Source organism: Eleutherodactylus coqui, unplaced genomic scaffold (genome assembly GCF_035609145.1).
Source record: "Eleutherodactylus coqui strain aEleCoq1 unplaced genomic scaffold, aEleCoq1.hap1 HAP1_SCAFFOLD_32, whole genome shotgun sequence".
In the NCBI taxonomy this organism is placed as follows: Eukaryota; Metazoa; Chordata; class Amphibia; order Anura; family Eleutherodactylidae; genus Eleutherodactylus; species Eleutherodactylus coqui.
In genome coordinates, this window is record NW_027101865.1 from 263,371 (window position 1) to 391,668 (window position 128,298).

The 128,298-nt window shown below is 51.3% G+C and overlaps 1 protein-coding gene across 4 annotated transcripts; it reads right to left on the minus strand.

The window, feature by feature from the left end:
- Positions 1 to 21,155: 21,155 nt before the first annotated feature.
- Positions 21,156 to 120,799, minus strand: LOC136592632 (dynactin subunit 1-like). 4 transcript variants are annotated; one of them, XM_066588617.1, is made up of 32 exons: positions 120,653 to 120,799; positions 88,739 to 88,987; positions 81,547 to 81,625; positions 81,062 to 81,093; positions 73,277 to 73,297; positions 51,130 to 51,147; positions 44,452 to 44,472; positions 43,624 to 43,815; positions 43,344 to 43,541; positions 43,070 to 43,274; positions 36,957 to 37,035; positions 36,728 to 36,887; positions 36,498 to 36,602; positions 34,900 to 35,091; positions 34,707 to 34,823; positions 32,879 to 33,031; positions 32,563 to 32,723; positions 30,233 to 30,401; positions 30,013 to 30,081; positions 28,349 to 28,411; positions 27,728 to 27,877; positions 26,221 to 26,382; positions 26,001 to 26,132; positions 25,773 to 25,901; positions 25,407 to 25,549; positions 25,076 to 25,242; positions 24,930 to 24,944; positions 24,177 to 24,310; positions 23,770 to 23,953; positions 23,618 to 23,691; positions 22,643 to 22,732; positions 21,156 to 22,432 (listed from the first exon to the last, which is right to left on the minus strand). In XM_066588617.1, exons 1-32 carry the CDS (start codon positions 120,782 to 120,784, stop codon positions 22,295 to 22,297), a joined length of 3,933 nt encoding a protein of 1,310 aa, XP_066444714.1. In that variant the 5' UTR covers positions 120,785 to 120,799; the 3' UTR covers positions 21,156 to 22,294. The 4 variants fall into 4 exon arrangements, with proteins under 4 accessions (XP_066444714.1, XP_066444713.1, XP_066444715.1 ...); XM_066588616.1 differs by having other exon boundaries at positions 51,130 to 51,150; XM_066588618.1 differs by lacking the exons at positions 44,452 to 44,472; positions 51,130 to 51,147; positions 73,277 to 73,297.
- Positions 120,800 to 128,298: the final 7,499 nt, after the last annotated feature.

Sequence of the window (128,298 nt, forward strand, 5' to 3'; positions counted from 1 at the left end):
GTCGCAGAGGCTGATTCTGCAGGCATAACAACTGATGCAACAGCGTTAACTGGAGCAGCAACATCTGCAGGGTCATCGATGGCTGGCTGGTTGTCAGCAGGGTTATCTTCAGCAACCGACATCTTGATTTTATGGCTGTAAGGCATAGAAGGAATTATCCTGTTCATAGATGCCAAGATTAGGGGTTGTAACACCCCAATAACTTACTGTATGTCCGGCTGGAGGCCTAGACTTTGTCACGGTGACCCCACACTCTAGTTTGGACACTGCGGATAATATGTTGCAGAAATAACGGAGATGAGTCCAGTTTAGTTTAGCAATCTGAGAGTGAGCAGATTTACTAACTTTGGTATTTGCAACAATGGGTTAACTTTACAACCCTTTGAAAACATATTTATAGCAGGTATTCAAGAATGCAGTAATAACAAGCAAGACAGTAATGACGAATTGATGAAACTCTAACTTCAACGCACTCTCTCCCTTATTTTCCTGAAGAGTGATTTACTAGACATTTTCCCCACTATTGAACTTAGATGAAACTATTTGGTTAAATTTGACTGAAGGTTTTTATGAAGCAGAAGAACAAGTGGCTCTATGGCTAATCCCGGCTTGAGCTTCACCAGGTAGCTATAACTCACTGTTAGATGAAGATGGACCTCTGAAAGGATCTTCTGTGTTCTCTGCTGTGGGATGCCAAGGGAGCGGATTGGACACCACACTCAACCTTGGAGAATGCTAACTCACTGAACTGGAACCTCCTCCTTGCTCACTCCTGGCTGAGTCTCCTTAACTGCTCTGCATCACTCCTTTTTATAACCTCTTTCTCCCGCACTCTTGCATAGGGACTTGTATGTTTGTTTCCCACCCTTGGGGCTCTGCACCAGTGAGATTAAACCTTACTGTCAGCCAATGGGAGGCCAGCTGACATCAGGATTGAGCTGTATGACTAAAGCAGAAGGGGAGACACGGGGTCTGTCCTACAGACGGCACCTTCTTGATCCATGGACGGCATCCAGACAGGTGAAACAGGACAAGTGTACCATGAGTGTTCTGCTTCTGCAAGGCCTGCTGGGCCACTACAGTAAATTCAGATAAATGGAGATAAAAGACCCCCACCCCCAGTCTATATAAGATTTTGCAGCTCACAATGCATATCAGAGCCAGAACCAAGCTATGAAGAGGACAGAACTGCCTGAAGAGCTCAGAGACTGGATTGTGTGGAGGCACAGATCTGGAGAAGCTGCAAAACATTTCTGCTGCCCTGAAAGTTCCCAGGAGCCCAGCAGCCTTCATAATTCTTACATGGAAGAAGAACAAGCAGGACTCTTCCTAGAGCCGCCGAAACTAAGAGTAAAAAAATCCTCAGTAAGAAAGGTGACCAAGAACCCAACAGTCACTTTGGCTGTAGATGGGACAAACCTCCAGTAGGTCGACATCACTGAAGCCTCCACAAATCTGGGCTTTATGACGAAGGGACCAGAAAGAAGCCTCCTCAGTAAGACATGAAATCCGCCTGGAGTAACCAAAAAGACTCTAAAGGACCCTCAGACTGCGGGAAACAAGATTCTCAGATCTGATTACACCAACATGGAACTTTTTGGCCTCTAAGAATTCTGTCTGGAAGAAACCTGGTGCCGCTCATCACCTGCCCAATACCATCCCTATAGTGACACCTGGTGGTGGAGCATCATGCTGGGGGAGGGGCGACCGGTCAAGTTGGAGGGAAAGCTGAATGGAGCAAAGTACAGAGATTAGGAAGACCTGATCCAGAGCTCAAGGGACCCTAGACTGGGCGGAAGGGTCACCTGCCAACAAGACAATGACCCTAAGACCCCAACCAAGACCACCTAGGAGGGGCTTTGGGACAACTCTGAATGTCCATGAGTGGGCCAGCTAGAGCCCTGACTTTATCCCAATGGAACACCTCTGGAGATACCTGACAATGACCGTCCACACACGGCCCCCATCCCACCTGATGGAGGGCAGAAAATCCCAACATCCAGGTGTGCAAACCTTCTGGCATTATCCCGAAGAAGACTGAAATCACTGCTAAACGGGCTTCAACTAAGTGCAGGGTGTGAATACATATGTCACTGCTAAATGGTAGTTTTGCATTTTTACAAAATGTACAAAGATGACTGGGGGTACTCCACACATTCTCCCAACTGCTCCCTTTTACCCAATAAACACTAATACAACGTATGACATTATAACACGTGGGGTAGACCACAGCTTTATTAAAATTAAAACTCTTTAACATAAATTTGAATATAACCTTTAATAAATTAACCTTTTACATGACTTCCCATGCTTTAAAAAAAACAAACCATGTAGTCCATAAGGCGCCTGCAAGCCCGTTGAGGTCTCAAAGCAGGCTGGAAGGCCCACCTTTCTCTAACCCAATCTGGCATGAGAAGCTCTCTGCCACGAAGGATTCAGCATATTCCTACGCCGCACTCTACCCCACCCCACATGCCAGATCCAGAGCCGCCTCCAACCCATCCTGCAACCCGGACAAAAAAGTGTCCAAACCTACCTCATTAGGATGGACACCATCTCCCCGAAGAGCACACCAATAACTATTTTCTAACTCCCAATGACATATGGTAATACCCTCTAAGGACTGAACAAATTTAGACATTTTGATGTTCACCGCCGTGCGCACCCTATCAATACCTTCTGGGTTTCTCGCCCCTCTCCATACCCTCCTCGAAACTATATCAGACCAAACTAGCACTACCTGCCTGAAAAATTCGTGAAAACACTCCATGTTGGCCTTCATGATAGCAATAAACTCCCCCACCTTCACCTTCCCCAGATCGTTTCCACCTGCGTGAATCATTAATACGACCTTGTCTGGAGTCCAGACGCTGATTTTTACCATTTCTGGGAGCAGCCTGTAGTCCCCTCACTTCCCTCCAATGCACCACAGTGTTCTTTAGTCCCAAATTTGCTCCTATAGGCCCCACTCACCCTCTCCTCCGCCCAGTAGAGGTAAAAGTGGCCGATGATCCATACGTTCCAGGGCTTGTCAACTGTGAAAAAAGATAAAAACCACCAACATGTTCTCCTAATTTTGAAAAAAACAAAAAACTCCACATACAAGCTACATTACACCACTCCCATATCAGGGCGAACATAAGCCTTGTAGGCCTCGGATCTCCATCGGCCCAGCCGTTTTACTCCTTCTGCCAATATCCCGCATGCATCCCCTGTTGTCGCCTCCCCAATGCGATACAAATGCATCCCGAATACTTTCGGGTCCAAGCACAAATGCTTAATGCATGCTCGCAGAACCGAAAAAAACTGGTAGACTGTTACCGGGAATCCAGAAGCATGCTGGAACAAATGGCCCAAACCTGGGTGAAGGGCCATATACAGTACTACTGCAAAACCCTGACTGGGCACCACTCAGAGCCAAGAACTGCTATAGTCACCACCTCCTCCTGCCATAAGAGTCTGTCTTCGATCTTCTTACACAAACCTTTACCACCTCGTCCATCATCACCAGATCTCCGACTAACAGGCCGCCTGGCTTGAATTTACTGGCCAGCACCACCTCCCCGACACGCAGAGCCTCCCTTGCGCTCCCTCAAACTGACCCTCCTAAACCACTACTGCCTGCACCTAGGCTAACCCTCCCATTCTGTTGTCACTTTGTCATTATGGGGTACTGAGTGCAAAATGATGGGGGAACTCAAGGCCACAAATGACAAAATATAAACGTGAGCGGTCTGAAGCCTTTCTGGCCCCATGTATGTATCCCCAGTGATCACAGCTCTGCACACTTTAGATTGCAGCATATTTTAGGAGTGTAGGGGGATGCAAATTAAAAATGTGGGCGAGATTTACCACATGCAGCGTTTTGTTGTGACCTTTTGGCGATGCCTATTGATGCCCCTGATTCTTCATAATGTCACATGAAGCATGTTAAATCAGGCGCAGATACCTTATTGCTGTGTGGTGTGAAGGTTTGTGCTAAAAATCTGTCCCCCCAGCCCTGGAGCAATTTTTTATGTGACTTTAAAAAAAAAAAAAAGTCGAACATTATAAATCAGGTCCAAACCCCTGCATCACCTAAACCAGGCCCATAAACTTAGACAAAAAGGAGAAGGACTTGCCCAGGCATAAATTATTTAGAATAGGCGCATGAGATTCGTAAATCCTGCGCACGTCATTTAGACTAAAAAAATGTTGAATTTTAGATAAAAAAGCAAGTTTTGCTTCCATAAATCTTCTTTGTAGTCTAGATATTTTTGCTCCAAAAAACCTTAAACCTTGCAGTTTTTATATTGGCCACTAGATGTCAGCACAACAGACACACTCCTAATAAGCATCTCAATTTACTACTGCTGTGAAGTCCAAAGCAATTTCAACATCAACAGTAGGAGGTGCACTAAAGGCCCTCTGACACGGAATAAGCATCATGCAAACCGCTCGTTAGATTGGGCGATTTGCTCGATAATTATTAGATGTAAACGTGTGCAATGAAAGAACCATCAGCCTTAATTCACTGATTCGATCCTTTATGCAGACCATAAAATCACTGTTGGTCTGCTGCTGCATCGGCTGTGTGAACAGGCAGTTGGTCATCTACGAACGACTGCCTGTTTTCTGCGAATGTAGGCAGACAACTGGAGCGGTCTCTTGCTTGCTCCGCCTCCATTCACTGAGCGATGATTGTTCTTGTGTGAAAGCATTGCTTGGATGGCTGTCCTGTGTATAAGGGCCTTAAGGCGCTGTAGACGTGCATGAACCAGTTATCCCCCAGCTCACATACATATTTTGCTGCCCAGGGGGTCAACACATCATGGTGTCTGCCATTCGTCCCTATTTATCCTCAGTGGCTTTAGATTTGATGTTTCTACTTTACTGCTGGAGCCTAGATAAGCAGGATTGCAGGAACCTGTTGTACTGCTGCTAAGCAAACTCCTGCCTCACAGATTTGTCCTATCACTGGAGACAGACATTTCCCGTAACCCTATAGAACTGATATACAGAATACTCTCACCAAGCTGAGGAGCAGGGTAGCAGATAAAGTGGGTGGAGAGAATAAGCCACACCCAGGCCCTGCTGCCAAAACTCCCTTGTCACATAATAGGACAGCAGGACTACAAACTGGGGTCCGGGTTTTGCATTGGAGAGCTTGAACTTCAAACTTCACTTCCGATGTCTATGAATTTACTGGTACCAACTACTGAATGGTGGGACCTATAGGAAATCCCTCACAGGTGCATACCTTTGAAAGCCCCAAAGTTCCATCTGCCCACTAGGGATGATCTGCATTACTTGGCAGAATGAAGGTTCTGGCCTGCCGGAGGGGTCAGGATGCAGATAGAACAAGTTGTCTCAGAGGAGGTTCAGTCTGCAGTCGTTACATAGAAAGTGAGACCAAGGTCCAGAATGGAGATGATGTAGTCTATTTAAAAGGGTGACAGCCAAAGAAAGAGCATTCCAGAGGACCACTGCAGCACGGGAGAAGTCTCGTCCTTTATTATTTTCTAGCCAGATGTTACATTCTTTTGAACAGAATTTCTAGAATGACTCCTATAAGAGATTCTGCTAAATTGTGACAAAACCTCCATGGATTTAAGTGTGTTTTTCATGGGTTTTACAGTGCTCCTACATTCATGAGTGGCCCCTTTATTAAAGCCCTTTTATGATTTGTGCTTACCTGAATGGAGATTATCCCCGTGACCCCGGAGTACAGCATAAAATCATGTGACAGGTTTTCCGTGGATCAGTTTCAGTGTGGATCCACATTAGATGGGAAAATCCAACAATCTGAGCGACTTCCAACGAGGCCGGTCATCGGTGCTGGACTAGCCGGGGCTGCACTGACAACCGTGGTGGTTTTTCTTGTGTAATAGTGTAGAGAGTATACCAAGAATGGTGCAATCAAAGAAAATCATCCAGCGAAAGGAGATCCCATGGACGGAAATAACTCGTCACCGGAAGGGGTCAGAGGTGGGTGTCAGGAAACGTCCTAACACTTAGGTGCAGTTAAATACAACGCTGGAGCTCCAACTAACTTGACTGAACCCACAATTTGTTGTTCCTTAGCACGGATGGCTATAACAGCTGACGACCAGCTCCAGCACCATTGTGTCTAAGAGAAACAGAAAGGTGAGACTTCAGCGGGCAAAAGAGCGCAAATCTTGTATCACTGAGCAGCGGAGAAACATCTCCTGGTCAGATGGACCCAGATTTCTGTTGCCCCGTGCTGACAGAAGGTCAGAATTTGGCGCAAGCAGCATGAATCGCCTCTAGCTTGGATACAAGATGTAATACGGGTGGGCATGAAGGCTCTAGTACCCTGTTGTACCACCTTGAGCTTGAATATAAGATGTAATATGGGTGGACATGAAGGCTCTAGTACCCTGCTGTGCCATCTCTAGCTTGGATACAAGATGTAATGATCAGATTCTCCTCTGTACTGGTGGTCTGGCAGGGGAGGGGGGTGGGGGGGTCCTGAGCCCGGTCACCTGTGTGCCCCATCCACTGGTCCCAACACCTTCTAACAGTCTGGTCAGACACTCATCTCTGCTGGTGATCTGTCGGGGGTCCTGAGCCCGGTCACCTTGTGTGCCCTCACACATTCACTGGTCCCAACACCTCCTAACAGTCTGGTCAGACGCTCCTCTCTACTGGTGGCCTGTAGGGGGGGTCCTGAGCCTGGTCACCTTGTGTGCCCTCACACATCCACTGGTCCCAACACCTCCTAACAGTCTGGTCAGATGGTCCTCTCTACTGGCGGTCTGTAGGGGGGCGTTCTGAGTCCAGTCACCTTGTGTGCGCTCACACATCCACTGGTCCCAACACCTCCTAACAGTCTGGTTAGATCCTCCTCTCTACTGGTGATCTGTTGAGGGTCCTGAGCCCGGTCACATTGTGTGCCCTCACACATGCACTGGTCCTAACAGTCTGGTCAGACGCTCCTCTTTACTGGTTGTCTGTCAGGGATCCTGAGCCCAGTCAGCTTGTATGCCCTCATCCACTGGTCCCAACACCTACTAACAGTCTGCTCAGATGCTTCTCTCTACTGGTGGTCTGTGGGGCTCCTGAGCCCGGCTATCTTTTGTGCCCTCATCCACTGGTCCCAACACCCCCTAACAGTCTGGTCACACGCTCCTCTCTACTGGTGATCTGTAGGGGGCTTTCTGAGCCTAGTCACCTTGGGTGCCCTCACACATCCACTGGTCCCAACTTCTACTAACAGTCTGGTCAGACGCTCCTCTACTGGTGGTCCGTAGGGGGTGTCCTGAGCCCAGTCACCTTGTGTGCCGTCACACATCTACTGGTCCCAACACCTCCTAACAGTCTGGTCAGACGCTCCTCTATACTGGTGGTCTGTGGGGGTCCTGAGCCCGGTCATCTTTTGTGCCCTCATCCATTGGTCCCAACACCTCCTAACAGTCTGGTCACATGCTCCTCTCTACTGGTGGTCCATAGGGGGCGTCCTGAGCCTGGTCACCTTGTGTGCCGTCACACATCTACTGGTCCCAACACCTCCTAACAGTCTGGTCAGACACTCCTCTCTACTGGTGATCCGTAGGGGGCGTTCTGATCCCAGTCACCTTGTGTGCCCTCACACATTCACTGGTCCCAACAACTCCTAACATTCTGGTCAGTCACTCCTCTCTACTGGTGGTCTGTAGGGGGCGTCCTGAGCCCGGTCAGCATGTGTGCCCTCATACATCCACTGATCCCAACACCTCCTAACAGTCTGGTCAGATGCTCCTCTTTACTGGTGGTCTATAGGGGGCGGCCTGATCCCGGTCACCTTGTGTGCCCTCATACATCCACTGATCCCAACACCTCCTAACAGTCTGGTCAGATGCTCCTCTTTAATGGTGGTCTATAGGGGGCGTCCTGATCCCCGTCACCTTGTGTGACCTCACACATCCACTGGTCCCAACACCTCCTAACAGTCTGGTCAGAATGGCTGGTGGGGGACAATTCATTGATACGACCATCCAGTTTCTCACATCCCAATAATGCGCCCCTCTCAGACTCTGGTACAGGGGTGAAATGTTTTCACTGCGTCATAGAGGCATCTAGTGGTCAACAAGCTCTACACAAACGGAAGAAGAGGTCACTACAGACAGGGAGCCTCTGAGAGCCTTTTATAGGCCAAGGAGGAACCAGATTTATGGTCTCAGATGACAAGACTGTTCATCTAATCACCACAACTCCCATCATTTACATATCTGCCTGAGATGAAACTGCAGGACGGGATCTGCAGCCAGACAACTTCTGGGAGCTGGAGTGTTTTGTCAATGAGTGTATATGTGTGCAAGGTGTGATGTCTCTGCGCTGCTGCCCTCACCGTCCTGGAACGTGTGTCTGCACCCGGGAGCGGCGCAGCGGCGGCCTGGAGGAGAAGCAGCTGCAGATGTTTTCTCTGCGGTGAGACACGTGATCCAGTTATTCCAGATGTCTTAGGACCTGGCCGGGGGATGTTTACAGAGGAGAGATTACAATGTTTCCCTTCATGTGGGTGCTACACGAAGATCACATGTAGTCCTGTCCTGACCAACATCATCACATGACTGGACAGGTCACGGTCACCCCCCCCCCCCCCAAGAACACTCCTCTCCTGAAATACTTTGTGCTGCTGCATCCCATCATGGTGAATGGCAGACTCATGACAAACGTGTGACTAATACTTCAGCGGTCAGATCAGTTCCGTCCGGATTACTGAGAAGAGGAAGCCAATTGTCTGAGTATCATGACTGCAGGGGAATATTCTTCTTCCTAAGAAATGTTTGCTGTCCAGTAGACAACCCTCATACCCCATATACTGTAAGAAATGTATAGCTGCGGTGGGGGTGGGCGGATAAGTTCTTGGCTTTGCCATCTTCATTTGTTTCCACATCAGGGAGAGTTCTATCATCTGAAAGCTCAATCTTCGCAATACTCTGTGAGTTGGTCCATAATTCATGTTCATCTGGACATGAGGAAAGGATCTGCCACATGGGTCCCAAAAGGTTTGCCAGCAGACTAAAAGCGTGCCCGAGTGCAAGCCTGCCGGGGAATTCATTTGTGTTTTTGGCAGGACGCTGATGCTTTTGATCTTGACTGGCGACGATGGATAAGGCAAGAATTTTTATGAACTGATTCAAAAGAGCAGCCAAAAGAATGGAGACTCAGCGGTTCTCTGCATCCAAGGAGGCCCAGAGTACAGAAGTCTTCATCCAAGGTGATGGCGTCTGTCTTCTGCGATACGGTGGGATAATGCTTGTGGACGACCTTCTTAAGGGGCCTCCTCGATAAACGTAAGGAAGCACTGAAGTCATAAAGGTGCAGAAAATGGACCCAAGGTGTCATGTTCTTGCAGGACAATGCCTCATCCCACACAGTGGCCATCATCCAGAGCAGAGGGGCTGACCTGGGCTTCAAGGTGCCGATCATCCTTCATACTCGTCTGATTAGGCACCCTCAGACTACCCCTCCGTTTTCAGGAATACCTCCGTTTTCCTTTAAGGAAATCAAATTTGTCCAAATTTCTGATGCCTAATTGCCATCCAACCAAAGGACTTCTATCTGAATGGGTTAAATAAGTTCCAACATCGCAGTCAGAAGTGCACTGAAATCCATGGGGACCACATAGAACAATGAAATATCAGTAATTCCGTGTCAATTTTTGGTAGTCAAAGCCAAGGACTTCTGAGCACCCCTTTGTATATGTATTGACCTCTGGACTTTAGCATCAGCTTGGATGACCACTCAATCACTAGAATGGACTAGTTTATCTGGATCACCAGAGATGATCACTGAATTGCTACAACACACTAAATCATTAGGATAACCAGTGAACCTCTAGATTACCATGGATCACCACTGTGCATCTGGATCATGAGGGATAACCACTGAATCACTAGAACTGACCAGTTTACATCTGGTTTTCCAGACATGACCACCGAATAACTAGAACTTACCAATTTATATATGAATCACTAGAGAGGACCACTGAATAACGACAACTCACTAGCATAACTAGTATAACCAGTGAACATCTAGATCACTACAGATCACTACTGAATAGCTAGATATCATTACAGTGCATCTGGATTACCAGGGATGATCACTGAATCACTACAACACGCCAAATCACTAGGATAACCAACCAGTGAACATCTGGATCTCATTAGTGTGCATCTGAATCACTAGACCTGACCAGTGTACATCTGGATCCTTCGGAATAGCCACATAATCTCAAGAACTGCCCAGTTTATGTCTGAATCACCAGAGATGATCAGTGAATCATTACAACTGACCAAATCAGTAGGATAACAAGTGAATCTTTAGATCACCAAGGATGTCCACTAAATCCCAGGAACTGTCCGGTTTACATCTGGATCATCACAGATGAAGACTGAATCACTAGAACTGACCACTCTACATCTGAATGGACCATTGTATATCTGGATCCACAGAGATAACCACAAGGATAACCAGTAAACATCTGGATCAACATTGAATAACTAGATGTCACTACTGAGCATCAGGATCATCACAAAAGACTAGTGAATCAATAGAACTGATGGGTGTTATGTGGATCACAGAAGAGCAGCAGTGGATCATTAGATCTCACTAAATAACCAGTGTACATGCAGAGCATCACTGAATCTCAGTGGGAGACCTTGCATCACATTGCGTGAACCTAGCACGGGGGTGGCTGCTGCCGCCGGCCCCATTGAAAACAACGGGCGGTGCAATTGTTAAAAAAATAACTTATTCATGTGTTTGGCGCGATTCATACATGAATTTGGGAACATAAATTTATAACAACTTTTGATACATTCAATGGAGGACTAAAGTGTCCCTGAGGACTTATGGGTGAATGGGAGGTATGAGACATCTATAGCACAGGTAAGACTGCTGGCCTGGTGTACTGCCTCCAACAGTAATATGCCATTTACGCTGACAGATGATCGCTCAAACAATAGTCTGAGTGACAGTTTTGAGCGATGATCTTTGCATACTTTATATAAGCTAATAGGCTACTATAGAGCTATGCAGGCAGAGCGGGACACCACCGCGGCCCCTAACAGAACAATACAGCTGTTTTGCATCAACAAACAGATGTATTCTTCTCAGTACTGACAGCCAGTGTCCCCACTGTGAATTCACAGTAGGACGCTGGCACAGAGAATCTTATCAGCACAGACGGCTGATAACAGCTGATCACTCAATTATAGCAAGCTAGAATTCAGCAATCAGTGACTCGTGCACAAAAACTGCATGATGTCCCTGCATTTAAACAGAACGGCAATCACTCAAAAGATTCTTTTAAACGATTCTCGTTGTGTCTAAAGCAGCCTTAAATCAGGGACCATAAACTTTCACTCCGCTATCAGTGCCTAGACAAAAAAGTTTGTTTCTGTTGTAGTATTCCTTTTAAGAGCAAACCAATCCCATCCATGTCTGAGCCTTGTCATAAGTATGTATGTTATAAGTGTGTGTGTATATATATATATATATATATATATATATATATATATATATATATATATATATGCATGCCTCTTCAGATCTATTCCATTTTTAGCCTGACGAAGGGCCCAAGAGGTTCGCAAGCTCGCTGTAACATCATGTATTTTTGTTAGCCATTAAAAGGTCTCATATCTACAAGATTACTTGGTTTCTCTTGCTGGGAACAATCACATTTGGCCCATTCAAAAGAATGGGGTTCATATTTGTGCAGGATTTTCTCATGGGAAGCCGGCCTGAGGCCTCTTTCATAGGAGCATATGTTGGCCCACCGTTTTGACGGTCGGCTGATATACGCTGTTGGAATCCACAATGCATCAGATCACATGGCCGTATTCCCACGATGTAAAACCGCCTGGCCAGCCAATATAGCACCGGGCGTTTTTACGTCGTGCCCAAAAGATAGTCCTGGAACTATGTTTTGGGCTGGATTATGTAAGCCGCTGCAAGGGCTTCTATGGGAGCCAATGACAGCGGCCGGAGAAGGGAGGTGGGAGGGAGTTTAACAGTGTGACTGCTAAACTCCCTCCCTTTTCTCTCCTCCTCTCCAGCAGATTACAATGGGAGGGGGCAGGATGAGGGCGGAGCCAAGCATCACCCCATCCTGCCTCCTCCCATTGCTGGCTGCAGACAAGGGGCGGGAAGGGGGTGGAGCTAAGCTCCCACACCCCGTCCTCATCAAGCAATGGGAGAAAGCAGGGCGGCTCTTAGCCCCGACTCCTCCCATTGCAATTTGCCGGAGGGAAGAAGTGGTGAGCCGGCAAGGGAAAAGAAAGGGGCGAGAGCATGGGGCCTCGGCGTATATGCACCGGGCCCCATGGCATCTGAATGAGTGCACAAGCTTATACACCCCAGATGGTAGTGTATATTGGCCGGACGTGAAAATGGCGGCTCATATATGCTTGTGGGAATGAAGCTTTAGGAGGAGACGTGTCCCAGCTCGCTGACCAAGGACTACAGCACAGGGGCCGCTGACCCCCTCTAATTACTGATATATTGGGAGTTCCACTTTAAATCTTTTCCGATTTCCCTAGTATTTTACTTGGTGTTACAGATGAACACGACGTCTGCAGAATCCACCCCGGAACTAACTCTCCATGATGGACCACATCCTCCCGCTCACACCCCAACCATCTCCCTCCCAGAGTCATCATCACAGGATAATCTCCAGGGACTGCAAGCGCAAGAGCCCATGTATCTTATCCCATGTGTGATACTGTACTTCTGTATCTAATCCCATCATGTGTGATACTGTACTTCTGTATCTAATCCCGCCATGTGTGATACTGTACTTCTGTATCTAATCCCATCATGTGTGATACTGTACTTCTTTATCGGATCCCATCGTGATACTGTGGTTCAGAGCTGCTGTATCTAACCACATCAGGTGCGATACAGTTTGCAGAGTTGTTGTATTTAATCCTATCATGTGTGATACTGTCTGCTGAGCTCCTGTATCTAATCCTATCATGTGTGATACTGACTGCTGAGCGCCTGTATCTAATCCTATCCTGCGTGATACTGTCTGCTGAGCTGTGTATCTAATCCTATCATGTGTGATACTGTATCTAATCCTATCATGTGTGATACTCTCTGCTGAGCTCCTGTATCTAATCCTATCATGTGTGATACTCTCTGCTGAGCTCCTGTATCTAATCCTATCATGTGTGATACTCTCTGCTGAGCTCCTGTATCTAATCCTATCATGTGTGATACTCTCTGCTGAGCTCCTGTATCTAATCCTATCATGTGTGATACTCTCTGCTGAGCTCCTGTATCTAATCCTATCATGTGTGATACTCTCTGTTGAGCTCCTGTATCTAATCCGATCATGTGTGAGACCGCCTACTCTGCACCTGGTTGTATAATAGCTGCTGACCTGTGTATCTAATCCTATCATGTGTGATACTCTCTGCTGAGCTCCTGTATCTAATCCTAGCATGTGTGATACTCTCTGCTGAGCTCCTGTATCTAATCCTATCACGTGTGATACTTTCTGCTGAGCTCCTGTATCTAATCCTATCATGTGTGATACTCTCTGCTGAGCTCCTGTATCTAATCCTAGCATGTGTGATACTCTCTGCTGAGCTCCTGTATCTAATCCTATCACGTGTGATACTTTCTGCTGAGCTCCTGTATCTAATCCTATCATGTGTGATACTCTCTGCTGAGCTCCTGTATCTAATCCTATCATGTGTGATACACTCTGCTGAGCTCCTGTATCTAATCCTATCACGTGTGATACTCTCTGCTGAGCTCCTGTATCTAATCCTATCACGTGTGATACTTTCTGCTGAGCTCCTGTATCTAATCCTATCATGTGTGATACTCTCTGCTGAGCTCCTGTATCTAATCCTATCATGTGTGATACTCTCTGCTGAGCTCCTGTATCTAATCCTATCATGTGTGATACACTCTGCTGACCTGTGTATCTAATCCTATCATGTGTGATACACTCTCAGAGCAGCACGCCGATGGGCTCTATGTGAGATGAAGTAGTGCACCAGGTTACACACAGGAACAGAGCTGCAGCGTCTCACATATTATTCAGCTAGCATTGCACTCCCTTTAAGACTCTGCGCTCCCCTCCCCCGACATCTTAAGAAAGGGATAAATAAGATGAAGTAATGCTGTTTACTCCAGTTGTCATTTATGGTTAATTCTCACTAAAAAACGCTAAAACCTCCAGCGTCCTCCCAGCAGAACGCTAATCGCCAGCGCCAGACTCCTCCCACCATCTATGGAGATGACTAACGAACCTCCTCCTCACTGCTGAATCTTCTGTCGTTACTGTAACAGAAGTCCCCCTCCACGTACAGCAGATAACAAGCAGAGCGGCACTGTAAAGCATAGCGGTCACAAAGGAGCAGAGCTACAGTATAAAGCATGGAGGGATAAAGTATGGAGGGACAGAGCAGAATCCAGAGCTTTGGTGAGTTAAGAAGGGGATTGCAGACTCCAATGGGCCAAAGCTTGTTAGTTAATCTTGCATTGCCTCTATGTTACATCTTTTCTTATAGCCGAGGTCAACAAGAGTATTGTTTCTCCTTGGGAAGAAAGTGGGAGGAGTCTTATACGAGGGGAGGGGCTGATAAGTCTTTGGCTTTACCCATGAAGAAACGAGATAGGAAGATGAAACTTTCCATTTCTTCCACATCCTCTCCACTGATGCCAACACACTTCTTACATCGGGATTCCAAGTTCTGTAAGCCTTGCAGAAAGAAGGATTTCGGTTGTGCCTCAAACCAGTCATCTGTAGCAGCCATGGCATCAGAAATGGTGGGAAATGTGGTCCCCTTGAGGTGTTTCTTCAGGTTTGGATACAGATGATAGTCGGAGGGAGCTAATTCTAGTGAATAAGGTGGGTGGTCAACCAGCTGGAAGCCTAGCTCCACCAGTTTTGCCGTGGTCGCTTGTGCAGTGTGGGCGGAGGCGTTGTCTTGCAGGAACAAGATCCCTTTGGACAGCTTGCTGCACCTTGGGGCCTTCAGAGCTGCCTTCAGTTGGTCCAAAAGTTCAATGTAATTTCTTGCATTGATGGTGGAACCATTGTGAAGGTCGTCCACTAGCAGCGGCCCTCCTTATCCCAGAACACAGATGCCATCACCTTAGTGGCTGAGAACCACTGGGCCTCCACTCACTGACTGCTCCCCCTAGTGGTGGCTGTATATATCTGTACACAGATGCCATCACCTTAGTGGCTGAGAACCACTGGGCCTCCACTCTGACTGCTCCCCCTAGTGGTGGCTGTATATATCTGTACACAGATGCCATCACCTTAGTAGCTGAGAACCACTGGGCCTCCACTCTCTGACTGCTCCCCCTAGTGGTGGCTGTATATATCTGTACACAGACACCATCACCTTAGTAGCTGAGAACCACTGGGCCTCCACTCTCTGACTGCTCCCCCTAGTGGTGGCCGTATATATCTGTACACAGACGCCATCACCTTAGTGGCTGAGAACCACTGGGCCTCCACTCTGACTGCTCCTTTGTTTCAGGGTCATACAAATAAATCCAGGTCTCATCCATAGTGACCAGTCGGTCCAAGAAGTTCTTATCAGTCGGGAAACGCTGACAAATGGACCGGGAAGTTTTCACTCGATGCTTTTCTGATCTGTTGTCACACATTTGGGGACCCACTGTGCAGATCGCTTCTTCATGGATAATGACACAAACGTGTTCACCAGAATTCCCCATGATGTCGGCTATTCCTGCAGCTGATATTTGCCGATCCTCCAGTATGAGGTTGTGCGCAGCATCGGCAATCTCCGAACAACAACCTCTCTCGGTCGTCCAGGACGTTCCTCATCATTGGTGCTGAAGTGGCCACCCAGTTCTTACCTGTAGAGTATGAAGGGCACTGATCCCCCAATGTCTGCCACATATCACCATGAATATCCTTCGCGGACACAAGAGTTTTATCCCTCCTCTGCTCCCATTGGCTGTGAATATCGCCATAGACTCCGCCATTTTGTTTTCCCGCGTCCCGAGATCACTGCTGCCATAAGCTACAAGCACATATATTAGACACATAAGGCTTTCATGTGATGTAACATTCGTTACCATAGAAACATAAAAAGAACACAAAGCCAAAGACTTACCAGCAGCCCCTCGTAAGGCCATCCAGGCTCCTCTGGGAAATATGCAGATGGGACAATCACTCTGCAGCTCCACCTATTGGCAGGCTAGATACAGGGGTAGAAAAAGGAAGGAGGTGGAGCGACTCTGCTGGCAAAGAGCTGAGTGTAAATGCCAGTGGGTGATGCCATATGGAAAATAGTGCACACAATTGCGTGTATTTCTAGCCCTGGCGCTGCCAGATCAGGGACCGTACGCCCTGGCACTGGGCTTCGTCCTTCCTTCTCCACTTAACGCCACGCTCTTCTTGGTCCGACGTTCGTAAGCTTCAAGTTTTGAGGGAAAATTTATTTTCTTTAAATGAAAGCCATCAAATTAGCGCATCGCGTTCTGCGCCCGGCACGCCTTTCCTTTAAACACAAAATGTTTCGAGGCAAACACCCCCCTTCCTCAGGATCGCTGGACGAGGATTGGGCTTGTGTGTGTAGAGCATTTCTACATGTCAATGGCAGACTTTTTAAACTGCAGAGCTGCACTCCGCCTTGGGGAGTTGGCAGAGCTGACTCTTCCCTGCTTGTTCAGTGTCTGTACAGACTTCTATACTGGTAACCCCTCCCCCCTCCGCAGCGCGAGAACTTACCTCCCATGGAGAGCACGAGCTCAAAGCTGAGCTCACGCCATCCGCAGTGGGGTGCCGGCCTCCAGCTACAACAGCAGTGGTTCCTTAGAACACTGATCCCTGCTGTTAACCCCTTACATGCCACGACCTATGTTGGTCACGGCCTGTACAAGGTTCTGCGATGGCATCAGCCCTCCGCTATGTAATTGCAGGTGTCAGACAATGATGTGTCCGTGCCTGCCGTGGCCTGTGTGCGTTATTATCTGTTTCAATACATTGCAGTACAGAGCAATCAGCGCATCCCAGGTTCAAGTCCCCTACAGCCACCTCAAAACAAAACCTGAACGATGGGGGAGAGATTTTAGGACACTTTCCCTTTTTTCTAAACAAACAGGAAAGTGCTAAAAAATCATTTTCACATCACTCCGTTATTTTTTTTAACACGGAGGACATTTAGTATTGTCCTATCCATAACGGTCCGTGGAGTGAACTGAACAGACGTTCTATCCGACACAGCAAACACCGTTGGATAAAAAAAAAGCATTTTGGCCCCATCATCTTTTAGGCCCGATTTAGACGATTATCGCTCAAAACATCTTTTGGGACACTTTTGAGTGATAATCATGTGCTTTAACAGCGCAAGGTAATCAACCGTCGAGCGATCACCCTGCACTCCGAGCGGAAGATGCAGAAGATGAACGCAGCCGCTTGTCTTCTGCATCCAGCTGTTCCCCACTCAGAGCGCCTGCCTATTATACAGCCCTGCGGGCGGAGGCCGCTTGTCTTCTGCATCCAGCTGTTTTCTGCACGGAGCGCCCAGGTGTTATACAGCCGAGCGCTCCATGCCAGGTATGGAGAGCAGAACTGGAGCGCTGTGTTCTTCATACCCAGCCTGTCATCAGGGAGCAGGTTACAGCGGAAACAATAGTATCATCTGTATCCCGCTGTGAATCCCTGATGGGGCTGATCATCATCGTCTGTCAGCACGCTGAAAGATCACCGACGGCTTAACAAAACCTGCAGGATGTCAGTGCAGCTACACACGATTATCGCTCAAGAGACGGCTTTAAGAGATTTTTGAGCAAAAATCGTTGCATCGAAATGGGCTTTTATGCTGGATTCACACAGGGCTCATTTGCCGCGGTTCTGCCGCAGCAGGTCCGCCCGTGGCAAAACCGCCCACGGCCGCTAATCTCAGAAACCTCGTCCACACGGGACGGCTAATCCGTTGCGGTAAATCCGGTTGAAACCGCGGCTGCCGCCGCAGCCGCGGTTTCAAAAGAAGCAGCATGTCTGTTTACAGACGGTTTTTTGTTTATGTATGTTACGGCCGCGCTCTCCTCTATGGGAGAGCCGGCCGCAACGGGAAAGCATGCGGCCGGACCGCTTCAAAGCCGCCACGGCTTAAACCGCGGCGGTTCTCCCGGCGGAAATCTCGCGGTTTTTGCTGCGGCCAAACCGCGAGATTTCCGACGAAAATCCGCCCCGTGTGAACCCAGCCTTAGTGATTTTTGTTTATTTTTTCTCTCTAAACAAACCAAAGCAAAAAAGCAATGAAAGTAATCAAAAATGCCGAAAGTATCCCAAAACAGCACCAATAAAAAAATTTCAGTTCGGCATGCACAAAACATACAGAGCGCAGCAGAGAGCTCCGTCTACGGGAAAAAGAAGAAAAGTTACGGGACTTAACTATGGCGAAAACCGTCTGCATCACCAAGGGGTTAAGTGCGGTCGTTCCAGCGGCATTCGGCTGTCCGTGGAGCGGCTGCAGGCTCAGTGGTTTCATTGAGTACACGGTGACTGCAGCTTTGGAGGTGACTGGAGCAGTAATGGCTGAACACAACACGTTACACCTCTTCTGTGTCTCTGATTAGTCATCACCGCGGGTCAGAACGTTTATGTCCGGCTTTACGCTGCAGCCTGACACACGGTGAACAGACCTTATTATTCGGGATGAAATACGGCGTGTAACTTGGAAAGCCGGGAGGGCAAGAGAGACCGCGACTGTTCTGGCTGCGGACGGAGCGCAGTATACGTCCGTAATTATAGCATCCTACGATACATCAGTGTATCTAACAGCACGAAACCAAACTACACATAGGCTACTGCATTGTGTCACTAGTCACATCCAAAGCAGCAGCACATACAGAATGCTGCGGGTTGCTACTTTGAACGTGTCTGCACCTTCTTTACACGCTGCAGGCAGCGATTCATCTATTATTCTCCTACTCCAGTTACAACAAGAGCTGCATCCACAATACTCTTACTCATATGACACCCTGAGTTTTAAGTGCACTATGAAGGCAGCTCTGGGTGTGACTGGAGCAGGAGAAGAATGAATGTAGGTCAGGCTGTCACATGGGGGGGGGGGGGGGGTAAGAGTATTATGAAGGGAGCTCTGGATGTGTTTATCGGAGCAGCATTTATTATTAGGAGAATAATGGATACAGCGTGGGGCGTCACATAGGTAAGAGTACGGTGAAGGCAGCTTTGGGTGTAACTGGAGCAGCAGAATAATAAATGCATCTCTGGATGTCACTAGCATAGGATGAATTTAGCTCATGGTATCACATGAATGCAGCTTTGAATAGGACGGTAGCTTGGTGGTGGTGGTGGTGGTGGGGGGGTCGCATGCGTAAAGGCCCTTTTACATGCAAAGATAATCTTTCAAATGTCTGAAAGATTTAGCGATCTATTTGCATAAAGTGGTAATGGCCATTACCACTTTATCATCTACATTTTCATGTAAAAGGAGTTGTTTGCAGAGCCCAGCATGTGTTTAAACACGCTCCTACCTGTGCAAACATCTGCCTCGCTCCTGACACAGCCGCCGGCACGTTGCCTTGCTCTCTGCACCTCCGGCTGGTGTAAACCCGCCGCGGGCAAAACATCCTGCAGTCTTTTGAAGGACGAGTGAAACACATTGACATGGAACGCATCCGCTCGGCCTCTCAGCGGCCGAACGATGGATTTTATGTCAAGTTAAATCAATCGTTCAAATGAAAAGAGCGCGGCGCCGCGTCCGCGGGTGACGATCAGCACTCATTATTGACCGTTTGGACAAATTTTGAGCGAATCATTGCGTGTAAAAGGGCCTTTAGGAGCGCTGGAGCTCAATGGGGGTGGGTCACATAAGTGTTGCAAATGCAGCTCTGGAGCTCAGGGGGTCACATGAGTGTTGTGATTGCAGCTCTGGAGATCAGGGGTCACATGAGTGTTGTGATTGCAGCTCTGGAGATCAGGGGTCACATGAGTGTTGTGATTGCAGCTCTGGAGCTTAGGGGGTCACATGAGTAATGTGAATGCAGCTCTGGAGCTTAGGGGGTCACATGAGTGATGTGATTGCAGCTCTGGAGCTCAGGGGGTCACATGAGTGTTGCGATTGCAGCTCTGGAGCTCAGGGGGTCACATGAGTGTTGCGATTGCAGCTCTGGAGCTCAGGGGGTCACATGAGTGTTGCGATTGCAGCTCTGGAGCTCAGGGGGTCACATGAGTGTTGCGATTGCAGCTCTGGAGCTCAGGGGGTCACATGAGTGTTGTGATTGCAGCTCTGGTGCTCAGGGGGGGGGGGGGTCACATGAGTGTTGTGATTGCAGCTCTGGAGCTCAGGGGGGTCACATGAGTGTTGTGATTGCAGCTCTGGAGCTCAGGGGGGGTCACATGAGTGTTGTGATTGCAGCTCTGGAGCTCAGCACCAGCACTCAGTCTTCTGTAGTTTCCTAAACAACTCTGAGGGATTTACCAATCATTTTGCAGCGGTTCTTTGGTGTGAAAGAGCTGCGAATGTCTGCAGAACTGGCAGGCGCAGCGACGAGACGGCCATGTTTATTGAAGTGTGCGCCTTTTATAAACGCTTAGGGCGGCGCATAAAAGGATGTTCCCAGTAAACCTCCATCTTTATGCTTCCATGTTAAGACCTCTGCTTGGAGTCAGTGACTAGAAACACCGTTTATATCCAGACATTGAAACTGAATCCTGCTCACAGCTGACAGGCTTGTTACAATGTATCAGTGTGGGTCAAAGTGATGTCAGCTGCTGCACAACGTCGTCTGAACCAAAGCAATCTTCCCCATCCTGCTTTTGTCACAGTGTATCGGTGCAGGTGGAATCTGCCACCACTGATCTGATTGGCTGCTGTGAGTAGAGGAAGCCTTATAAACCATTTGCCTCTTTCCATGGAAGTTTATTCCTGGGCAGGTAAATATTTACAGCGCTGGCACAGCGCCACCATCTGCTTCTCCTCAGCGTTGGCTGCAGATCCCGCTTCCTCAGACTACAGCTGCCAGCGGGCATCACTCAACTCTCCCAGCCGTCTGCTGATGCAGCCTATGAAGATTTCCTGCTCGGCATTCTGGGAAAGCTGGGTGAGCACTGAGATGGCAGCTAATCCTGCGGGCACAGAAGTGGCACCCAGCTTGCCCAGAAACAAGTGTAGAACTTATAAATGAGGCACGAGGCGCAGGGTGAGCTCAGCCTTTATTCCCCCATAACACAAATACAGCAGAGCAGATACTGCACCCAGGAAGGGGCGGTGCCAGAACAAGCAAGGGGTGGGGCACAAGCTGACTCCACCCCACCAGGACGCTTGTCATGTGATCACTGGAGGAGGAGATTCCAGGTTGCAGTCACATGAGAGAACATAGAAAGGCACTTCAAGAACGTTCAACATGGGAAAAACTGCATGGAATTAAAGGGGTGCTCCGCCCTCTGCTGTCTCCGCCCACATGGCTGCAGGTAACCCTCTAGAGGGCGGAGCTCCACTTCCTGCAGAGGTCACCTCCTTCCTTGCAGGTAGAAACAGCAGAAAGTGGAGAAATCTGACGTGATGCTGAAGACAAACTTTAGGGTCGGGGTTGTCCAGGGTTAGAGAAACATGGCGGCTTTACTCCAAACACAGCGCCACCCTTGGCCGTAGGTTGTGTCTGATACTGCAGCTCAGCTTCCACTCACTTCAATGGGGCAGAGGTTCAATCCCACACAACCCTATGGAAAGCAGCCATATTTTTCTAACCCTGGACAACCCCTTTAAGGACACTCCTAGCCACCCAGACAGGAATCTTCAGTATCTGGAGTTCCCCTTTAAGGTCACTGCTCTGACAAAGTGCCTACACAAAACACATACATGGGACGCCTAAGACAGAGCATGCTGGGATATCTGTAATCCGTCATTAAGGAGTCTCTAGTACGTGACTTCTAGCGCCCTCTTCTGTTTACTTGTTGGCCTTTATGAACACCATGGAAGACCGTGCAGAAATCATGTTGTCGTGCAGCTCAGGGCGAGTTACGTGAAAAGGAGGAAGAGCAGAACCCGGGCGCCATCCAGTGATTTAGCCCCGCACACCGCCATGTCCATATCATCAGGAGGGGCACATACTTAGTGTTTCAGGGTCCAGTCCTAGAATGTGACGTCAACTCATAGAAACCGAGAAATAGAAGGGTTAACAGCGGCAAGACGTGAACGTAGGGACCACAGCCAGGGCGTCGTGTACACAGGGACCACAGCCAGGGCGTCGTGTACACAGGGACCACAGCCAGGGCGTCGTGTACACAGGGACCACAGCCAGGGCGTCGTGTACACAGGGACCACAGGCACACATCTCAGCAGATCAGCCGTCCGTGGAGCTGGTACAGCTGCTCAGGCGTCAGGACGAGGCGGTGGATTTGCCCCTGGCCCGGCTGGCAGGGAAGGGTTACCTTACCGATGAACACTGTATCTTCTCTCTTCTCCTCTTTGGCCTGGAGAAGAAGAAAACAGAAGATCTTGAGAACCTGTGGGGGTGTTTATGAGGAGCCACCAGGAGGCACATATGTACCATGTGCATGACACATGTCTACCTGTACACGACACATACAGGCCATCCACCTGTAGACTCAGGCTCCAGCCTTGTAGACTACCACATAGAGAGGTGTACACTAGCGCCCCCTGCATGGTCAGGTAACACTCACCTTAATAAAGTCTGATGATGGGAACGTAGCAAAATCTGTTGGGACGTTCGCTCCGGGGCACTGGGAGACAGTCTCCTTCAAGACTTCATCCTGCCATTAGGAAAGGAAATACAGTGAGAGAAGTAATACAGCAACACTAGAGTTATGTCATCTCTTGGGGGGGACCCCCCGCTGCGCTACGGTCCCTCCTCCTCGGAGGGGACCCCCCCGCTGCGCTACGGTCCCTCCTCCTCGGAGGGGACCCCCCCGCTGCGCTACGGTCCCTCCTCCTCGGAGGGGACCCCCTGCTGCGCTACGGTCCCTCCTCCTCAGAGTGACCTCCCCCTGCGCTACGGTCCCTCCTCCTCGGAGGGGACCCCCTGCTGCGCTACGGTCCCTCCTCCTCAGAGTGACCTCCCCGCGCTACGGTCCCTCCTCCTCGGAGTGACCTCCCCGCGCTACGGTCCCTCCTCCTCGGAGTGACCTCCCCGCGCTACGGTCTCTCCTCCTCGGAGTGACCTCCCCGCGCTACGGTCCCTCCTCCTCGGAGTGACCTCCCCGCGCTACGGTCCCTCCTCCTCGGAGTGACCTCCCCGCGCTACGGTCCCTCCTCCTCGGAGTGACCTCCCCGCGCTACGGTCCCTCCTCCTCGGAGTGACCTCCCCGCGCTACGGTCCCTCCTCCTCGGAGGGACCTCCCCCTGCTACGGTCCCTCCTCCTCGGAGTGACCTCCCCCTGCTACGGTCCCTCCTCCTCGGAGTGACCTCCCCCTGCTACGGTCCCTCCTCCTCGGAGTGACCTCCCCCTGCTACGGTCCCTCCTCCTCGGAGTGACCTCCCCCTGCTACGGTCCCTCCTCCTCGGAGTGACCTCCCCCTGCTACGGTCCCTCCTCCTCGGAGTGACCTCCCCCTGCTACGGTCCCTCCTCCTCGGAGTGACCTCCCCCTGCTACGGTCCCTCCTCCTCGGAGTGACATCGGTGATAGTTGACACCCACCTTGAGCTTGTCGATGGTGTCACTCAGAGCCTGCAGCCGGGCGGTCTGCTCCAGCAGCTGGGTGGCTGGGTTACCTGCATGTGGAGAGGTGAATACATGGATATGGCTCTACAGCCCTTGGTCACCTGCCCCTCCCCCACAGCAGTACTTACCACCCTTCTTGTGTGTGATGTCTACGACCTTGGAGTTGGCACTCATCTCCTGCAGGGTGTCCAGCAGCTGGCTGGTCTTGCGGTACAGTGTGCCAGTCATGGCCTCCTGACGGTCTTTGGGAAGGGTCAGTTTGGGGATGGTGAGTGGAGGAAGTGCAGCTAGCTCTTCCTTCATGCGTTTAGCCTGGGGGAGGGGAGAGCAAGGGGCGTTATTACAGGCGGCTCAGTGCAGATATCATCACTTCTATTAGTTTATAGACTCTTGGCAACAATCGTTACTGCCCCCATTGGGGGATAAGAGGTACTACAGGGGTTTCCAAAACCGATCCTGTATTTACTTGGGGTCCTTAAATTAAGGAGGCGGGTTGAAAGGCACCAGCTCCTCCCTCCAGGCCTGCAGCGCTCACCTTCAGCCGGTTGTTCTCGTGTTTCAGGTGCTTCATGGAGAGGCGCAGAGTATCGATCTGCTGGAGCAGCAGCGGGGAGTCCTTCACCTGCACCGGGCCAGAGCCGTTCAGCATGGACTGGTTGGCTGGTAAACCTGGTACAAGGCAAAGAACAGTCAGAGGGCAACCAAGGGGAAAGGTGCAAAGGAAACCATCAGGATGTAGGGTGGGAGAGGGGCTACACTTCCTGTAGACATGCACTTGTGTCTGGTTCCTGGGAAGACTATGAGCACACAGGAAGGACACACTGCACTCAGCAGGGGTGCTGCATGCACAAAGCGGGCGGTAAGGAAGATAAACCGCAATACCGCATACAATCATGCTGCGTACTTCACGTCTTACAAACTGGGTCATACTTAGAACAATACTTGGTTCTCATAACAAGGGGTCTTATACTCTAGACACATCCGAAGCTGCAGCCAAAAGCAAAATACAGCAAATGCTACTCCATAATTCATGAGGCGTCCAACGCTCCAATCCCTGGAGTAGAAGAATGACTGCAGCTCAGGGGGTCACAGAAGTAACAGTATTGTGAATGCAGCTCTGGATGTAACTAGTGTATAAGACACAACATAACATATAAAGCATTATACACAGATGTTACTATGTCATCCCTTTATGTAGCCCCATTACTGAACACGTCTGATACACATCCCCGAATAGCCCTGCTGCACCTGCATTGGATGCGACAGGAGGATGCATGCAGTACTATACCTCTCTGCTCTTCCTCTATCATGTGCAGAGAAGTGAGAGCCGCCCCGGAGGAGGTCAGCGGGCGACAGAGGGAGAGAAAGGGCGATCATTAAGAAGAAACGGCGTCCACAGCCCCACCACCCCCCCAACCAGGAAATCCTGCTAACCTCCAGCAATACCCGACAGAACGGATGCCACACTGGACCCCGGGGATCCGCGCAGCCCCTCGATGGTACGCTTGGACTGGTTGGTCAGCCGCTGACGAAGCTCCGCCTTCTCAGACTCCAGCTGATCGATGTCGGCCTGCAGGGCGTCCATGGTCTCCTCAAACTCCCTGCAAACGATAACAAGGCACAAAGCTTCATAAACCGATCCCGGGAATCCCAGAGATCACCACTGATCTGTTACTGGGAAAGCTGGGTGACAACCAACATGGCCGCCATTACACTGCAGTGGTCACGCAGCTTTCCTAGAGCTCTAATATAAGGCGAGACTTACTTCTCCTTCTTCTTCAGCAGGGTCTGAGTCTCCTCCAGTTTTGTCTGGATCTTTTCCACGCGGTCGTCCGCCTCCTTGGAGGCGCTGTCCAATTTTTTCTCCAAAAGACTAAGTCGCACGTTGGCTTCACTCAGCTCCTCGCCCTAAGAGCGTCAATATGAAGCTTCATTACCCAGTAGTGTGCAGCATCACGGGACAGGATAGGGTGGGTGGGGGTGGGGTGGGGGGAGTCGGGTCTCCAAACGCTACCCCGGGCATTGCGGGACGGGGTGGGGTGGGGTCTCCAAACACTACCCCGGGCATCACGGGACGGGGGTCGGGTCTCCCGATGTTATTGCAGGACATGCGCTGTTGTCCAGGACTCACCTTTATCTTGAGAGACTTCTTTAACTCTTTAATGACCGTCTCCCTGTCTTCTAACTTCAATCCTAATCCTTCAGCATCTGTAATCTCGGCTCGCAGGGCGGCTCCTCGCTGCTCTACAGGAGGAGGAGACTGGAAGGAGAGGGCAGGAATTGTGTGAGTGACGCCCCCTATGGATAAGCTCCGCCTATGCAGTTACCATAAGCCCCTCCCAGTAGTGTCGCCACACACCTTGCTCTGTGGCTTCTCAGCGTCGTACTCTCCTTCCTGCATGGCGGTGGCCATCTTGTTCATAGTAGCGATCAGGATGTTACACGACTGGCGGAGGCACTCGTGGGGGTTGCTGCCCTGTGTGCCATAAATCTACAAGTACAAGATGATGTCAGTGTGCGCCAAGGTGTAAATAAAGTTATTCTTGCCGCCCATTGGGTGACAGGCTCTCGCTCCTCACCTGTTCGGTGGCTTTGAAGGCCACATCCTCTAGTTTCAAAGCCTGCAGTCCCTCATTCTCTCCAAGAGGGGCAAGCATCTGTGCCCCGGCGGCTGCCACCTCCTGGAAGACTGCCACCACGCACTTCAGATGCTTACGGCAGTCTAAGAGAGTCTCGGAAACCTGCAAGACAGGAATGAGGAGTTACCCCCGGGACTGCGACCGGCTCAGGATTAAAGGGGAGCTCCGGCACAGACACTTTATAATCTAATGGGCTCACTGCACCCCGTCCAGATGTGGTCGGCATTCTCCATCGAGGTCATGTGACCCTCCGCCTGGAAAATATCTCCATTTCCTCTGACATCTTGTGCACATTTAGTCCCTTTCCCCTCTATAGCCTGCAACATCCTGAGAGCAGTGCATGATGGGAGAATGGGTGGGAGCACTGTGCTGTATTGCTCATGTGCAGTTCAGAGTGCCAGTAGCTTTAGCCGACTTTATCTGGCAGTCTGAGTGACAGGGAGGTTGGGGTTAGTAAGCTGGGGGAGCCGGAGCAGCGCCGCGGGAGCCTGCACGCCGGAGCAGAGCCGCGGGAGCCTGCACGCCGGAGCAGAGCCGCGGGAGCCTGCACGCCGGAGCAGAGCCGCGGGAGCCTGCACGCCGGAGCAGAGCCGCGGGAGCCTGCACGCCGGAGCAGAGCCGCGGGAGCCTGCACGCCGGAGCAGAGCCGCGGGAGCCTGCACGCCGGAGCAGAGCCGCGGGAGCCTGCACGCCGGAGCAGAGCCGCGGGAGCCTGCACGCCGGAGCAGAGCCGCGGGAGCCTGCATGCCGGAGCAGAGCCGCGGGACTTGCAAGCTGGTGGTGGTGGTGGGAGGGGGGCATGGCAAAGCTACAGAGCTGGCCTATAAACAAGCGCTATATATGCTGTACGGACACGATGGTACCAGATATGTGGGGGTTTTCTTAAATTCTTTTTTGTTTTTTTTACAGAAATAGAGGAAAAAGAGCTAAAGGGGCTTTGTTATTTGTTTTCTACCCTGTTGATGTCCCTGTTGGTACCTGGACCATAGCAGCTATGATAAGGCATTGCAGAACTTCTGTACTGCTGTGCCTTATCACTTGTAATAGCCATTATACCATGGAAAGTGAGAATGCATATATCTGGTGTTCTGTTGCCATGGCAACCGATCCGCCCTCTGCGATTACATGCCTGGCATGTAGAGGGTTAACAGTGGCGGTTGCTGTCTTTAGGTACCCCAGGTGTTGCAGCGGTAGGCTGGCTATCGGTAACAGCCGGCTCCTGCTGCAGGATGGCACGGGCTCAGCTTCTAATTCAGCGCCGTCCACAGAGCACAAGTTAAGTATCACCCTGCCAGGACGTAAACTTACGCCCAGTGACGTTAAGGGGTTAAAGGTGGCACGCAAGCAATGTACATACAAGAGCAGGAGGCAGCGCTGTAACAGCAAGAGAATGAAAGAAGGAACGCATAGACACACAGATTTGTATCCCGTCAGTGGTGGCGCTCACCTGCGGACCGAAGCTGAGGGCTGCTGGTATCCCGGCCGCCTCTGTGCCAGGCATCCGGCGCCGGATCTTCTTGCAGAACTGGCGGATGTCGCTGCAGGAGGTCTCCAGGTCCTTCAGCAGGATGGCAAAGTCTGACTTCTCCTGACCAGACTGAGGGACATGGGCAAAATATGTCAGTGCATAGTGGTAGTTGTATGGTAGCGGGTACAGGGGTACTAGTAATGGTAGCAGTAGTGGTGGTGTAGTGTGGCAAGTGGTGGTGTGGATAGTAGTGGTAATGGTGATAAATACAGCAGCAATGGTAATGAAAACTGGTAGTAGTGATAACTGGTAAATACAATGATGGTAGATACTGTGATAGTAGTGGTAATGATGGTGAATACAGAGGCAGCAGGGATAATGATGGGGGTAGTAGTGAAGGGATTGGTGACAGTACACACAGTGGTAATGGTGGTGAATACAGAGGTGATAATAATGGTGGCAGTAGTAGTAATATTGGTGATAGTAGACAGCATAGACATGACAGTGTATCCTGCACTGTGACATAACAGATGTAACACATGTGTAGGTGGATGTTACTACATGCATTTACTTCCCGTTCTCATAGTCGGGGTGACTCACATGTAGGAAGGCGCGCAGTCGGCTCACTTCTACTCCCATACAGTCCAGGGCGCCCTGTGTAAACTGCAAGAGAAAAGGGAGAGTCACTGGCTGCACAAGACACGGAAGACGGGAGAGCCACGGGCCACGGCCCGCCCGCCCGCCCCCAGGAAGAGGGGAGAGCCACGGCCCACATCCTGCCCACCCCCAGAGGAGGGGAGAGCCACGGCCCACATCCTGCCCACCCCCAGAGGAGGGGAGAGCCACGGCCCACATCCTGCCCACCCCCAGAGGAGGGGAGAGCCACGGCCCACATCCTGCCCACCCCCAGAGGAGGGGAGAGCCACGGCCCACATCCTGCCCACCCCCAGAGGAGGGGAGAGCCACGGCCCACATCCTGCCCACCCCCAGAGGAGGGGAGAGCCACGGCCCACATCCTGCCCACCCCCAGAGGAGGGGAGAGCCACGGCCCACATCCTGCCCACCCCCAGAGGAGGGGAGAGCCACGGCCCACATCCTGCCCACCCCCAGAGGAGGGGAGAGCCACGGCCCACATCCTGCCCACCCCCAGAGGAGGGGAGAGCCACGGCCCACATCCCGCCCACCCCCAGAGGAGGGGAGAGCCACGGCCCACATCCCGCCCACCCCCAGAGGAGGGGAGAGCCACGGCCCACATCCCGCCCACCCCCAGAGGAGGGGAGAGCCACGGCCCGCATCCCGCCCACCCCCAGAGGAGGGGAGAGCCACGGCCCGCATCCCGCCCACCCCCAGAGGAGGGGAGAGCCACGGCCCGCATCCCGCCCACCCCCAGAGGAGGGGAGAGCCACGGCCCGCATCCCGCCCACCCCCAGAGGAGGGGAGAGCCACGGCCCGCATCCCGCCCACCCCCAGAGGAGGGGAGAGCCACGGCCCACATCCCGCCCACCCCCAGAGGAGGGGAGAGCCACGGCCCACATCCCGCCCACCCCCAGAGGAGGGGAGAGCCACGGCCCACATCCCGCCCACCCCCAGAGGAGGGGAGAGCCACGGCCCACATCCCGCCCACCCCCAGAGGAGGGGAGAGCCACGGCCCACAGCCCGCCCACCCCCAGAGGAGGGGAGAGCCACGGCCCACATCCTGCCCACCCCCAGAGGAGGGGAGAGCCACGGCCCACCCCCAGAGGAGGGGAGAGCCACGGCCCACAGCCTGCCCACCCCCAGAGGAGGGGAGAGCCACGGCCCACATCCTGCACACCCCCAGAGGAGGGGGGAGCCACGGCCCACATCCTGCACACCCCCAGAGGAGGGGGGAGCCACGTCCCACATCCTGCACACCCCCAGAGGAGGGGGGAGCCACATCCCACATCCTGCACACCCCCAGAGGAGGGGGGAGCCACGTCCCACAGCCTGCACACACAGAGGAGGGGAGAGCCACGGCCCACAGCCTGCACACACAGAGGACGGGAGAGCCAGGCCTACAGCCTGCACACACAGAGGACAGGAGAGCCAGGCCTACAGCCTACACACAGAGGAAACATTGATTACACCGCACTCCGGATAGGAGGCACCCAACACCACTGCCATGGATTACACCACAGGAAGGAGGAGACACATATGCTGAAACACTCATCCAATCCCCCCACAACATATTCGGCTGCAGGCTCCATCACCACTCAGTGCTGTACGGATGACGGACGGAGGCTCACCTTGATGTGGTCGAATAGCTGCATGGTGCAGTCCTCCGGCTGGTCAGCCAGGTGGATGCTGTACAGGTGCTGCAAAAGGAAAAACACCACCAGGTTAGGAAACTGCACAGTACATGGTCCAGCAGGGGGCGATCGGTCAGTATTGGTAGCCTGTTACACTGTTACATCCCTTTTATTAGCAGACTGTTAGGATATACAGTATATAGTGACTGCACACTACCTGGTAATACTTGATGGCCTTGGTAAGGGGCTCCACGTTGACTGTCTCGTCCAGCTGATCCTTGTGCAGTAGTTCAATGAGGAAGTCCAGCGATCGCTCGTGCACGCTCATCTCTGGGTACAGCATCCCCACCTTCTTGTAGACCTCCACGCTGCATTTATTCAGAGCCCTGCGGACAACAGCTAATGTACCGAGTCCGGAGGTGCCAACCACATACCCCCATTATTATACACTCAGCCATTGGCTGACATCATCCTAAATAAGGGCAGCAAACAATGCTGGCTTGTCACTATGTAAGCTGAGGATGTGCGGCTGACAAATGCTGACTGAATGGGGATGCTGATCGCATTCCGTCCCCATACTAGGGATGATCTGCCACATTACCGAGTGCTGAGAGACATGCTACACTGTCAGTCTGCACTAGTTAACAGCACTAAACTCTACCCATAGAGAATGCCTTTAAGACTCCATCGCTACTCCATACATTGTATGAGATCTCAAGGAGAAACCAAGAGTCATCCTGCCACCTTGTGGTAGAAGGTGGAGACTACAATCTACAGAAAAAAGAAACTGACAAACTGGTTATTACACTGCACTTTACTGTACAGGTACTTCATGCGCACAAAAACGCCAACGGATCCCCCTTATAGTTTGCTTGTCTGATTAATTTATAGATAAATAGTGGAGTCACTGTGTACATACATTACATATCCTGTATTATACCCCAGAGCTGCACTCACTATTCTGCTGGTGGAGTCACTGTGTACATACATTACTTATCCTGTACTGCTCCTGTGTTACATCCTGTATTATACTCCAGAGCTGCACTCACTATTCTGCTGGTGGAGTCACTGTGTACATACATTACTTATCCTGTACTGATCCTGAGTTACATCCTGTATTATACTCCAGAGCTGCACTCACTATTCTGCTGGTGGAGTCACTGTGTACATACATTACTTATCCTGTACTGCTCCTGAGTTACATCCTGTATTATACTCCAGAGCTGCACTCACTATTCTGCTGGTGGAGTCACTGTGTACATACATTACTTATCCTGTACTGATCCTGAGTTAAATCCTGTATTATACTCCAGAGCTGCACTCACTATTCTGCTGGCGGAGTCACTGTGTACATACATTACTTATCCTGTACTGATCCTGAGTTACATCCTGTATTATACTCCAGAGCTGCACTCACTATTCTGCTGGTGGAGTCACTGTGTACATACATTACTTATCCTGTACTGATCCTGAGTTACATCCTGTATTATACTCCAGAGCTGCACTCACTATTCTGCTGGCGGAGTCACTGTGAACATACATTACTTATCCTGTACTGATCCTGAGTTACATCCTGTATTATACTCCAGAGCTGCACTCACTATTCTGCTGGTGGAGTCACTGTGTACATACATTACTTATCCTGTACTGCTCCTGAGTTACATCCTGTATTATACTCCAGAGCTGCACTCACTATACTGCTGGTGGAGTCACTGTGTACATACATTATCCTGTACTGATCCTGAGTTACATCCTGTATTATACTCCAGAGCTGCACTCACTATACTGCTGGTGGAGTCACTGTGTACATACATTACTTATCCTGTACTGATCCTGAGTTACATCCTGTATTATACTCCAGAGCTGCACTCACTATTCTGCTGGTGGAGTCACTGTGTACATACATTACTTATCCTGTACTGCTCCTGAGCTACATCCTGTATTATACTCCAGAGCTGCACTCACTATTCTGCTGGTGGAGTCACTGTGTACATACATTACTTATCCTGTACTGATCCTGAGTTACATCCTGTATTATACTCCAGAGCTGCACTCACTATTCTGCTGGTGGAGTCACTATGTACATACATTACTTATCCTGTACTGATCCTGAGTTACATCCTGTATTATACTCCAGAGCTGCACTCACTATACTGCTGGTGGAATCACTGTGTACATACATTATCCTGTACTGATCCTGAGTTACATCCTGTATTATACTCCAGAGCTGCACTCACTATTCTGCTGGTGGAGTCACTGTGTACATACATTACTTATCCTGTACTGCTCCTGAGCTACATCCTGTATTATACTCCAGAGCTGCACTCACTATTCTGCTGGTGGAGTCACTATGTACATACATTACTGGTCCTGAGTTATATCCTGTATTCTTCTCCAGAGCTGCACTCACTGCTCGGCTGGTGGATTACATTAGTTATCTTGTACACGGGCAGAATAGCGAGTGCTGCTCTGACTATATAGAGCGCCGCAGCGGTTTTGCACGTTCCCCCTATATGATGGGTACGCAGCTCTGTGACAGCCACTTACTGCTCATATTTGTGTAGTGTTGCCTGCAGGAGGCTCAGTGAATACACCAGACCAGCGGCAAAGCTCATCTGCTCGCCCACGGCTCCCCTCATGCCCGTCTTCTCTTCACTGGCCTCGGACAGCTCAAACTTCTCCTGGGCCTGCTTACTAATGAGCTCCGCCTGGGGGGAAACAAGGACTCCTCAACATCCCCAAGATGTGTGATGGCACCCACAGCATTACCCTCCAACTGAAACCACTGAGTCACACTGAACAGGCAAGTGCCCGTAAAACCGGGTGACAACCAATATGGCCGCACTACACGCCTCAGCCTGACCTTGCAGATGAGTCTTGGGATGAGGAGCAACACCAGGATGCAGTCATGGTCTCCTCCGTGGCGCAGGAAGCTGTCGGGCATGAAGGAGGTGAGGAGGGACACGTGGCGGTTTGCTTGGTTGACCTCCATCTTGCGCAGTTCCATCTCAATGGCCTAAAGGAAAACCATCATTAACCCCTTGATGACGCAGCACTAAACCCCGCCCCCATTTTAGCTTTTCTCCTTTATTTCCCCACCGACGTCGCTGTGTGAGGGTTGTGCTGTATTTACCGTATAACATACTGAAAAAGTGTTAAAAAATTCTAAGTGGGGTAAAATAAAAAAAATAAAAAAAAAATCAAAATAACGACATTCCGCCATCTTTGGGCGCGTCTTGTTTCTTCGGCGCGCACACTGCTACACGGATGACCTGATAGGGGCAGTATGATCTACGATACCAGTTTGGTTTTTTTGCTGTAGTACTCATTTTTTTTTTTAAAGACATTTAATTTTTCACATTTTTTCTGCCGCCATCTTCTGCGCACCATAGCTTTTATACTTTTCCGTCTACGCAGTAGTGCGGGCCCATTTTTGCGGGACGTCCTGTAGTTTACTTTGTACCATTTCAGAATACATACAACGTTGTGATCGCACTTTATTGCGTTTTTCCTGGAGACAGCGTGACCAAAGAAAAAAAAAACGCCAGCCCTGCACTTTTTCAGACGACGTTCACTGTGCGGGGTACTTTGATCGGACTTTTACGGACGCGGCGATACCAAATATGGATTTTTGTTTTAGGATTACGATTTTTTATTACAGATATGGCAAAATAGCGGTGAGTTAAACGATTACTAATTGTATTTTACGGATTTTTTTTTTTAACACATCCCCTACCCCAATGCTTTGATCGCTCCTGCAGTGTGATAACTACAATCTGACAGGCAGTCTATCAAGCCACCCCCCGGGGATGGCTTGGCTTGATAGGCAGTCTGCGAAGGCAGCCCTTGGGCCCTACAGGAGGACCCCAGCTGCCATGACATCCACACGGTTCCCTACGATTAAATGCCTCTGTCAGAATGGACAGCGACATTTAAAGGGTTAAAGGGGTTGTCCCGCGCCGAAACGGGTTGTTTTTTTTTTCAACCCCCCCCCCCGGTCGGCGCGAGACAACCCCGATGCAGGGAGGTAAAGAAAGCTTACCGGAGCGCTTACCTTAATCCCCGCGCTCCGGTGACTTCAATACTTACCGCTGAAGATGGCCGCCGGGATCCTCTGTCTCCGTGGACCGCAGCTCTTCTGTGCGGTCCATTGCCGATTCCAGCCTCCTGATTGGCTGGAATCGGCACGTGACGGGGCGGAGCTACACGGAGCCTGCATTCTGCACGAGCGGCTCCATAGAAGACTGGAGAAGACCCGGACTGCGCAAGCGCGGCTAATTTGGCCATCGGAGGGCGAAAATTAGTCGGCTCCATGGGAACGAGGACGCCAGCAACGGAGCAGGTAAGTATAAAACTTTTTATAACTTCTGTATGGCTCATAATTAATGCACAATGTACATTACAAAGTGCATTATTATGGCCATACAGAAGTGTATAGACCCACTTGCTGCCGCGGGACAACCCCTTTAATAGCCTGATCGGCAGTGCAGCTGATTGCAGCTATTGCCTGCGGGCGTCAGCTGTAATAAAACAGCTGACGCCCGCGTTGTATTGAGAGGTCGCCCCGTGATCTCTCTTCATACATACCCCGACGCTGCATGACGTAAATGTACATCATATAGCGGAAGGGGTTAAATGCCACGTCCTAAAGCGGCCCTGACCCAGGACAATCTCCCGCAGGCTCCTCCTACCTTGGCGTGGGCTTTAGTTTCAGCAAACTTGATCTTAAAGTCAAACATCTCGGGGGACGGCTGCTGCTCCTTCTCCACGCTGGCTTCCTGCTGGTTGCGGAGCTCTCGGTTCACTTCCTGCAATAGATGAAGCCATGTCAGTTGTAGCCTTCGCCTTCAGGGGGCGTGCTGCCATCAGGTCTGTGCAGGTCACCTGTAGGTGGGCAGTCAGGTCCCGGTACTTCTTGATGGTCTGCTGGTAATCCGCCACCGTCTCCTGAGCAGCCTCCACGCGTTTCTCAGCCTCCCGCACTCGGGCGTTTGCCATGTCCAGCTGCTCACGCAACTCCAGCTCCGTCTCACGGGCGTTCTCCTGCAGCTCATCGTTCATCTCATTGATGGCTTCCTGGAGCATAGAATATCAGAAAGCTTATAGGGGCTCTCCACTGACCCGCCAGGGAGTCTACAACCAGCACAGAGCTCTCCACTGACCCGCCAGGGAGTCTACAACCAGGACAGAGCTCTCCGCTGACCCACCAGGGAGTCTACAACCAGCACAGAGCTCTCCACTGACCCGCCAGGGAGTCTACAACCAGGACAGAGCTCTCCACTGACCCGCCAGGGAGTCTACAACCAGCACAGAGCTCTCCGCTGACCCACCAGGGAGTCTACAACCAGGACAGAGCTCTCCACTGACCCGCCAGGGAGTCTACAACCAGGACAGAGCTCTCCACTGACCCGCCAGGGAGTCTACAACCAGCACAGAGCTCTCCGCTGACCCGCCAGGGAGTCTACAACCAGCACAGAGCTCTCCGCTGACCCACCAGGGAGTCTACAACCAGCACAGAGCTCTCCACTGACCCGCCAGGGAGTCTACAACCAGCACAGAGCTCTCCGCTGACCCACCAGGGAGTCTACAACCAGCACAGAGCTCTCCACTGACCCGCCAGGGAGTCTACAACCAGCACAGAGCTCTCCACTGACCCACCAGGGAGTCTACAACCAGGACAGAGCTCTCCACTGACCCACCAGGGAGTCTACAACCAGGACAGAGCTCTCCACTGACGCGCCAGGGAGTCTGCAACCAGGACAGAGCTCTCGACTGACGCGCCAGGGAGTCTGCAACCAGGGCAGAGCTCTCCGCAGACGCGCCAGGGAGTCTACAACCAGGACAGAGCTCTCCACTGACCCGCCAGAGAGTCTACAACCAGGACAGAGCTCTCCACTGACGCGCCAGGGACTCTACAACCAGGACAGAGCTCTCCACTGACGCGCCAGGGAGTCTACAACCAGGACAGAGCTCTCCACTGACGCGCCAGGGAGTCTACAACCAGGACAGAGCTCTCCACTGACGCGCCAGGGAGTCTACAACCAGGACAGAGCTTTCCGCTGACCCGCCAGGGAGTCTACAACCAGGACAGAGCTTTCCGCTGACCCGCCAGGGAGTCTACAACCAGGACAGAGCTCTCCGCTGACCCGCCAGGGAGTCTACAACCAGGACAGAGCTCTCCGCTGACTGCCAGGGAGTCTACAACCAGGACAGAGCTCTCCGCTGACTGCCAGGGAGTCTACAACCAGGACAGAGCTCTCCACTGACCCGCTAGGGAGTCTACAACCAGGATAGAGCTCTCCGCTGACCCGCCAGGGAGTCTACAACCAGTACAGAGCTTTCTGCTGACCCGCCAGGGAGTCTACAACCAGGACAGAGCTCTCCGCTGACCCGCCAGGGAGTCTACAACCAGGACAGAGCTCTCCACTGACATGTCATGGAATAACTAACCAGGACAGAGTTCTACATTGCTGATTTCATACCAGGTCAGTGACCGTCTCACGCAGTTCTCGGACTCTCTCCTCCAGGTCCAGGTTCCTTTCAGTCAACGTCTCCACCATTTCTTCAGCTCCCAGAGCAGCATCAACCTAAAGAAAGATAAAATATATTCTCTACCATACATGTGGGAGAGCCTGAGAGGAAGAATTGATCAAAGGCCATCAGTAGAGGGAGTAGTCAAGAAACTGGGGACCTACAGTAATAAAACATTCACCTGTTCCTTCAGCTCATCGATGGTCTTCTCCATCTGTGATGCCTCCTCCTGTAGCTTCTCCTTCTGCTGGCGGAGACTATCAAGCTCCACATTCTTCTTCTCCAGATGCTTCTGAACACGGACATGCTCCTGCTTCTCTGAGGCGGAGAGATCCCTCATCCTACGAGGGGCATGGATTAGGTTCCTTCCCGCTGGATACCAATATATACATAGTGCAGTGGACACTTACCTGACTAGCGCTTCCTTCAGCCTGCTGTTCTGTTCTTCCAGCTGCTTCACCTGGTAGCTGGATGCCGCCCCATCAGACCCTACAAAAATGGGAGACGCCACAAGGGAAATTGAGGGTGGAGAAGCGGTTGTCTCATAGGGTCTATAAAGGAGCTGTCATCAAAACAGGCCCCCAGAGACCGGTGGGAGAACGGTGTATACTAATGACACTAGACAAGAATGAGGACCCTCCACCATGCCCCGAGCTACACTCGGCCCCTGCACATTACCCCGCCGTGCCCCGAGCTACACTCGGCCCCTGCACGTTACCCCGCCATGCCCCGAGCTACACTCGGCCCCTGCACATTACCCCGCCATGGCCCGAGCTACACTCGGCCCCTGCACGCTACTCCGCCATGCCCCGAGCTACACTCGGCCCCTGCACGCTACTCCGCCATGCCCCGAGCTACACTCGGCCCCTGCACGCTACTCCGCCATGCCCCGAGCTACACTCGGCCCCTGCACGCTACTCCGCCATGCCCCGAGCTACACTCGGCCCCTGCACGCTACTCCGCCATGCCCCGAGCTACACTCGGCCCCTGCACGCTACTCCGCCATGCCCAGAGCTACACTCGGCCCCTGCACGCTACTCCGCCATGCCCAGAGCTACACTCGGCCCCTGCACGCTACTCCGCCATGCCCCGAGCTACACTCGGCCCCTGCACATTACTCCGCCATGCCCCGAGCTACACTCGGCCCCTGCACATTACTCCGCCATGCCCCGAGCTACACTCGGCCCCTGCACATTACTCCGCCATGCCCCGAGCTACACTCGGCCTCTGCACATTCCTCCACCATGCGCTGAGCTACACTCGGCCCCTGCACATTACTCCACCATGTCCTGAGCTACACTCAGCCCCTGCACATTACTCCACCATGTCCTGAGCTACACTCGGCCCCTGCACATTACTCCACCATGCCTCGAGCTACACTCGGCCCCTGCACATTACCCCACCATGCCCCGAGCTACACCCGGCCCCTGCACATTACTCCACCATGCCTCGAGCTACACTCGGCCCCTGCACATTACCCCACCATGCCCCGAGCTACACCCGGCCCCTGCACATTACTCCGCCATGCCCCGAGCTACACTCGGCCCCTGCACATTACTCCGCCATGCCCCGAGCTACACTCGGCCCCTGCACATTACTCTGCCATGCCCCGAGCTACACTCGGCCCCTGCACATTACTCCGCCATGCCCCGAGCTACACTCGGCCTCTGCACATTCCTCCACCATGCGCTGAGCTACACTCGGCCTCTGCACATTCCTCCACCATGCGCTGAGCTACACCCGGCCCCTGCACATTACTCCACCATGCCTCGAGCTACACTCGGCCCCTGCACATTACCCCACCATGCCCCGAGCTACACCCGGCCCCTGCACATTACTCCACCATGCCTCGAGCTACACTCGGCCCCTGCACATTACCCCACCATGCCCCGAGCTACACCCGGCCCCTGCACATTACTCCACCATGCCCCGAGCTACACTCGGCCCCTGCACATTACCCCACCATGCCCCGAGCTACACCCGGCCCCTGCACATTACTCCACCATGCCCCGAGCTACACTCGGCCCCTGCACATTACCCCACCATGCCCCGAGCTACACCCGGCCCCTGCACATTACTCCACCATGCCTCGAGCTACACTCGGCCCCTGCACATTACTCCACCATGCCCCGAGCTACACTCGGCCCCTGCACATTACTCCACCATGCCCCGAGCTACACTCGGCCCCTGCACATTACTCCACCATGCCCCGAGCTACACTCGGCCCCTGCACATTACTCCACCATGCCTCGAGCTACACTCGGCCCCTGCACATTACTCCACCATGCCCCGAGCTACACTCGGCCCCTGCACATTACTCCACCATGCACTGAGCTACACTTAGCCCCTGCACATTACCCCGCCATGTCCCGAGTTTCCCTCCTTCATGTTCCGACCTACCCTTGGCGCCTCCACATTACTCCACCATGTCCTGAGCTGCACTCCACCATGTCCACTAAGCAAGTCTTTACATACACCCCACCCCATCCTAATATACAATCCACCATGTCCCAATATACAGTCCGCTACCTGTACATTACTCCACCATAACCTGTATATACTCCACTCATTAAGTCCCCTTATACATTACTCCAACACATGCTAATATACACTCCACCCCCATGTCACTCCCTGTCCTGATGTACACTCGATTCAGCAGGTCCTCATATACACCCCATCACTTCACCACCTGCAGAGTGCTCCACATGACCTATATACATTCCACCATGTCCTGATGGACACCCAACAAGTCCTCAAATACATCCCCCCTTATACATCAGGATATAGTGGGTAATGTGCACTCCACTCCATGTGTAATATTCACCAAAGCCTGATATTTATTCTACCCCTATATATACCCCCCTCCCCGCCTATGTACAAAGATACACTTTCCCCCATATATATTACTCCACCAAGTTCCCATATACACCCACTCTTATACATAAGGATGTGCTGAAGTGTTGTACAAGGAGTGGAGTATACGCTCCGCCCCAGTACATCTCCCCCTCCCCGTCCGGCTATACGCTCCGCCCCAGTACATCTCCCCCTCCCCGTCCGGCTATACGCTCCGCCCCAGTACATCTCCCCCTCCCCGTCCGGCTATACACTCCGCCCCAGTACATCTCCCCCTCCCCGTCCGGCTATACGCTCCGCCCCAGTACATCTCCCCGTCCGGCTATACGCTCCGCCCCAGTACATCTCCCCCTCCCCGTCCGGCTATACGCTCCGCCCCAGTACATCTCCCCCTCCCCGTCCGGCTATACGCTCCGCCCCAGTACATCTCCCCCTCCCCGTCCGGCTATACGCTCCGCCCCAGTACATCTCCCCCTCCCCGTCCGGCTATACGCTCCGCCCCAGTACATCTCCCCCTCCCCGTCCGGCTATACGCTCCGCCCCAGTACATCTCCCCCTCCCCGTCCGGCTATACGCTCCGCCCCAGTACATCTCCCCCTCCCCGTCCGGCTATACGCTCCGCCCCAGTACATCCCCCCTCCCCGTCCGGCTATACGCTCCGCCCCAGTACATCTCCCCCTCCCCGTCCGGCTATACACTCCGCCCCAGTACATCCCCCCCTCCCCGTCCGGCTATACACTCCGCCCCAGTACATCCCCCCTCCCCGTCCGGCTATACGCTCCGCCCCAGTACATCCCCCCTCCCCGTCCGGCTATACGCTCCGCCCCAGTACATCCCCCGTCCCCGTCCGGCTATACGCTCCGCCCCAGTACATCCCCCGTCCCCGTCCGGCTATACGCTCCGCCCCAGTACATCCCCCCTCCCCGTCCGGCTATACGCTCCGCCCCAGTACATCCCCCCTCCCCGTCCGGCTATACGCTCCGCCCCAGTACATCCCCCGTCCCCATCCGGCTATACGCTCCGCCCCAGTAAATCCCCCGTCCCCATCCGGCTATACTCTCCGCCCCAGTACATCCCCCCTCCCCGTCCGGCTATACGCTCCGCCCCAGTACATCCCCCCTCCCCGTCCGGCTATACGCTCCGCCCCAGTACATCTCCCCGTCCGGCTATACGCTCCGCCCCAGTACATCTCCCCGTCCGGCTATACGCTCCGCCCCAGTACATCCCCCGTCCCCATCCGGCTATACACTCCGCCCCAGTACATCCCCCCCTCCCCATCCGGCTATACACTCCGCCCCAGTACATCCCCCGTCCCCATCCGGCTATACTCTCCGCCCCAGTACATCCCCCCTCCCCGTCCGGCTATACGCTCCGCCCCAGTACATCCCCCCTCCCCGTCCGGCTATACGCTCCGCCCCAGTACATCTCCCCGTCCGGCTATACGCTCCGCCCCAGTACATCTCCCCGTCCGGCTATACGCTCCGCCCCAGTACATCCCCCGTCCCCATCCGGCTATACACTCCGCCCCAGTACATCCCCCCCTCCCCATCCGGCTATACACTCCGCCCCAGTACATCCCCCCTCCCCGTCCGGCTATACGCTCCGCCCCAGTACATCCCCCCTCCCCGTCCGGCTATACGCTCCGCCCCAGTACATCCCCCGTCCCCATCCGGCTATACGCTCCGCCCCAGTACATCCCCCGTCCCCATCCGGCTATACGCTCCGCCCCAGTACATCCCCCCTCCCCGTCCGGCTATACGCTCCGCCCCAGTACATCCCCCCTCCCCGTCCGGCTATACACTCCGCCCCAGTACATCCCCCCTCCCCGTCCGGCTATACGCTCCGCCCCAGTACATCTCCCCCTCCCCGTCCGGCTATACGCTCCGCCCCAGTACATCTCCCCCTCCCCGTCCGGCTATACGCTCCGCCCCAGTACATCTCCCCGTCCGGCTATACGCTCCACCCCAGTACATCTCCCCCTCCCCGTCCGGCTATACGCTCCGCCCCAGTACATCTCCCCCTCCCCGTCCGGCTATACGCTCCGCCCCAGTACATCTCCCCCTCCCCGTCCGGCTATACGCTCCGCCCCAGTACATCCCCCCTCCCCGTCCGGCTATACACTCCGCCCCAGTACATCCCCCCTCCCCGTCCGGCTATACGCTCCGCCCCAGTACATCCCCCGTCCCCGTCCGGCTATACGCTCCGCCCCAGTACATCCCCCGTCCCCGTCCGGCTATACGCTCCGCCCCAGTACATCCCCCCTCCCCGTCCGGCTATACGCTCCGCCCCAGTACATCCCCCCTCCCCGTCCGGCTATACGCTCCGCCCCAGTACATCCCCCGTCCCCATCCGGCTATACGCTCCGCCCCAGTACATCCCCCGTCCCCATCCGGCTATACGCTCCGCCCCAGTACATCCCCCCTCCCCGTCCGGCTATACGCTCCGCCCCAGTACATCCCCCCTCCCCGTCCGGCTATACACTCCGCCCCAGTACATCTCCCCGTCCGGCTATACGCTCCGCCCCAGTACATCCCCCGTCCCCATCCGGCTATACACTCCGCCCCAGTACATCCCCCCCTCCCCATCCGGCTATACACTCCGCCCCAGTACATCCCCCCTCCCCGTCCGGCTATACGCTCCGCCCCAGTACATCCCCCCTCCCCGTCCGGCTATACGCTCCGCCCCAGTACATCCCCCGTCCCCATCCGGCTATACGCTCCGCCCCAGTACATCCCCCGTCCCCATCCGGCTATACGCTCCGCCCCAGTACATCCCCCCTCCCCGTCTGGCTATACACTCCGCCCCAGTACATCCCCCCTCCCCGTCCGGCTATACACTCCGCCCCAGTACATCCCCCCTCCCCGTCCGGCTATACGCTCCGCCCCAGTACATCTCCCCCTCCCCGTCCGGCTATACGCTCCGCCCCAGTACATCTCCCCGTCCGGCTATACGCTCCGCCCCAGTACATCTCCCCCTCCCCGTCCGGCTATACGCTCCGCCCCAGTACATCTCCCCCTCCCCGTCCGGCTATACGCTCCGCCCCAGTACATCTCCCCCTCCCCGTCCGGCTATACGCTCCGCCCCAGTACATCCCCCCTCCCCGTCCGGCTATACACTCCGCCCCAGTACATCTCCCCCTCCCCGTCCGGCTATACGCTCCGCCCCAGTACATCCCCCGTCCCCATCCGGCTATACACTCCGCCCCAGTACATCCCCCGTCCCCATCCGGCTATACACTCCGCCCCAGTACATCCCCCCTCCCCATCCGGCTATACACTCCGCCCCAGTACATCCCCCCCTCCCCGTCCGGCTATACACTCCGCCCCAGTACATCCCCCCTCCCCATCCGGCTATACGCTCCGCCCCAGTACATCCCCCCTCCCCGTCTGGCTATACACTCCGCCCCAGTACATCCCCCCTCCCCGTCCGGCTATACGCTCCGCCCCAGTACATCCCCCCCTCCCCGTCCGGATTTACACTCCACCCCAGTACATACCCCTCTCTGTCCGGATATACACTCCACCCCATACATCCCCCTCTCCGTCCGGATATACTCCACCTCAGTACATCCCCCTCCATGTACGGATATACATTACACCCCAGTACATCCCCTCCCCGTCCGGATATACACTTTACCCCAGGTACTTCACTCCACCACATCCAAACCTACCTTTCTCTTCGATCTCATGTTTCAGTATCTCCAGGTCCATGGTCAGCTCCTCCACCTTCTCCTTTAGTGTCTCCACTTCCTGCTGTAAGGACTCGGCTCGCTCTTCAGCCATCTCCTTATCCAGCGTGGCCATCTCTATGGCATCAGCCGTGTCCGCCATCTCCTCCATGTATCGCTCCTGAGCCTCCAGAGCTTCCTTTGCTTCCTGTATAGACATGCAGGTTTATTACTGCCACTCGTCAGCCATGGCTGCTCTTCCTCACGGGTCACCCACCTTCTTGGCCTCCTTGAGATGACGCTGGAGGTCGGCCTGCTGCTCCTGCATCTTGCTCTTCCATTCCTGGAGCTGCTCGAGCTGCAGCTTGGACTTCTCCAGCTCCTTCAGCTTGGCCTTGTCCTCGGCTCTCTTCATCTTCAGAGTCTCCAGTTTTTCCTCCAGATCTTTCACCTGAGCCCTCAAGTTCTCCTCCTCCTGCAGAGACCGCAATTATTAGGAAACCCCGAGATCGCTGTCTGCACTGAAGACGTGGGAACTAAGCAATGCCAGCCTTTACCTTGGAGGGTCCCGGGGCAGGCAGAGGGGCCACCGGAGAGGTCAGCGATGGAGAAGGGATGATGGGAGCTGCCAGAGGGGTCTGGGCTGGAGTGCTGGGCTCGCTGCTGCTGATCTCCCCACATGATGCCGACGCAGAACCAGAGGCCCCGGCTGTACCGCTGGAGGCAGCAGAGCTGGACGGGCGGGTGGGCTGTAAGCAGAGCAGATATTAATGGTCAGGAACATACGCAAGTCACCGCTTCATACCAGCGGCATAGAGTGCCGCTGCAGATGTAGCTACCGTCATACGAGGCAGCAAGAAGGCTGTGGTGTGTCCAAGTTCAGACAAGTGACAAACTCGCCTCTACTACATTACATCGCTTAGGTAGCTTGCTGTAGGCACAGATGGAAGATCTCCATAGAAGACTGATTTGGTCGGTGGACACTGGCTTAGACATCTCATCTACTAGCATGCTTGATGTAGCAGTGCCGATGCGCGGCGCACGGTGTAGGTCACACAATCATACAGTGATGGACAGAACGGATGGAGTCAAATGAGAAATCAAGAGATGCAACCACAATGTAAAAGTATGACAAGAAATAAAAAGGGTGCTAATACATACGCAACCCAGTCCAAGGACAGCGACGGCAGATACAGTCACCTATGTAGGGTGTGCGGTACAGTCACCACATCGTTACTGCAGGAAGCGAGCGCCGCTGCTGGCACACCATGACAGCTCATGGCAGCCCCCCCCCCCCTCCCAATGCACCAGGGTCCATGGAGGACGGTCACCGTGCACACAGACACTGGAAGGCGTTAGCTGCTGTGCCCGTCTCTTGCGCTCACCTTGGTGCGGCGGGTGGTGATCTGTGGAGAAGTGGCAGGAGGAGACAGACAGGAGGAGCGTCAGCAGCAGCAGGCGGGAGAGAAGACAGCGAGACAGGGTTATCCAGGAGCGCTAGCTAGACATCATGCCTGACTCCAGTCACATACAAAGCTGCACTCACCATCTGGCAGCTAGATTAGTTTTTTACTCCAGTCACATCCCAAGCTGCAGTCACTATTCTGCCACTACATCTGGTCTCATACTCCAGTCACATCCTGAGCTGCAGTCACTATTCTGCCACTACATAAGGTCTCATACTCCAGTCACATCCTGAGCTGCAGTCACTATTTTGCCACTACATCTGGTCTCATACTCCGGTCACATCCCAAGCTGCACTCGCTATTCTGCCACTACATAAGGTCTCATACTCCAGTCACATCCTGAGCTGCAGTCACTATTTTGCCACTACATCTGGTCTCATACTCCGGTCACATCCTGAGCTGCAGTCGCTATTCTGCCACTACATAATGTCTCATACTCCAGTCACATCCTGAGCTGCAGTCACTATTCTGCCACTACATAATGTCTCATACTCCAGTCACATCCTGAGCTGCAGTCACTATTCTGCCACTACATCTGGTCTCATACTCCGGTCACATCCTGAGCTGCAGTCACTATTCTGCCACTACATCTGGTCTCATACTCCAGTCACATCCTGAGCTGCACTCGCTATTCTGCCACTACATAATGTCTCATACTCCGGTCACATCCTGAGCAGCAGTCACTATTCTGCCACTACATAAGGTCTCATACTCCAGTCACATCCTGAGCTGCAGTCACTATTCTGCCACTACATAATGTCTCATACTCCAGTCACCTCCTGAGCTGCAGTCACTATTCTGCTACTACATCATGTCGCATACTCCGGTCACATCCTGAGCAGCAGTCACTATTCTGCCACTACATAATGTCTCATACTCCAGCCACCTCCTGAGCTGCAGTCACTATTCTGCCACTACATCTGGTCTCATACTCCAGTCACATCCTGAGCTGCAGTCACTATTCTGCCACTACATAAGGTCTCATACTCCAGTCACATCCTGAGCTGCAGTCACTATTCTGCCACTACATAATGTCTCATACTCCAGTCACATCCTGAGCTGCAGTCACTATTCTGCCACTACATAATGTCTCATACTCCAGTCACATCCTGAGCTGCAGTCACTATTCTGCCACTACATAATGTCTCATACTCCAGTCACATCCTGAGCTGCACTCGCTATTCTGCCACTACATAATGTCTCATACTCCGGTCACATCCTGAGCAGCAGTCACTATTCTGCCACTACATAAGGTCTCATACTCCAGTCACATCCTGAGCTGCACTCACTATTCTGCCACTACATGTCTCATACTCCAGTCACATCCTGAGCTGCAGTCACTATTCTGCCACTACATCTGGTCTCATACTCCAGTCACATCCTGAGCTGCAGTCACTATTCTGCCACTACATAATGTCTCATACTCCAGTCACCTCCTGAGCTGCAGTCACTATTCTGCCACTACATCTGGTCTCATACTCCACTCACCTCCTGAGCTGCAGTCACTATTCTGCCACTACATCTGGTCTCATACTCCGGTCACATCCTGAGCTGCAGTCACTATTCTGCCACTACATAATGTCTCATACTCCGGTCACATCCTGAGCTGCAGTCACTATTCTGCTACTACATCTGGTCTCATACTCCAGTCACATCCTGAGCTGCAGTCACTATTCTGCCACTACATAATGTCTCATACTCCAGTCACATCCTGAGCTGCAGTCACTATTCTGCCACTACATAATGTCTCATACTCCAGTCACATCCTGAGCTGCAGTCACTATTCTGCCACTACATAATGTCTCATACTCCGGTCACATCCAGAGCTGCAGTCACTATTCTGCCACTACATAATGTCTTATACTCCGGTCACATCCTGAGCTGCAGTCACTATTCTGCCACTACATCTGGTCTCATACTCCAGTCACATCCCGAGATGCAGTCACTATTCTGCCACTACATAATGTCTCATACTCCAGCCACCTCCTGAGCTGCAGTCACTATTCTGCCACTACATCTGGTCTCATACTCCGGTCACATCCTGAGCTGCAGTCACTATTCTGCCACTACATAATGTCTCATACTCCGGTCACATCCTGAGCTGCAGTCACTATTCTGCTACTACATCTGGTCTCATACTCCAGTCACATCCTGAGCTGCAGTCACTATTCTGCCACTACATAATGTCTCATACTCCAGTCACATCCTGAGCTGCAGTCACTATTCTGCCACTACATAATGTCTCATACTCCAGTCACATCCTGAGCTGCAGTCACTATTCTGCCACTACATAATGTCTCATACTCCGGTCACATCCTGAGCTGCAGTCACTATTCTGCCACTACATAATGTCTCATACTCCGGTCACATCCTGAGCTGCAGTCACTATTCTGCCACTACATAATGTCTCATACTCCAGTCACATCCTGAGCTGCAGTCACTATTCTGCCACTACATCTGGTCTCATACTCCAGTCACATCCTGAGCTGCAGTCACTATTCTGCCACTACATCTGGTCTCATACTCCGGTCACATCCTGAGCTGCAGTCACTATTCTGCCACTACATAATGTCTCATACTCCAGTCACATCCTGAGCTGCAGTCACTATTTTGCCACTACATAATGTCTCATACTCCGGTCACATCCTGAGCTGCAGTCACTATTCTGCCACTACATAATGCCTCATACTCCGGTCACATCCTGAGCTGCAGTCACTATTCTGCCACTACTTCTGGTCTCATACTCCGGTCACATCCTGAGCTGCAGTCACTATTCTGCCACTACATCTGGTCTCATACTCCGGTCACATCCTGAGCTGCAGTCACTATTCTGCCACTACATCTGGTCTCATACTCCGGTCACATCCTGAGCTGCAGTCACTATTCTGCCACTACATCTGGTCTCATACTCCGGTCACATCCTGAGCTGCAGTCACTATTCACCTGCAAAATGATGCTATATACTCCTATCACAACTAAAGCTGCATTCACACTTCTGCTGGCTTCCGGGGCTAATCTTTGACCTGTGTTAGGAGTCCAGTGGGTGGTCTAACTGATTGTCTCTATATGCAAATTATAGGGAAGGCTAACAGCGGCCAATCACTGCGTAGCACCGCCCACTGGACCCTGCACGTTAGAATCAGCAGAGATTTAAGGGGTTCTCCCCTGCTAGTTACAAGGGTCCCTTGAGAAAGTCCAGCTGCAGGGACCCTCAGTGGTCTGAAGTAAAATGTCGTAGAGTTTAAGTTTCCCTGCAGCGCCCCCAGAGGTCAAGTGGAGCATTACAGTGTCCACAGCTTTTTCGGCTTCATAACATAATTCTGGCAATTCCCTCCAACCAGCAGAAGGGGGCAGCTTTGGATCTAATAGCAGAGTTGTGGATGCAGCTCTGGAAGTGAGCAGAATATAAGACTGTAGGTGCAGCTCTGGATGGCACTGGAGAAAGTGTTAGACAAGTATTTACAGAGCGACTGGTCGTTGTAGGTCGCCCCCACCACATGCACAGGTTATATCATGCTATATACGCCTGCCTACCAGACAGTGGATGGCAGTGCCGGCCGGGCATGTCACCAGTTGGCATGCCAAGCAGCGCTGCACAGAGGCCTCTTTCACAGGCGGCATTGTTAATGGACAGCCCCCCTACCGGGATAAGCTTTAGTGCTGTCTGACAAGGCGGGGGGGGGGGGGGGGGGCCCGGACAGCCAATTACTGGGGGACTAGTGTGGGGTTCATCCTAGTACATGAGGGGTCCCCAACCTGTGATATTAGCCAGAAACGCTCATATAGTAGCATCCCCCCAATATCACAGGAGGACGGATGAGAAGAGGCGGAGTAACGCAGGACTGAAGCTCCTCCCCCCAATCTGCTACACTGTAATCATTCCTAATGTACGATGTGTAACATAATCTGTACCAACCACCGCCCCAGCCCGAAGGCATTCTAATCTGTACCAACGACCGCCCCAGCCCGAAGGCATTATAATCTGTACCAACGACCGCCCCAGCCTGAAGGCATTATAATCTGTACCAACGACCGCCCCAGCCCGAAGGCATTATAATCTGTACCAACGACCGCCCCAGCCCGAAGGCATTATAATCTGTACCAACGACCGCCCCAGCCCGAAGGCATTATAATCTGTACCAACCACCGCCCCAGCCCGAAGGCATTATAATCTGTACCAACGACCGCCCCAGCCCGAAGGCATTATAATCTGTACCAACGACCGCCCCAGCCCGAAGGCATTATAATCTGTACCAACGACCGCCCCAGCCCGAAGGCATTATAATCTGTACCTACGACCGCCCCAGCCCGAAGGCATTATAATCTGTACCAACGACCGCCCCAGCCCGAAGGCATTATAATCTGTACCAACGACCGCCCCAGCCCGAAGGCATTCTAATCTGTACCAACGACCGCCCCAGCCCGAAGGCATTCTAATCTGTACCAACGACCGCCCCAGCCCGAAGGCATTATAATCTGTACCAACGACCGCCCCAGGCCGAAGGCATTATAATCTGTACCAACGACCGCCCCAGCCCGAAGGCATTATAATCTGTACCAACGACCGCCCCAGGCCGAAGGCATTATAATCTGTACCAACGACCGCCCCAGCCCGAAGGCATTCTAATCTGTACCAACGACCGCCCCAGCCCGAAGGCATTATAATCTGTACCAACGACCGCCCCAGCCCGAAGGCATTATAATCTGTACCAACCACCGCCCCAGCCCGAAGGCATTATAATCTGTACCAACGACCGCCCCAGCCCGAAGGCATTATAATCTGTACCAACCACCGCCTCAGCCCGAAGGCATTATAATCTGTACCAACCACCGCCCCAGCCCGAAGGCATTATAATCTGTACCAACGACCGCCCCAGCCCGAAGGCATTATAATCTGTACCAACGACCGCCCCAGCCCGAAGGCATTATAATCTGTACCAACGACCGCCCCAGCCTGAAGGCATTATAATCTGTACCAACGACCGCCCCAGCCCAAAGGCATTATAATCTGTACCAACGACCGTCCCATCCCGAGGGCATTATAATCTGTACCAACGACCGTCCCATCCCGAGGGCATTATAATCTGTACCAACGACCGTCCCAGCCCGAAGGCATTATAATCTGTACCAACGACCGCCCCAGCCCGAAGGCATTATAATCTGTACCAACCACCGCCCCAGCCCGAAGGCATTATAATCTGTACCAACGACCGTCCCATCCCGAGGGCATTATAATCTGTACCAACGACCGCCCCAGCCCGAAGGCATTATAATCTGTACCAACGACCGCCCCATCCCGAAGGCATTATAATCTGTACCAACGACCGCCCCGGCCTGAAGCTGCACTAGGGATTATACACTGCGTATATCAGACCCATGGCGTAAAAAACCGTGACCCGTCCGAAGTCCCGCGTGCAGCTCTGTCCCACCGGACCGCAGGCGGATCCGCGGCGCAAGAATAAAAAACGTTCTACGGCAGAAAATCCCACCGAGCGGATCCGCAATGTTAACAGATTTTGCGCTTCAATGACTCATCATTATCAAGACCTTTGATTGCTGTCAGTGAACGAGAACATCCTTCCATCCTGAGCCAACTGCATCCAGTCCAGACAATGCTCTGTGAGCTCAACCTGTCGGCAGCAGAGATCTCTCCCGTCCCGATACATTATAACACATTGGATCTGGCTGATACATTGTATCAAACGGTTTCCATCCGTGTTCCCTGCACTGACACAATGTAACGCTGCACAGGCACAGCAGAGATTTGGGCTTCTGCCTCGTGTAGCTCACAGAAGATTGCCTAGATGTGCATTGGGACAAACCCTCAGCTGTGAGAAGAATGAGGTCTGGATGCAAGTAAGGACGCCCCATTCCCTGCCAGCAATCAGCGGTCTCAGCTGTGAGGCCGGTCGCCATCCAGTTTCCTGGCAGCAAGCAGAGATCCTGAAAACTGAGAAATTGATGCATCAAGTCTATTAGAAAGTTGCCGAACTTCTGGCTATATCTGGCGCCGCTCTGTGCTGGCGAGGGCATCCAACCCCACTGCCTGCCCATCTGTCCGGGGGTTAGTCTAATCCTACGACCTCCTGACATTGGGGGGTGTCACTACGGCACCCCGGTGTGCTGGCCTACACTGCGGAGCAACCCGAGATCATAAACCCATCCTTCACCCGCTCAGCTGAGGAGCCGCATGCAGATGGCACCTGCTGAGGAGCTGCATGAGCCGAAACAGTCACCGAGCCCCCGACCCGTCCGCCACAGCTCTATCCGATCCTGGGAAAGCAGAGTATCCCCGATGCTGCTGCACCCCGAGAAGCTGGGTGTCAATCCTTGTGGGAGCCCTATGCTCCACTCTGTCCCCATAGTGCCCATCACCCAGCTTTCCCAGGAGCGGATCCAACTAAGAGGACAATTTTGGGGAGGAGGGAATGCCCAGTATACAAAGTGTCTGGCACCATGCCAGAGACGGGCACCCATCCTGGCATCCCCTCTATGGAGGCCTCAATGAATGATGCTCTGCAGCTCCTCAGTAATAGAACATGCAACACAGGTACAGAGGGCACAAGACAGCGGGCAACGGGGGCGGGGAGCGGGTACCTTCCTGGTTGTTGGTGCCTGCTTCATGGTCACACAAGGACAAGGTGAGGAATAAAGAGAAGGAGAGGAAGAGTGTTAGGACATGAGATCACACGGCTGCAGCTTCCCACAATCACTTGCAAATGGCCGCAGCGCTTCTCTACGGAGAACGATCCGTTGCCGGAGATCTGGGCTACGCTCCCTCCTGCCAGTCATTGCCGGGATTCTCCATGCCACCACCCCCTCCTCCAGGGATGCGGCACCGGGAAGATGGAAGGATGGCGTCCCGGCCGACTCCCTGCTGCTCTGTGCAACCACCGCCCCGTGCGCCGATTACATCATCAGCGCCCTCCGCTCCCGGGAAGACCTTCTGTACGGCTTAATGGCTCCAACGCTTCTCCATATCCGAGGGGAGGGGAGCAAGAGAGGGAGGAGGAGGGGGGCGAGACACAAAGGAGGGGCGGCCGTACCCGGCAACCCGAGCGGCATCAGCCTGGCAGGGGAATTAATCTCTGGACCACTTCTATGCCGGGCGGCACGGGAGGGGTTAATGCCAGCAATGGCCAATCAGCTCGTCAGGATACGTAACCTGCGGCGCCACAACATTAAAAAAAAATAATAAAGTCGGCGAATGCAAAAAACAGTATAAATGGCGGCCGGCGCCGGGAGGTCGAGCGCAGGCTTCATGGTCATTACATCCGGATTCTGTAAGACGCAGTCATGTGACCACATAGAGCCGCACGGATTTAGGAGAGCGTTCTGACACCAAGATAGCTTCCCCCCCAACCGCGCGCCTGTACGGCAGACATTCATGAACACCAATGACGGCGAATACGGAGCTTCCCCCCCCACCGCGCGCCTGTACGGCGGACATTCATGAACACCAATGACCGCGAATACGGAGCCCCCCCCCCTCACCGTGCGCCTGTACGGCGGACATTCATGAACACCAATGACGGCGAATACGGAGCTCCCCCCCCCCCCCAACCGCGCGCCTGTACGGCAGACATTCATGAACACCAATGACGGCGAATACGGAGCTTCCCCCCCCACCGCGCGCCTGTACGGCGGACATTCATGAACACCAATGACCGCGAATACGGAGCCCCCCCCCCCTCACCGTGCGCCTGTACGGCGGACATTCATGAACACCAATGACGGCGAATACGGAGCTCCCCCCCCACCGCGCGCCTGTACGGCGGACATTCATGAACCCCAATGACGGCGAATACGGAGCTTCCCCCCCCACCGCGCGCCTGTACGGCGGACATTCATGAACAATGACCGCGAACACCGGGCTTCCCCCCTCACCGCGCGCCTGTACGGCGGACATTCATAGACACCAATGACCGCGAACACGGAGCTTCCCCCCCACCGCGCGCCTGTACGGCGGACATTCATGAACACCAATGACCGCGAATACGGAGCCTCCCCCCCTCACCGTGCGCCTGTACGGCGGACATTCATGAACACCAATGATCGCGAATACGGAGCTTCCCCCCTCACCGCGCGCCTGTATGGCGGACATTCATGAACACCAATGATCGCGAATACGGAGCTCCCCCCCCCACCGCGCGCCTGTACGGCAGACATTCATGAACACCAATGACCGCGAATACGGAGCTCCCCCCCCCCCCCACCGCGCGCCTGTACGGGGGACATTCATGAACACCAATGACTGCGAATACGGAGCTTCCCCCCTCACCGCGCGCCTGAACGGCGGACATTCATGAACACCAATGACCGCGAATACGGAGCTCCCCCCCCCCACCACGCGCCTGTACGGCGGACATTCATGAACACCAATGACCGCGAATACGGAGCTCCCCCCTCACCGCGCGCCTGTACGGGGGACATTCATGAACACCAATGACCGCGAATACGGAGCTCCCCCCCCCCACCACGCGCCTGTACGGCGGACATTCATGAACACCAATGACCGCGAATACGGAGCTCCCCCCCCACCGCGCGCCTGTACGGCGGACATTCATGAACACCAATGACGGCGAATACGGAGCTCCCCCCCACCGCGCGCCTGTACGGGGGACATTCATGAACACCAATGACCGCGAATACGGAGCTCCCCCCACCGTGCGCCTGTACGGCGGACATTCATGAACACCAATGACCGCGAATACGGAGCTCCCCCCACCGTGCGCCTGTACGGCGGACATTCATGAACACCAATGACGGCGAATACGGAGCTTCCCCCCCCACACCGCGCGCCTGTACGGCGGACATTCATGAACAATGACCGCGAACACCGGGCTTCCCCCCTCACCGCGCGCCTGTACGGCGGACATTCATAGACACCAATGACCGCGAACACGGAGCTTCCCCCCCACCGCGCGCCTGTACGGCGGACATTCATGAACACCAATGACCGCGAATACGGAGCCTCCCCCCCTCACCGTGCGCCTGTACGGCGGACATTCATGAACACCAATGATCGCGAATACGGAGCTTCCCCCCTCACCGCGCGCCTGTATGGCGGACATTCATGAACACCAATGATCGCGAATACGGAGCTCCCCCCCCACCGCGCGCCTGTACGGCAGACATTCATGAACACCAATGACCGCGAATACGGAGCTCCCCCCCCCCCCCCCACCGCGCGCCTGTACGGGGGACATTCATGAACACCAATGACTGCGAATACGGAGCTTCCCCCCTCACCGCGCGCCTGTACGGCGGACATTCATGAACACCAATGACCGCGAATACGGAGCTCCCCCCCCCCACCACGCGCCTGTACGGCGGACATTCATGAACACCAATGACCGCGAATACGGAGCTCCCCCCTCACCGCGCGCCTGTACGGGGGACATTCATGAACACCAATGACCGCGAATACGGAGCTCCCCCCCCCCACCACGCGCCTGTACGGCGGACATTCATGAACACCAATGACCGCGAATACGGAGCTCCCCCCCCCCCACCACGCGCCTGTACGGCGGACATTCATGAACACCAATGACGGCGAATACGGAGCTCCCCCCCACCGCGCGCCTGTACGGGGGACATTCATGAACACCAATGACCGCGAATACGGAGCTCCCCCCACCGTGCGCCTGTACGGCGGACATTCATGAACACCAATGACCGCGAATACGGAGCTCCCCCCACCGTGCGCCTGTACGGCGGACATTCATGAACACCAATGACCGCGAATACGGAGCTTCCCCCCCACCGCGCGCCTGTACGGCGGACATTCATGAACACCAATGATTGCGAATACGGAGCTTCCCCCCCACCGCGCACCTGTACGGCGGACATTCATGAGCACCAATGACCGCGAATACGGAGCTTCCCCCCCCACCGCACGCCTGTACGGTGGACATTCATGAACACCAATGACCGCGAATACGGAGCTTCCCCCCCCACCGCGCACCTGTACGGCGGACATTCATGAACACCAATGACCGCGAATACGGAGCTCCCCCCCCACCGCGCGCCTGTACGGGGGACATTCATGAACACCAATGACCGCGAATACGGAGCTTCCCCCCCCCCCCACCGCGCGCCTGTACGGGGGACATTCATGAACACCCGTGTGAATGAGGCCCAATCACTAGACACTTGTAGCCCAAAACCCGCACAGACTGGAGCCAAGGTCTCCCTCGGGGGAGGAACAAGTCATTCACGCACTAGAATTTGGTTGTCGCTATCAACAGTCTAATCCAAAGCCTCCTTGTTGCCCCGAGCAGCCAATCAGAGAGCAGCTCTCATCCCTCCAACTGATGCAGTGAGGTGAAAGCAGAGCTCTGATTGGTTGTTGTGGGCAACAGACAGGTTTTCATTGGACAATCCTGACAGGGCTTCATTTACCACACGGTCCGGTGCACCCAGCAACCAATCAGAGCTCTGCTTTCACTTGACCGCAGCAGTTGGAGGGATGAGAGCTGCTCTGTGATTGGTTGCTTGGGGTTTTCTTCTAGGGGGATCGGACCCTCAGCTTCTGCCAGGCTTTAGGATCAGCTGAGGCACAAGGTTTAACCCTTCGCCATCTGCAGCTGCTGTGTACATAGCAGTCACCCCTCCTCCTCCTCCCTGCTGGATATGTAAGGGTTAAGCTAATGTACAGAGAAGCCGTGAAGACCGTGAAGAAAGTGATTTGCAAAGAAATGAGCCGAGATGTTCAGTATAATCCCAGCCCGGGGTGAAGACTGACACTTAAAGGGCCAGTAACCGTCCAAGGCGAGAGCCGGACAGTCATAAACGGTAAATAGCCCCCTTGTTAGCCCCCCCCCCCCCCCCCCCCCCACCCCGGCCCTTTCACAATCTGCACTGCCCTGTATGGTAATTCTCCCCGTGACCCCGGAGCAGAAAATGACATGACAAGTGCTCCATTGATCAGCTTCAGTGTGAATCCACATTACATGGGAGAATCCAGCGATCGGAGCGACCTCCAACGAGGCCGGTCATCGGGGCTGGACTAGCCGGGGGCTCACCGCCAACCGCGGGGGGGGGGGGGGCTCATGTATACAGGGAATGGAGCGAGCGAAGAAAACATCCAGCAAAGGGGATCCTGTGGACAGAAACAACTCATCACTGAAAGGGGTCGGAGGAGGATGTCAGGAATCGTTCTGACCATGAAGCTCTGTACAGTTAAGAAAGCTGGAACCCCAACTAATGTGTCCGAACGCACAACTCGCCGTTCCTCCGCACGGATGGCTATAACAGTGGACGACCGGCTCCAGGCCATTGTGTAAGAGAAACAGAAGGGTGAGACTCCAGCGGGCAAAAGAGCGCAAAACTTGTATCACTGGGCAGCGGAGAAACATCTCCTGGTCAGATGGACCCAGATCTCTGTTGCTCCGTGCTGATGGGAGGTCAGAATTTGGTGCAAGAAGCATGAATCGCTGATCCCTTCCCGTCAGCCGGTCAGAGCATGTCAGCACCGCCATATAATCTGCAGCAACTACAAGAAGCTTCCTGTCCGCAGGGGCCGGTATTCCTGCAGGACGATGTCATCACCTGGTGGAATCTACACCACAATGAACTGCTGCGGTTATAGAGGCCAAAAGGAGCCCAACGCTACTAGATGGCGGTCATTACTAACATGGCCGCTCAGGGTACATGGAGGTTCTCAGATACATGGTAGTGATCGCGGGGCGATGGGGTGCTCTCTACAGATCACTCATTCTCCTCAGCTTGACATGGCTGATAACAGGGAATGATAGTGTGTGGAACACATGGAGAGACAAACTGTGGGCTTAGTGATGCTCTAAGTGGATTAGAGGCGAGCATCTGCTCCTGGGGGTGCAGGGGTTAATGCCGTCACACCACATGGGATTAGTGGCAAACAAGGGAGCAGATGGCAGGGATGGCGGCGCCGCTCAGTGGTGGTTACAGTCTGGATCAGGGGTGAGAAGTGAGCGCAGTCACAGACCAGCTCCATCCTAGAGGATAGAAGAGCGCAGCTCAGGGAGAGACACCGGCGGGGCGCTGCGAGGAGCAGGTGAGCGCAGCCACAGATCAGCTCCATCGCACAGGATGGGAGAGCGCAGCGCAGGGATAGACGCCGGCGGGGCGCTGTGAGGAGCAGGTGAGCGCAGTCACAGACCAGCTCCATCCTAGAGGATAGAAGAGCGAAGCTCAGGGAGAGACGCCGGCGGGGCGCTGCGAGGAGCAGGTGAGCGCAGCCACAGATCAGCTCCATCCTACAGGATGGGAGAGCGCAGCGCGGGGATAGACGCCGGCGGGACGCTGCGAGGAGCAGGTGAGCGCAGCCACAGATCAGCTCCATCCTAGAGGATAGAAGAGCGCAGCTCAGGGAGAGACGCCTGCGGGGCGCTGCGAGGAGCAGGTGAGCGCAGTCACAGATCAGCTGCATCCTAGAGGATAGAAGAGCGCAGCTCAGGGAGAGACGCCTGCGGGGCGCTGCGAGGAGCAGGTGAGCGCAGCCACAGATCAGCTCCATCCTACAGGATGGGAGAGCGCAGCGTAGGGATAGACGCCGGCGGGACGCTGCGAGGAGCAGGTGAGCGCAGTCACAGATCAGCTCCATCCTACAGGAGCGCAGAGATAGACGGCGGCAGAACGCTGCGAGGAGCAGGTGAGCGCAGCCACAGATCAGCTCTACCATACAGTAGCAGAGAGCGCAGCGCGGGGACGGACACCGGCAGGACGCTGCGAGGACCAGATCCATCCTACAGGAGCGGAGAGCGGTGGGCTGCTTCTGGAACTGTAATACATGGGGGCACCCAACGAATAACATCAGGGGCACAAAGGCTGCAGCGCTCTGTGGTGTGGATAATGATGCTGAGAGGGGGGCAAATACTTACTGACCGGTAAAGGAAGGATCAGTTCATGGTGGATAAGGGCAACTTTTTATATGTGGCTACTAGGTTATACAACTATTTAGCTCTATATGGCGGTACTATGTGGCTAGTATAATATACAACTATTTAGCACTGTATGGTGGTACTATGTGGCTACTATGTTATACAACTATTTAGCACTGTATGGTGGTACTATGTGGCTACTATGTTATACAACTATTTAGCTCTGTATGGTGGTATTATGTGGCTACTATGTTATACAACTATTTAGCACTGTATGGTGGTACTATGTGGGTACTATGTTATACAACTATTTAGCACTGTATGGTGGTACTATGTGGGTACTATGTTATACAACTATTTAGCACTGTATGGTGGTACTATGTGGGTACCATATGCTATTGTTTTTTAGCACCGTTTGCCGACACATGGGTACTATAGGGTACAGCTATTTTAGCACTGTATGGCGATATGTGCAGTAGAGAATTATTATTTCACACTCTGTAAAGGTAACCCGTCCCGTTATAGAGTGGGAGGAGGCGATGGATGTGCAGTTTAATTGGAAACTAGCTGATTACCCGGCATCGCCCGTGGATTTTATATTCAGACACAAAAAGAATTTAAATGTGTGTATGTGTGTACCGATTTCATATATTATACGAGGAGGAGGTCGCCTGTGTAATATGTTGGTACACGAGGAGGAGGTCGCCTGTGTAATATGTTGGTACACGAGAGGAGGTCGCCTGTGTAATATGTTGGTACACGAGGAGGAGGTCGCCTGTGTAATATGTTGGTACACGAGGAGGAGGTCGCCTGTGTAATATGTTGGTACACGAGGAGGAGGTCGCCTGTGTAATATGTTGGTACACGAGGAGGAGGTCGCCTGTGTAATATGTTGGTACACGAGGAGGAGGTCGCCTGTGTAATATGTTGGTACACGAGGAGGAGGTCGCCTGTGTAATATGTTGGTACACGAGGAGGAGGTCGCCTGTGTAATATGTTGGTACACGAGGAGGAGGTCGCCTGTGTAATATGTTGGTACACGAGGAGGAGGTCGCCTGTGTAATATGTTGGTACACGAGGAGGAGGTCGCCTGGAGTAATATGTTGGTACACGAGGAGGAGGTCGCCTGTGTAATATGTTGGTACACGAGGAGGAGGTCGCCTGTGTAATATGTTGGTACACAAGGAGGAGGTCGCCTGTGTAATATATTGGTACACAAGGAGGAGGTCGCCTGTGTAATATATTGGTACACAAGGAGGAGGTCGCCTGTGTAATATATTGGTACACAAGGAGGAGGTCGCCTGTGTAATATATTGGTACACAAGGAGGAGGTCGCCTGTGTAATATATTGGTTTACGAGAAGGAGGTCCTTTGTGTAAGATTTTATCTGACGAGCAGGAGGTCTGTGTAAGGCTGGCGTAATTAAAAATCAAAAACTTACCGACTTCCCTGCAATTTTTGTTTGCCAATAGCAACCAATCACAGCTCAGCTTTTACTTGTTATACCGCTGAGGTAAACTGAAAGCTGCGCTGTGATTGGTTGCTATGGGCAACAGATCTCCTTTTGGCCAGCTTTCATAAGAATGGGTGCTGGCTCTTTGCTGTGTTGTACATACATAGTGGCTCAGTGATGGTGGGAAGCTGTGTGGTAGTTGAAGCAGAGGAGGAGGTTGTCTGTGTAAGATATTATCTGAGGAGCGGGAGATCTGTGTAATATATTATCATTAGAGGAGGAGGAGGTCTGTGTACTAGATTAGTATTGGAGGAGGAGGTCTGTGTACTAGATTAGTATTGGAGGAGGAGGAGGTCTGTGTACTAGATAGTATTGGAGAGGAGGAGGTCTGTGTACTAGATTAGTATTGGAGAGGAGGAGGTCTGTGTACTAGATTAGTATTGGAGGAGGAGGAGGTCTGTGTACTAGATTAGTATTGGAGGAGGAGGAGGTCTGTGTACTAGATTAGTATTGGAGGAGGAGGAGGTCTGTGTACTAGATTAGTATTGAGGAGGAGGAGGTCTGTGTACTAGATTAGTATTGGAGGAGGAGGAGGTCTGTGTACTAGATTAGTATTGGAGGAGGAAGAGGTCTGTGTACTAGATTAGTATTGGAGGAGGAGGAGGGTCTGTGTACTAGATTAGTATTGGAGGAGGAGGAGGTCTGTGTACTAGATTAGTATTGGAGGAGGAGGAGGTCTGTGTACTAGATTAGTATTGGAGGAGGAGGAGGTCTGTGTACTAGATTAGTATTGGAGGAGGAGGAGGTCTGTGTACTAGATTAGTATTGGAGGAGGAAGAGGTCTGTGTACTAGATTAGTATTGGAGGAGGAAGAGGTCTGTGTACTAGATTAGTATTGGAGGAGGAGGAGGTCTGTGTACTAGATTAGTATTGGAGGAGGAGAGGTCTGTGTACTAGATTAGTATTGGAGGAGGAGGAGGTCTGTGTACTAGATTAGTATTGGAGGAGGAGGAGGTCTGTGTACTAGATTAGTATTGGAGGAGGAGGAGGTCTGTGTACTAGATTAGTATTGGAGGAGGAGGAGGTCTGTGTACTAGATTAGTATTGGAGGAGGAGGAGGTCTGTGTACTAGATTAGTATTGGAGGAGGAGGAGGTCTGTGTACTAGATTAGTATTGGAGGAGGAGGAGGTCTGTGTACTAGATTAGTATTGGAGGAGGAGGAGGTCTGTGTACTAGATTAGTATTGGAGGAGGAGGAGGTCTGTGTACTAGATTAGTATTGGAGGAGGAGGAGGTCTGTGTACTAGATAGTATTGGAGAGGAGGTCTGTGTACTAGATTAGTATTGGAGGAGGAGGAGGTCTGTGTACTAGATTAGTATTGGAGGAGGAGGAGGTCTGTGTACTAGATTAGTATTGGAGGAGGAGGAGGTCTGTGTACTAGATTAGTATTGGAGGAGGAGGAGGTCTGTGTACTAGATTAGTATTGGAGGAGGAGGAGGTCTGTGTACTAGATTAGTATTGGAGGAGGAGGAGGTCTGTGTACTAGATTAGTATTGGAGGAGGAGGAGGTCTGTGTACTAGATTAGTATTGGAGAGGAGGAGGTCTGTGTACTAGATTAGTATTGGAGGAGGAGGAGGTCTGTGTACTAGATTAGTATTGGAGGAGGAGGAGGTCTGTGTACTAGATTAGTATTGGAGGAGGAAGAGGTCTGTACTAGTTAGTATGGAGGAGGTTGTGTAACTAGATTAGCTATTGGAGGAGGAGAGGTCTGTGTAATAGATTAGTATTGGAGGAGGAGGAGGTCTGTGTACTAGATTAGTATTGGAGGAGGAGGAGGTCTGTGTACTAGATTAGTATTGGAGGAGGAATTAGTATTGGAGGAGGAGGAGGTCTGTGTACTAGATTAGTATTGGAGGAGGAAGAGGTCTGTGTACTAGATTAGTATTGGAGGAGGAGGAGGTCTGTGTACTAGATTAGTATTGGAGGAGGAGGAGGTCTGTGTACTAGATTAGTATTGGAGGAGGAGGAGGTCTGTGTACTAGATTAGTATTGGAGGAGGAGGAGGTCTGTGTACTAGATTAGTATTGGAGGAGGAGGAGGTCTGTGTACTAGATTAGTATTGGAGGAGGAAGAGGTCTGTGTACTAGATTAGTATTGGAGGAGGAGGAGGTCTGTGTACTAGATTAGTATTGGAGGAGGAGGAGGTCTGTGTACTAGATTAGTCTTGGAGGAGGAGGAGGTCTGTGTACTAGATTAGTCTTGGAGGAGGAGGTCTGTGAACTAGATTAGTATTGGAGGAGGAGGAGGTCTGTGTACTAGATTAGTATTGGAGGAGGAGGTCTGTGTACTAGATTAGTATTGGAGGAGGAGGAGGTCTGTGTACTAGATTAGTATTGGAGGAGGAGGAGGAGGTCTGTGTACTAGATTAGTATTGGAGGAGGAGGAGGTCTGTGTACTAGATTAGTATTGGAGGAGGAGGAGGTCTGTGTACTAGATTAGTATTGGAGGAGGAGGAGGTCTGTGTACTAGATTAGTATTGGAGGAGGAGGAGGTCTGTGTACTAGATTAGTATTGGAGGAGGAGGAGGTCTGTGTACTAGATTAGTATTGGAGGAGGAGGGGGTCTGTGTACTAGATTAGTATTGGAGGAGGAGGAGGTCTGTGTACTAGATTAGTATTGGAGGAGGAGGAGGAGGATGTCTGTGTACTAGATTAGTATTGGAGGAGGAGGAGGTCTGTGTACTAGATTAGTATTGGAGGAGGAGGAGGTCTGTGTACTAGATTAGTATTGGAGGAGGAGGAGGTCTGTGTACTAGATTAGTATTGGAGGAGGAGGAGGTCTGTGTACTAGATTAGTATTGGAGGAGGAGGAGGGTCTGTGTACTAGATTAGTATTGGAGGAGGAGGAGGTCTGTGTACTAGATTAGTATTGGAGGAGGAGGGGGTCTGTGTACTAGATTAGTATTGGAGGAGGAGGGGGTCTGTGTACTAGATTAGTATTGGAGGAGGAGGAGGTCTGTGTACTAGATTAGTATTGGAGGAGGAGGAGGAGGTCTGTGTACTAGATTAGTCTTGGAGGAGGTCTGTGAACTAGATTAGTATTGGAGGAGGAGGAGGAGGTCTGTGTACTAGATTAGTCTTTGAGGAGGAGGTCTGTGTACTAGATTAGTATTGGAGGAGGAGGAGGTCTGTGTACTAGATTAGTATTGGAGGAGGAGGAGGTCTGTGTACTAGATTAGTATTGGAGGAGGAGGAGGTCTGTGTACTAGATTAGTCTTGGAGGAGGAGGTCTGTGAACTAGATTAGTATTGGAGGAGGAGGTCTGTGTACTAGATTAGTATTGGAGGAGGAGGTCTGTGTACTAGATTAGTATTGGAGGAGGAGGAGGTCTGTGTACTAGATTAGTATTGGAGGAGGAGGAGGAGGTCTGTGTACTAGATTAGTATTGGAGGAGGAGGAGGAGGTCTGTGTACTAGATTAGTATTGGAGGAGGATGAGGAGGTCTGTGTACTAGATTAGTATTGGAGGAGGAGGAGGAGGTCTGTGTACTAGATTAGTATTGGAGGAGGAGGAGGTCTGTGTACTAGATTAGTATTGGAGGAGGAGGAGGTCTGTGTACTAGATTAGTATTGGAGGAGGAGGAGGTCTGTGTACTAGATTAGTATTGGAGGAGGTGCTCTGTGTAATATATTCGTATTTGAGGAGGTGGTCTGTGTACTATATTAGTATAGGAGGAGGGGCAGGAGGTCTGCGTAATATATTAGTATAGGAGGAGGGGCAGGAGGTCTGTGTAATATATTAGTATATGAGGAGTAGGTCTGTGTACTATATTAGTATTGGAGGAGGAGGTCTGTGTACTATATTAGTATTGGAGGAGGAGGTCTGTGTACTATATTAGTATTGGAGGAGGAGGTCTGTGTACTATATTAGTATTGGAGGAGGAGGTCTGTGTAATATATTAGTATTGGAGGAGGTGGTCTGTGTACTATATTAGTATAGGAGGAGGAGCAGGAGGTCTGTGTAATATATTAGTATTGGAGGAGTAACAGGAGGTCTGTGTAATATATTAGTATTGGAGGAGGAGCAGGAGGTCTGTGTAATATATTAGTATTGGAGGAGGAGCAGGAGGTCTGTGTAATATATTAGTATTGGAGGAGGAGCAGGAGGTCTGTGTAATATATTAGTATATGAGGAGTAGGTCTGTGTAATATATTCATATTTGAGGAGGTGGTCTGTGTACTATATTAGTATTTGAGGAGGAGCAGGAGGTGGTCTGTGTAATATATTAGTATATGAGCAGGAGGTCTGCGTAATATATTAGTATAGGAGGAGGAGCAGGAGGTCTGCGTAATATATTAGTATAGGAGGAGGAGGAGCAGGAGGTCTGCGTAATATATTAGTATAGGAGGAGGAGGAGCAGGAGGTCTGCGTAATATATATTAGTATAGGAGGAGGAGGAGCAGGAGGTCTGCGTAATATATTAGTATAGGAGGAGGAGGAGCAGGAGGTCTGCGTAATATATTAGTATAGGAGGAGGAGGAGCAGGAGGTCTGCGTAATATATTAGTATAGGAGGAGGAGGAGCAGGAGGTCTGCGTAATATATTAGTATAGGAGGAGGAGGAGCAGGAGGTCTGCGTAATATATTAGTATAGGAGGAGGAGCAGGAGGTCTACGTAATATATTAGTATATGAGGAGGAGCAGGAGGTCTACGTAATATATTAGTATATGAGGAGGAGCAGGTCTGTGTAATATATAGTATTTCAGGAGGTGGTTTATGTAATACATCAGTATTTGAGGAGGAGCAGGAGGTCTGTGTAATATATTAGTATTTGAGGAGGAGGAGCAGGAGGTCTATGTATTATATTAGTATATGAGGAGCAGGAGGTCTGTGTAATATATTAGTATATGGGGAGGAGCAGGAGGTCTGCGTAATATATTTGTATTTCAGGAAGTGGTCTGTGTAATATATTAGTATATGAGGAGGAGCAGGAGGTGGTCTGTGTAATATTTGGTATTTCAGGATGTGGTCTGTGTAATATATTAGTATATGAGGAGGAGCAGGAGGTCTGTGTAATATATTCATATTTCAGGAGGTGGTCTGTGTAATATATTAGTATTTGAAGAGGAGGCGGAAGACGAGGAGGTCGTTTGTGTTAGATAAGACTGAAATAAGTAACTTCTCAGTTTGTTCTGCTCTTGGAAGTCCAGTGGCCGGTCCCATCGGCAATTGACAGCCATTTATCCATGCCTTCACACACTGATAGGACCGCCCACTGGACTCCTAGACCCATATAGGTGAATACTAGTAATTATTAGGAAACTATAGAACCACAGCTCTGCTACGTGCACGTCTCACACACAGCTCTGCTACATACATTGTTCATCCCATACAACAGGGATTAGAAGCAGCACAGCACTGGAGATGAAGGACCTGTGATGACGTCACAGTCATGCTCTGCCCCTGATCACATGACAGTGACATCAAAGGTCCTGCATCATTGTGCAGATTACTGGCGGAATACAAACCCCCCACAGCCTCAGTTGCTATGAAAAGCTAACACACACCTAGCTGGACAGCAGCAGTGTGCATACAGGACCTGTGATGTCACCATCATGTGATAAGGGCAGAGCATTCAACTCCCTCACTGGCGATGGACTTTTGATGACGTCACCGTCAGGTGATTAGGGGTCAGTCACTCACAAACCTACAGGTTGTGGTTTCGGTGGATGGCATTGGGTCAGCAGAATGAGTCGGCATTATATGGAAACCGCAAGAAATTTTTTCATTAATTGGCAGTATTATGCGGAACTGTAATTTGTTCACTGTATGGCGCTATTATGTAGGCACCATGAGATAGTGATACCATAGTATGAAGAGCTATCCTGGCACTGTTGTGTCTTCACTGCATGGTGGCATTAAGTGGCACTGTAATGTGTTCACTATATGGCGGTATTATGTGGATACAATAAGCTCTCTATACAATGGCAGTACTATCCTGGCACTGTTGTGTCTTCACTGCATGGCAGTATTATGTAGGCACCATGAGATAGTGATACCATAGTATGAAGAGCTATCCTGGCACTGTTGCTGCCACTGTATGACAGTATTATGTGGCTGCTAGTTGGCAAGATATTGTTATGGCTTTATCCAATGGCATTTCCATAGTTTGGTGTGGTATTGCATCAGTCGCTGCTCTACGGCTATGTGGGCGTGATAGCCGTAGAGCACCGACTAATGCACTATGCGGGCCGAGCAGTGCATCGGTCGGCGCTCAGCGGCTATTGGGCGGGGCAGTGCATCGGTCGGCGTTCAGCGGCTACGCGGGCGTGATAGTGCATCAGTCGGCACTCTATCACGCCCACATAGCTGTAGAGCACCGACCGACACTATGCGGGCAGGGTAGTGCATCAGTCGGCGCTCCGCCGTTATGTGGGCGGGGTAGTGCATCAGTCGGCGCTCCGCCGTTATGTGGGCGGGGTAGTGCATCAGTCGGCGCTCCGCCGTTATGTGGGCGGGGTAGTGCATCAGTCGGCGCTCCGCCGTTATGTGGGCGGGGTAGTGCATCAGTCGGCGCTCAGCCGTTATGCGGGCGGGGTAGTGCATCAGTCGGCGCTCAGCCGTTATGCGGGCGGGGTAGTGCATCAGTCGGCGCTCAGCAGTTATGTGGGCGGGGTAGTGCATCAGTCGGCGCTCCGCCGTTATGTGGGCGGGGTAGTGCATCAGTCGGCGCTCAGCCGTTATGCGGGCGGGGTAGTGCATCAGTCGGCGCTCTGCCGTTATGCGGGCGGGGTAGTGCATCAGTCGGCGCTCAGCAGTTATGCGGGCGGGGTAGTGCATCAGTCGGCGCTCAGCCGTTATGTGGGCGGGGTAGTGCATCAGTCGGCGCTCAGCCGTTCTGTGGGCGGGGTAGTGCATCAGTCCGCGCTCAGCCGTTCTGTGGGCGGGGTAGTGCATCAGTCGGCGCTCAGCCGTTCTGTGGGCGGGGTAGTGCATCAGTCGGCGCTCAGCAGTTCTGTGGGCGGGGTAGTGCATCAGTCCGCGCTCAGCCGTTCTGTGGGCGGGGTAGTGCATCAGTCCGCGCTCAGCCGTTCTGTGGGCGGGGTAGTGCATCAGTCCGCGCTCAGCCGTTCTGTGGGCGGGGTAGTGCATCAGTGGGCGCTCTACGGTTATGTGTGCGTCTTCCCCTAAACAAGCAGCACTGTGGCAACGGGAGTACAGCGATAGCACACAACTACTATTAGCACAAGGAGCGTCTGAAGAGCTAGCAATCTAAGAGAGAGCGCAGCCAGAGAGACTGCACTGATAACAGAAGGCTCCTGTGATTTCTAGATCACAGAACTACAACTCTCAGCATGCCCGGAGTAGTGTTTACACCGCAGCTGCAGGCTCTTATGAGTCCAGCAGGTGGAGCCCCACCAACCACGGTCATATAACATCAGGTGCCAGTGGGTAAATGGGGCCCGCGCTACAGGAGGTAGTTTACAGCACAAGGAATGTATAAACACGACCTCGTTTGGCTCCTAGATCTGAGGGGTCGTTACAATGTATCACTCTGTGAGCTGCACGCGGCGGCAGCACGTCTCACTGCAGGATAATGAGGCTGCGGCAGTGGGGAGAGTAACACGATATTCCCGGGGTAATTGTCGCTAAGTGAAATGAGGTCATGCACAACAATCATCACCCCAGAGGACGGCCGCCATTACCGCGTTCCAACACGCCATATACGGGATATGTGATCCGAGGAGAGGAGGATAATAGAGAACATCCGATGATGGCTGCGGAGCCAAGAGGAGCCGGAGATTAGAACAATGGAAGGTGCAGAGCCCGCCGTGAGCCCAGAGGGCTGCGGGGGCCCGGGAGCAGAGCCCGCCGTGAGCCCAGAGGGCTGCGGGGGCCCGGGAGCAGAGCCCGCGGCCCAGAGGACTTCAGGGGGCAGGGGCAGAGCCCGCCGGCAGCCCAGAGGACTTCAGGGGGCAGGAGCAGAGCCCGCCGGCGGCCCAGAGGACTTCAGGGGGCAGGAGCAGAGCCCGCCGGCGGCCCAGAGGACTTCAGGGGGCAGGGGCAGAGCCCGCTGGCAGCCCAGAGGACTTCAGGGGACAGGTGTAGGGAGGAACAAAGTCCCGGGCAGCACAGAGTATTTCAGTAAATGAGTGTTTCAATCTTGTGGCAATGAGATGACATACGCTGAGTAAAACACGGACACGGAGCACAGAGACCTAGCAGCACAGAGTATTTCAGGAGGCAGTTGTAGAAAGAACCAGTTGCCAGCAGTACAAGCATCTCAGCAGCTGCCAACCTGGTGGGGAGAGGGGGTGACCGTAAATTAGCGGAAGGCGCACAGTCTGCCGCCATCTTTTGCGCACAATAGCTTTATTATTTTTCCGTCAACATGGTTGTGCGGGGCTCATTTTTTGCGGGGCGTCCTGTAGTTTCCGTTGGTAGCATTTTGGAGTACATACGACTTTTTGATCGCTTTTCATTTTTTCTTGAAGACCGTGACAAAAAAAAAGCGCATTTCTGGCGGGTTTTTTGACAACGTTCACCATGAGCGGTAAATAATGCGTTACTCTGATAGATCGGACTGTTACGGACGCGGCGATACCAAACATGGATTTTTATTTTATTAAAAGGCGTATTGCAGTCACGAAGGGGGTTAAATAAAAGGAGATGGTTGGCGATAGCGAGACGCGCTGCCGGTACTCAGCGCCCCCCCCCCCGCTGCCGGTACTCAGCGCCCCCCCCCCCGCTGCCGGTACTCAGCGCCCCCCCGCTGCCGGTACTCAGCTCCCCCCCGCTGCCGGTACTCAGCTCCCCCCCGCTGCCGGTACTCAGCTCCCCCCCGCTGCCGGTACTCAGCTCCCCCCCGCTGCCGGTACTCAGCGCCCCCTGCGGGATCAGCAGGTTTTACTGTTACAGAAGCGGATCAATCACCGTCTGCTGTGAAAATGGATTAAAGCATTTATTGCGCAGCGTTGTTGCTCCAAGTTTGTCCAATCGGACGATAATGAGTGCTGACCGTTACCCGCGGACGCGGCGCCGCGCTCTTTTCGTTTGAACGATTCATTTAACTTGACATAAAATCCATCATTCGGTCGCTGAGAGGCCGAGCGGATACGTTCCATGTCAATGTGTTTCACTCATCCTTCAAAAGACTGCAGGACGTTTTCCCCGCGCCGGGTGTACACCAGCCGGCAGCCGCGAGGACGGAGACACGGCAGCCGCGAGGACGGAGACACGGCAGCCGCGAGGACGGAGACACGGCAGCCGCGAGGACGGAGACACGGCAGCCGCGAGGACGGAGACACGGCAGCCGCGAGGACGGAGACACGGCAGCGTGCCGGCAGATGTTTGCACAGCTGAGAATCTGTTTAAACAACTCTGCAAACAACTCCTAGAGGTCCTTTTACATGCAAACAGAGACGATAAAGTGTTAGTGGCCATTAAAGCCATTTGGGGATCATTACAGCCCACCCGCCTCCGTTCACCGTAAACAGGCAGTTGCTCCAACGACTACCCGTTTATGCCGGCCGAGTCAGCGTTAGACTTTCTGAATGCCCATTGTTCGGTCAGTGCATGCATGTACACTGAATGGTTATCAGCCCCCATTAGTCGGGGGTCCCAGGCCGGTACTACATACAGCATCCAGTGACTGCGGCCGACAGCGCAAGCATGCGATATAGAAGGAGAGGAACAATCACGTCATCACAGACATCTATACATAAAGCCCACAGCCAGCATGCACATACACAGCCAGCAGATGGGCAGCAGGGGGCACCACCCGGCACCGTCTGCCACCATATGCCAACATAATCCTGTCTGATCACAGAGAGGAACAATACAGGGAGATGATCCACAGATTACTGCTGATAAGAGGATTCCATATTATACATACTAGGGATTATAATCCGTGTATTACCACCCATAACATCCCGGGGTAATAGATCCCCATTATACAGGACTGTAGCCAGAGAGCGTAATCTGGATGTAGAGGATTATATAGGCCACCGGTGGGGGATATTACTATATAGAGGATTATATAGGCCACAGGTGGGGGATATTACTATATAGAGGATTATATAGGCCACAGGTGGGGGATATTACTATATAGACTATAGCTAGAGATTATGGACAGTTCACTACATAGTATTATATAGACTGCACCCGGGGGAGGATAATGTGTATATTTCCAGGTATAGGATTAGATTATAATCTGTATATTACCCAGCACAGCACTAATTATCTAGAGATTATAATCTTCCCGTTGCCTTCTACAGGATTATTATACTATACTGACTGCGGCCAGAGATTATAATAACCAAACACAGGATACATCTTCTAGATCAGCGCCCCCAATGGGTGATATAATCATTGTCAGAGCCTCAGTAATTGGCACAGGCGCCCGTCCTCGTACCACCTACTGGGGTCGGGGGACACTCATCTACAGGATCGATTACAGCTGCAGATCATCAGATATACACTGGTTTGTTTTTTTTCTAGTTCATGCAGATTATAATCTGTATAATGCCATGTATAGGATTATTATATAGCCTGTAGCCAGACATTATAATCTGTATATTGGCATGTATAGGATTATTATATAGCCTGTAGCCAGACATTATAATGTGTATATTGGCATGTATAGGATTATTATATAGCCTGTAGCCAGACATTATAATCTGTATATTGCCATGTATAGGATTATTATATAGCCTGTAGCCAGACATTATAATGTGTATATCGCCATGTATAGGATTATTATATAGGCTGTAGCCAGACATTATAATGTGTATATTGCCATGTATAGGATTATTATATAGCCTGTAGCCAGACATTATGTGTATATTGGCATGTATAGGATTATTATATAGCCTGTAGCCAGACATTATAATCTGTATATCGGCATGTATAGGATTATTATATAGCCTGTAGCCAGACATTATAATGTGTATATTGCCATGTATAGGATTATTATATAGCCTGTAGCCAGACATTATGTGTATATTGGCATGTATAGGATTATTATATAGCCTGTAGCCAGACATTATAATGTGTATATTGGCATGTATAGGATTATTATATAGCCTGTAGCCAGACATTATAATCTGTATATTGGCATGTATAGGATTATTATATAGCCTGTAGCCAGACATTATAATCTGTATATTGGCATGTATAGGATTATTATATAGCCTGTAGCCAGACATTATAATCTGTATATTGGCATGTATAGGATTATTATATAGCCTGTAGCCAGACATTATAATCTGTATATTGCCATGTATAGGATTATTATATAGCCTGTAGCCAGACATTATAATCTGTATATTGCCATGTATAGGATTATTATATAGCCTGTAGCCAGACATTATGTGTATATTGGCATGTATAGGATTATTATATAGCCTGTAGCCAGACATTATAATGTGTATATTGGCATGTATAGGATTATTATATAGCCTGTAGCCAGACATTATAATGTGTATATTGGCATGTATAGGATTATTATATAGCCTGTAGCCAGACATTATAATCTGTATATTGGCATGTATAGGATTATTATATAGCCTGTAGCCAGACATTATAATCTGTATATTGCCATGTATAGGATTATTATATAGCCTGTAGCCAGACATTATAATCTGTATATTGGCATGTATAGGATTATTATATAGCCTGTAGCCAGACATTATAATGTGTATATTGGCATGTATAGGATTATTATATAGCCTGTAGCCAGACATTATAATGTGTATATTGGCATGTATAGGATTATTATATAGCCTGTAGCCAGACATTATAATGTGTATATTGCCATGTATAGGATTATTATATAGCCTGTAGCCAGACATTATAATCTGTATATTGCCATGTATAGGATTATTATATAGCCTGTAGCCAGACATTATAATGTGTATATTGCCATGTATAGGATTATTATATAGCCTGTAGCCAGACATTATAATGTGTATATTGGCATGTATAGGATTATTATATAGCCTGTAGCCAGACATTATAATCTGTATATTGCCATGTATAGGATTATTATATAGCCTGTAGCCAGACATTATAATCTGTATATTGGCATGTATAGGATTATTATATAGCCTGTAGCCAGACATTATAATGTGTATATTGCCATGTATAGGATTATTATATAGCCTGTAGCCAGACATTATGTGTATATTGGCATGTATAGGATTATTATATAGCCTGTAGCCAGACATTATAATGTGTATATTGGCATGTATAGGATTATTATATAGCCTGTAGCCAGACATTATAATCTGTATATTGGCATGTATAGGATTATTATATAGCCTGTAGCCAGACATTGTAATCTGTATATTGCCATGTATAGGATTATTATATAGCCTGTAGCCAGACATTATAATCTGTATATTGGCATGTATAGGATTATTATATAGCCTGTAGCCAGACATTATAATGTGTATATTGGCATGTATAGGATTATTATATAGCCTGTAGCCAGACATTATAATGTGTATATTGGCATGTATAGGATTATTATATAGCCTGTAGCCAGACATTATAATGTGTATATTGGCATGTATAGGATTATTATATAGCCTGTAACCAGACATTATAATGTGTATATTGCCATGTATAGGATTATTATATAGCCTGTAGCCAGACATTATAATGTGTATATTGCCATGTATAGGATTATTATATAGCCTGTAGCCAGACATTATAATCTGTATATTGCCATGTATAGGATTATTATATAGCCTGTAGCCAGACATTATAATCTGTATATTGGCATGTATAGGATTATTATATAGCCTGTAGCCAGACATTATAATCTGTATATTGGCATGTATAGGATTATTATATAGCCTGTAGCCAGACATTATAATCTGTATATTGGCATGTATAGGATTATTATATAGCCTGTAGCCAGACATTATAATCTGTATATTGGCATGTATAGGATTATTATATAGCCTGTAGCCAGACATTATAATCTGTATATTGCCATGTATAGGATTATTATATAGCCTGTAGCCAGACATTATAATCTGTATATTGCCATGTATAGGATTATTATATAGCCTGTAGCCAGACATTATAATCTGTATGTTGGCATGTATAGGATTACTTTATTATCTACAAGATGGGTAAAGATTATAATCTGTATATTGCCATGTAGTTTTAAGGCCCATTTACACGCAAAGAGAATCTTCAAACGATTGAAAGATAAACAGTTTTGGCGATCATTTTGCATAAGGTGTTAATGGACACTAAGGACCATTAACATTTCATCAGCTTCATTTGCGTGTAAAAGGGCCTCCTGGAGCTGTTTGCAGAGCACAGCATGTGGTCTGAGCTCTGCACACAGCACCATTGTTCTCGCATTAGCTGTCGGCTGAATACAAATGTAATCTCCAGCTCCCGTGCAGAACACAGCGTGCGGTCCCTGTTATCTTGTCTAAGGCTGAACAATGGATTGTAAACTCCCCTTAAAATCATCGTGCAGCCGACGAGTAAACTATGGCAGCGTTTATACGCCACGATTAGGCTGGGCTCACACGGGGCGGATTTGCTGCGGAAATTCCGTCCAGGCATCTCACCGCGGCAGATCCGCCTGCGGCTCCTAATCCCGGGATTGGCCAACCATGTGGATACGATTTCTCAGAAATTTCGTCCACACGGGGTGGCGAATCTGTCGCGGCAAAGCTGGCGTTGCGGATTCGCCGTCCGCAGCATGTCCATTACTTTTGCTTTCCGCTGTGGCCACGCTCTCCTCTATGGGAGCGCCGGCAGCAGCTGGGTGCCATGGGTTTTGAATCAGCGTTTTTCTGGCGGAAATCTCGCGGTTTTTCGCTGCGGCCAGACCGCAAGATTTCCGACGGGAATGCGTCGTGTGTGACTCCAGCCTTATCGCTCAAAAGCCATCGTTTGAACGAATCTTGAGCGGTAATCGTTGCGTGTAAAAGGGCCTTTACAATGAGATTACTTTATTACCTAGATGGCAGGTGGGTTACCATCAGTACAGGAGGAGTGGACTATAATGGCAGAAAGAGCACAATCTGTATAAAGCAGTTCCTGCAGCAGTCATGTGACATCCTCCCATGATGCTTTGTAATCTCATCTCTCCCCTGAGAGGCAGAGGTGCTATATGCAGGCAGAGTACATGACAATACAGTGGAGTAGAGCGATAGTGGGGGTCTTATATGTGGCCCCGGCATAGTACATCAGCCAAAGCAGTGGAGGCCGTCCGGTAACTCACAGGCATAAGACACAATGATCAAGGCGGCTGAACATGGTGACACGTATCAGACCAGACATGGCCATGCAGGGCGACCGTGCAAGTCAGGCAGCGGGCATGCATGGTAAGGTGGACACATGTAGGAAGCGGGCATGCCAGACAAAACGGGAGGTAGAAAGAAACGGGCACAACACCTTCTTGGGTTTCATTCCACGCTGCATGGAGAGGAAATGTAAGACAGGTTAGAGGTCAGGTGAGAGTAAGACAGGTTAGAGGTCAGGTGATCAGTGAGGAGCAGTAGGACCCTGCACGGAGAGTAAGACAGGTTAGAGGTCAGGTGATCCGTGAGGTGGAGTAGGACCCTGCACGGAGAGTAAGACAGGTTAGAGGTCAGGTGATCAGTGAGGAGCAGTAGTACCCTGCACGGAGAGTAAGACAGGTTAGAGGTCAGGAGATCAGTGAGGAGCAGTAGTACCCTGCACGGAGAGTAAGACAGGTTAGAGGTCAGGAGATCAGTGAGGAGCAGTAGTACCCTGCACAGAGAGTAAGACAGGTTAGAGGTCAGGTGATCAGTGAGGTGGAGTAGGACCCTGCACGGAGAGTAAGACAGGTTAGAGGTCAGGTGATCCGTGAGGTGGAGTAGGACCCTGTACGGAGAGCAAGACAGGTTAGAGGTCAGGTGATCAGTGAGGTGTAGTAGGACCCTGCACGGAGAGTAAGACAGGTTAGAGGTCAGGTGGTCAGTGAGGAGGAGTAGGACCCTGCACGGAGAGTAAGACAGGTTAGAGGTCAGGTGATCAGTGAGGAGCAGTAGTACCCTGCACGGAGAGTAAGACAGGTTAGAGGTCAGGTGATCCGTGAGGTGGAGTAGGACCCTGCATGGAGAGTAAGACAGGTTAGAGGTCAGGTGATCAGTGAGGAGCATTGGGACCTGCATGAAGAGTTAGACAGGTTAGAGGTCAGGTGATCAGTGAGGAGCAGTAGGACCCTGCACGGAGAGTAAGACATGTTAGAGGTCAGGTGATCAGTGAGGTGGAGTAGGACCCTGCACAGAGAGTAAGACAGGTTAGAGGTCAGGTGATCAGTGAGGAGCAGTAGGACCCTGCACAGAGAGCAAGACAGGTTAGAGGTCAGGTGATCAGTGAGGAGCAGTAGGACCCTGCACGGAGAGTAAGACATGTTAGAGGTCAGGTGATCAGTGAGGAGCAGTAGGACCCTGCACAGAGAGCAAGACAGGTTAGAGGTCAGGTGATCAGTGAGGAGCAGTAGGACCCTGCACGGAGAGTAAGACATGTTAGAGGTCAGGTGATCAGTGAGGTGGAGTAGGACCCTGCACAGAGAGCAAGACAGGTTAGAGGTCAGGTGATCAGTGAGGAGCAGTAGGACCCTGCACGGAGAGTAAGACAGGTTAGAGGTCAGGTGATCAGTAAGGTGGAGTAGGACCCTGCACAGAGAGTAAGACAGGTTAGAGGTCAGGTGATCAGTGAGGAGCAGTAGGACCCTGCACAGAGAGTAAGACAGGTTAGAGGTCAGGTGATCAGTGAGGAGCAGTAGTACCCTGCACGGAGAGTAAGACAGGTTAGAGGTCAGGTGATCCGTGAGGTGGAGTAGTACCCTGCACAGAGAGAAAGACAGGTTAGAGGTCAGGTGATCAGTGAGGAGCAGTAGGACCCTGTACGGAGAGTAAGACAGGTTAGAGGTCAGGTGATCAGTGAGGAGCAGTAGGACCCTGCACGGAGAGTAAGACATGTTAGAGGTCAGGTGATCAGTGAGGAGCAGTAGGACCCTGCACAGAGAGTAAGACAGGTTAGAGGTCAGGTGATCAGTGAGGTGGAGTAGGACCCTGCACAGAGAGTAAGACAGGTTAGAGGTCAGGTGATCAGTGAGGAGCAGTAGGACCCTGTACGGAGAGTAAGACAGGTTAGAGGTCAGGTGATCAGTGAGGAGCAGTAGGACCCTGCACGGAGAGTAAGACAGGTTAGAGGTCAGGTGATCAGTGAGGAGCAGTAGGACCCTGCACGGAGAGTAAGACAGGTTAGAGGTCAGGTGATCAGCGAGGTGGAGTAGGACCCTGCACGGAGAGTAAGACATGTTAGAGGTCAGGTGATCAGTGAGGTGGAGTAGGACCCTGCACAGAGAGCAAGACAGGTTAGAGGTCAGGTGATCAGTGAGGAGCAGTAGGACCCTGTACGGAGAGTAAGACAGGTTAGAGGTCAGGTGATCAGTGAGGAGCAGTAGGACCCTGTACGGAGAGTAAGACAGGTTAGAGGTCAGGTGATCAGTGAGGAGCAGTAGGACCCTGCACGGAGAGTAAGACAGGTTAGAGGTCAGGTGATCAGCGAGGTGGAGTAGGACCCTGCACGGAGAGTAAGACAGGTTAGAGGTCAGGTGATCAGTGAGGTGTAGTAGGACCCTGCACGGAGAGTAAGACAGGTTAGAGGTCAGGTGATCAGTGAGGTGGAGTAGGACCCTGCACAGAGAGCAAGACAGGTTAGAGGTCAGGTGATCAGTGAGGTGGAGGAGTAGCCTGTATGGAGAGTAGGTCAGGTGATCAGTGAGGTGTAGTACCCCGCATGGAGAGCAGGTCAGGTGATCAGCGAGGTGGAGTAGGACCCTGCACGGAGAGTAAGACAGGTTAGAGGTCAGGTGATCAGCGAGGTGGAGTAAGACCCTGCACAGAGAGTAAGACAGGTTAGAGGTCAGGTGATCAGTGAGGAGCAGTAGGACCCTGCACAGAGAGTAAGACAGGTTAGAGGTCAGGTGATCCGTGAGGTGGAGTAGGACCCTGCACAGAGAGCAAGACAGGTTAGAGGTCAGGTAACAGTGAGGAGCAGTAGGACCCTGCACGGAGAGCAAGACAGGTTACAGGTCAGGTGATCAGTGAGGTGTAGTACCCTGCATGAAGAGTAGGTCAGGTGATCAGTGAGGTGTAGTACCCTGTATGGAGAGTAGGTCAGGTGATCAGTGAGGTGTAGTACCCTGCATGGAGAGTAGGTCAGGTGATCAGTGAGGTGTAGTACCCTGCATGGAGAGCAGGTCAGGTGATCAGTGAGGTGGAGTAGTATCCCGCACAGAGAGTAAGACAGGTTATAGGTCAGGTGATCAGTGAGGTGGAGTAGTACCCAGGAGACACGAGAAGGTATTAACCTTTACCAAGGGCAACTGTTGGGCATGTACGCATCCCTTGGACTATTGCCCAACCATCGCTCCTATGATTACCCAGGAGTGATAGTCGTCCCCACGATCCTTCCTACCGGCCTTCATTGTTTGCATTTCAGTTCTGCTAAAAAACAAGCGACTGACTGGTGATTGATTTCTCACTAAATGCTTAGTTGGCAGCCGCATGCGAATGGTACCTTAGAAGCTTTGTCTGTGGGGTTACTTGATCTTATTACAGGAGAGCAGGTCATAAGATAACAGCCTTATTATACCTCTGTACAGGACGATACATCTCCATACAACGCCCACAACCCAACTACAGTCCTATAACCAAACTTTGTAGACTGATGTAACCCACATGTACCCCAATAACCAGTCCTTATTACACCTACCACATATATGGATTGCTAGGAAGCCCATTACAGCTGTACTGACCCGTACATGAATAGGAGCAAATTAGCACACACATCTGTCAAACGGTGAGCACGTCTGCCATCCACAAGGCGAGCGCCGCCGACGTCTTCAGGACGCCAATCCAGTTTAAAACTACAGCGGTGCAAAAAGTCATTGGCTTCCTGTTCCGTCACTTACTGTCATAATCACAGGATGAGAGTAGGGAGCAGATGGAGGGCATCAGTGTGCCGGTGCAAGCGGCACCCAACTCCAAACTACAGGGAGGGGACCCAGACGCTCATCATGGCAATGGGTTAGATAAACATGGAGCATTACAGATGGGAAATTTAAGATTGTGGGAAAGTTGGAGGAGCCAAAGTCATCTGTGAGGCAAATTCTGCAGACACGCGTTGCAGACAGAAGTTGTCATGTTGGTCTGGGACAGACGGATAAGAAAAGGGAAGTGAACGATTCCAGTCAGAGGGGACGTCACCTGTGACGACTGGGAGGTAACTGTGCTGCAATTACTTATAGGGCTTACAGAGTGCCTGTGTGGAGCAGGTACATATTGTTATATGATGGGGGTATTTTTCGCCTCAGTGATGAGGTCCCGGGATAAACTCTGGCGGAGGCAGAACATAACACTCAGGACTAAGATTCGATTCTACCAGACCTGCGTTATGCCAATATTACAGTACGGCTCGGAGACCTGGACCTTGCTGTCGCAAACCACAGAGCGTCTGCAGTCCTTTCACATGCGATGCCAATGCCAGATTCTCTGTGTCCGTTGGTTCGCCTTCATCAGATCCAGGCTCGCACGGGGCTTGAGTCAATCACAAAAACAATAACAAGGAGACGACTCGCACTTTTTGGTCATGTTGCACGCTTGTCAAAAGCTATCCGGCCCACGGTGCTCCAACCGCAGCAAATGCTAGGAAGATCGAGAGACGACCCCCTGCTGGACGGCGGAGGCCCCCTGGTCGTCCGCGGCAATCGTGGGTGAAACAGATAGGCAACGGTACCTCCGACATCAACACAACGAATGGAACAATGCTCTTGGCCGTGGTCATTCTAGATCGGCGCTACGGACCCTCGTCGACCAAGCGAGATAACCATTTTTTTTGTATAGTGCTCTTTACTTAGTAGCAGTGTGGTAGAAGTACGTGGCCCATATAGCGGTACTAATGCCTTTGGTATACTGGTGTGGAAGTGATCGTACACCGGTACTTGTTCCTTATATAGTGAGGTTAGGCCCACCAAACATAATAATCAACTTTATTTATATAGCGCCAACTTATTACGCAGCGCTCATCTGCAGGGAAGCCCAGATCGCGACCTCAGAAATGGTCTGATACAACCTGGTCAGCTTTATAGTAACAGTACCAGAGAGCCATCAGAGGAACAGAGCTGAGGGCAGGGCAAGCTGCAGAATGCAGGTGGAGACAAAGTAGATGAGGAAGAGGGCAGAGGCCTAGGCAGGCAAAGTACTGGCTTGGCCAATAAGTAGGCCGCGGACCAGGAGAGGCAGAGCCATGTCAGCACCTTTGCATGCTATAGACTGATTGTTCAGGCACCGGCTAACAGTAGCAAAGGTTGACGTAAATGGCTAAAGGCTTGTTTGGCAGGAGAAGAAAAAGCCGAGCGCATGGACTGGCCCCTTAGGGGGCGGACCGATGCGTGTACCTTATGGGAACTGGGAAGCTTACAGGAGATGCAGTGCCTGCGGCAGACCACAGAGGGCACAATAAATGAAAGGGATGTGGAATAAAGTCCCTTTCCCCTTAGGACTTATTTAGTCTGTGTAAATCAGACCAAGATTAAAGGGTTGTCTGAGACTTCTCCTCAGAATAGGTCATCAATAGTTGATCGGAGGGGTTCTCAGGGTCCCCATAGATCAGCCGAGGCCCCTGTCAGTTTGGACAGCACTGCAGGCAGATAGCCCTGTTTTTGTATTGCAGTGGCTGGGTTTGGTACAACAGGCACAGCTCCCATTCGATGGCAGCTGTGCCTAACGTACCAAACCGGGCTGCTGCGATAAGGACATTGCCATTTCCCTCCAGCACTGTCCATACCGATAGCGGTGCCGGAAATCAGCGGATATGTGGAGATCCTGAGTGGCGGACCCCTCCAATCATATAAAATAAACATACTCACGGCTGCGCTAGAGAGAAGGCCCAGTAATATACCGAAAACCTGACATGGCCGCTTCTCATAGAAGCCCATGGCAGGTTTGTGGGACATCATCAGTGATGTTCTTGCTGTTGGCTGCAGCAGTGAAATGAGTCAACAACCTACATACCCCTGCAGCACGGCGGCGGCGGAGCATCGCGGAAGCAGCAGGCAACTACTGCCTTCATTTTTTTGTTCTTGGCAGAACCCTCCCACTGCCACCAATAACCTCGAAAAACTCCTTTAAATGACCTATCCTGAGGAGAGCAGAAACCGCCTCCAATGACCTATCCTGAGGAGAGCAGAAACGGCCTCCAATGACCTATCCTGAGGAGAGCAGAAACGGCCTCTAATGACCGATCCTGAGGATAGCAGAAACCGCCTCTAATGACCTATCCTACGGATAGCAGAAAACACCCTCTAATGACCTATCCTGAGGATAGCAGAAACACCCTCTAATGACCTATCCTGAGGATAGCAGAAACGGCCTCTAATGACCTATCCTGAGGATAGCAGAAACCGCCTCTAATGACCTATCCTGAGGATAGCAGAAACCGCCTCTAATGACCTATCCTACGGATAGCAGAAAACACCCTCTAATGACCTATCCTGAGGATAGCAGAAACACCCTCTAATGACCTATCCTGAGGATAGCAGAAACGGCCTCTAATGACCTATCCTGAGGATAGCAGAAACCGCCTCTAATGACCTATCCTGAGGATAGCAGAAACCGCCTCTAATGACCTATCCTACGGATAGCAGAAAACACCCTCTAATGACCTATCCTGAGGATAGCAGAAACACCCTCTAATGACCTATCCTGAGGATAGCAGAAAACACCCTCTAATGACCTATCCTGAGGATAGCAGAAAACACCTCTAATGACCGATCCTGTGGATAGCAGAAAACACCCTCTAATGACCTATCCTGAGGATAGCAGAAACACCCTCTAATGACCTATCCTGAGGATAGCAGAAACACCCTCTAATGACCTATCCTGAGGATAGCAGAAACCGCCTCCAATGACCTATCCTGAGGATAGCAGAAACCGCCTCTAACGACCTATCCTGAGGATAGCAGAAAACGCCTCTAATGACCTATCCTGAGGATAGCAGAAACACCCTCTAATGACCTATCCTGAGGATAGCAGAAAACACCCTCTAATGACCTATCCTGAGGATAGCAGAAACACCCTCTAATGACCTATCCTGAGGATAGCAGAAAACAGCCTCTAATGACCTATCCTGAGGATAGCAGAAAACACCCTCTAATGACCTATCCTGAGGATAGTAGAAAACACCTCTAATGACCGATCCTGTGGATAGCAGAAAACACCCTCTAATGACCTATCCTGAGGATAGCAGAAACACCCTCTAATGACCTATCCTGAGGATAGCAGAAACCGCCTCTAACGACCTATCCTGAGGATAGCAGAAACCGCCTCTAATGACCGATCCTGAGGGCAGGTCATCAATCGTAGTAAAAAATAAAATTAAAAAAAAAAAAGGCATCATGAAGGTCCCAGACAACCTTTTGTATGTCCATTTCTCATCATACACGTGGCAAGTCTTTTTTTGTTAATTCTCCGGTGTCTTTCCAGAGATGGATGTCACCTACATGCTCTTTTTTTTTTTTTTTGCGGGACCACGGACTTAACGTGGCGACCGCCATCTGAGACATCAGACACGCTGCGATGTTTAATTTTTTTAAAAACACACAGATTTGTTAGTGTAGAAAAAAAACAAAATCGGAAATAAAACCACAGGTGTGCATAACCCGGTAACCGTAGGGTATGTTTGTACGTTCAGACGGCGGAATTCTCTGCATCAGAATCCGCGGCTCACTGGTAGTTGTTGACACGGATCTGCATGCAGGATTCCGTTGCGGAAAATCACATTTTTTTGTCGAGGAGCGGAGGGCCCGGCCAGTGGCCCGGAAGGAGCAAAGGGCCCGCCGAGGCAACGGACTTCACTACAGAATTCTCCACGTGAATGCCACATCTAAAAACTGTGTGCAAACCCACGTCTTTCAGCACGGATTTAGCCTCGTGAACTGCCAAAGTCCACATGCAGAATTCCGATGACTTAGAAACGCGCTGCCATGTTAAGAAACGTGATTTTCCGTGTCGAGTTGTGTGAACAGACCCTTAAGTCCTCTACAGAGGGTCCTTGTATCAGAAGTGAGCGATCCATTATAACCCCAGCAGTTATGTACAGCCACTGCTCAGCTGTATGGAGTACGTGGAGCGGCAGACTCACCAGTTTACTGGCCTTCGGGGGGTCCGTCGTCTCTGCAAGAAATAAGATGTAAATTAATAAATCAGCATAAAGATATCAAGTAGCAGGGAGGCCCCAGCCACACTGAGCCCGCCGCCTCATGCACACCCATCGGATCTGATAGCAGGGTTCACAGAAAAGGGTATAGTCCTTTACATTAATATAGAACCTTTATTAACAAGTCTTTAAGCCTAACTGCACCCCAAGCCGTCCGAAACCCTAGTATGAAGAGGAGAAAGCGGAGTTACCTCCCTGAAAAGAGCGAACCCATACAGGAACCTAATCCTATCGGTCCCTTATTTAAAAAAAGGGATATTAAGTGAAAGGTAGGGTTAGGGTCCTGTGAGGGGTTGCCGTCGCTGTTTTCAGGGCGGTTACTCCACTTTCTCATCTGAAGAGTATTTGTATGCCCGTAGATTACATATAGCTTTATCATACAGCAAAGTGACTTATGACTGTGCTCATACCTCTCTTGAGGACCTTTGTGGCGGCCGGTTCTGGGGTTTCGGGGGATGTTGTGTCCGCGCCATCGTCTATAACCTGGATCTAAAAAAAAAAAAGACAGAAGTTGATGTAACAACATGACGAAGTGTTTCTGGCCCCCTACAAAAAAAAATCTGTGACATTTCCTGATCGCTATGTGCTCTGGTTATACAGGAAGCCTGGCATGACTGGGGCTTGCTGGGAGTTGCAGTTCCACAGCAGCTTCAATAATACACAGGCATGCGGATGTAGCAGAGCCAAGCACACAGCGTCACCTGCACACCCTGAACTGTAAGTTGTGGCCACAGAGCAAACATCACAGGGTACAGTGAGAATAATGCAGAGCGCAAAGCAGGGTGAGGTCATGCCGCCCAGACCTGCCCGTAACACAATGCAGCCGCGTCCCTGCGGCAAACAAGTAGATTGTCAGCTCTGCTGCAACAGGATCTCATGAGACAGAGGTATAGAGAGCTGGGACTGGAATATAACATAGGGCTCATTCACTCGAGTGTTGTTACTGTATACACACACACACACACACACACACACACACACACACACACACGTGTATTTTCTGCGCACGCGAGGATTTTTTTGCATACGTGTTCCCTGCATATACACTGTTTTGTTCCAGCTAGCAAAACAACGCAAGAAGGCCGAACCGATTCCACTACTTCACCCCCCGCCTCCTGCCAACCTGTGTACCAACAGTGACTACGCACGCACCAGCATATCTGTTGGGCATTTACCTGATCCCATAAACCTCAATGGGCGATTTCGGGCTCTGAATACCCACAAATACAGGACATGCTGTGACCGTCACATGAAAAATACGCCCATCTGAACACCCCAACGCAAATCAATGGAGTGCAATCAGCCCGTATCACACATAGATATGCCTGCGTGAGCGGGGCCTAGAAGTTACATCCGATTCAGACCGTTTAACCACTTAGGACCCATTTACAGGGGAAGACCGAGCGATCCTTACCCCAATAACCGGCCCACGCTAGACTGAAGCTGACCAATCACTGCTGCGAGGTCGACGCTCATATTAATGCCCATCCGCCCCCGTAAACCCATCATGTCCCACGTGAAAGGTGGTGAACAGGGTTATTGGGGGGCGAAGCGGGGAGACCCTGCGTGCGGATTTCCTAACACAGAATCCAGAAGGGAGGTCACTGTTTTTTTCTGCATGTGGGTTTCAAAAGCGCGAGTCAGAAGAACGCACGCCACACAGACGGCGGCGAAGAGTCCCGAAATGAATAGGAAACTTTTGAAGGCAGATTTCACCAAAGATCAAAATCCCCGTGTCACCGCGGCCCAAGAGCCCTCGTACACAAAACAGCTACCGCGCCAAAAATCATTGGATCGCGTGAATTTAAGTAAATAGGGCCACCGACTGGACGACAATTCATTCACTGATCGTACGTTACGCGGCCATAAAAGTAATAGTTCCCTCTTCTCTTGTAAATGGCGATTGTATAGTGAACTATTAAAGGTCAGCGATTTATCTGCGTGTGTGAAGTGTCTCTAAGAGCGACCTCTCCACATTCGCTCATGCAAACGATTGCTGGCTCCGTGTAAAAGGCGCCGGAGACTCTGTGACCGCAGCGGGGTCCATGATGGCCGTTTACTGAATAAGGCTCCAGTCAGGCACCCCAGAATATCGCACGAGTTTTATGCAGAATATGAATTCCGTTCTTTTGCCTGGACTTGATCACTGGAGGGATGCTTTCCCCGCGCAGCGATGTTGTAAGAATAGTCGGCGGCGCCTTCTCTCTACTGTCGCTCCCGCTGGAATCACTTGCGACCCTCCGACGCGCCGAGACACCCGCTGGAGGAGCGCAAGGTCACACAAGGGATGCGAGGCGTTTTTGCGTGAAAACGCATGTTGGCAAGTGTGACACGGCGCTCGCCGGTGTGAATGTAGCCGTCATCATATATACCCCAGAATGGGGGCAAGAAACCCCACAAACTACAACAGTGGGATTGTAGGTCCTCTTCATCCCCTCTCAGTACTAGTAATATAAATTCTTCACTACCCCTACTAGGGACCCCATAACGGTGCCAGGACAACATAGAACCCCTCCCATCACAAATTACAGAGAAAGTCACATGACCAGAGGAAGACGTAAAAGGTACGGTCATGAAAAAACAAACACACACAAGCAAAAATTGTAGGATAAGGAAAAGTTATAGTTGCTTGGCCCTGAAGGGGTTAAGTGTCCGATTCATTGCAGGATGATAAAGCGCAGCATTGCCAGCAGGGAGCAGAGCAGTCCAATCCATCCAGCAAATACTGTAGAATGATAGAAGCTGCTTCTTGTGAACTGACCAGCAGGGGGCGCAGTGACTGTATGGCGAGAAGCTTTGTACACTATAGCCATTTGTTAACCTTCCACCCCCCCCCCCCCCCCCCCCCCCCGCAAAAAAAAAAAAAAAAAAAAAAAAAAATTTGCTTTTCTTGGCAGATTTTGACCCTTCCAACCATTTTCCCACTGAGGAGGCTCCATCAGGCTCTTATCTTGTAAGGAGACTTGAAGATTCCAGTGGAACCATTTGGGTACAAGGAGACTTAACATTTTTCATTTAGGCATGCAGCAATAGAAAACAAAGAAACACACAAAAACTATTCAAAGGTTTACTATAGAAAAAAAATACGTCTTTAAAATGACATATTTGTAAAAAATGTAACTTGTGGGAGGAAAAATAAAATTGCATTAACTCCTGAAAAAAAACAACCTGTACGGTCAAAATCCTCCTGACCCCCTCAGTGAATACATTAGGGGTGTAGTTTTTAAAATGGGGTCAGTTGTGGGGGGGATAAATCATTCTGAGACCCATGAGCCTCTGTAATCTTGGTGCAGGAAAACAAAATGTTCTCAAAATATTAATGTTAAATTTGTACAAATCCTAAATAGTTTAAAAAAAAAACAAAAAAAAAACTAAAGTTTTTCCAATGTGCGTCCAGAATAAAGTAAACAGATGGAAATATATATCTTATCACATGTGTACAGTATGTTGGCACATATTTGACATGTTAAAAAAAAAAAGACAATTTTTCAAAATTTTCCCAATTTTGGCGCTTTTAATAAATATACACAAATTCTCTCGGTCTATCTTTACCACCTAAATGAAGTACAATGTGTGGAGAAAAAGCAATGTCAGAATCACTTGGAGATGCAAAACCTTTATGGAGTCATTTCATGTTACGACACATGGTCATTAAGGCGCAAACAGGCTTGGTCACTAAGGGGTTAAAGTACTAAAGCAAGAAAGTAAAAATCTAGCCAAGTAAAGTCAGTATTGTGGCAATCATACCAAGCTACAGAATGAGGTCATCGTGCCACGTCTGCTGCATGGCGCACGCCCCATTTAGAACAATAGCCGCTGTGGATGGGGCAATTGTGCGTTTTTTCCGTTTCATTCCACTTAAAATGTTCTAAACTGTTCTATTCTACATTTAGCACCAAGAAAAGAAAAAAAAAACTGAAACAAACCAGCAGGCTGCATTATTGAGGGGCGAGTGATCGTTACCTCCGGCCATCCCCAACGGAGCTCGCAGCCAGTTTCTATTCACTGTAGTGCATTCTGACAAGAGTTCCATGAAGTCCGGCCACAGGCTGCCGGGACAAACGAGCCGCAGCGGCGGGCTATCTGGGTGAGAGACTCCCTCCCACCGGCGGGCTATCTGGGTGAGAGACTCCCTCCCACCGGCGGGCTATCTGGGTGAGAGACTCCCTCCCACCGGCGGGCTATCTGGGTGAGAGACTCCCTCCCACCGGCGGGCTATCTGGGTGAGAGACTCCCTCCCACCGGCGGGCTATCTGGGTGAGAGACTCCCTCCCACCGGCGGGCTATCTGGGTGAGAGACTCCCTCCCACCGGCGGGCTATCTGGGTGAGAGACTCCCTCCCACCGGCGGGCTATCTGGGTGAGAGACTCCCTCCCACCGGCGGGCTATCTGGGTGAGAGACTCCCTCCCACAGGCGGGCTATCTGGGTGAGAGACTCCCTCCCACAGGCGGGCTATCTGGGTGAGAGACTCCCTCCGGCCGGACATTTACATGGCCAACAACTGTGATAGCAGTTCTGTTTGATCCCCGCTGCGGTGGTCGGGGGTCTGTTTGAGACCTAAATGTCAGACAGCATTAAGGGGTTATCCCAAGATGTGGATGGAGGATGAGGCCGATGAATAGGACCCCGACGGATGAAAGGGCAGCAGTCCTGTGTCTCCCACCCGTATGAATGCGGTGTGCCCATCAAACACTCACCTCTGGGACACCACGATTACGGTAGCAGATCGGCTTCCACCCCCCCTTCTGCTCACCCGTTCTGATAAAGCCACTAACGTTACATTATTACCTCTTCGCCCTTTACATTGTATCGCCTTTTTCCATGTCTTATATGAAGTTTTGTCTACAGACTGAAGTTCTGCAGCTTTCCTCTGGACTCCTCATGTAAAGTTCTCAGCATGTAAGATCTCTGCTTTCTGTCTGTGAATCAGAATATTCTTCTTTTCACAGTGTCCTAAAAACAGTAGATTCTTAAACGATTCCCCAGCTGAGGCCTTGTTACAATTGCATCCGGCGTAGACAATCCTCAGAGCGTCGGCAGCACAGATCTCCCTGTATTCGAGGTTTTTTGTTTTTAAAACAGAAAAAAAAAAAATTGCAAAGAAACTTTTCGATGCCCCGCCTGCAGCATTAGAAGGTGTAGAGGCTCAGATGACCTCATCACTGCTCCCCTTTTCTGTCAAAAAGCCTGTATACGACAATCAGAGAGCAAATCTGCTCTCTGACGGCGGCTGGTTTCACGCAGTGGAGCGGGATATGCGGCCGTGAAACTCGGGCTGATAATATGTGATGTACCTGCGGATGGGAGACGTTGGTCAAACACACCTACCATCCCTCAAGTAGATCTGTGGTCCTCCGGCTGATCGGCAAGCCTTTCCCATGTTTTCAATGGGAAACCTGGAATCACACACTGTGCAACGTGTTTTCTGGCCTCAAATGAAAACAATGGGCGATGCGTTCCGAGGGAACGCCAACAGATCGGACATGCCACGATTTTTTCTTGCGCCGTGATGTGGGAAAAATCTCTCATGTAAAAGAATGGCGTTTATATTCATGCATCTTGCAACGTACAAATCTTGCGCAATTTTCTCGGCCGCGCTATGGGCAGGGAGGGGTGGTAAACAGAAATTCATGTGACCTTTGCCCTAGGACAGGAGAGTCATAGATCCCGTCGGTTTCCCCCTCACCCCTGCGTCGGTCTCCCCCTCACCCCTGACACACTAAAGAAGTACAACTGTAAACGCTTTATTCCCGCCCCGTTCCAAATGGCTGTAATTCTGGGTCTGTAGGAGTACAGCAGGCTTCAGGCTTGGCTAGTGAGAGGCCTAGAGCGGCTCAGGAGGGGTCCTACTGGAAGGCAGCAACTCTGCAAAGATTGGTCTAAAAAAGTCTGACATTGTCTTGCAGTAAGGTACTGCTGCCTTCCAATAGGTGGCGCTGCAGGGGTATTGTTCCATATCTCTCAGAGGAGCATGGTTGGCCTTATAAGTCTCCTCACACCTTCTAGATGTTCGAGGAGAACAGAAGCCCTTCCTGACCTTTATTCTGTGGGTTCGTATACCAAGCATATACAGGGTTTTGTTTTAAGTGTTGTTCCACTTACAGGGAACCCGGCACCATTTTTTAGCAAAGTGAACCAATAGCAGCAGTCCAGAAGCATCCGTCTGCCCCGCACTTAGTTTGCCATCACTGTGAATACAAGAATACCTTGATATTAGCAGTTTGAGGTTCCTGCGCGGCGTGTAAATGAAGCAGGGCCGGTGGGGGGGGGGCTGCTATTGCATCACATTACTAAAAAATGGTGACCGGTTCCATTTACAAGTCCCCCCCCAGGACCTTTAACTTTTCTGCTAATATAATAATATATTGCAGCTTATTGTACAAGATGCAAAAGCAAAACAAAAATGGGGGAGCCACAAAATGGAAATTGTCCCCTCATGCCGCGTTTCCCTGAAAATAAGACACTGCCTTATATCAATTTTTGCCCTAAAAGAGGCACTGGGTCTTCTAATACTCACCTAGCAGCCGGCGTTTGGGTCCCTCGCACTGATCTGCAGGCTGCCAGTCCTCCTGAGCGCTGACAGAGCAATTCTTCCTTGAAGTGGGGCTTGAATACCCCGCCTCCAGCAAACTAATGCTCTGATTGGTTCATCAAGCGCCGTATCAGCCAATTAGAGTCGGCACTGGATTAACCACTCACAGCCATTCATTGAATGACATCCTGACAGCCGGCTTTTCTATCTATTTTCCTATTGAGTTGCGAACGTTTCCATCGCTCATAGGTAATGTTAACGTTACGGAACGCTCACCCATTGACTTCAATGCCGGCAATCTGCGCTAAAACAGAGCACATTGTGATTCTTCTTCTGCTAGCAAAGTCCGCAACTCCTATCCGCATGTCTGACAGAACCAACAAGAGTACATGCCTTTCAATGCCGGCGTATCGTCCACGCTGACGCCAATTGTGGAATCCACAGTTCCCATCCGCCCGTGTGAGCCCGGCCTGCGTTGGAGCACACAAGACCTTTCCATCGATTTTTATGCATTTTTTTCCCTTGGAAACAAGACAACCCCCAGAAAAGGGCAAACTGTTGTGGATGAGATAGTCAGGTAACAGAAGGCGCCCTTCTGTTGGGCTGACAGCGGCATCTAAAGGGTTAACTGCCAGGATCAGAGTTTATCCCCGATCACGGCCCCTGTGGCTAGACCTCCGCCATGTAAAGAGTGGGCTTGTCTCCTGAGCCAGGCCTATACAATGACAACCCAGCTTCCACCATACATCAAATGGGGTTAGGAGACTTCAAGTATCACTTCCTCACCCTTTCCAAGATCTCTGCTTGCTGTCAGATAATGGAATCCCTTATATAAAACCAAGAAAACCCTACAAGCAGCAGACTCCGCCCACAGCGGACGCCTCTGAATGAACGCCCAGAGCAGGTTGTGCGCTGCATACTGATCTACAGGACTCCCATTGACCATAATGAGTCTGGACTCAGAGTTCCCCCTAGTGGTAGACGTTTCTGTAGCACTTTGTCTGTGTAAGGGGCAGCTGGGAATTCAGAGCGTTGCCCCTATATACATATTACATGTGTGGTATCGTACCTGTGACTGACGCACGAATATCCCATGGTTCTCTTCGCAGGTGAAGTACTTCCTGCCCTGCACAGTGCCGTCATTCTTTCCCTTGGCATCATCGAGGATGACTCCAACCCACTTGCCAGTGGCAAACAGCGTGGCCCCTACAAAAGCGACAGTACCGCGGTGCCCCTTGCCAATCACCTCCACTCGCGAGCCCACCTTCAGGGGCTTACCGGTGGCCTCCACGCTCATCCTGGTCACGGAGCTCGCGGTCTGCGGGAAGAAGCACACGACAAGTCAGTACAGGACGGACGACAAGGGCGACCAGAGGCCAGGCAACAACCTACAGAGACGTGCGGAGCTCCGGAGGATCTAGAGCCCTGCCGGGGAAAGCATCAGAGTCTGCTGACTGTCACAGGACGAGCCGCTGCAGGGAGGGGGTACAGCCAGATACAGGACCCCACCCAGAGCGACGACACCCACCGACACCCATCCTGACCTCATACCTCTCACAGCGGAGGTTTGTTACACTGTATCAGCGCAGATGACACTGTACAGCATGTCGGCCTCTGAACCCTGACAGCAAGCAGAGATCATACACCCATCACGGGTGTTGGGGGGCCGTCACACTGGTAATGACACCAGGACCCGGGATTTGTCAGGCATCTATAGGAAGTCCACAACGCCCAACACGTTATCCCCATCTGGTAAGAGGTATCTACCCCGGTTTAGCACTAAGGTTCTCAGGCGCTGCGGCTGACCGCGACAAGGGAGAAATACCGGCTCCTTAACCCCTTAGTGACCAAGCCTGTTTGCGCCTTAATGACCAGGCCAAATATTGGTAATCTGACATTTAACATAGAATGACTCCGTAAAGGTTCTGCATGTCCCACTGATTCTGACGTTGTTTATTTCCGTCACATGTTGTACTTCATTTAGCTGGTAAAAATAGACCGATAGAATTTGTGGATCTTTATTAAAAAAAGGCCAAAAATTTAGAACATTCTGAAAAAAATTGTCTTTTTTTTCACATTTTCAACTGCAATATGTCAAACATACGGCACACATTTCTGATGAGGTATACATTTCCACCTGCTCCCTTTATTCTGGAAGCGCATTGAAAAAAGATTGTGTTTTTTTTTTTTACCCATTTAGGAGATGTATAAATTTAACATTAAAGGGGTTTTCCAGAGAAATACAATAGTTGATCGGCCGGGGTCCGTCGCTCGGGACCCTGACCGATCGGCTGTGCGGGCGCATGCTGTCAGCGCCGCAATAACACAGCGGTCAAAGTGGAAACCTCCGTGCCGACATTTGTGTAGTGGCTGGCACAATGGTCATATAAGTTAATGGGAGCCATGCCTAGTTACAAACACCAGCCAGTATAAGGAGGTCCACATGGAGGCTTCTGGTCTGACAGCATGCACCCGCACAGCTGATCGGTCAGGGTCCCCAGTGACAGACGCCGGCTGATCAACCAGGGAGGACCTGAGGACAAACATCAGTAGGATTTTCCAAAAAAAAAAACAAAACCCCTGAAGTTATTCAAATTTTGAGGAGCATTTTGTCTTCCGGCCCCAAGATTACAGGGGCTCATGGGTGTCAGAATGATAGTCCACAAATCACCCCATTTAAAAACACACCCCTGAATGTAATCCCTGAGGGGGTCAGGAGGATTCTGACCTCACAGTTTTCTTTCTTTTTACACACAGGGGTTAATGCAATTTAGAGGAGAAAAAAAATAAAACTTCATAGAATTCCAAAGATGTCATTTTGTAGTCAGTTTTTTTTTTCTATAGTGCCCCTGAAAATGAGGATTTTCACCTCAAAATGGATTTCCCTGTTTGTCCCAAGTTCAGAAACATAGCCGTAGTGGCCCCAGTCTGCTTACAGGGCACATGGCTCGGCCTGTTAGAGGGTACGCCCAGCAGGGCACAGCTGAATACAGTCCAGGCCCCGCTGCTCACTGCTGCACAAAAAAAAAAAATGACTCCCTAAAAAGAACCCCTTCCTGCTGATCCCTTTGAGATTCCCTAATCTTAGATACAAGTAATAGAGTAACCTGCGTGGTTTGTCCAAAGACAGGGGTGATTACAGAGGCTGGTGGCGATGGGCACATGGGGCAATAAAAACACGTATCCCCCCTCCTTCCATGCTTTTTTGGGGGTATTTCGTGACCTCAGCGACAGGGATGAGGTGTAAAGTGGCGCTCTGTGAGGCTTCGTAATCTTGCTGCGGTGCAGCGGTCTCACACAGAAGGCGCTCAACAAGCTGCTCCTGGAACTGATAGGCGAGCGTGCCCGGGGCTTCTTGTAAATTACATATTACAGGTAGCGGTCTGGATAATGGCGATCACATGACCGGGGACCGCTCACCAGGGCCTCCAGGCTCTCAGCTACCCTTGGTAGGTGGTGGGGGGAGTCAGGAGATTTTACATTTCCTGGGTCCTTCCTGGCTTTTGCACTTGCGTCCGCCATCTTGCTGATGGGCGCATGCACAGACGCCGGGGAAGGTCCGTGGAGGAGGATTGCATCAGGGGACAAGTCGGGCCTCGGGTAAGAAGTTTCATGTCCCACACCGATCGCATCCGTGAGGAGAAGTGAAACTCTTCAAACTTTTTTGTAAACGGGGTTATCCATTGGATAGCGGCAATCATGTGACCGGGAACCGCTCCCCGCCTCCCCCGTGACATCTCCAAGCTCTTCGCTACCATTGGTACCCAGGAGAATTCAAATTTGCTGGGCAATCCCCAGCTTTTGTGTATGCATCCGCCATTTTGCCAACGGCGCACACCCAGAAGCTGTGTAAAAGGTCCGTGGATAAATATCCTGTCGGGGGACATCTCCGGGGGCCGTAGGTAGGTAGGTAGGGTCACCCCCCCCCCCCCCCACCGATCGGATCCGTGAGGGAAGAGAAAACTAAACTTTTTATTTTATTACTTTTATGCGATTGCAATTATCCATTGGATAGAGTCGATCGCCAGACTGGGGACCGCACAGGGCAGCCCCCCCCCCGGGGACCGCACAGGGCAGCCCCCCCCCCGGGGACCGCACAGGGCAGCCCCCCCCCCGGGGACCGCACAGGGCAGCCCCCCCCCCGGGGACCGCACAGGGCAGCCCCCCCCCCCCGGGGACCGCACAGGGCAGCCCCCCCCCCCCCCGGGGACCGCACAGGGCAGCCCCCCCCCCCCCCGGGGACCGCTCCAAGCTGTCGGCTACTTCCACCCCCGGGGCTTTATTCTACTGTGTTTTCATGGCCCTGTAGTATAAAGCCCAGACACCCAGGATGTGAGAACACGTATTAGCGGTCACTGAGGGGTTAAAGATTACAAATGTCCGGTGCCCCGTGACACCATGTCTGCACCACACGCGTCTATAAAGACACTTTTCTTGGTCGCAGCTAACAAGTCACACGGTACGCCCCGTAATATCACTGACGGACCGGCCAATATACAGTCACATCATATGAGCGTCACAAGAAGAGAACTCCCGTAAGCTGTAGACCCCAACGTCATTACCCAGAATGCCTCTCTGCTGAGGACAAGCCTTCGCCAATCTCTTCCTCTGGCGATTTCACACGGGGGAATATCAGGCCGGGAACCATGGCCAGATATCGCACTCACCAACGTGCGTCTTACCGCAGATGGGAGGCGATTTTCATGCAAAAATGCATGGCTTTTGTGAAATTCCCATCCATAGAAACAGACATTAACCCCTTCCCGCTCCATGATGTACGTCATGGGAGCCTGGTACTTCGCGCAAAATGACGTACCGGTACGTCATCGGGATAGCGCGAGATCATGGCTGACCTCGCGCTATCCCACAGCGGGAGCCGGCTGTCAGTCACAGCCGGCGTCCCGCTGCAACAGCGGGGGGGGCATCGGAGATGCGCCCCCCCGCTGTTAACCCCTTCCCTGCCGCGATCTAAGTAGATCGCGGCAGGGAAAGAGTTCACAGAGCTCCCTCTGTGTCTCCAGCCGGCTCTCGCGATGTTATCGCGAGAGCCCGTCCTCTCGCCATGGCAACAGGACGCCAGACACTGGCGTCCTGTATTGCCAATGCCTATGATCGCTGTATAAGCGATAAGGCATGGCAGAGCAGAGCTCTGCCATGCCTTATGACAGCGATCATCGGCACAGTGCTGCAAGTCCCTCAGAGGGACTCAAATAGTGTAAAAAAAATAAAATAAAAAATGTAAAAAAAAAAAAGTAAAAAAAAATGTTAAAAACCCCCTTTTTTATGCTTTTTCTAATATTAGCATTAAAAAAAAGGTAAAAAAAAATGAAAACCCACATATTGGGTATTGACGCGTCCTTAACGACGTGTACAAAAAGTTGAACACTCTTTATTTTGTACAACAAAAAGCGTAAAAAAAGCCCGCTAAAAAACAGAGGCAAAATGCTAATTTTTAGCATTTTGCCCCACAAAAAATTCAATAAAAGTGATCAAAAAAGCCGTACATTCCCCCAAAATTGTACCAATAAAAACTACAGCTCCTCTCGCAACAAATAAGCCCTCATAGAGCTCCGTGCATAGAAAAACAAAAAAGTTACAGGACTTTGAATGCAGCTATAGAGGAAAAAAAAATTTCCAAAAAAAAAGGCTTTTTATTGCAAAAAAGTGTAATAACCTAAAAAAAGAAATATAACAATTTGGTATCGTTGTAACCGTACCGACCCGCAGAAAACATTTAGTGTCTCATTTATGCTGCATGATTAACGCTGTAAGAAAAATAAAAATAAAATCTATGGCAGAATTGATGCGTTTTCTCTCCCTGTTATCATAAAAAAAAATAATAAGTAAGTTTTACGATATAGCCTATGTACCCAAAAGTGGCACTGATAAAAACTACAGCTCGCCACGCAAAAAAACAAGCCCTTATACGGCCGCGTCGACGGAAAAATAAAAAAGTTATGGCTTTTGAAAAATGGAGATGGAAAAATACCAAAAATCGCTTGGTCCTCAACGCCAAAATAGGCCGAGTCATTAAGGGGTTAAAGGATATTCTGATCCTTTCAGGTAAAGCCTCTAACAGCTGTATTAACCTGGACCGGTCAGTGTGGGGCGCCGCTTCATAGACGATACCATCGTTATACGGGATCACAGTGAGGCGTCCGCACGGGACTGCGTATAATAGCTGGAGGATAATCAATAGAACTTCAGGTCCGCCGGCCGGGCGACGTCGGCAGATCCGCGAGGTCACTCACCAGCCGGGCGACGTCGGCCCATCCGCGAGGGCACTCACCAGCCGGGCGACGTCGGCCCATCCGCGAGGGCACTCACCAGCCGGGCGACGTCGGCCCATCCGCGAGGGCACTCACCAGCCGGGCGACGTCGGCCCATCCGTGAGGTCACTATGTGAAGGAAAACACTTCTAGAGTAGAGACTTCCTTCCTTGGGAGAAGCACTGCAGGTTACACTAACCTACAAGCTGGAGGTTGTCACCCGTCCCGACTGCTACAGCACCCTCTATAGGAGAAGTACTGCAGGTAACACAAGTCTACAAGCTGGAGCTGGTTACCCGCCCCGGACCGTTATAGCACCCCCCCCCCCCCCCCCGTAGGAAAAGTACTGCAGGAAATACTAGTCTACAAGCTGGAGATGGTCACCCTTCTCGGACAGTTACAGCGCCCCCCGTAGGACAAGTAGTGCAGGTAACACGACTCTACAAGCTGCAGGTGATTACTCATCCCAGACCGTTACAGCGACCCCTGTAGGAGAAGTACTGCAGGTAATACTAGTCTACAAGCTGGGGGTAGTCACCCGTCACAGACAGATACAGCGCCCCCCGTAGGAGCAGTGATCAGAGCGTCCGGGTCCCTAAACAGACATTATACAGTCACTGAAGCCCATCTACGGGGATACGAAGACTGGATGCGGAACAGAGAGACGAAAAGGGTTAACAACACGGAAGGACAGAGGTGGTGGAGGAGGAAGGGGTCCCAACTAACAGACTGCGGATCTCACGGCTTATAGCAGGGAAGCGATTGTTGTTCCGGCGTCCGCGGCCCTAAAACAGGACAAAGGGGTAAGACAAAGGTTAGAGGGGAAACAATCTGAGCAAAGAGAAACAGAAACCGAGCCAGCAGGCCATGTCACGTAATAACCACCGGGGGCGCCAGATGTGGACCTTGTAGATACGGGGTTTAAAACGAAACATTTTAGAAGGGCTACGGGGGGGGGGGGGGGGGGCGGGGTGTTAGGGGACAGCACAGACAGGGAGGAGGGGAGGGCACAGACAGGGAGGAGGGGAGAGCACAGACAGGGAGGAGGGGAGAGCACAGACAGGGAGGAGGGGAGAGCACAGACAGGGAGGAGGGGAGAGCACAGACAGAGCTACAGGGGGGAAGAAGGAGGGGACAGCACAGACAGGGAGGAGGGGGGGGAGAAGGGGACAGCACAGACAGGGAGGAGGGGGGGGGGAGAAGGAGGGGTCAGCACAGACAGGGCTACAAGGGGAAGGAGGGGACAGCACAGACAGGGCTACGGGGGGGGGGGGGAGAAGGAGGGGACAACACAGACAGGGCTACAGGGGGGGGGGAGAAGGAGGGGTCAGGGGGGGAAGAATGGGACAGCACAGACAGGGCTACAGGGGGGGGAGAAGGGTCAGCACAGACAGGGCAGCGGGGGGGGGGGGGGGGGGGGAAGGAGGGATCAGCACAGACAGGGCTGCGGGGGGGGGGGGGGGGAGGAGGGGTCAGCACAGACAGGGCTGCGGGGGGGGGGGGAGGAGGGGTCAGCACAGACAGGGCTACAGGGGGGGGGGAGAAGGGGACAGCACAGACAGGGCTACAGGGGGGGGGGGGAGAAGGGGACAGCACAGACAGGGCTACGGGGGGGGGGGGAGAAGGGGACAGCACAGACAGGGCTACGGGGGGGGGGAAGAAGGGGACAGCACAGACAGGGCTACAGGGGGGGGGGGAGAAGGGGACAGCACAGACAGGGCTACAGGGGGGGGGGGAAGAAGGGGACAGCAGAGGCAGGGCTACAGGGGGGGGGAGAAGGGGACAGCAGAGGCAGGGCTACGGGGGGGGGGGAAGAAGGGGAGAGCACAGGAGGGCTACGGGGGGGGGGAAGAAGGGGACAGCACAGGCAGGGCTACGGGGGAAGAAGGGGACAGCATAGACAGGGCTACGGGGGGGGGGGAAGAAGAGGGGACAGCACAGACAGGGCTACAGGGGGGGGGGAAGAAGGGGACAGCACAGACAGGGCTACAGGGGGGGGGGGGGAGAAGGGACAGCACAGGCAGGGCTACAGGGGGGGGGGGAAGGGGACAGCACAGGCAGGGCTACAGGGGGGGAAGAAGGGGACAGCACAGGCAGGGCTTACAGGGGGGGGAAGAAGGGGACAGCACAGGCAGGGCTACAGGGGGGGGAAGAAGGGGACAGCACAGACAGGGCTACGGGGGGGGGGGGAGAAGGGGACAGCACAGACAGGGCTACGGGGGGGGGGGAAAAGGGGACAGCACAGACAGGGCTACGGGGGGGGAAGAAGGGGACAGCACAGACAGGGCTACGGGGGGGGGGGAAGAAGGGGACAGCACAGGCAGGGCTACAGGGGGGGGGGAAAGAAGGGGACAGCACAGGCAGGGCTACAGGGGGGGGGGAGAAGGGGACAGCACAGGCAGGGGCTACAGGGGGGGGGGGGGAAGAAGGGGACAGCACAGGCAGGGCTACAGGGGGGGGGGGAGAAGGGGGACAGCACAGGCAGGGCTACAGGGGGGGGGAGAAGGGGACAGCACAGGCAGGGCTACGGGGGGGGGGGGAAGAAGGGGACAGCACAGGCAGGGCTACGGGGGAAGAAGGGGACAGCATAGACAGGGCTACAGGGGGGGGAAGAAGGGGACAGCACAGGCAGGGCTACAGGGGGGGAGAAGGGGACAGCACAGGCAGGGCTACAGGGGGGGGGAGAAGGGGACAGCACAGGCAGGGCTACAGGGGGGGGGGGAGAAGGGGACAGCACAGGCAGGGCTACAGGGGGGGGGAGAAGGGGACAGCACAGGCAGGGCTACAGGGGGGGCAGAAGGGGACAGCACAGGCAGGGCTACAGGGGGGGGGGAGAAGGGACAGCACAGGCAGGGCTACAGGGGGGGGGGGGGAGAAGGGGACAGCACAGGCAGGGCTACAGGGGGGGGGGGAGAAGGGGACAGCACAGGCAGGGCTACAGGGGGGGGAGAAGGGGACAGCACAGGCAGGGCTACAGGGGGGGGGGAGAAGGGGACAGCACAGACAGGGCTACGGGGGGGGGAGAAGGGGACAGCACAGGCAGGGCTACAGGGGGGAGGGAGAAGGGGACAGCACAGACAGGGCTACAGGGGGGGGGGAGAAGGGACAGCACAGACAGGGCTACGGGGGAGAAGGAGGGGACAGCACAGACAGGGCTACGGGTGGGGGGGGGAAAGGAGGGGTCAGCACAGACAGGGCTACGGGGGGGGGGGGGAGAAGGAGGGGTCAGGGGGGGGGAAGAATGGGACAGCACAGACAGGGCTACAGGGGGGGGGAGAAGGGGACAGCACAGGCAGGGCTACAGGGGGGGGAAGAAGGGGACAGCACAGACAGGGCTACGGGGGGGGGGGGGAAGAAGGGGACAGCACAAGCATGGCTACGGGGGGGGGGGGGAGAAGGAGGGGTCAGCACAGACAGGGCTACGGGTGGGGGGGGGAGAAGGAGGGGTCAGCACAGACAGGGCTACGGGGGGGGGGGAAAGGAGGGGTCAGCACAGACAGGGCTACGGGGGGGGGAAGAATGGGACAGCACAGACAGGGCTACCAGGGGGGGGGGGGGGAAGAAGGGGACAGCACAGACAGGGCTACAGGGGGGGGGGAAGAAGGGGACAGCACAGACAGGGCTACAGGGGGGGGGGGAAGGGGACAGCACAGACAGGGCTACAGGGGGGGGGGGGAGGAAGGGGACAGCACAGACAGGGCTACAGGGGGGGGGGAGGAAGAAGGGGACAGCACAGACAGGGCTACAGGGGGGGGGGGGGGAAGAAGGGGACAGCACAGACAGGGCTACGGGGGGGGGGGGAAGAAGGGGACAGCACAGCCAGGGCTACGGGGGGGGGGGAAGAAGGGGACAGCACAGCCAGGGCTACGGGGGGGGGGGGGAAGAAGGGGACAGCACAGCCAGGGCTACGGGGGGGGGGGGGGGGAAGAAGGGGACAGCACAGACAGGGCTACGGGGGGGGGGGAAGAAGGGGACAGCACAGGCAGGGCTACGGGGGGGGGGAGAAGGGGACAGCACAGGCAGGGCTACGGGGGGGGGGGACAGCACAGACAGGAGGAGGGGACAGCACAGACAGGGAGGAGGGGACAGCACAGACAGGGAGGAGGGGACAGCACAGACAGGGAGGAGGGGACAGCACAGACAGGGAGGAGGGGACAGCACAGACAGGGAGGAGGGGACAGCACAGACAGGGAGGAGGGGGACAGCACAGACAGGGAGGAGGGGACAGCACAGACAGAGCTACAGGGGGGAAGAAGGAGGGGACAGCACATACAGGGCTACAGGGGGGGGGAAAGAGGGGTCAGCACAGACAGGGCTGCGGGGGGGGGGGGGGAAAGAGGGGTCAGCACAGACAGGGCTGCGGGGGGGGGGGGGGAAGGAGGGGTTAGCACAGACAGGGCTACGGGGGGGGGGAAGAAGGGGACAGCACAGACAGGGCTACAGGGGGGGGAAGAAGGGGACAGCACAGACAGGGCTACAGGGGGGGGAAGAAGGGGACAGCACAGACAGGGCTACAGGGGGGGGAAGAAGGGGACAGCACAGACAGGGCTACAGGGGGGGGGGAAGAAGGGGACAGCACAGACAGGGCTACAGGGGGGGGGGGAAGAAGGGGACAGCACAGGCAGGGCTACGGGGGGGGAGAAGGGGACAGCACAGGCAGGGCTACGGGGGGGGGGGAAGAAGGGGACAGCACAGGCAGGGCTACGGGGGGGGGGGAAGAAGGGGACAGCACAGGCAGGGCTACGGGGGGGGGGGGGAGAAGGGGACAGCACAGGCAGGGCTACAGGGGAGGGGAGAAGGGGACAGCACAGGAAGGGCTACAGGGGGGGGAGAAGGGGACAGCACAGGCAGGGCTACAGGGGGGGGGAGAAGGGGACAGCACAGGCAGGGCTACAGGGGGGGGGGGGGAGAAGGGGACAGCACAGGCAGGGCTACGGGGGGGGGGAGAAGGGGACAGCACAGGCAGGGCTACAGGGGGGGGGGGAGAAGGGGACAGCACAGGCAGGGCTACAGGGGGGGGGGAGAAGGGGACAGCACAGGCAGGGCTACAGGGGGGGGGAGAAGGGGACAGCACAGGCAGGGCTACAGGGGGGGAGAAGGGGACAGCACAGGCAGGGCTACAGGGGGGGGGGGAGAAGGGGACAGCACAGGCAGGGCTACAGGGGGGGAAGGGGACAGCACAGGCAGGGCTACGGGGGGGGGAGAAGGGGACAGTACAGGCAGGGCTACAGGGGGGGGAGAAGGGGACAGTACAGGCAGGGCTACAGGGGGGGGGGGGAGAAGGGGACAGTACAGGCAGGGCTACGGGGGGGGGGAGAAGGGGACAGCACAGGCAGGGCTACGGGGGGGGAGAAGGGGACAGCACAGGCAGGGCTACAGGGGGGGGGGAGAAGGGGACAGCACAGACAGGGCTACAGGGGGGGGGGGGGAGAAGGGGACAGCACAGACAGGGCTACAGGGGGGGGAGAAGGGGACAGCACAGGCAGGGCTACGGGGGGGGCAGAAGGGGACAGCACAGGCAGGGCTACAGGGGGGGGAGAAGGGGACAGCACAGGCAGGGCTACAGGGGGGGGAGAAGGGGACAGCACAGGCAGGGCTACAGGGGGGGGAGAAGGGGACAGCACAGGCAGGGCTACAGGGGGGGGGAGAAGGGGACAGCACAGGCAGGGCTACAGGGGGGGGGAGAAGGGGACAGCACAGGCAGGGCTACAGGGGGGGAGGGGGAGAAGGGGACAGCACAGGCAGGGCTACAGGGGGGGGGGGAGAAGGGGACAGCACAGGCAGGGCTACAGGGGGGGGAGAAGGGGACATCACAGGCAGGGCTACGGGGGGGGGGAGAAGGGGACAGCACAGGCAGGGCTACAGGGGGGGGGGGAGAAGGGGACAGTACAGGCAGGGCTACAGGGGGGGGGGAGAAGGGGACAGCACAGGCAGGGCTACAGTACATACAGGGCTATAGGAGGAGGGGACAGTATAGACAGATATAGGAGGAGGAAGAATAGACAGATATGGGGAGGGGGGGGGCGGTACATACAGATACATAGGAGAGGAGGGCATAGTATAGACAGGGATACAGGGGAAAGAACATACAAATATATAGGAGTGAGGAAGGGACAGCACAGACAGCGATATATGGGGAGGGGACAGCATAGACAGAGATATGGGAGAAGGAGGGGACAGTAAATACAGGGCGGGTAGCCGCCTTATCTCCACACTGCCGCCATCCCCGAGTATTACACCCACCACACAGCTGATTGTCCCCCGGGAGCCCCCCGCTCTCTGTCGTTAGGCTTCTGACAGTTCCGGGCTCGGGCTGTGGCCCCACTAACATCAGCCGGTCTCAGCAGAACCAAGACTCGTTCTCACAGCCAATCAGAGAGCAGAAAACAAGGCCCTTAGCAAGAGCATCCAATCATCAGAGAGGAAGCGGACAACTCGCAAAACATCAGCCAATCATAAGCCGTAAGACATCACCTCACGCAGAAGTAGCCAATAAGTAGTATGGAACCAAAATGAGGCTTGAGCCGCTGTATAAACTAGTGCGCATGCGTACTCTCCCCGCGCTGTAATGCAAGTACATGATGTATCGGTCACGTCGCTGCTCTCTGGGCGCTGGTCACGTGTCCTGCACGCCGCCGCCGCCGCCGCCGCCGCCGCCGCCTGAAGTGTTGTATATAGATCCATGCAGCCCCTCATGTATCTAAGCAGTCACCAGTAGGGGGCAGTTCAGAGGAACTGAAGTAAAGACGATCCAGTTATCCCCGTTGATTTCGGTGAGGTTTAATAGACCGCAGTGACAGGGAGGTTCCGCCTCCATTCCGTCTGGTTTAATAGACCGCAGTGACAGGGAGGTTCAGTCCGGCTTCTGGTTTAATAGACCGCAGCGACAGGGAGGTTCCGGGAGGTTCCGCCTCCATTCCGTTTGGTTTAATAGACCGCAGCGACAGGGAGGTTCCGCCTCCTCCATTCCGTCTGGTTTAATAGACCGCAGTGACAGGGAGGTTCCGCCTCCATTCCGTTTGGTTTAATAGACCGCAGTGACAGGGAGGTTCCGCCTCCATTCCGTTTGGTTTAATAGACCGCAGCGACAGGGAGGTTCCGCCTCCATTCCGTTTGGTTTAATAGACCGCAGCGACAGGGAGGTTCCGCCTCCTCCATTCCGTCTGGTTTAATAGACCGCAGCGACGGGGAGGATCCGCCTCCATTCCGTCCGGCTTCTGGTTTTCGCCGCGATGCGGGAAAATCCTCGCTGGTGTATATGACTCCATACTAAAGCATGGGGTTCATATTCATACGTCTCGCAATGCACAAATCTCGCACGATTTTCTGGGCCGCGTGAAAGCGCCTGCGGCTCCGTTACGCCTTTTCTATTCTCCACTTCTGGTGAATGGATCCGGTTTTTGTTCCCTGATTAGAGAAGAAATAAACGGACATGTTCCTGTTTGAGTTCCATCATTTTACAGGACCAACAACGTCCGTCTGCAGCGCCGCCGCGCCCGGAGCAACGCCATCGAAACGTTTATAGTCGGGAAACAAACCGATTCAGCTCCTCCGTTCTTAATGTCTTAAGCCGCGGCTGCGCAGGATAATCATCAGCGAAGCCCCATAGACTATAAGGCAGAGGTGAGGGATCGGGGAGTCGCCGGGTGCCCGCTTCTGCGCAGTGTCCTCGCTGTGTTGGCGTGCCTTCAGAAGGCCGCGCGCCCGTGGGAGGGGTGGGTAAGCCATCACAGTATTTTTCTCTTCTTTTAGTATTCCTGCTAAGGGCTCATTCACACAACCGTGATTTTGGCGCATATTACACACGTGACGCGCGGCCGCGTGACACTCAATGAATGGAGTCAATGAAGGTACGTGGATAAAGATCGCCGCGCTCTATTTCTCAGTGTGAGCCCTATACATTTGTATAGTCAGCGGATTAAACGCTGTCCGTGCGCAATACATTGTTTATGGGCGGCGATACGCAACAGGGAATGGAACAAGACCGAGTCATGCTGCGCATGGCCGCGTGCGTGAGATACACCGTCCCTCGCAGTGCGCTCGCTGCCGTACGCTGTCTGTGCCGGCTCATACAGACCACTAAACCACTGCGGGACCCCTGCAGCGTTTTACGCATACGGTCATGTGACCGAGACCTTACAATCTGCCGTTTGTTGTATAAGTGCGCTCTCTAGTGGTCTTGTCATGTAACTTGTCAAACACGAAGCCCCGGGGCCAAATCCGACACTCCACGTTGTTTTATGTGGCCTGCGAGGTCGGACGCAGAAGGACTGGCTCTCCACTTTACCCGGAGGATGCAGCCAGCACTCAGCGGAGGGGTCGGCGCCAGCACAGGGAGCGGCTGCCATTTTGGCTTCTGCGCACCTCCACACCCCCGTGTTCAGCAGCTGCCAGCCCTAGCCGCCCTCCAAGGTGCTCCAGCGGTGGAGAAGCCCCATCCTCGGGCGGAGCGCGCCGTCCACGTAACGCTGAGTCAACAATGACCGTGCGATGCGCACAAATCTCGCCTGAATGTGAACTCTGCTCTTACGGTTTATGGATGTATTCACAGGGGGAAAAAATGGCAGCGCTCTAAATGAGGTCGTTCCTTGGAACGCATCGCCCATTGTTATTAGTGAGGCCTTGAGAGGCATGGCATGGCGCCCGCATGGCGTACGATGTGCATCTGAATGTGATTTTTCAGATTGAAGATAATTAGCAGTCGCCATCTTTTCACATAAATTTTAAGCCAAAGCACGTCGCGGCGCGGAGCGCACGTCTCCAAGCGCAATATTGGGCTGAAGTTTCTGGGGCCGTATCGCACTCGCCCAGGTGAATGTGGCCTATGGAGTAATTACATATGGGGCTCATTCACACGCGGACGCAGTTGTGGTCTGTGAAATAAGCAGTTTTTTCATATGTGTTTTCGCTGCGTATTTCGACACCATGTTTGTTTCATTTGCACCCGTTTTCACTGGGGTTTTCACGTGGGCAAAAAACCCCACAAGACGGTCCCATGGATTTTACAAGTATCATGAATATTCACTGCGTATTTACGGGAACCCATGGATCAATGTCAACCTGTAATACGGATCAAAACCGGACATGCAGCAGGACCCAGACAAGAAGCAGCGAGTCCAGAGCCGAGACCCAGACATCAATCAGCGAGTGCAGAGCCGAGACCCAGACATCAATCAGCGAGTGCAGAGCCGAGACCCAGACATCAATCAGCGAGTCCAGAGCCGAGACCCAGACATCAATCAGCGAGTCCAGAGCCGAGACCCAGACATCAATCAGCGAGTCCAGAGCCGAGACCCAGACAAGAAGCAGCGAGTCCAGAGCCGAGACCCAGACATCAATCAGCGAGTCCAGAGCCGAGACCCAGACATCAATCAGCGAGTCCAGAGCTGAGACCCAGACATCAATCAGCGAGTCCAGAGCCGAGACCCAGACATCAATCAGCGAGTGCAGAGCCAGCGCGCCTGGGTGTCATGGCAACGGTATGCGGCGCACTGAGCAAGGAGCGTGCGCCCAGAGTCGGCGTCCTGGATTACAGCGGCCAGGGGAGGTCACCAAAATTGGGGGAAACGCAACCCGCAGCCTGGGAGATAGGCCCAGCAGTGCGGGTACGGAGACCCCGAGAGTTGCTGGTCCTGACCTTCATAATTCGTTCATTGTTCCAGCGCCGTCGCTGTCTGACGGTTGTTCTCTGCGGGACGAGTTGTATTTTTCACTGTTACTATTTAATGCACCATATAATGTACTGAAAAACGAAAAAAAAGTTCTAAGTGGAGAGAAACGAAAAAACAATGCAATTCCACAGGAATCGCATCACTTTACTACACGGTTCAGTACGAAGACTCCAAATGAACGGTTTCTGTTTTTTTTTTGCTGTACTACTTTTAAAAGGTAAAATATCTTTAAATCTCCTGGCCGCCATCGACCCGGTTGCGCGCGGCTCCTGTTTACTGGGACGTCCTGTATTTTCTATTGGAACCTATTTGAACTACAACCAACTTTTTGATGATTTTTCATTCTATTTTTTTGAAGTCAGGGGGTCCATAAAAGTGCAGTTCTGGTGTTTTCTTTTTTTTTTTTGACGATGTTCCCCATGAGGGATAAATAATGTCTTACTTTGATGCGTCACACATTTAAGGATGCAGCAATACTGGATGGTTTGGTTTTGAGTTTTTATTATTATAAATGTTTTTTGTAGCTTTTGCTACCTTTTTAATTTTTTAAATAATTAAGAACACTTTTTTTAAAAACAAATTTTTAAATTTTTTTTTTTTAGTCCTCGTAGGGCAGGGGTCCCCAACTCCAGTCCTCAGGGACCACCAACAGGTCAGGTCTTCAGGATATCCCATGCTAAGAACACCTGTGGCAATGTCTGAGGCGCTGACAATAATTACATCACCTGTGCAACACTGAGGAAATCCTGAAAACATGACCTGTTGGCGGTCCCTGAGGACTGGAGGTGGGGAACATTGTCGTAGGGGACTTAAACTTGCAATCATTTGATCGCTCCTAGAATATAATCCAACACCATAGTATTGCATTATATCTCATTCCGACAGGCAGTTTTGTGGCCTTCAGAAGGCCCAGGCTGCCATGGCAACTGGACGGCACCTCGCAATCTTGTGAGCGCTGATCGTGGTTGTTGCCGGTGGGCGTTGGCTGTATGACGTAACTGTATGTCATGTGGCATTAAGGCGTTAAAGGGATTTTCCAAGTGCGATATTAGGCTTTCACCATTGCTATAATATTGCCATTATAGAAGTAGCACTCGTTACATTATCACTGCTAACCGTTCTCGTTTTTCCGGCTGCCGCTGTTTCTGCACGTGGAGCGACCCGATGACGTCACTACATAAAATGCAGAATATGGTTCTGTAAAACTGTTATTGTATAATGTGGTTATGTTCACTTTACAAATACTCATACGATGGAGTTGGTGATCGGAGGACCATCAAGTCTTAAGCAGAGGCTGGAATAAATCCAGGGTTTCAGCCTTCTTACATTCCTGTCTGTCCCCTAAGCTGTAGGCTCATGGGAGGTCCATATATAGCCCCGCCCAGTGCCAGTTAGTGTAGCGGTGAAGGAGAGGTGTAGCCGGAAGACTAAGGAAGCTGGAGGACCCAGGAAGACGGACAGTTCCATCACCAAGTCTGAGGAAAGAGGGGGGAAGGTGCCTGATATGACGCTTCTTGTTTCCCCAGGCCTGATGCAACACCCAGACAAGCAGTATCTCCAGTCACCAAGCTCTGCATTCTGTTGTACGGAACATGGACTACATCGGACATTGCCTTGTTTGACTAGAACTGCAATAAAAGTGAGTTTTCCTGTTTCACTCTCCCCCAACTCCTGGAGCTCCTCCGACTAGGAGACATCTGCACTCCGTATCATACTACGCCACACTCCAAGGACCACAACCACCATCATCCATCAAACTTTCTTTGTAGTATGAGCGGGTGAGAAAGCAACCGCCAAGCTTTTACTACACCCTGGCGTCACGAACCAACACATCCACCAATCCTTTTATTGGTAACTTAGCCGGCTGGGGGTCAGAGTATATAGCCACCGTGAACACCAGCTGACCCCTGATGTGCAGCCGTACACAGACGGCAGTCAGTCACTGATAGCTCCGCCCACTGGACTCTTCACAATCAGCAGAGGTTTAAATGAATAAAATACAAGTTCTACTGAAACTTTCCCATGAACTATATATCAATCTGCTCAGCTCCTCCTGCACCTTGGACCGCGCTCCAGCCCACAGACTCCGTTTAAGCTTATATGTTATAAAATTAGAAACTTGTATCGTAAAATCGGTACAATTAGTTACTACCTCTTGGTTACATTAAAAAAAACACAAATCAGTTATCATGGCAACGTTAGGCGGATAGGCATCTCACAGTCCTTATTATAGGTCATGAGGCCTCAGGTGGTCCTCATCAGCAGCTCCTGCTGCCACTTTCAGGCCTCTTTCACGCGGCGACAGAGATTTTACTGTGAGAAAATCGCAGCAAAACGGCGTCTTTGTTCCCGTGATCTTCAGCGATCTCGCTGCTTTTCTGTGAGAATCATCTGCAGCCGCCGGTGATAAAATCACACGATTCTTTATCACAAAAGTCAGTCGGACTTTCTAATGTTAAAAACACATCGCACGAAAATCGCAACTTCATGCGATGCGGCAGACAAGGAGGGGAACAGGGGCTACAAAAACAAATCGGCAAGACGGAGGATGCTGCGGCATCAGAGAAAGCATCGCTCATGTGAAGAGCCCCATCGGAAAGCGCGGGCTTCACATACATGCGGTTTTTTGCACTATGGCATCGCGGCAAAACCGCACAATTTTTTTAAGCAGCCTTAAAAAAATGAACAAGCTTTGTGCATCCTTAACCCCTTGAATACCTTCCATTTATAGGCTTTTGGGCCATCTTCATTCCTGCCGTTCATGACTTCTCCATCAGCATAGAGATAGGCAGGCGGGATGTCTTCTGCGGATCGAGTGTATCTTCCCTTGTACCACTTATTGTACCGTAATATATAGTAGGACTCTTATAAATGTTCAGGTGGACTGAAAGAGGAAAAAACCGCGGCATGTTGTTAGAGGGACCTTTGACACGGGATGGAAGGATACCGCAGGATGCAACCAAATCCGCAGCTGTGGAATTCCACCCCAACACCCGCACGTCGAACCGCAGATTTCGATGCTGAATTGCAGCTTTCAAGCCAATTTGAATTCTGCATCAAACTCCTCCGGTGGCTTTTGGTGCGGCTAGAGACGCATCACACAATCTACTTCATACATTCATGTTTTATGGCATGCACAGGACCTGTTCACTTTATTCTGTCAGTCAGTATAGTTGCAGGCTTTATTATGCTTTCACAGCCGGCCGATATACGCTGCCCATCTGATGCTTTGGTTTACAATGCATCAGTTCAGATGGGCGTATTCCCAAAGTGTAAAAGCACCCGGCCGGCCAAGATAGCACATACGGTTCTCATTTCAGCCTGGGCACTTTTACACCGGTGGCGGCTCCCATAGACTTCTATGGGAGCCTATGACAGCTAGCAGAGAAGGGAGGTGGTAGGGAGTTTAGCAGTGTTTCTACTAAACACCCACCCCCTTCCCTCCTCCTCTCCGCCCCTTTCCTGCTATTTGCAATGGGAGGGGCAAGCATGGGGCAGGAGCTAGTTGCCAAGCACAACCCCCCCTTACGGCATTCCGAGCTTGGCGTATATGCACTGGACCCTGGCCGTCTGAACCGGCGCACAAACGTCAGATTTGTGCACACCTTCACGCAATGTTTAGTCCCGCTGCGGCTGTGACACGGCTGACCGATAATCACTATGCTCGTGATACTAGTTTTATATATTTTTTTTATGTTTTATTACTTCTAAAATTTAAAAAAATAGCCTTTACTTTAAAAAAATTGCTTTTTCTCACCATTTCCTGAGACCTATAACTTTTTTTTCCCAGACGGGGCTGTTTTTTTGTGATCTGTAGTCCTTATTGTTTCCATTTTTGGATACATAAGACTTTTTGATCCCTTTTTATTCCTGTTCCTTTTTTGGGCCAAGGAGGTGCTCAAAAAATGCCATCCTGGCACAGTGATTTCCTTTCTACAACATTTATGGTACACAAAAGCTAATGTGATATTTTATAGTGCAGATATAGATGTCACAAGACCAATTATGGTTTTTTTTGCTTTGATTTTTGTATGATTGTACTGGAAAAATGTATTTTTTTTTGCTTTTACATTTTTTGTAATCCTTATAAAAACTGTTAAGCTTATTTTTTATTCTTTTTAGTCCTCATAGGGGACTCGAACTTGTGATCAGACGGCTTGTACGATATACTTCAGTATTTCTATATTACAGTATATTGTACTATTACCAGCAGCTTTTTAGGCAGGATTACAGCAAGCCTTCAGGAAGGCACAAGCTGCCACTGCAACCCACATGCTGTACTGTGCGCTCTGGATGCAGCTCATGCTGGCTGGTTGCCTACAAAGAGTTCACACTGATATTGCACCTGCTTTATGTAAACTCTGACCACCCCGCCGGACCCCACTTTAAGCGGGGGCGGTGCCTCAGCTGAGTGGCCCAACTTGCTGCATGGCAATAAAAGGGGTGCCTCCCTATAGATTGCCGCAGGCAGCAGAGGGGCTAGGTTCACCCCTGTCAAAAAGTTCATTATCTATTCTTTACTGAACTATTTGATAGCATAAAACAAGAAAAATAAAAATATTTACAGTATGCAAAAAGGACTAGTAAGAAATTCTTTTGTGGTAAAAGGATGAAAGCTACCACCACAGAAAAAAAAACTTCCAGGAAGCCAAGGTAATAATGTATACATGCTAGTACTAACATGGTGCTTATCTACAGAAGCTCACTGGGAATGCAGAAGTTCAGCTTTAGTCTTCCCCAGTATTAAACTATGGTAGAGAATGAACAAATATGATGCATTCTCTGCCGTACAAACATAAAGCTGTTCTTTCATGTCTTGTACCCTAGTTTTATGTTGGAGCAGTAGTAATGTATCTGTCCCGCAACTGATCTATTAAAATGGGTCAGCTGACCACACTGCTGCAGCCCAGCCACATTTGAAGAAGAGTTTCCAATTAGTTAGCCTCTTTTTAAATATTCCTGGCTTTTGCAGTGTGTTGCTGGTTATAGCGTAAGCTATGTGCATTTAAATCCAGTATTCTTTGTATGCTTCTGGTGTCTTATTCTTATACTAGCTGCAGAGCTGGATTCCACATGCGGAATTCTGCAGCGGAATCTGGTTCTGCCAGCAGTGGCGTCCGCGTGTACCTGATGTCTTTCCTTTTGATCTGTACTGTGGATGGTCCACAAGGTGAGCCGTCGGACATACGCAGTACAGGTTTTTTTTAAAAACTCCTACTTTTCCTGCATCATCCTACGGAGTCAACAACGTTTCCGCAATTACATTGCGGAAGGGCCACAGATCGGATGGCTTCCATTGACTTCAATTGAAGCTGTCCATGTGGAATCCACAGAAAAATGAAGCATGCTGCAATTTTTCTACTGTTGCCAGAAACCGCAATTGGTTTCCGCATGTGTGCAGGAAGAATTGATTTCCCATAGCATGGTATGGATTCTGCAGCAAATATCCGTTGATGGGCAGGAGCCCTTATTCACTGCTCAGTCTGGTTTCTTGTGTCTGAGTCCTACTGCCCTTTGGTTTGTCAGGGATAGTATTTCAGATAGGAGTTCCATTAGGGATATCTTCAGGGACAGTGGTGTCCGGTGTTAGGGTCAACATTACAAACAGATTAGGAAAAAAACTTAGGTAAAGTCAAGGTTAGATGCGGTTTCCATCAAGCATCTGCACCATTATCTGATTACCATCACCACCCTTTTTCATCCACTATTTCATCCATTGGTGAGTGCCTAATTTTGTTCCTGTTAGTGTTGATATGTGTTTCATACATCTAGCTGTCCAGTTGTAACACTATTTGGCTCTACTGTAAGACTGGGGGGTATCTGAGTGCTGAGAGAAATTATTAGTAACTAGGAAAGGCGACTGCTGTAGGTGAAGTCCAGTTCTGTTATCTAGTGTCCAGCCAGCATCATTACAGAGGCTGTATGTTCCTACTTATGTATTGTGTATTACATGTACAACTGATTAAATAGATTCCATAGAGGGACACACATTAGAGAGCTGTTGGCCAAATGCTCATTTGACTGACCTTCCCCATACAACCTACGCTTAGCTGAGCCTGCATGTATTCATATGTGTGAACAGTACTTGAGCTGCTGCCAGACACCTCTGATGGTAAGTTATCACCATGAAATCCAACTGTCCAATCTTTATTTGGGGGGCCCGATTTGGGATATGAAAAAAAAGAACTTCCCTGGTGCTTGCAGATGTGAATGCTTTTGGAAATCTTCAAATCTTGATGTGGCTGGATCTAGAATATTTTTAAGAGTAGTGCCTTATAGAATCTCACTTCAGGGTTCTATTATCTGTACGTAACTATGGGGGTGGCCATCTTGCCTGAGCTGGCTTAGGACTAGTTCTGAAAGTTGTACTTGAGGATCCTCGTTTTTACACTTTTATCCCAAAAATTGGGATCTGGTCTTTGGTTCAAAGAATCCCAGACCACTACTCTAGAAACAGTCTTGGTTAAGAGGCAGCTGGTGCAGCTTGGTTAGGAATACCAAAGGATGGTACTGGAGAGTGTAGACAGAGATATAGTTGAGTAAGAGAGTCGAGGTCAAGACATACAGATTCCTTGGGTATTCTAGAAGCAAACCAAGGGTCAGGCAGAAGAATCATGGTCAATGAGAAAGCCAAGGTCAAGATAGGAGAAACCAGGAAAGGTGAATAGGTCAAGAACGAATCAAAAATCAGGAGATCAGACACAAACACATTAGCACAATAGGACACTAAATTACTTAGGCACCCTCCAGTGGGAGAGGGTGCATTAAAGAGAGTGGAGCCTATCCGGGTTGGCTGGGGACTGAAAAGCTGTGTGGATTCACTAGCCCTTTAAGAGGCAGGCTGGCCATATAAGCACATCTTTTGGGCAGCGGTGATAGCTGAAGTGCTGGGTGGAAGGACGCATCACCTGCAGGAAAAAAGAGGAACATGGCGCTGGCCATGACCAACACCAATGGGAGGCAAGAGATGCAATAGTCTAGGACCTTGGCCACAGCATAGAGATATGCTTTACAGCAGAACTCAATGACAGATCACCCAATGGACTAAGGGCTGACCCGTTGCTTTTTACTGGATAATTATGTAGGCATACTGTCTGACCTGTGTAAGGGGGAGGAGGTGAGCTGTGACATCACATATAATGAATGGTGGATCCTGTGTTATCTATATATAAGGGTTATCCTTCAGTGTAATCCTGCCTGTGATGATAATGAGATGACAGCTGAGAAGTTTTCTCTACAGAACAGGACGTTTTGACTATCATCAAGCTTATTGGTCAGTGTGAAAACTGTAGGATTTTTAGGATTTTTTTAAAATATAGATTGTGACATCAAAAATTAAAAGAAAATTTTCAAAAATTAATAAAAAATACGTTTAACATAAAATTGTAATTCATCCAACAGGTCATTTCTGATTATAGAAAAATATCTTCAAAACCTCAATTTCTTCAACGAGTTGTTTGCATCTTCAGGATAGGTCATCAATAGTCAATTGGCTGAGGTCCATCAGAAGTTTGCCAGGCTGTATGGAGATAATCTGTTGTTGGTAACACACAGTCCTGTATAGTCACACTCAAATTAATGGGAGCTTCGCTTACAATACCATTCCGAACCACTGCTCGGTGTATGGAGCTATGCATTTACAGCAATACATTAGCTCAGCAGACTGATGATCATTTGATTGACAGTAATCCCATGTGGTGGACCTCACTGATCAACTATTGATTCCCTACTAAGACCAGTTGTCCAACTAACTGTTGTCATTCCTACATTAATTGTGAGGAGGTCCTTAGGCTCCATTCAGATTTATTAGATTCAGCATAGATTCCACAATGAAATCCGCATCCAGTGTGCCAACAATCCACATCTTATGCATGTAAATGGGGCTTTCATAACCCTGTTCATATGCATCAGAAATTTTCTGGGTGGATTTTCGATCTAGCCGCTGGTAGCTCTGCTCGTTCCTCCTGCTGGTGCCTCTAAACACCATGCCGAATGTGGTCAAGTTAACCCAGTTATAAGGTGGTATGTTTTATGCAGGAACTGGGCCGCAGCAAAGAAGCCACTGCAGGGGGTTTGCCAGTGGATTTTGAAGATCATTGAATCTCTTCTAGTCCAGTAGATGACCCAATTAGAGTCTCATTCTTAATGTTGTTGTCCTCTCATGGGGCAGAGGGGTCTACGGACCTCATCAGGAACCAGAGGCGCAGAAGTGACTAAAGCCTGGTGACATGGAATTGTCTGTAGTAATAAGAGGTCTTCGGTAGCATGATTTGTAGACCGTTTATCAGCCTGTGGGACTTTGTAGTGCAAAACGGATGAGAGGATAAGATAATTGCCCACAGATGTTCCTGAGTCGGCTCCATGGTCGAGATCGCTACCGTTTCCCACACATAATTCTTGAATTATCGCCCTTTTTATTTACCACAATAAATATGGGACGGTTATAACAGCAGAAAGGTCTCCTGGCACTGCTTATCCATAATTAATGGATCGTCTGGTTGTTACGTCAGATATATCACCGCTGGAGATTAACTCTTTAGTTTACAGCACTGTAGGTGGTAGAGGAGTTGGAATGAGACATTAGAGCCCAGATGTGATAAAAGCACTAAGATGAATGGTCGGGATTAACCAAAAAAAGGCAAAAGAACTAGTATATAACAAGAGAGATAAACAAGTTTGGGATCAATTAGGAAAATGCAGATGAGACAAGAAACCCTGGATGTGGTAGAGGAGCTACTGTTAGTGTGGTCAACCTATATGGCCTCTACTGTAAGAAGTGCCCTACTGGAGCCCTTCTGTAAGAGCGATAAAACTATGGAGCTCTCTACTGTAAGAGCGGTAAAACTATGGAGCCTCTACTGTAAGAGTTGCCACACTATGGAGCTCTCTACTGTAAGAGCGGTAAAACTATGGAGCCGCTACTGTAAGAGTTGCCACACTATGGAGCTCTCTACTGTAAGAGCGGTAAAACTATGGAGCCGCTACTGTAAGAGCGGCCACGCCATGGAGCTCTCTTGTGAAAGCTCGACCACACCATTGAGCTCTCTACTGTAAGAGCGGTAAAACTATGGAGCTCTCTACTGTAAGAGCGGTAAAACTATGGAGCCTCTACTGTAAGAGCGGCCACGCGATAGAGCTCTCTAGTGAAAGATCGGCCACACCATGGAGCTCTCTAGTGAAAGATCGGCCACGCCATGGAGCTCTCTAGTGAAAGATCGGCCACGCCATGGAGCTCTCTAGTGAAAGAGCGGCCACGCCATGGAGCTCATTACTGAAAGAGCGGCCATGCCATAGAGCTCTTTAGTGCAAGATCGGCCACACCATGGAGCTCTCTAGTGAAAGATCAGCCACACCATGGAGCTCTCTAGTGAAAGATCGGCCACGCCATGGAGCTCTCTAGTGAAAGAGCGGCCACGCCATGGAGCTCTCTAGTGAAAGAGCGGCCACGCCATGGAGCTCTCTAGTGAAAGAGCGGCCACGCCATGGAGCTCTCTAGTGAAAGAGCGGCCACGCCATGGAGCTCTCTAGTGAAAGATCGGTCACGCCATGGAGCTCTCTAGTGAAAGATCGGCCACGCCATTGAGCTCTCTAGTGAAAGATCGGCCACGCCATTGAGCTCTCTAGTGAAAGATCGGCCATGCCATAGAGCTCTCTAGTGAAAGATCGGCCACGCCATGGAGCTCTCTAGTGAAAGATCGGCCACGCCATTGAGCTCTCTAGTGAAAGATCGGCCACGCCATTGAGCTCTTTAGTGAAAGATCGGCCACGCCATGGAGCTCTTTAGTGAAAGAGCGGCCACGCCATGGAGCTCTCTAGTGCAAGAGCGACCACGCCATGGAGCTCTCTAGTGCAAGAGCGACCACGCCATGGAGCTCTCTAGTGCAAGAGCGACCACGCCATGGAGCTCTCTAGTGCAAGAGCGACCACGCCATGGAGCTCTCTAGTGCAAGAGCGACCACGCCATGGAGCTCTCTAGTGCAAGAGCGACCACGCCATGGAGCTCTCTAGTGCAAGAGCGACCACGCCATGGAGCTCTCTAGTGCAAGAGCGACCACGCCATGGAGCTCTCTAGTGCAAGAGCGACCACGCCATGGAGCTCTCTAGTGCAAGAGCGACCACGCCATGGAGCTCTAGTGAAAGAGCGGCCACGCCATGGAGCTCTCTAGTGAAAGAGCAGCCACGCCATGGAGCTCTCTACTGAAAGAGCGGCCACGCCATGGAGCTCTCTACTGACAGTGGCCACTCTATGGAGCTCTCTACTGTAAGAGCGGTCACGCTATGGAGCTCTCTATTGTTAAAGCGGTTACACTGTAGAATCTGTAATGTAAGAGCAATCGAACTCATAGATTTATAGAATAGTAGAGTTGGAAGGGACCTTCAGGGTCATCGGGTCCGAACCCCTGCTCAGTGCAGGATTCACTAAATCATCCCAGACAGATGTCTGTCAAGCCTCTGACGGCTTCCATTAAGGGAAAACTCACCAGCTCCTGTGGCAACCTGTTCCACTCATTGCTCACCCTCACTGTCTAATATCTAATCTGTGTCTCCTCCCTTTCAGTTTCATCCCATTGCTTCTAGTTTTTCCTTGTGCAGATGAGAATAGGGTTGATCCCTCTGCACTGTGACAGCCCTTCGGACATTTGTAGACAGCTATTAAGTCTCCTCTCAGCCTTCTCTTCTGCTAAACATTTCCAGATCCTTTAACCGTTCCTCATAGCACATGATTTGCAGACCGCTCACCATCTTGGTAACTCTTCTCTGAACTTGCTCCAGTTTGTCAGTCTTTTTTAAAGTGGGGTGCCCAAAACTGGAAAAAGTATTCCAGATGAGGTCTGACTAAGGAAGATTAGAGGCGGATAATTATGTCATGGATCTAGACCCTATGCTTCTCTTAATATATCCCAGAATTGTGTTTGCCTTTTGGCTGCTGCATCACACTGTTGACTCATGTTCAGTCTATGATCTATTAGTACACCCAAGTTTTTTTTCACATGTGCTGCTGCTTAGCCCACTTCCTCCCATTCTGTATGTGCTTTTTTACATTGTTACATTGCCCAGATGTGAGACTTTGCATTTCTGTTTGTTAAATGAGCATCTACTGTAGGAGCATTCACACTATGGAGACTCTATTGTACGAGCGACCACACTATGGAGACTCTATTGTACGAGCGACCACACTATGGAATCTATACTGTATGAGCTATCGTACTATAAGAGATGGCCCTGATAGGGCTAATACACAGTATAACCAGTATACAGGAGGGTTTGGCCTAGATATTGAGTGGATACAAGAGAGAAGCCTGATCTCTAGTACCAGATCCTGATGATGTCATCAGCGCTTCCTGTTACCATGGCGACTTCCCAGCTCCATTGATAAAACTTACAATACACAGAAAACCCAATTGTGGAGATAAGTCTCCAGTGAAAGAGACGTTCCCGGTATCACATCCCGCAGAGAACAATCGCAGCTCTATATCTGTCGCCGAGCGTCAGCTACTGGATCTGTGTCATGGAAGCTCATCGCCACACGCTGGCACTGCACCTCAGGATGTGATGTAGGATGGGACCCCCAGAGTCTCAGGTGCTACATTTTTAACCAGACCAATAACTTTTAGACATGACTGCAGAGAAGCTTATGTGTGTGGTGGAGCGGGATAGATACAGCCGAAGGTGGACCAATCTGTACAAGTTAACAACCAGCAGAGTCAGAGCTGGAAACCATAGGCAAGTAGGACTGCAAAGACTATCACCTTCCTCCCATACAGTCTAAGAAATACCAAAGAGGAATTCTACTACTAAGGCCAGATTCACACAGGCGAGTATATTGGGCTGTAAAACTCGGCCCAATACTGCACTTACTAATGCGGGTTTGTCACTCCGATGGGGGTCGTTTTTAACTCAATGCCTGGCTTCTGTAAAACTGCGATCTTCAGGCGCATCAGAGGATCGGAAGGGTTTCCCACTGCGTTCAATGGGAAACATCACATTGCACTTGGAGGCACATCGTTGGGTAGACAAGTGCATGGAATGTCTCTTAAGGTCCCATTGGAAACAATCAGCGAGGCGTTCCGAGGAAACTACAAAAGATAGAACGTGCTGCAATCGCTGTTCTCACAACATCGCTGCGCGGGAAAGCATCTCGCATGTGAATAACTCCACTCACAGGAATAGAGTTCATATTTGTGCGTCTCGCAACCTACAAAACTTGGTCAAGATTAGTGCTCGAATAAATGCAGCCGTACTCACTGCAGAAATATAGGTGCCCCACAACACTGCTACTACTACTGCAGAAGTATAGGCACCCACACTGCTATTACTATGGAGCTACTGCAAAAGTATGGGCATCCACACTGCTATTACTACGGAGCTACTTCAAAAGTATGGGCACCCACACTGCTATTACTACGGAGCTACTGCAAAAGTATGGGCACCCACACTGCTATTACTACGGAGCTACTGCAAAAGTATAGGCACCCACACTGCTATTATTATGGAGCTACTTCAAAAGTATGGGCACCCACACTGCTATTACTATGGAGCTACTAGGAAAAAGGAGGTACTCACACTGCTACAACTACTGAGCTACTATAAAAGTGTCAGTACACATACTGCTACTACTACTGAGTTACTGCAAAATAAAGGACTTGCACTGCTGCTATTGCAAAGGTATGGGTACCCACACTGCTATTACTACTACTGAGCTACTGCAGTGTAGGTACCCACGTTGCTATTACTATGGATATACTGGAAAAGTATAGTTACCCACACTGCTACTACTACTAAGCTACTGAAAAAGTATAGGTACCCACACTGCTACTACTACTGAGCTACTGCAAAGTTACAGGTACTCCCACTGCTTCTACCGGTACTACTGAGCTACTGCAAAAGTATAGGCACCCACACTGCTACTGTAGTGGCCCAGTGGGACTTACAGAACAATCATGCACAGTTGTCCTGTCTCACCTGTCTGTATGCCATCCATGGATACAGAAGGTGCCGCCTGTGGGAGAGACCCTGTGTCTCCCCTTCTGCTCTAAGCCTATAGCTTAACACTGATGTCAGCTGGCCTCTCATTGGCTGACAGTCAGGTTCAATTTCACTGGTGCAGAGCCCAAGGGCAGGGGAGCATCTTCTCAAGTCTCTATGCAGCAGGAGGAGGAGGAGGAATAGGAGTCCAGAAAGTGCAGGAACTGGGAGAGGTGATACAAGGGAGTGACAGTGAGCAGTTAGACAGGCTCAGGCAAGTCTGAGAAAGGAGAGGTTGCAGTACAGTTGTCGGAGAGGAGGAGTCAGTTACAGCAGGTTTGTCACCCAAGGTAGAGTGAGGTGTGAACCCGCTCCCTTGGCATACCACAGTGGAGGACAAAGAAGAAATCAAAGCCATGATAAGTATTACAGCCACTGGTCCCTCTGCTTCATCAGTCCTTCATTCAAATTCTACTCATGTAAACCCACTAGTGGGGAAATTGTCTAGTTAAATCAATCTACAGGAAAGTGAGTGAGAGCTTTGAGGTTAGTGTATACTCAATTCAATACTGCTACACCTTCTTGTTGTACTCAGATTGCTGCATCTTGGTGTACTTGCTGCAAATACATTTACAGAGACCTGGTATCCTAGTTGTTGCTGCAAATTTCAAAGTTAGTAAATCTGCGCACTCAGATTGCTGAACCATTACTGGACTTAACTCTGTTATTTCTGCGGCATATCACCCCGAGTTTCCAGATAGAGTGCTGCTGTCACGTGACAAGGACTAGGCCTTTGGCCATACGTACAGTAAGTTCATTGGGCATTACACTACCACTACTGAGCTACTGCAAAATTATAGGTACTCTCACTACCACAACTATTGTGCTACTCCAAAATTGTAGAGACCCACACTGCAGCTACTACTGTGCTACTCCAAAAGTGTAGATACCCACACTGCAGCTACTACTGTGCTACTCCAAAAGTGTAGATACCGACACTGCAGCTACTACTGTGCTACTCCAAAAGTGTAGATACCCACACTGCAGCTACTACTGTGCTACTCCAAAAGTGTAGATACCGACACTGCAGCTACTACTGTGCTACTCCAAAAGTGTAGATACCCACACTGCAGCTACTACTGTGCTACTCCAAAAGTCTAGATACCCCACTGCAGCTACTACTGTGCTACTCCAAAAGTCTAGATACCCCACTGCAGCTACTACTGTGCTACTCCAAAAGTCTAGATACCCACACTGCAGCTACTACTGTGCTACTCCAAAAGTGTAGATACCCACACTGCAATCACTACTATTGAGTTACTGCAAAGTGTGGTTACCCACACTGCTACTACTGAACTACTGTAAAATTATAGGTACCCACACTGCTGCTATTTCTGAGCTACTGCAAAAATATAGGTATACACACTGCTATTACTACTGTGCTACTCCAAAAGTGTAGATACGCCACTGCAGCTACTACTGTGCAACTCCAAAAGAGTAGATACCCCCACTGCAGCTACTGCTGTGCTACTCCAAGAGTGTAGATACCCCGACTGCAGCTACTGCTGTGCTATTCCAAAAGTGTAGATACCTCCATTGCAGCTACTACTGTGCTACTCCAAAAGTGTAGATACCCCAACTGCAGCTACTACTGTGCTACTTCAAAAGAGTAGATACCCACACTGCAGCTACTACTGTGCTACTTCAAAAGTGTAGATACCTCCATTGCAGCTACTACTGTGCTACTCCAAAAGTGTAGATACCCCAACTGCAGCTACTACTGTGCTACTCCAAAAATGTAGATACTCCCACTGCAGCTACTACTGTGCTACTCCAAAAGTGTAGATACCTCCATTGCAGCTACTACTGTGCTACTCCAAAAGAGTAGATACCCACACTGCAGCTACTACTGTGCTACTCCAAAAATGTAGATACTCCCACTGCAGCTACTACTGTGCTACTCCAGAAGCATAGTTACCCACACTGCAGCTACTACTGTGCTACTCCAAAAGTCTAGATACCCACACTGCAATCACTACTATTGAGTTACTGCAAAGTGTGGTTACCCACACTGCTACTACTGAACTACTGTAAAATTATAGGTACCCACACTGCTGCTATTTCTGAGCTACTGCAAAAATATAGGTATACACACTACTATTACTACTGAGCTGCTGCAAAAGCGTAGGTACCCCCACTGCTTCTACATAGTCACTAATACTATCCCCTGCAGCACTACACCTTTGTTGCTATTGACTGAGTCAGTACTCTTGAAGTCTATCAGGCTTGGGCCGCATTGAGACTTTCTGTAGTTCTACTAACAGATCAATGATTGTATTACTATCTGATGTTGTGTGTAATCTTCTGGACTGCAGCGGTCACTCTGTAGTCACCAGCGCCACAAAGTCCCAGAGTGCCATCACACGGGCATGATGTTGGGCAGGGTGTTGGGCAGATTGATAGGTAGAGTGTTGGGCAGGTTGATGGGCAGAGTGTTGGGCAGGGTGTTGGGCAGGTTGATGGGCAGGGTGTTGGGCAGGTCGATGGGTAGGCTGTTGGCAGGTTGATGGGCAGAGTGTTGGGCAGGTTGATGGGTAGGGTGTTGGGCAGGTTGATGGTTAGGGTGTTGGGCAGGTTGATGGGTAGGGTGTTGGTCAGAGTGTTGGGCAGGTTGGTGGGCAGGGTGTTGGGCAGGTTGATGGGTAGGGTGTTGGTCAGAGTGATGAGCAGGGTGTTGGGCAGGTTGATGGGCAAGTTAATGGGCAGGGTGTTGGGCAGGTTGATGGGTAGGTTGTTGGGCAGGTTGATGGGGAAGGTGTTGGGCAGGTTGATGGGTAGGGTGTTGATCAGAGTGTTGGGCAGAGTGTTGGGCAAGTTGATGGGCAGGGTGTTGGGCAGGTTGATGGGTAGGGTGTTGGTCAGAGTGATGGGCAGGGTGTTGGGCAGGTTGATGGGCAAGTTAATGGGCAGGGTGTTGGGCAGGTTGATGGGTAGGTTGTTGGGCAGGTTGATGGGGAAGGTGTTGGGCAGGTTGATGGGTAGGGTGTTGATCAGAGTGTTGGGCAGGGTGTTGGTCAGAGTGTTGGGCAAGTTGATGGGCAGGGTGTTGGGCAGGTTGATGGGTAGGGTGTTGGGCAGGTTCTTTGTTGCAGTTGTTGAAGCCCAAACCAGGAGGGTATAAGAAGAGAGCCGCCATGTTCGTCCCAAAAACCCTTTTCAAAAGCTGCATCATAAACCTGAAGTTGTGGCAGTGCCCCTGTGTAACCTGGACCTTACAGGTGCGCACACCTGCTGCTGCTATTAACCCCCGCAGTGCTACAGCTAATCACACACCTACTAGCGGATCACTAATATTAACCCCTGTAGCATTACTGGTACCCAGACTACTGAGTCAGTAATATTAACCCCTGCAATACCACAGGTATGCACACTAGTAAGTCAGTGCTATTAACCCCTGCAGTACTACAGATAAGCACGCTGCTCCCACTTTGTTCATCGGTAGCCCTTGTCATTTATTTACCTTCTAGTTAAGTCTCGGTGGGGTTACGTAATTCACCCAATATTTAAGAATGAACTGCGCCATTCCTGGTGACACCTGATAGTAATTTGGACGTTTTGGGCGTGATGAAATAATCATATAGAATGGGATATAGCCATCTATGGCCTCCGTCGTGTCAGTATACCATAAAAGGTACCACATTAAGCAACAAGCTGCACCTGCTGCAAGCGTTTCGCAATACACAGAATATGCGCCATAGTTCCATAGGCGGTATTTGTTGCACAGGCATACAGGAGAGTGTCAGCCCTATATGATGCTCATAGGCTATAGCGTTTAATAGAGGTGACACGATGGCAGCAAACTGTAAGACCAACGGCCGCACCAATTGTTTGGGGTCGCAGACAAGACCACGGATATAGCTGGTATCTGAATATTTTTGCGCTACCATATAGAAATAGGGAATATTATTCTCGTTCCCACTGCACCCCTCCTACACATATGATGACACACCCTGACATCACACCTCCCCCGCCAGCCCTATACATTCCATAGCGTGGCAGTGCCACCTCTGCACTTACCCGGCTGTAAGTGTGCCTCTTGCTTTGGGCCATGCTGCTCGTCTCGGCTCCTTTATTCAGCTGCTTTTCTGAAGCATGGCTGCTGGTGAAGTGACGGGCGCTGGGCTGTGCAGGTCTAGAGACCCCCGGCATCCTCCGCTGATGCCAGGCTGATGCTGCCCAGTGCTGACATGTCCATCCTAGTGCAGTGCAGGGCTAAGGCCCATCTGGGTCCTAGTGCCTGGCAGATAATACAGCGCTCAGTCAGAGGGCTATTATGTGCAAATTCCAGCCCCGCGCCCGGATAATGCAGCACTGCGTACCAGCCTAGCAGCAGAGCCCTTTATTAGCTCAGTCAGTGGTACGCTTCACCAATAAGGGTCTCGCAAAGATCCGAGCTGCCTCCATCCGCAGAGATAGATTAACCCTTGCACTGCACCACTGCACTGAGCAGATGTATTATAGGATCCCAGTGTCAGTCGCTGACATACCACCTTGTTACCCGACCGCTCACATCTGTTTCTGGGGGACAACCGACAAGACCGCGGATAATAGGACCCCAGAGGTGGTATCCGTCCTGGCACCGACAGCGGGCACTTCATGCAGCATAATTTATAACTCTGTGCTATAGTCACAGGTGACTGCACCGCTGTGCCCATACCCACTGTGCCACTCTGCGGGCCGCAGGGAAATCTGCGTAACTCTTGTGGTCATTGGGATGGTCTCTCATATAGAGTGTAAGCTCTTATGATTAGTGGTGTCCTATCTCTCTCTCCTGTAGAGTGTAAGCTCTTATGGACAGCGGGGTCTTCTCTCTTCTGTAGAGTGTAAGCTCTTATGGTCAGCAGTATCCTCTCTCTCTCTCTCCTGTAGAGTGTAAGCTCCTATGGTCAGCGAGGTCTTCTCTCTCCTGTAGAGTGTATGGTCTTATGGTCAGCGGGGTCCTCTCTCTCCTGTAGAGTGTAAGCTCTTATGGTCAGCCAGGTCTTCTCTCTCCTGTAGAGTGTAAGCTCTTATGGTCAGCAAGGTCTTCTCTCTCCTGTAGAGTGTAAGCTCTTATGGTCAGCAGGGTCTTCTCTCTCCTGTAGAGTGTGAGCTTTTATAGTCAGCAGGGTCTTCTCTCACCTGTTGAGTGTAAGCTCTTATGGTCAGCCAGGTCTTCTCTCTCCTGTAGAGTGTGAGCTCTTATGGTCAGCTGGGTCTTCTCTCTCCTGTAGAGTGTGAGCTCTTATGGTCAGCAGGGTCCTCTCTCTCCTGTAGAGTGTAAGCTATTATGGTCAGCAGGGTCCTCTCTCTCCTGTAGAGTGTGAGCTCTTATGGTCAGCCAGGTCTTCTCTCTCCTGTAGAGTGTAAGCTCTTATGGTCAGCGAGGTCTTCTCTCTCCTGTAGAGTGTAAGCTCTTATGGTCAGCCAGGTCTTCTCTCTCCTGTAGAGTGTGAGCTTTTATAGTCAGCAGGGTCTTCTCTCTCCTGTAGAGTGTAAGATCTTATGGTCAGTGAGGTCTTCTCTCTCCTGTAGAGTGTAAGCTCTTATGGTCAGTGAGGTCTTCTCTCTCCTCTAGAGTGTGAGCTCTTATGGTCAGCGGGGTCTTCTCTCTCCTGTAGAGTGTAAGCTCTTATGGTCAGTAGGGTCCTCTCTCTCCTGTAGAATGTTAGCTCTTATGGTCAGTGAGGTCTTCTCTCTTCTGTAGAGTGTAAGCTCTTATGGTCAGCGAGGTCTTCTCTCTCCTGTAGAGTGTAAGCTCCTATGGTCAGCCAGGTCTTCTCTCTCCTGTAGAGTGTGAGCTTTTATAGTCAGCAGGGTCTTCTCTCTCCTGTAGAGTGTAAGATCTTATGGTCAGTGAGGTCTTCTCTCTCCTGTAGAGTGTAAGCTCTTATGGTCAGTGAGGTCTTCTCTCTCCTCTAGAGTGTGAGCTCTTATGGTCAGCGGGATCTTCTCTCTCCTGTAGAGTGTAAGCTCTTATGGTCAGTAGGGTCCTCTCTCTCCTGTAGAATGTTAGCTCTTATGGTCAGTGAGGTCTTCTCTCTTCTGTAGAGTGTAAGCTCTTATGGTCAGCGAGGTCTTCTCTCTCCTGTAGAGTGTAAGCTCTTATGGTCAGCCAGGTCTTCTCTCTCCTGTAGAGTGTGAGCTTTTATAGTCAGCAGGGTCTTCTCTCTCCTGTAGAGTGTAAGATCTTATGGTCAGTGAGGTCTTCTCTCTCCTGTAGAGTGTAAGCTCTTATGGTCAGTGAGGTCTTCTCTCTCCTCTAGAGTGTGAGCTCTTATGGTCAGCGGGATCTTCTCTCTCCTGTAGAGTGTAAGCTCTTATGGTCAGTAGGGTCCTCTCTCTCCTGTAGAATGTTAGCTCTTATGGTCAGTGAGGTCTTCTCTCTTCTGTAGAGTGTAAGCTCTTATGGTCAGTGGGTTCCTCTCTCTCCTGTAGAGTGTAAGCTCTTATGGTCAGTGAGGTTCTCTCTCTTCTGTAGAGTGTAAGCTCTTATGGTCAGCGAGGTCTTCTCTCTCCGGTAGAGTGTAAGCTCTTATGGTCAGTGGGTTCCTCTCTCTCCTGTAGAGTGTAAGCTCTTATGGTCAGTGAGGTTCTCTCTCTTCTGTAGAGTGTAAGCTCTTATGGTCAGCGGGGTCCTCTCTCTCTTGTATAGTGTAATCCTTTATGGTTAGTAGGGTCCGCTCCCCCGTATAATGTAAGCTCTTATAGTTATTTCCTGAGCCCTATACCCCCCTTCCCATATGCTTCTATGTAATCCCTGGAGTGGTTAGTGTATATAGTTGATCCTCGTACACTATATAGATTGTGATATCCTGCGCTGAGCTGCTCTGAAGAGGTCTCTGTGACCTTGTGATGTATCACATGCAATGAATCAGTTTTTGTCTCCATGGAGTATTGTGTGACTGCGGGAGAAACGTCCCTCGCTTCGGAGAAGGTTCTACAGTCCTCTGATCACTAGTAGTACTTGGCCTTGTGTTTGCCCCCCATGCTCCTGTGTTACATGGTTGGCCATCCCATGGTAGTATTATAAGTAAACCTTCTGTGTGCCTATTAGAGGTCCTCTTCAGTCTGCACAGTATTTTACATGTATGAGTAGCAGTTTGTGCTTCAGAGCTGCACTTCCTATTGTAGCTGAGCCAATGAATTGTCAGGCCATGTTAATGTTACGAAGCTCAATATTATGGCCATCCAGTTACTGACCTGCCCAGAGATCTACATGGACACTCACCTGTTCTCTTTGTCCTGTTCCTCTCCAGTCATCAGCAAAAATTTCTCAACTGGTGTAAAAAAAAAAATAAAAAAAATCTTCTATAGCACCAACTTATTCCACAGTGCTTCCAGGCAGCTTTTATTTATTACCCCCCACCAGGCTGGTTGCTCATTTTACTGACCTCAGAAGCATGGAAGGCTGAGTCAACCTTGAGCCAGCTACCGGAATCAAGTGGGGATTGAACTTGCAACCTTCAGGTCATGAGTGAGAGCTTACATTCTGCACCACACAAGGCTCACAAGCTCTTATGGTCAGCAGTATCCTCTCTCTCTCTCCTGTAGAGTGTAAGCTCTTATGGTCAGCGGGGTCTTCTCTCTCCTGTAGAGTGTAAGCTCTTATGGTCAGCGGGGTCTTCTCTCTCCTGTAGAGTGTAAGCTCTTATGGTCAGCGGGGTCTTCTCTCTCCTGTAGAGTGTAAGCTCTTATGGTCAGCGAGGTCTTCTCCTGTAAAGTGTAAGCTCTTATGGTCAGCGAGGTCTTCTCTCTCCTGTAGAGTGTAAGCTCTTATGGTCAGCAGGGTCCTCTCTCTCCTGTAGAGTATACGCTCTTATGTTCAGCAAGGTCCTCTCTCCTCTGTAGAGTGTTAGCTCTTATGGTTATCGGGGTCTATCTCTCTCTTCTGTAGAGTGTGAGCTCTTATGGTCAGCGAGGTCTTCTCTCTCCTGTAGAATGTTAGCTCTTATGGTCAGTGAGGTCTTCTCTCTCCTGTAGAGTGTGAGCTCTTATGGTCAGTGAGTTCCTCTCTCTCCTGTAGAGTGTGAGCTCTTATGGTCAGCGAGGTCTTCTCTCTCCTGTAGAATGTTAGCTCTTATGGTCAGTGAGGTCTTCTCTCTCCTGTAGAGTGTGAGCTCTTATGGTCAGTGAGTTCCTCTCTCTCCTGTAGAGTGTTAGCTCTTATGGTCAGTGGGGTCTTCTCTCTCCTGTAGAATGTTAGCTCTTATGGTCAGTGAGGTCTTCTCTCTCCTGTAGAGTGTGAGCTCTTATGGTCAGTGAGGTCCTCTCTCTTCTGTAGAGTGTTAGCTCTTATGGTCAGTGGGGTCCTCTCTCTCCTGTAGAGTGTAAGCTCTTATGGTCAGTAAGGTCCTCTCTCTTCTGTAGAGTGTAAGCTCTTATGGTTATCGGGGTCTATCTCTCTCTCTCTCCTGTAGAGTGTGAGCTCTTATGGTCAGCGGGGTCTTCTCTCTCCTGCAGAATGTAAGCTCTTATGGTCATTGAGGCTCCTTCTCTCCTTTAGGGCTAATGCCCACACCCGGATATCCGCCGTGTTTCACGCAGCGGAAATCCGTAGCATTACGCCGCAGCCATTAGTTTCTATTGAACCTAATAGCTCAATGTTCACTCTGCAAAATTCTGCAGCGTAAAATCATAGAATCCTAGAATGGTAGAGTTGGCAGGACCCCCAGGGTCATCGGGTCCGACCCCCTGCTCAGTGCAGGATCACTAAATCATCCCAGACAGATATTTGTCCAGCCTTTGTTTGAACACTTCCATTGAAGGAGAACTCCCCACCTCCTTTGGTAACCTGTTCCACTCATTGATCCCCCTCACTTTCTAGGTTTTTTCAAATTTGTAATAAATAAACCGCGGCATGCTCTATTGGCCGTGGGAATACACGTGGCTGGGATCTATTCTAGTCAATGGAAGCCAGCTGTCACGCTATACTTCCGCTGTCAGCACAGCAGAAGTATTGCATGATTATGCGTCCCCACCCACCACGTCATGTGCTGTACTGCGCATGCGTGTTGGCACGTCTGGCGGGACGCGCACAGCGGATCCAGGAGGTGAGTATGGGGTCTTGGGGGGGAAGTGGGGCGCTCCATGATGGACTCCGCTGCGATATTCCGCTGGTGGAGTCCGTCACAGCCGTGGGCATTAGTCCTTAGAGTGTAAGCTCTGATGGTCAACTGCATCCTCATTTATATCCAGTCATCAGCAAACTTTCTTTAACTGGTCATCCCCATCTAGTCAGTTTAAGAGACAGGAACACTTTTCACTCTGGCCACCAGGGGGAGCTCACTGTGTATTAATTTGCTATTGACTTCCATGATGGTTGTATAAATCCCTATCTTGTGGTGGGTGTATACATCTATATGTAATTAACTCCCCCTAGTGATGGCTTTATATATCTGTATACCGTGAAGACTCCGCAGTAGTCATTGTATAAATCCCCATGTAGTGTACAAAGTCCCTATGTGGTGAGCACCCTCTAGTGGTGGATGTATAAATTCCTATACGATGCCTAGTCATTAAATACAGCCTCAGCTTGTGATCTTCTTGACATGCGAGCAGGCTCCGCTCTATCCCGAATTTTTGCTCCGATTTAAGAGCAAATACTTGGGTTACGAGCCTGCTTCTGCTCTCCACCAGAGAGAGGTGATGTCACTGTGCATGCGTAGTGCCGCCACCGTCTCTGGGAATCTCGCGGTTTAATCACACAGCGCAGCAACCAATCTGAAGCCTGCAGGCGCAGAACCCCCTCAAATACAGCCACATCTCCAGCTCTCTCTAGTCCTTGTTAGTCCCTACTCCTGTCTGTCAGGGTGTCTTCTTGCTGTCACTAAATGGGAACCAACCCAATATCTGAACTGGTGATATTATGATGACGTTTGTCCCCGACTCTTTACAAAAGGCAGATCTGATTTCTAGAATGAGTGCTGTGATGGTGATCAGGGACGATTTTCTTCTTCTGTCATTTTGTGACAGCAAGCAGAGATACTGAAAAAAAGGGTATTGATGCTGTGTTTTAGCAAGGCGTGGAATGGATTAATGGCGTTTTAATTCATTCTAATGGGGAAAAATGATTTGACATAAGAGTGTTTTGGATTAAGAGCTTTGTCACGGAACGAATTAAACTCTTAAAGGGGTTGTCCCGCGGCAGCAAGTGGGTCTATACACTTCTGTATGGCCATATTAATGCACTTTGTAATGTACATTGTGCATTAATTATGACCCATACAGAAGTTATCAAAAGTTTTATACTTACCTGCTCCGTTGCTGGCGTCCTCGTCTCCATGGTGCCGACTAATTTTCGGCCTCCGATGGCCAAATTAGCCGCGCTTGCGCAGTCCGGGTCTTCTGCTTTCTTCAATGGAGCCTCTCGTGCAGGATGCCGGCTCCGTGTAGCTCCGCCCCATCACGTGCCGATTCCAGCCAATGAGGAGGCTGGAATCAGCAATGGACCGCACAGAAGAGCTGCGGTCCACGGAGGAAGAAGATCCCGGCGGCCATCTTCACCGGTAAGTATAGAAGTCACCGGAGCGCGGGGATTCAGGTAAGCGCTGTGCTGTTTTTTTTTTAAGTCCCTGCATCGGGGTTGTCTCGCGCCGAACGGGGGGGGGGGGGGGGGGGTTTGAAAAAAAAAAAACCCGTTTCGGCGCGGGACAACCCCTTTAAGCCAAGGCACAGCTTTATTTGCATACAATGAGCTTCCTCCAGTGGTGGTTGTATAAATCAGTATGGGGTGAACTCCCTCTAGTGGTGGCTGTATAAATCAGTATGGGGTGAACTCCCTCTAGTGGTGGCTATATAAATCCCTACATGGTGAGCTCCCTCTAGTGGAGTTGAGCATTCCCTAGTGATGTCTGTAGAAATCCCTATGTAGTTAACTCAATCTGTAGTGGCCCAGAATAGAGATGAGCGAGTATACTCGGTAAAGGCAAATGCTGGAGCGAGCATTGCCTTTATCGAGTACCTGCCCGCTCGAGATGAAACGTTTGGGTGACGGCGGCGGGCAGGGAGCTGCTGGGGAGAGCAGGGCGGAACGTAGGGGAGATTTCTCCCTCCCTCTCTCCCCCGCTCCCTCCTGCTGACAGCCGCTACTCACCGCTCCCCGCGCCGGCACCCGAACATTTCATCTCGAGCGGGCAGGTACTCGGTAAAGGCAATGCTCGCTCGAGCATTTGCCTTTACCGAGTATACTCGCTCATCTCTAGCCCCGAACAACGGGGCCCATCCTAAAAAGTGTGAATGTTCTATATTGTCTTGTCAGTGTCTTTTGTGTTGTGTGAGTGTATTGCAAGATTTGCAGCACAGAATGAGTTAATGTTTGGTGTTTGAGTAATGTATCAGAGTGTCCTGTCATGTGACTATGAAAGATATATGTGTTTGCAAGGTGTGTGCAAGAGGTGTTCTGTTCTGTTCTGGCCCAGTCAGAGAGGAGTGTCAGGTCTGCAGGAAGGCCACACAGGTACCTTCAACCTGTGTGGTACAGAATAGAAGAAGAGGAGAGAATGGACTGATGATTGGGGATTGTCGATCACAGAAGTTCTTCGGGGTATCATTGTACCTTGACACCACTAGGAAGACCTGGCGGAGCCAAGACCGACAGGGGGGTGACGCCCCCTGATGCTGATTGGCTGCACAGTTGCCTGGGTTGTAGGTCCTGGCAGGCCACTAAGCAAGGCTTCTGTGGA

Bases quoted from the DNA above. Each gene is read 5' to 3' on its own strand.
- LOC136592632 (XM_066588616.1), bottom strand. From the start codon at position 120,784: ATGCCGGGGGTCTCTAGACCTGCACAGCCCAGCGCCCGTCACTTCACC. The intron at 34,824-34,899 runs GTGACCTGCACA...CATCTATTGCAG, and splicing joins ACCTGACTGCCCACCTACAG to GAAGTGAACCGAGAGCTCCG. The intron at 23,692-23,769 runs GTAAGTACTGCT...CTCCACATGCAG, and splicing joins CATCACACACAAGAAGGGTG to GTAACCCAGCCACCCAGCTG.